The following is a 138,165-nucleotide window of genomic DNA, read 5'->3' as shown; positions in this document are numbered from 1 at the left end:
ATCCTTAATCGCTATATTAAAATAATACTATGTCTGAAGTATGAAAACTAATCTCGAAAAAATTATTTAAAAATCACAAAAAATAATAAATCTGTAATAGTACCAAATAGTGTGAAAATGGTACAAAAATTATACCAATAGTATGAAGTAGTACCATATAAATGATAGTCAAATATCATGAAAACATTAAATCTATTTCCAAATGTCATGAAACAGTTCATATTAATCAATACCAAAAAATTGAAAAACAATATAGAATGTCATGCATGACATTTAGAACTTAGTTGTCTCCAACATACCAAATAACTACAAACAAGTTTCACAAGACAATACACTAGCACAAAGAAGGAAAGGTGAAAGTTGAAACTGTGAAAAAAAAATCCCGAGTTCTAGACTTCCAATATTTTGGTCATGTATGGGTTGCGTAAAATTTAAAAAAAAAATTTAAATAATATATTAGGTTTGGATTTCAGGTTCAATTTGATGGATTTATCCTCAAATCCAATATTCGACATTAACATGATTGAATTGTAATAAAATTCATCTGATTAATCCGTTTCTTATTGAATTGGGTTGGGTCAGGCGAGTTCATGGGATGAACCTCACTATGTGCACCCCTAATTATTAAGAAGGTTAGAATCGTTGAAAATAATATCATATGCCTCTTGAAGATAAAATATTCGAGTTTGTCTTAGTGATATCATCGTATGGACCCTCATCCAGATCTTCCACCAAGAATCGACTGAATTACTACTTTTTCTAAGAATTGACCAAATGACAAAGTCACATTGTATTCTACACATTTACTTGCATCCCCCAACTAGAAGCACACACCAACATATGATCGAGTTGGTCCGAGCACTCATATTTGATGTAAATTCAGACCTTCCTTCCTACTTTCCCTTTGTTTCTTCTCTGCTTGGGATTGAAAACATCCTCTCATGCCAAGGATTAAATTTCATTTTTTTTACTTCCACCGAATCAGTTTTCTTACCCCCTCAAGCCTTCATCTTTCTTTGTGCTTTTCTCAAATCCAGGCTGGTATGTCAGGATTCAATTCTTGTTCAAATTTCTTCAACAACGCCTTCACAAACTCCCACCACGTTTCCTTTTCATTGTTTCGTTCTCAGCTGAAACACCAAATGTGAGCACTTCCACTCATCCTCATCCAAGTCCATGATAGCTTCTCCTCAGCTACACCTCTAGCCTCAAAATACTTCTCCATGTTGATGTTGACGAGTCATCCATAAGCATCATTTCCATCAAATGTTAGAATCATCTTCAAGAACAATCACCCACAAGTCCAAGACCAGATCTCTAATACCCAGTTTATAGAAACTGGATCAGATAGAGAAGGAACATAAGTATAGAACAGTGCAAAAATTCTATTACCGAAGAAAACAATATCTGTTCTAAACACTAACATTCGAGAGACTAGTCTCTCCCAAAACTGATCCAATTCCAGAATGATCTCCCTAACTACATTCCTCTTATAGGAATGCTAACTAATTGTCACAACAACCTAACTCCTGTTAAGATGGCCTATTAATTCAGCCTAAGCCCATTATCTCCTAATCTCTTATAGCTTTTATGATACACCTTATTAATGGGTGATCTAAGTCTAATTCTATCAAGATACATAGTGTTATTGAACTTACTGCCACTAATACCTTTAAAATGAGATTAAAAAAAGCTTGATACCATTCATTTTATAGTCGATACTTCTTCTGTGAAAACCTTTGGCAAAACGAATTCAATAGAATCAGGCATCACAATAGCAGCATAGCTGCTCTATCACTGACATCAAGACATAAACAGCAAATGTCACAGAAAGCACCAACACCTTCAGCACAGCTACCCCAATTAAAACAAAGCTCACGTCGAGACATTGCAAATTAAGGATTTAGTGGTTTACCATAACATTGAATCACATGCTCAAGCTCAGCACACCAAGTAAAAGTGTAAAGGGATTTAATTATTTGACAACTTCTCTAGCTAAAGACATGCAATATATTTTAGTGACATGATCTATAAACACGGTAACAGTTTGTTCAAAGCTTAACTATAAATAGTTAATTTTAGATGAAACGAAATTCTAAATGCACATCTAAGAAGGTAGATCTTCAACTAGAGCTTGAATTATCAATCTTTGCCGCTGCAGATGCATAACTAACACTGCTATCCCTTGTACTTTGGCATTGGCTGGACTGCTCATAGCGAAGAAATTTTATTTTGATCTTTGTTGAGCAATTCCTCAGCATCTGGTAAAATTGCAAGAAGCTTAGAGTCAATATAAGACCAGGATCAGATTAATAAACATATCCAATTCACTAAGCAGCAATACATACATAAACACACACACACACACACACACACACACATATATATATATATATATATATATATATATATATCTGGATAAAAAATACCAATACAGATGGAGATCCTTCATTAAAGAATTCCAATAAGTCCTCATCAAAATAAAGCCTCAGACAATAGAAAATTTCAGCTCTAAGTCACAAGATAAACTTTTGAAACCTGGAGCTGGAAAAATTAATGAAAAGGCAGTCCAAGTATTTACATTATAGCAAGGCCTAATATATTAGATAACAGGATACCACATCATATCTGACAGTATGTGTATACATGGAGGGTGTATTAGTTGAGAGTATAAGCAAAGTTAATCTAATCATTCATGCATGATTGAATTGAATGGTAAAGATTAGCTCTTCTCACTTCTCATGTTCTCACATGATATGCCCCTACATATATACACTAAATAGGGTATAAGGGTGAACATAGGAAGAAGTGACAATCCCAAATGAGGTGTAAGGGTGACCTATTGTAACACTTTTTAGGTTTTAACCTCTTTTTTTTAATTTAGGACGAGTTTTTTTTAGAGTCATTTGAAAATAAAAAGAAAATTTTCCAATAAGAGTTGTGTGACTTGTGTCATTCAAGTGTGATGCCCAATTTGAGTGGTATCTAAGCTATATCAGGTAGGTATCATTTAGGTGTTGGCTAAGTGTCCGAGCTGATAAAAAAAATTTAATAGGACACCTAATGAGGAATGTCATGCAGATGCCAATGTCGGGGGAGTGTCCAACACTCTGACATCTCAAATGTGCCCATGCTTCATAATGGTAGTTGCTACCATATACTTCAATATTGACAAGTTTCACAATGGAGTTGTCTAAATCACCCAAGGTAAATATTGGATAAAATCACCCTAGTCTTCGGTGGGCCAATAAAATTTTGACATGTGTCATGAGCTAGAATTTAATAACACACGTGTCAAATTATTATTGGGCCATCTAAGCTAGGGTACCCAAGATAAATCTTGGGTGAGTTAGACAACCCGTTTCACAATAAATGACACAATTTCTCAAATATAAAGTAAAATAGTAAAAAAAAAAATCACAAGAAATGATGCTTCCCCAAATACGAGATCAATAGCAATAGTTAATACTTGAACAATTCCCCTTTGATGGACTATTACTTGATTTATTTCAGGCTGGTGTTAATCAAAGCTAAAGATATTATTTTAGGTTAACAAATAAAAGCTGGATTATGTGTTTTCCCTTGTAAATAAAGCAGGAATGAGGACCAATAAAATACCAGTACGAGCATCCGTCCTGACTTCTTCCATAATACAAATCATTCTAATTTTGAATAACCTAAAATGGACTGCTAAATTATTTATTTCAGGCAGGTCTTGTTTATCAAGCATCAACGTACACAATTAAGGAGAACTAGTACAAGGCAACAAAAACAGTACAAAATGAAAACCAATGAAGTACCAGACTACCAATGATCTTTATGTCTTTAACACCTAAATTTTTTTTTGGGTGCGGTGAAGGACTAGTGAAGCAGTTCTCAAATTGATTACTAAATTTCATCCAAAGTTAAGTTTCATAAGAAAACATGATTTTATAATAATAATAATAATAATAATAATAATAATAATAATAATAATAACAATAATGCTGTTTTTAGCTTGAAGTTCTAGTGGGATTCTCAAATTTGGTAAGAGCTACTTCTGCAGGGTTGTGGCAATTAACAAGGAACTTACATGGAGAAAAACACTAATCGGATGGCGTCCACAGATTGTATTGTCATATTCCGACAGATAACGTTTGAATGAATCTGGATCTCCTATTTCTATGATATCCATGCCCATCTTGTCTAATGCTTCAATAGATTTGTATATAGGCCCATGTTTCTTATCATAGTGCTGGTAGTTGAACCTGACATAAAATACCAGCCAGAAGACAGGCTCAATAGCAGCTTCAAACTAATGAGAAACATGGGACATCCATCATAATACATAACTCATGAACAATAAGTAGAGATATATAATATATAAATACAGGTCAGAAGCAGTCAAAACACTGAAGCATATTTGAGAAAAATACAATTAACAACCTTCATACATCCTTACTTATTTAGCAATACAAATCACACTAATTTTGAATAAGCACCAAAAATGGAGTGTTAATTGGTTTTTTTTAGGCATGTACTGTTCAACAAGCATTGACATACACAGCTAAAGAAAACTAGTACAAGCATAAAAAAGTAGTGATAGTGATCTTTGATCTTTCTCTGTCATTATCACCGCTTTATCTTTCCTTTTTCTTCTTTTGAGGGGGATGGTGAGGTAGTTCTTGGATTGATACATAGTAAGTGCGATCAGAAAAAACGATTTTGTTATAATACTAACAATGACACACGATAATAATTTTTTTTATCATACTTATAGAGGAATTCTCAAATTTGGCAAGAGATATTTCCATACGGATATTGTGCAATTTGTAACTTAAATGGGAAAAAAAACACTTATCTGATGGAAAATTATAAGCTTACCAAAAGTGTATCATCCAAAGTCTCAACAACACCAATTGTCCAACAGGTAATATTGAGTAAATAAACCAAAGGTAACATAACCTGACTTTGAATGCTCACTTTGTGTGTGTGTGTTTAGAAAGAACACCTCAGTCGATTACAAGAGTAGCATACTTTCATAAGACCTAAGGAAATGTAATATATAAGGTAGTTCAATGTGTAAAAATCCAATACATACCGAGCTCCCCAGTGACAAAAATCCGATGAAATAGAGAAAAAATTAGTGGGATCATCCACATATTTGGCAAGAATCTCCCCGTACATAGCTTCATTCTCAGCACTAACAGCACCGACTAAAATGGGTACAATTTTCACTGGGTGCCTGTATCAATATTAAAATTCAGTCTGTGTTGCAAAGTTTCAGAACTAGAACTTCTATATAATAAACTTTACCCTTCAAATACTTTAGCAAGATATGGTAAGTGCATTTCCATGCTATGTTCAGCTTCGTCAACGCGAATATCCATCATTTCAAATTTTCCCGTTGCTTTAAGTTGCTCATTGACTGGCAAAATAACAGAGAATCAAATATGGACAATGAGGAAAGATAGAAGAAAATATTAAAGTCAAACAAAATGAATCAGTTCACAGTAAATCGATTAAAATAATCCTCACATCTTCATATACAAAAATATGATTTCACAAACTCATATCACTAACTTATTTCTAGTTCACAATTCACAGATCACCCTTATTCATTAATCTTTTGCAAAGGAAAGCTCAATTTAACAAGTAAACCTCCAAATTTCATCTTTGCGATGACCTATATTGATAAGATTTCCACAGTTTTAAATTGAGGACCAAATCATGATAAGATGCCACAACCTCTCAGTCGGGGTGGATGCCACAACAATGTTAGCTAATAATTGCAGACCGCAGTGGCCGCAAATGGCCTGTGTCAACCCACAATAACCACAACACAACGAGAATTTAAAACCCTTAAGGTTTTAAACTATCAATGATTACCTTCCAAATCAATTTGCAGGTCCCCGATGGGAGTCTTGTAGACTGTTGCAGTTGAAAGAGCACATTTTGCAGTGTAATAGTGGTGAGAAGGACCAAGAAGAAACACACGTGTACTGCAGCCACAAAACAAAAAGAACATAGAAAATAACAATCCACAATTTAGCAAGGAACATGGCACAGGAAAAAGGGCAAGGAAGCTAACCCTTTTTCAAAACACATCAACAAGGAAAAGGGTATGAACTCACATGTTAGATGGATCTATGTTTCCAAAGGCATAGGCAGCCGCTCGTCCCGAATAGGAATAACCTGCATGTCTAACATAATATTCCAATGCAGCACAAACACATCAGAGTTGTTTATCACAAAAATCCAATTAAAAAAAATACCTTGACAAATCTAGAGTGAGTAATCAATGAAAAAAAAAAACTTATATATGTTGTTTGAAAAATCAACCATTTACAAGCCTAAATTGTTCCTCTGAAGTACATTCACAAACTAAAAGTACTTTCACTTACGGTGCTATTACTCCCCTTACATCAGGAGACTTAGTCAAACCACATGATTTCAGCCATCCTTCAAGTTCTTCTGAAAGCTGCTTAGCTGAAAAAAAAGAGACATCAAAGTGAGATTTTTTTCCCTCTTATAAATAAACTTACATGTGTAGAAGAGTTACTAACAAGTGAACCAAAACTAGAAAGTGGGCAACTTTAAATTTTTTTAAGCAATCAAACCATATGCAATTGAAATTAAACCATAAATTCAAACATGCACCACCCCTAATGGGAAAAATCAAACGAAACTAAGATTGATATGTAAAAATCCCATCTTTTTGAGCTTGATCAGCAAAATTCAACTCGAGATTCCTCATTCAGAATTCATGAAATTGGAGAGACTTACGATTGTCGGTGTACCAGGAACCAGCATGCGACGGTTTCCTGACCTTGCTGCCCATGATTGAGGAGAAATTGATGAAACCCTAGAATCGAAATTGGGAACAATTGAGTTTCTTCCTTTCGATTCTTTGCAATGTAACTTGTTACGTTTGCTAAGTGAGTGTGCAAAATATTTGATGCTACTCTCCTTTCCTATACTTAGAAGTTAGAACTTACTAGATCAAGTTAGTTTGCTAAATCTCTTTTTTTAAACACCTCTATCAATAATCACACCCAATAATATATACAACCAACTTTTTTTCTGATTTTTTTTTAAAAACCCAACTTTTTTTCTGATTTTTTTTAAAAACTCGAAACAGTAATCGACTCGGTGAGGTATTGAAATAATGAATCAATATGGAGTTTTTTTTATGTAACTATGCCTATTTGAGGCTTGTTTGATGAGGTTTATGATATAATTAAACTTATTTTTGCTTGCTGAATTTGTAGTGCAATTAGCCTATTTGTTGCTATCTTGAACTTGATATTAAATTTGGAATTGTTGAAAAAGGACTAATGTAAAACCCTGAAAAATATTCAATGATATTTGAATAATTTAATATTTATCTAATATTTTAATTATATAATTCCATGGATATATATATATATATATATAATTTTTTTATTTTGCAATTCAAAAAAATTTGTTTTATTTTGGTGAGAAAATATCTTAAATTATGTTGTGATTTATTAGGAGGAAGTATGATTATTTCTTATGTTAATTAAGAGATAAGATAGAGATAAAAATAAATTTATTACCAAAAAAAGTTAATTTCGAAATTAAATATGAAAATGTTGATTTAGAAGATTAATATTTATTTTAGGAATTAATCTAGAATTATTTGAATTAATTTTTGAGGTGTCAATTAAGAGATCGAATTTTGAATTAAGAGTTTAATGGATATGCACTGACAGTGTAAAATAGTTTTACACAGACATCCAATTGAATTCCGCCAAATCAGAAAATATCTTATTCTTTTAATTAAAATTAAAGTCAAATGTAATTATCTCTCCTATGTGGCTTGCTTTAATTGGATGACTGTGTAAAACTATTTTACACTTTCAGTGCATATCCATTAAACTCTATTATTAATTCATAATAATTATCATTAAAACTATCTTAGGAGATGATCTAATATTATTTGATTACTTTTTGGAGATGTCAGATTTTGTTCAAATTAAAAGCTAATTTTACTTTTTTAAAATAAATTAAGATAGATTTTATTAGAGATATACAAAAATAATTTTTGCCTTCAAGTAATTAGAATCATTCAATCGAATATCAAACAGATTGTGTTTTATCAAGATCCAACGACTGAAATAAATTCAAAACTTGAACTGTCCGATCTTGATAAATGACTCTAATTCCTTGACCATGTGAATTTAGGAATTTCCTAAAGGCAGTAAATCCAAACTCGTGTGAGGGGGAGGAAGGAGGGGTAAACATATGATGATATGAATTGCCATATGTGATGAAAAATGCAGTATGCTATACAACACCGGCAGAACGTTACAAATGATCATTTGACAACTTCAACAATCATCAAACCCCAACTAACCAACAAAATTGAAAACTTTCTTTTTTACCGTTTTAGCAAAATGAACAAATCAAACATTCACTACCCCAAACCAACAAATGGAATCATATACTGATGTTACTACTGCAAAAAATGACACCCGAAGCCTTCTAACAGGAAACAAACAAATATAACCAGGCTTTCTAGCCTGATATCCCAACTTCATACAAAACTGATATCGAACAAACATAATCCAATGGTTGCACCCACCAAGGAGTTCACAAGTATGGAGGAAAAAATACCTGCAACCAAATGGAAAATAAATCTGATCAGGCCAACCAAATAGATGTCATCATTATTTTAAGAAATTACAATGAAGTGGAAAGTTTCTAGCTAGTCAATCCACTAGTCATACACATATTTCAGCAAACCATGAAAATCTAGCAAACAACATCTTATGCTAACGAAAAACGTGAACAATTTCTTCCAGGGAGGGGATGAGATGAGGGGGAAAATTTTAGTCTTGGCAAGCGGAAACTATATTCAGAAGCCATACACCTCCAGAAAAGCCATGACCATCATCATCATGAATCATGATATCAATAACAGTAATTCAAACCATCAGACTTCATCAACCCCATTTGAAAAAATATGTGAAGGACATCGCAAGATCTATTGAAAGTTAAAATATACATGATCTTCTTTGAGAAATGAGCTGAATTGAGTTAGCTTCTTAGTTTCAAACTAGTTTATAATAACTCACTAAATAGCCAAAACACTCAACTTAAAGAAATATAATACCGCCTAGAGCTATATTTAAAAAGAATGACCCACAGATCACCTAGCTTGGCAGTACAAATTCAACGCATAAAATCCACTACTTTTGCCTTCTTTTCACTCTTGGTCTCTGGTTGTAAGGATAGGAACTCAAAGAAATGAAAGATAGACAGAAAGAAAACTAAAACAATGGAATGGTACTATTGAAAAATTGAACAAGAAATGGAGAATAGCATAATTCTCTCCAAGGATTTTCCCCTTTCTCGATGAATCCCTCCTTTCACTCTCAAACTACCAAATGAACTGAATGAATCCTTTCTAATCTAACTTCCCTATATTTACCGAACCAATCCTTTCTTATCCCCTACTAGCAAACTACTAACAAGCTAATGGACTGACTAGCTTCTTAACAAAATATTTGTCCTTTATTAACAGAATACATTCTTACAACTTCCACCTTTTTCTCCTAAGAACAACTGTCATCATCATCTATTAACGCTTCTCCACTGGATCTCTTCCCTTCTGCATCAAACAACCTATAATAGCCTAGATATGGTTGAAACTTGAGGCCACCCAACTTCATCTTAATTCCTGCTAGCTAGGATCCATTTTCCCAGAATACCTTCTGAAGCATCTACACATAACGGTCCAAAGCCTCTACTCGAGACACCATTTCTCCCCGATTTGGAATCCAGCAGGTCAGACCAAATTGTTAAGAACTCAGAAAGAAATGAAAGATTGGCCCAAATAATTAAAACAATGGAATGGCATTATTGAAAAATTGATCAAGAAATGGAGAATAGCACAATTCTCCAAAAGGGTTTCGTTTATCTTTCCTTTCACTCTCAATCTATAAAATGTACTGAATAAATCCTTTCTAATCTGACTTCTCCCTATTTATCTCACCAGTGCCTTCTACTCCGCTTCTAACTCCTTCACTCACTCCCTTCTAACAAACTAACCTATGGGCTAGCTTCTACACAGAACATTTGTCCTTATTAACAGAATACATTCTAACACAACTATACTCTATGTTTGTGATTGATATTCCTTGTTCTTTTTTTTTTTTCATAAAGGGACATCATATCAAAGGCCATTGACAATGTTAATAATCCCCAAACTGTTTCCGCCAGAAGGCTAATACCCCATGGACCAGAAGTCTTTCATTGTAATATTAGTTACTTACCCTAAATCATAAACAATACCGATTTCTCACATAATGTCATAAAAATGAATAAAAACTTGAGCATAATAATCCTTTTTCCCAGAAATGTAGCTGAGAACGTTTTAGGAGCCTGACTAGTTTAAAGCCTTACAAATAACTTCTTGCTTATGCCAGCCAAATCACAAGACAGTACTCAAGACTCAAGAGTGAAGACATCAGCATAAATTGTGATTTCACGAAACATGCACCTATCATTTGTCAATTATTGTTTATTTATCCAGCCAATCATAGTTATTCTAGGATACGATCAGGTATACCTATCTCTATCTGGATAAATAAAAATTTCCAAATTTTTACTATATTTACTACCAAGAATAGAGATATTCTTAAATAAACTCTCCTTTGTTTTCTGAATACAGAAATTATTGTCTCAACTTTAAGAGCCTAAGAAGAGAAAAGAATTAAGAGATAATTCCAGTCAAGAGCGATTCCAGAAAGATACACTAAATTTTCTTAGCAACAGAAAAGACTTGGTATAGCATTCTATTATTCATAAAACTATAATTTTAGTAAAAGGTATAAGCTTTTAAAAATTTCAAATGCAACCAAATCTCCCTAAACTTTCTATAACAATTTGGAAGATCTTATGCAATAGGAACATGAAAGCAAAACTATAGTACAAGCATAGTCTTACTTACCTGTCTGTGGAAGGAATGAAGAAGCCTTCAAAAATATTATGAAAAGAAATAGAAGCACTGATTTTGCTTCTATAAAGAATAACCAACACAAGAAGATAACTTAAAACTGCTCCAGGATGTAATGGAGTTTTGGAACACGCCGGCGAAACAAAGGTTCAAGTCTAAATGATGGAACATCAAACTGCCACCCATCATACATCTCATTCCATGCTTGCACTATCTCATCGATTTTGAACCCTGTAATTATGAAAATTGATTTGTTAGTTCCCTGAAATATTTAAAAGAAGGAATCTGAGAAACACATTTCCCAATCTTGTACCTTCCATTGCTGTTTCATTAGAACAATGGTTCTTTATCATGACACCAATGTCAGTTGAAGAAGCTCCAGCTAGTTCAAACTTTTCAACTGCAACCTCCAAACACTCCTCCCATGTTGGTAGTCCTAGTTTATATTCCACAACAGATCGTTCGTACAATAAGGTGCCCCATAAAAGATATATCTGCAACCTCATCCTTGAAGCCTCTTCCTCAGCTTCATCAGAAGAAACATCCTTGAAAAGACCCTGCAAACCCATTTTTTCTAACGTTGCATTATATTTATCTGATTTGGATAGTCCATTCAACCGCTGCTCCTCGATCTCCTCCCACATCAACATGCCTTTCTCCATGCTGTCCTCTGCCTTGTTATATAGCTGCAGAACCTCCTCGAAAGGGCCAGCTTCCAAATCCTTCTTGCTTGCTATTAAATAACACCAGCAGAGCTTTGCTTGCTCAAACTGCTGATACCCAAGAGCAAGAAGTCCTTCATAAAAGTCTGGTTTGATTCTCATAGCTTCTTCATACTTCAATTCTGCTTCCTTGTACTCCTTCTGAGCCCACTCATACGCAGCTTTAACATGCTCAAAAGAAGCCTCTCTTGACCCATCTTCCGGAAAGGAAACCCGCCTCCTTGCCCTGGACAGGTGAACATTCCCCCAATTAAACATGGCCAGAGCAGCCATCTCTTGAAATTTACTTGCAGCAATTTCAAACAGCTCCTGAGCATCATCGGTCGTCACCGCCTCCTCTATTGCTTTCGAATACAGCTTCATTCCAACCTCATGAATATCCAGATACGATTCAGAATCAAACCCAACATGATTCTTAAACAGCCTAGCAAACTGGACAAGCCAATCCTCCACAGTAGTCTTCTTCTCAGCCACACTCCTGCTTCCTTTCACACCCCCCTTCTCCATTTCCACGTCACCATTATTACTACTTGTTGTTGTCTCATCATAACACGGTTCCTGATCCGGATCCACCTGCGTAACATAAAGCCTAATTGACCCAAGCACATGACAGCTCTCTGCTAACCTCAACTCGGCAGTAGTAGTAATAGTAACCAAATCACCTTCCCTATCCCTATACTTCACAAGAACACCCTTCAACCGCGGAAACCGATCCTTTATCACATCCCTCACCAGCTTCATGCTACAATTCACAGGCAACTGCGCCCATCTTATATCCTCTCCATATATCAACTTCACAGTCCTGGTAACCCCTTTATCTTTCTTAACAAACTCCTTATCATCCTTATCCTCAACCTTTACATTCTTATCCTTGTTGTGATCCTTATCCTTATGAACCTTAACATTCTCAACAACCACCTTTGTTTTCTCATCTTCTTGCCCTCTAGGTGATGATTTCTTCTTCTTCTGCAACTTTTCCTTCACCACTTTCCTCAACCGCGCCCCGGGAGGCTCCGGCTGCTGCTGCAAAGCAGCCAGGGCAATCTCAGTCTCATCCAAGGTGATCCCCTTCTCATCCATGGTAACCCTCAAGCTATCGAGAATCTCTAACGCGGTGAGATTATTCGGCTCGGAGTTGAGCACAACGCGCACATCCCTCATAGCCAAATCCAATCGGTTCAGCGCCTCGTAACAACGTGCTCTCTTCAGGAGGGCCTTGCTGTAACGAGGCGAGACCTGAAGCGCAAGATTGCACTCGTTAATAGCACGAGGATACTCCCCGAGCCCTAGCTGCATGTAGCACATGGCCATGGCGGTGTGGAGGTGAGCCACATCGATGTGGCTCTTGGGGAGAAGCTTCAATGCCTTCTCGTATTTGAGCATCGCGCCTTCGTGATCCTTCTTGTGGAAGAGACGGTTCCCTTCTTCCCGCAGCTCCTGCGACATGTTTATGAACATCGCCGTGTCGTCGTCGAGAGCCGCGGCTTTTGACGACGCCACGGCGGTGGCAGCGCGTTCCCAACCTTTCTTGCTAGTGTTGTTGTTGTTGTTGTTGCCCTTCGCGGTGGCGGTGATTTCATGATCCTTCTTTTTTCCTGCCGGTTTCCCCATCGGTTGCTGAATCAATCAAATCAAGAAACAGAGAGATTGTGATTGTGATTGTGGATGGAAAATTGTTGAATTTTGTATGGAATGATTATGATTATTATGAGGATTGTTATTTGATTTCCCTCCTTCTTTTCCTCTTGTGCTTAGGGTTTCTTTGCCCAGAAGTCAACGAAGAAAGAAGAAGGGGTGTGGTATTTTTTTTGGTGTTGTGGTGAGGAATAAGGGAGTGGCCTAAAATTGGGGGGAAGCGCAAAACGACACGATAAGATACAACACAAAAGGCAGTCGAGTGGGGTGGCTGGCTGGCTGGCTGGGGTTGACAACTTGACATGATTTATATTTGAGTAAAGTACACTCACCCCCTTAGGTTTGTTAGAATTACACTCCACCCCATTCTTATCTAAAATCTACATCCCACCCCATTTTATATAGAGGCAAATTTAGTGACGAAAAATATTTTTCATTAATAATTAGTTATTATTTAAATTGTTAATCAATAATTTAAAAAAAAATCAATATAATCCAATAAATTTAAAAATGAAAACATCACAATCCTCCTCATTCTCTCAATCGCGTTTTTCCTCCGTAAATTCATAATGCAAATTATGCAATAGCACACCTGCCCGATTTACAAACCATATCTCGAACATAGTGAAACATGCTTGTGTTTTCATATTTGGTAATAATTCAATTTTAATCAAAATAATCTCTTTATACCTCCAATTTTCAAAATTGGGTTGTAGGCCAAAAAAGCAACACAAATGGGTGAAGAAAATAGAGAAACAAAATTATGAAAATATGAAGTGGATCTGAGGTTATTAGAGCCCAACGAGGCGGTGGAGCATCGTTTTTAACAAAATCCAACAATATCTAAGACCAACAGAGCGTTCGCTCACAACTTAAAGGGGTGAAATTCACAAGAAGTAGTTGAACAAGTGGCTTTAGGGATGTGCGATTCACGTTCTGGGGTTCAGGTCGCAACAAAACTTTGAGGCATGGAGGTGTCATGGGGTTTCACATTGTGGGACAGTGGAGCCGTGTTAAAGGGAGTAAAGGCTTGATGGTGGCCGTTTGTGGTGAGAAATATGATTTGGAGATAGATGAGACGTGGACTTAACAGACAGAGTGGATGGTTTTTTTAAATTTAATTCAGTAAAATTATTTTCATAAATTAATGTATGATAGTGTATATGCATTAAATTTATTTAAATTTTTACTAATTAGTAATTAGTTTTTAGTAGTGAGGAATTTGTTTTCGTCACTAAAATTTGCCTTTATAAAAAATGGGGTGGAGTGTAGATTTTTAAAAAGAATGGGGTGGAGTGTCATTCTTACAAATCTTGAGGGGGTGAGTGTATTTTACTCTTTATATTTTAAGAGAAATGTTAATAACACTCGTTTCGTTTTGATACTCTCTTTTTTAAAACACTTTTATTAATAGATTGAATTTCATGTGAGATTAACTAAAAATATGAATTCGGCTCCCATTTAGTATGACTCGCATGAATTTTAACTATAATGAGAGTGTTAGATAGAAGAGGTTAAAGACAGGTTTTTATAGTTCTCATTTATTTATTAATTTATTTTTTTTCCATTAAAAGGGGAGGAAATACGTAGGTTTGGCCCCACATCTTGATGAATATTCGGGGAGGGAAGAAGAAGGTTCTTTTTTCATTTCCCTCCATTGTTGAACGTTGATTATGTATTATGCTTGATTTTACACACGTGGGCTTTTTGTTCTTTTTTGTCTGTCTTTTGCTCGTTCCTTTTTACCTTTGCCATACAGATAATAATTCAACCTTTCTTTCCATTGACCTTGTACAGTTGTACGGCTATTGTATTTGTTCTACAAGTTGTGGCCGGAGGCTATGGTTTTTTAATGGTCTCTCTATTAAAATATATTTCTTAACCCTAAGTTTTGTCATAAACTTCTATCCAAGTTTTCCATACATAATTGTAAACTTACCTAGACTTCCTTAATAGATTTATATAAATCTGATGTTCATTGACGGATGTCGTCACTCTTTCAACAAAGGATTGCATGTCACTTTCCAACAAATATTTTACCCGAAATTTAAACTTATGCTCTCATCATTACGGTGTCTAATTTACTTACTAGTTACTACTAGACCAACACTTTCTTGATAAAATACAAAATAAAATGTGCCTAAATAACACCTTGTTTTCATAGTTCTAATATTTAGATAATTATGAGAAACTCACTGAGCTAAATATTTATTTAAAATGTGCCTAAAAATAGGGCCATTTAATACGAGTGTTTTGTGCTTCATGGATACTTTAATTCGCATTTTTAAATTAGGTGTTGCATTGATAAATAAATACTGTAAATAAGCTGCTTATAAAAAAAAAACTGTAAATCAGCTACCGTTGAGATCCTTCAAATGCAAATTTCATTGAACGTCGCTGAGTAGTAATTACAAAGCTACGGTTACAGTCACTATCTACATGTCAATAGTTACAGGTACCAGACATGTCAACCAATAAAGCCAAGGGGACCCCTCAAGGACACATTGATTTTACAACATACCTGTTTGCTATTTTTAAGCTGTCAGAAAGTGTGGATTAAATGCATGTTTTGAAACTTCTTCAAAAAATCACGATGAAGCCAAAATCATTGTGGACAAGAAGCAATTTGTGTACTTCATGATTTTGGCTTCACCTTAGTTTTCAAAGGAGTTTTCAAACATGCACTACTTTTTGTTTCTGCCTATTGGCAAACTAAGATGATACCAAAAGGGCTTCTGTTAGATACAAGAAACAAGTTATACAGAAACCTCTTCTGTTAGATACACTACCTTTCCTTTACCTTTTCCTTTATGATTTCTCCCTTCTAATTTAGGGTTCCTATTCACTGTAAATTCTGGTTGAAAATGGTTGTGATCAGGGAAACCGCAAAGATGAGATGTTATCCGTGCAGTTCCAGCAGCAGGACAAGAAACCTGGGATTCCTGTCTCCACAGGTTGTACAATGTCCCTTTCTCGCTTGTGTAGCACTCTCACAAACTCATCAGAACTTAGGTTCCCATCCCAGTTTGTGTCAAACAAATGGAAAACAATCTCAACCACATCGTCTGAGAGAGATATGCCACAAACCTGAAATTGAAACAAATTAACAAACAAACTATGAATTTGCTGTCCTGGCCAATCATATATCATCTAAAATTAAATTAAAAAATGAAGGAAAAGAAAACAGAAAAACCGTAACTACACAGATGTTTATAACATTGATTAAATTCAATAAGACCCATTTCTCCAGAAGAACATTCCTACTCAATGAATGAACCCATGTTGTATGAATAGACTAACAATCTTTTAGTGAGAAAATAGTATAAAATGTTGAGTGGAATGGTCAAACACGCAAGAAATTCAATTTTCAAATCCCATTCCCACCACTATAAGCAGTAAAGTGAAAACTTTATATCAGAGTGCACAATTGATGCAAAACCTCTACCATCATAAAAATGTAGTAACTACCCCCTAACCATCACTATTAAGTTAAGCAAGAAATCAAGATAAATGCCATACATGTGATGCTGCTCTTTGAAAATCATCTCTCGTTAACAGGCCATTTAATTTTCCAAAACTGAAAAGGGCCAATGACAGTGGAAATAACTTCTTTCGTAGCTCTGCAAAGCTTTTGAAGTCCTCAAATGTGATGCGTACATCCTTAAAGAGTGGATCATTGCCCAACTCATCAACCCGTTCAAGCAACTTGCCTATATGACTCATGTCCGCAGAAGCAACCATGGAAAGTGCAAAGTCCTTGGCTGATATGGTTTTGCGAGCTTTGTAGTCATAATGAGCAAACTCCAACCTCAGAATCTACATAAATTAATGCAATTAGTCATACATTATCACTTCTGAGGTCATCATAGAAAATGAAGCACCTAGTAAATTGAAAAGAATAATCTTATGCATGTAAAATTTAAAGTAGGAAATAACCCATAGAATTAGTGCATTTAGAAGTATAAGTTTCAAGTTGTCCAGTAAAATCAGAACATGCGCTAAGTATCAAGATGACTGCAAATCATTTTGATTATCCTCGTCCTAGATTATCCCTTCAAAAGATCAAAATATATCTAAAAGATAAGCATGTCAAACCCACAAGTGTGACAACAGTACCTGAAAAACATAGCTCCAGAGAACTAATCCGGATGCTTCCTTTTAGTAATTCATAATTTAATGTGATTAAGGAACTTAAATTTGGTTGAGCATTAAAAGGTCTTACTCCATAGAACTATCTCAGATTATATACAAAATCAAATACAGTCTTTCTCAGTTATAATGCTACTATAACAACTACAAGTCTACAACAGTACAACCACATTATTGATATTTCAAACATAAAAGATGTAGAAGTATAAAGGCACTTTTATATACGCTTATTTATGCAAAATATCAAAAATACTCGTACAACTCATAGTCTTCATTGTTCAAACTGTTACTGTTTCTGCAGCACATGTATCCCCACTCATCATATCAGTCCCCACACATTTTACTTTTGGATAAAAGAAGGAATTCATTAAGATGATGACAAGAGCTGACAGTGTATTAGGATGAAAAAGAATCATCCCTAACTTAGGAGCAAGCCACCAGAAATATAATAAAGAGGAAAAATCAGTCGAGCAAACTAAACTGCCTAGAAAATAAAAACAATTCAACCCTGCAATGGAATATGGTGAGATCAAAACAACTACAAACTTACTTCATCATGCAAGTCTCTCAAAAATTGAACAAACTTGTCATGCTGGAGGCATCCCTTTCCATCTTTACCGAAAAAATATTCCAACAGTCCTCCATTTTCCACAGAATCATTCACCTTCAGGCCAGTTCTCAGTCCATCCCTATGTTCAACACCTTGCCGATGATGAGATCGCATCAATGCCATCACTTTCTTGAATTCTTCCTTACTTATCTCCCTGTAAATGAGGAAAGCTGATTAACTTCATCAGGCTGGAGGGGGGGAGGGGAGGGGGGCTAAGGGAAGAACAAGCTCAGGCAGGACTGCAAATCCAATTTATAATCTACCTAGAATTGCAAAGCAACATTTTGTACACTTTCAAAGAAGTAGACTCACCCATTATTGTCCACATCAAACATTTTAAATGCCACAGAAAAGCTTGATTCAGGGATACTGAGTAATGTCACAAAAAAGATATACCTGCTCCAAAGAAAAATAAGGGCATTATGGACACGAAAATTGATTATGAAGAGATAAAATAGAGGAGAAAGTGGAAAGGAGAACAAAATTAGCCCATAAGCGTTAGTTAAAGTGGCAGCAAGCCCCTTCAAGGATTGCTTAATCCTAAAATTGGATCCTAGTTAGGCTGTTTTGCGTCCACTTTCTCCAACCCCCTCCCAAAGAGAGAGAGAGAGAGAGAGAGAGAGAGACAAAATTAAACTGGACAGAATAAATAGCTACACACCCCACTTCCCTATCAAAAAAGTCTTAACAGATAACAAAATAATTAGAGAGTACAGACAACTCACTCTTTGAAAGATATAAGCTCATCACCGTTTACATCAAAAAGCATAAAAAATTCTGAACGTGGACAGCGTAGATGACCGGGACTTCTTTCTCCTCTCAAGTTTCCATCTCTAACATGGTGGGATTCAGATGGAGGGAAAACAGGAATCACTGCCCGCATTAGGTCTGCTGGTATCATGAGTAGTTCTCCATCTGAAGTACGACACGATGCAAAGTATTCAAAAACCTAGATGGAAAGAGCAGACATTGTCAATGTACAAATCACTCTTCACAAAAGGAACATAGAAAAAGACCAGTCCATTGGTCAAGTAAACTTAAACAACCCAATGTAACCCCAAGTTTATGTTTCAAGTTTTTCTCTTAATCAAAAGGCCATCAGAGAGCTCTGATATAGAAAATGGGAGAAGAATCACACAATCTGGCGCAACTTCCCTTCAGATAAAAACATAGATAAAAATAGGGGGGCGGGGGGGGGGGAGCGGATCAGGAATCAGGATCCTCTCACATGGAAACTTAGATCTCTCTCTTTCTTCGAGTTAAGAAATAGTTGTCATTCCTGAGGGGCGTTCAGATTCGTAATATTCGTCATCTTTTAACCAAACTTTTACTATAAATCGAGCGATTTGTGAAAATCAGAGTAAGAGTAGTAGTGACATTCATTGATGTACAGATACAATAATATATAGAGGGGTTAAAGCTGTGAGATCTTTAACTAACACTGACAACCACAAACAGCTCTAACTGTATACTAACTAACTGAAGCAAAGCTAGAATAGGAAAGTGATCCTATACAAGAAAGTTGTACACTAGTGACTAGACTGTATATTAAGCTAGGATGAGAACAAACCTATATTGAAATCATGAGAAAAGATGAAACTAACCACTTAAACTGTTGACTACTCAAAGGATCACCAATGACATTAATTAAACTTAGTTTAAGATAGATTAAGTATGGCTAATTACATGAATTGAACTCAATGCATTTTGTGTCATAAATCAATTACTACATATTTGTTAGATCAACTCCATCATCATATCATATCATATCATATCCTATACATTAATCAAGCTGATGATAAATAATTAAATACACATTGTAAAACACCTTTTCTGGAGGACTTCGCAACCGTATTCGCTTCTCATAGTTGAAAAATATTTTTCTCCTATACGCATCTGCAGCACCCAAAACAAATCAAAACGCTTTGTCACCAAAACTGGCATTACCCATCAAATTAAATAATTTACTAACATTACTAATAACTAACATTTATCTATAAAAAAAACCATCAAATCAAATCAACTTTAAATAATAATAATAATAATTGTAACGTTTGTGGGCCATGAAATGAGAGAAACGTGCCTCCGAAGAGCAAGGTACCGGTGCTTTCGGGAAGGGAGAATTTTCTGAAGAACGCGGCGGAAGAAGAACGACGTCGGTTTTGGCCATCAGAAGTCAGTGCTGACCAGTCAACGAAAGAAGACAGTGAGGGTTTGACGGAAGCAGAGTCAAACTCGGAGTACAGAAGAAGCCCTAGACTCGTGCCTGCTATAATTACCGAAACCAGCTTCCGACCGAACGCGGTGGTGGTCGGAGCGGCGGAAGAAGAAGAGGAGGAGGAGGTTGAAGAGTGGCGGATCGAGAAGCGTTGGAGTGGAAAATGTTGGGTGAAGTGTGAGGATCTTCTACTAAGAGTGGAAAAGGAAGGCATGGTGATGTTGATGATTGATGGATGGCGTGTTTGTTTGGGACTCGGGTAGTTTCTTTCTTTCTTTCACCTATCCAGAGAGTCAAGGCATTGGATTGGATAGGTGACTCCACATTTTCTTTTCTTTTCTTTCTTTTTTGAGGTAGGAGACAGTACAGTTACATCAAATACTACTATATATAAGTAATAAATACATTTATATGAAATTTTAACAGAATAAGATAGGGTTTGTTTTGTCTAATCACTTATTCTTAAAAAGTTGTTTTGGTATGCTCTCTTTTTTTGTTACTGTTTTGTTATGCTTTTTAGTAAAAACTAAAAAGCAAGATTTGAAAAAAAAAACAAAATAGACAATTATCTCTTCAAGATGTATATAGTTTTTTTTATCACTCAATTTCCCCTCAAAAAACTCTTGAGTTAGATTTGAAGATAACAATGAAAATGTTATAACTATAACATCTAGACAAGCATTTGAGTAATGTGTTTTGAAATTTCAGGAGCTATATTTCTAAAAAAACTAAGTCGTTAAGATTATGCTACATCGTGTTACTCTAAAGCTTACACCGTCTAATATCTCGTGTAAAGAATTTGACCAAATGAAGCCTGATCATATAACTCTCAAGTGAAGACATCGTCTTATACTAGAAGCTCACATCGTCTGATCAAATGGAGCTTGATCCTCTTGCTCAAGATGTAAGATCATCTTACGTCCACAACATCTGATCAAGTACACTACAGACCAGTGCCGAATTACAAGTCAAAGTTACAGTAACATGTAGAGTCACTTTTACTTCCGTTTCATACGCCCATATATGTCATGCTTCCTTTGAAAAAACCCAACCACTTACCTTATGGAATCCCTTAATACTCAACCAATACCGCTTCTGCCCGGATGCCATGAAAAGAACAATCAACATTAAACTTCAATACTCATACCGATGGAGGATTCCAAACATTTGATCTCTACCAAGGTACTTTTTGTTTTTAAATGAATATTTTCAAAATTCGAATAGAAGTCATATATGTATTATACAAACACTCTTTCACGAAGTCTTCACCCACCAAAAGATCCAAGTAATTAATATGTAAGTTCTAGATAGAATCGAAGCAAAATGATCCATTTTGGAACACCACTTCATTTCAAGCAAGCCAAATAGACCAAGAAACGGCATATGAGACCAACCCCTAAAGCACTAAATCTGAATTGATTCTTAGAGACAGCCATTGAAAAATCAGCTCTTGGATCTGTTTTGGACAACACCATGAGACATTCTCTGCATAGAATGAAGTTCCATATTTTCCACAGGGTAAATAGCCAAGTTCGTCCCTGAAAGTGTCCACCGCCTTCAACTTCGTCCCTAAACTTTCAAAATGACACTCGTGGTCCCTGAATGTGCCAAATCTCCCTTATATGCAGTCCCTGAGTTAAAATTAGCTCACGCCGTTAACGGAAGTGGGACGTGGCATGTGAACGTTAAGAATGTTTGGGAAGGGTTCAATTTAGTCCTTGAATGTTGTGAAAATTTTAAAGGCTTCAATTTAGTCCCTATGGTTGAAAAGAAATTCTTTCTCTCCCCCATCTTCCTCTACCTCTCCCCACCAGTCCACCACCATCACCCTCCTCCATCTTCATCTTCTTCTTCCCACCCTCATCCCCTCCCTCTCACACTGTCCCTCACCCCCTCACCCCAAATCTAGCACCCATTATAAAAGAAGTAATCAGTAAAAAAACATAGAGATTAAAATGCAACAGACTTAGATAGAAAACTAGTGAAGTAAAGCAAGCTAATCACAGCAGACAAAAGAAATAGGCTTAAGGGGCAAGAGCAGAATCTGAACCAAAGTTTTTCCCACAAATAACGCGCACCACATTCTACTGCAATATATCACACCCTTTCAATCCAGCACCAAGGTGCACCCACATCATGATTTGTGAGTAATTATCACACAGTTCACAACTATCACACACCAATTACACAAGCCCCAAAACTAGCAACCACAAGTCTACCAAAATCCGAAATTAACATAAAGTTACAAACTTTATAGTGAACCCACGATCCAGAATCAGAATAAAGTGAAATAGGGTTAAAAACCGTAAATTCCCCAAAAAAGACCACACACACTAAGCTATTGAAACCAGCATAATACAAATCTAAAAACAAATTGGATGAAGATTCAATTTGGATATCATGGGTAATATGGAACAGATCGACTCCATTTTTGTGTCCCCATTCCCTCTGTCTGCTTCGTCTTCTCTGTTCTCTGTAACGGTAGCAGTGGTGGCGGCAAAAAAGCTTCGTCTCCTCTATAACATCCTTTGTTTCGAATTTCTCTGGTGGGTTTTGAAGTAGAGGAATTTAGGTCTTTGTTTCTGCCATCAAACCGGATATGGGTGTTGAAGTAGAGGCATTTGGGTCTTCGATTCTGCTATCAAAATCGGAACTTGGTTGGGTTTGGAAATGGGTGTTTCAGAGAGGACCTCCTTCACTGACTCCTCTTCTAGCGGTGGTGGGGTTCTTCATGGGTTGGAAGAGTGAGGATCTTACATGGATTTGGAAGCAGAATGGAAGGAGGTTCTGGTGTGGTGTTGATGTGATGATGAAGACGGTGAGATGATGAAGACTAATTTAGGGTGAGTTTTTTTATTTCCTGAAGTTGTTCTTTATTTATTTAACTATTTTATTTTATTATTTTCTGGGTTGAAATTAAATGCCACATCAGCTGCTGGCTTTTAAAAAAAATCCCAACTCAGTTTTCCGTTAACGGCGTGAGCTAATTTTAACTCAGGGACTGCATATGAGGGAGATTTGACACATCTAGGGACCACGAGTGTCATTTTGAAAGTTTAGGGACGAAGTTGAAGGCGGTGGACACTTTCAGGGACGAACTTGGCTATTTACCCATTTTCCACATCTGGTCACAAAGCAGCAAAAGATACCCAGTGGATTCGACAACATTGCCACAAATACTGCATAAGCCAGAGTTCTCAATAGATAATCCTCTCTTCATCAAATTCCCCTTTACTACAATCTTATTAGCAGCTGCTTGCCAAGGGACAACACTATTTTAGGGAGAACTATTTTCTGCACTCTCTTAGGAATAACCCAAGTTGCGGGTCTAAAAATCTTAAGCTCAACCAAGGCACACAAAGATTTGGCTGAAAATAACCCATTATGTTCACCGAGCCACAATAATTAACATGTCCTCTCCTTTGCTAGGGATCAACGAATTATTTAGTGTAATAAACCGCCCTTATTCATCTAGCTCCCACCCAAAATGTTTTCTACTAAAATCCAAGGTCCACGACCATTTGTTAGTTAGAAAGGTCCTTGCTGCACTAATAGTAGCACATTTGTGAATGGCCAAGGCAAACATGTGTGGAAACATGATATGTAGAGGAACCATGTCTAGCCATGGATCTAGCCAGAACCAAACAAATTGTCCAAGCCCTATTTTGCATAATATCTAATCTGGAAAGGCCTTTACCAACACCATGTCCTACAAAAGAACTTTCAAGATATCCTGAGTAACATAAAAACAAACGCCAATTCTTTCCACCATTAAGGGTCATAACATAAACATTTCATTCCATCCATACTTCGCACACACCACTCTCCTCTAAAGAGAAGATTTTCCTTGCCAAACCTCCAAGTCCATTTGATTAGCAAACCCTTATTTCTCCACCTGAAGAACCCAATGCAAGGGCCCCGAGATGTGAACCTTTACAAATTTTGTTCTCATGCAATCATACTTAAGAATGATATTTTATTTAAGAATAAGGATGTAAATGCTGTGAAACTAGTAAATCTGATTTTGTATAGGTCTTTGGTATGGCTAAAAGCCAAAATTATAGGATCTCTTACACTGTGTTTGTTAAGCAAGAGATACCGAAGAGAGAAGTCCTGCAGAGAGAGATACATGAGAGATGTGTAATCTCCACTTGTTTGGTATGAAATCATGTAGTAGAGAGAGAGTTTAAAAAGGTACTCAATGACACTTTTTTCAATCTCTCCAAATTGGGGAGAATTTGAATAGTAGAGACTCGTGGTTATCATATTCACTTTTTGTCCTTTTATTTTGTGTCTGTAACAATAGTTTATTGCATATATTAATTGGGTTAAAATTGTCTTTTGACACAAAATATAACTTTTCACATCATTCATTCTCTTATCTTTTTTTTTTATCTCTATCATACTCCCTCCGGTCCTATTTATAAGTATGAAAGAGAAGAAAAATCTTGGTCCTTTTTATAAGAACCAAATGAAAGTTTGAGCTATATTAATTAATTTTTTCCAATGATGCCCTTATTAATTCTAACTTGTAAAATGTGTCTCATTAATTATTCTCTCTCTTTTCCACTTTCCAACACTAATAACAAAGGGTAATTTTGGAAGTTCATTTTAATTTAAGACAAATTTAATGCATTTTATCTAGTTTAACTACATTTTTTAAACTATGTGAATTTTTTTTTTGTTGCTTATAAATAGGACCGGAGGGAGTACCAAACAACCTACTAAATTTACTCTATTTCTCACTTATTTCTCTCTACTCAACTTCTCTCTTCTCTATCTCTTCTCTACCAAACAAAGCATTAGTCTATTATGAATGGTCAAAGGAACCTTTGAAATGTCTAACTCTTCATGCTCCTTAATATATTATTTTTGCTTATAAAAAAATCGATTTAGTGAATTGACCATGTACTTGGTCAAATTCTCACACCACCACTATACCATTGTCCTGAGTTATACTATTGCACAATAGTTATTCTAGAATCTAGAATCTAGATATAATTATTAGAATGTCAAATCACTGGTAGGTAGCTGTCCCTATCCCAAAAAGTTACTATACAGAACATTTCCATTTCAAATTAATCTGCCCTTCCAACTTTGAATTCTTTGTTCAACATTGAGCAATTTAAAATTGAATTTCTCAATTTGATTCCTTAGTTAATATTATAGTGAAAACTTCATTTTTTTTTTACTACCATTGATCTTTAACACCAGCGATCATCTTCCATAACAAGAAGCAAGGAGCCAAATATATCAATTCCTCCCCCTTATTACAGAGATGGAATCTGCACAATAACAACTGCACAACCAAACTACACTTAAACAAATTAAATAACACAAATAAAAACGTCAAGCAAAGAAAAATCATAAAAAAAATATAATAAATAATCATACCTTGCACCAAATGCAAAGCAACTGAACCAACGATAAGGGAAAGTCCACGGCCTCAACAAAAACTGCCGTTGGACGGACCGACGCTAACAAACAACGGCGAATGACGGAAGTGGAAACCAAGCTTGAATCGGAATCAACCACCGCCATTGACCTAGTATTTTTTTGGTACATCAGAAACATAAATTACGCCTGTCAGTGATTGATTCTCAAGTTTAGAAATTTGAATTATGCAATTAGACAATAATTTCACAAATTAAACCTGAGATTAATATTTAAATTTTGAAGGCTTATTGTTTTCTACTTTAATTTTAGTTTAATTTTTAAAAAAATAAAAAAATTTCATAAAACTACTTCCATAGTTCCATAACAAATGTCATGTACAAAAAAATTTCCCCGAGTGAGTCCGGTGTCACAGATCGACGTCGGAATCTTCCATAGCTTCCGGCGATATCGCCGCCGGAGTAAGCACCATCAGGACCTAACTGCAAGCGGAAACCACCACCTGTAACAAAAATGAATAAAGAATTCAGAGATCTTCCTCCGCGGCACATGACATGACAGAGAGCCGACTCGGTCTCGGAGAAAACGCCGCTCTCCTCCTCTGCTGGTGCGACGACGGCCGAATCAAAGCAGTCAGCGCTCGTTTCACCCAGTCCCCTTCCACTCCACCGATCCTCACCAGCGAATTCTTCATCGCCGACCGCCGCATGTTAAGCCGATTCGGCAGATACGAATCGGTGCTCTGATTGCTGTTGTTGTTTCCGTTGCCGGAGTTCTTGTGGAGACTGCACCGGAACGAACCGGGATGATTCGTCGGCGAGCACATACACGTTCTCTTCTGGATCGTGTGGTGGCCGTGGTTATGTTGATGGCGGTTGTTGTTGCTGGTGATGACGTGGCTGGAAGCGGTCCGGTTGGGTGAACCAGACCGGTTGTCGATCGCGAACCGGACGCTGGAAGAGAGAGCGGTTGAGGCGCCTTTACCTAGATTGACACGTGTCGGTGAAGTCGACCGGTGTTGGTTGAAGTAGGTCGACGACGACGGTGATGATGAAAATTTACCAGAACTCGAATTCGAAGTCGATCGAAACGGTGCGTTTGATGTTGTTGCGGAGTAATAACAGAACTTACTAGAAGCTGTTGTTGAGAGAGAACGAAGAACACGTTCATTGGATCTACCACTTCTTGAAGAAGAAGAAGAATCCATGAGAGGAAAAGAGACTTTTTAGCAAACCTAGAAAGTCTCCGATGCAGATTTTATAGGGTTTTGTAAGAAGTGAAGAGTGAAAGTATGAAAAGGGTGTTTTGGTAATTTACGTAGATGACTTAACCAGCTGTCATCATTTTTTACACCACGCGCTAAGCATTTACTTTGAAAGCTTTGACCAGCTTGGTTACACATAATTTATAGGTTAACGAACAACTTGCATCTAATTAAACAGCCAACGAGATACGTATGTGATTAATGAATCACAAAATTATTTTATTTTGATCTATTTCATTATTATTGGATTTGATTGGAAATCTTTTAAAAGTTTCCAAATTTTAAAACGTCTCTGAATTTTTTTTATAAGCAAGAATTATATTATATATTGAAATGAATTACAAAGGTACTTCAACCCAATATAAATAAAGATAAAAAAAATAGGTGGAAAAAAATTACAATAACCCACCACCTTCATGAAGAGAGGACTTTTTTTTTTGTACATCGGAAAGATAAATTGCACCCTGCTAGGAATCGATCCTTGGACCTCCCCCTACCCAACTCATATGTCTCCCAACTTCTACCACTTGAGCTATCCTACGGGGACTGACTAATGGGAGGACTTTAAAAAAACGTGTGGTTAAAATCTTATTAGAAAAAAAATCACTTAGGAAAACCTATTCTAAAATTAAGGGAACTAAAACCAAATTCCAGCAATTAATCCAATTCAATTCCAACTCTTCCAGCAAAAGTAAATCCCCAACAGCATCAGATACATCCCACATAATCTGAATCCTCTCCAGCAATTTTTCTAGTCCAGCCCCTCTCCAACACAAATTTATTTTATTTTGATCTATTTCATTATTATTGGATTTGATTGGAAATCTTTTAAATGTTTCCAAATTTTAAAATGTCTCTAAATTGCAGCAAGACCACCAAGCAAATAAATGTGAATGCAAAGTTCTAGGACCTCCAAAAACTCATGGTACTACAAAACTGCAAAACATGAATTTGGCGAGCACATACGGAAAAATTTATTATGGTCTTCTAAAAATTTGTGTAAAGTTACACATTTGCTTTTTGACCTGGTACATCAGGTTTTTTGTATTTTTTAGTATTTTTAAAAAATAAAAAATAAAAACTGAAAAAATATCTTAATCATAAAATTAATCCTTAATATTTTCATCTTCCACAATTAAAATTCTGAAATTTTGACCCAACCACCATCTCTCTGAAACCTCCATGACCCCACGGCAACCACCACCCCCTCCTTCCTCCACCTCCACCTCCAACCAATAATCTCTTTACTCTCCTCTTTCCTCTCTTCTTCATCTACTGCAGACATAACCCAGCACCACTGTGCTAAATAACCATCAGGCTTTGTTCAGAAAAATTAAATCTAACCATATCAAAACATAATTTCTATACCACAGTCCACAGATACTAACGATTATGATATAAAACATCCAACTTCAGAGTTAGAAAGAAAATAATTAAAATGTGAATAGAAACCATTCCAAATCCTAGAAAGCAACATGATGCCACTGCAACCTGCTTCATACCCTAAAACCAAGCATTGCTTTTAACATCACATCCTCACCGTGCTTGTTCTTTTTACCATATTTACAACAAAAGTTTTTTGTTGGCCAAAGACCACAGGGAGATGCAGGACCAAAATGATGAATAATTGTGCATCAGCATCAGGTATTTCGTAGAGAAGAAATCCAGTTTTCCACAAATTTATTGCTCTCTGCAGATGCATCTATGAATCACCAGATATGTGGTCTCAACAACACAACCACTGAAACATGGAGGGAAAGTGAAGGTTGAAAGGAGAGATCGGAGCTCGGTGGAGCGTGGGTCGTATTGATGGCTGCCTCTAACTCCTCTACCGTCCTACGCCGCACGCCGCTACGAGAGGCGATTTCCGGCGATCTCTATTTTGAAAAAGGAAGACACTTTCCCGGAGATCTTCCTCTCCTCTCTTCGAATCCAAGACCAGAACAAAGAAAGGAGGAACCTTTCCACCTCGTATGCGTACGCCCCCTCCTCCCAATCCTCCAAACGCGAACCAGACAACAACAACCCCTCACCTCCATCTCGAGAAGATCCGAAAAAGCTTTGATTTTTTTAATCTTTTCCTTTCTTCACGTTCTAGATCTGCTTCCTGAATGCTTTTTGTTGGAATTTCTAGGTTTGGAATGTTTGGGTTTGGGTTAATCTCTGTTCGGATTTTTGTTATTGGGTTAAATCTGGATTCTCGAGGGTTGGGGTTGGGTTTCAGTGGGGGCTCTGTGGGTGGTAGTGGTGGTGGTGTTTGGTGGGGATGGGTGAGTGCTATGGTGAATCTGGGTTTGGGTGGGGTTTGTGGATTTGGGTATAGTGGGTTGATGGGGGTGGGTTGCGGTTGGGGGTTGGAGGTGAGTGGTTTGGGATTGGATTTCAAAGTTTATGGAATTCAAGGGTGCTACAATGGCTGCTGGGATGGACGGTGGCTGGGTGGGAGGGGTGGAGAAGGAGGAACAGAGGAATTTGGTTGAAGATGATGATGAACATTAACTATTACTCCTAATTAAATATTTAATAACTATTTTCCTAATTATATCATAATATATTAAATATTTTTATTTTAAAAAAATATAAATTACCTGCTAAACTTTCTATTGCAGGTTAAAAAGCAGATGTGTAACCATGCACAAGTTTTTAGAGGTGTATAATAAATTCCTCCAGCACATACCACTCAGACAAGGCATGATGGAAGTTTCTACCCTTTGCTTTCAACCACAACCATGGTTTAAATCTAACCTGCTCAAATACCCCTCCTCCCTGAAAACCATACCATTCCACCTAATCCACAATTGCCAAATTGTTGCCAGCCACACTACCAAAAGCCCCTTACGTACCTTTACTAGTTGATTCCATACAAATTGAGGTTCATTTACTGTACACAAGGATTTCTTTGTGCAAGGTTACACAAACCTAGTTTTACCTGCTATTGTAGGTTTTCAGCAGGTCACCTTTTTTTCACACTTTTGGCCCACATTTACTGTAAATTCTAGTATGATTCCAAGCAATATTTCAGATACTTAAGTTTATCCTGAAGTTTTTTAATTTTTATTATCATCCTCTTCTTCCACATTCCGTTTCTAAAACATCATCTGGAACCATCATCGTTTTTCCACCACATTCAATTTTTCCCCAACCCCCAAAATGCTCTCCAAGTTCCAAATCGTTCCAACTTCGTAACATATTAACTCATCGTTCTAATTTCCTAATTGCGACAAATACCAAAATTTCTAGGTTTTCATTTTCACTTTCTTTTGGTCCATTTTCAGAGGAGAATTCAAGTACGAATGTGAAATTAAACTCAAGAACAATCAAATCGTAAGAGCGCACCATCATCAGGAACCTGAACATGGAGAAAGAGAAGGTTGATGGTCCATTCGAAAGCGCCTTTGCTGCTAATGGAAGGGTAAGGGTAACCCCTCAAGCTTGACTCGTTCACTCCCAGCATTACCCGAGTCACCTCCGCCATCACTCACTGAGTCGATTCTCCCGAGTCAAACTAACTCACTGAGTCGAACGCCACCATCTCCCTCGCACCACAGGCAACAATCGACCAGATCTGGTATTCTTTGGGTTTGAGACTTTGGTTCAGCCTTTGCCTCGGGAATTGAGTTTGGTGCCCCACCCCTTAGGCTTTGCACCCCACTTTATTAAATACGGAATTTAAAGTTCCGTATCAATACGGAAAATAAAATTCCGTATCTGTTTTAGTATATAATGAGTGGTTGAAAATGTGACACGCATGCTTAAATACAGTACGGAATTTTAAGTTCCGTATTCAATAGGGAGAATACGGAATTTTAAATTCCGTATTTGATAAAGTGGGGTGCCAAGCCCCATAGGTGGGGTGCCAAACCCAACTCCCCTTTGCCTCGCTCGCAAGCTCGCCGTCGTTGTCGTTCTTTTGGGTCACCTTCTAAATCATCAAGCAAAAATCGTTTCTGATTTGGCTTCTTTCGATTTTCGATTTGGCTTCCCTCGCACAACGTGCAAAAATCGATGTATTTGAGACGGATCTATAACAGTTTCCACTTTCTTATGAAAAGGGGCTGGGTTGTTGTGGTTTCAGTGTCTGCTATGGTTGGTTGTGGGAGGTGTGGAGGGAGATTGAGAGGGAGAGAGGGTTGGGGTTGCTGGGTATGTTGTTTGGGGCGATATATTTCTGGGTTTGGGTTTGGATGAATTTCTAGGGAAGGGGTGAGGGGTAGAAGGGATGAATTTCTGGTTGAAACATGATTCTGGGGTTTGAATGATTTTCTGGGAAAGGGATGAATAAATTTCTGGGGAGGCTCGAATAAATGAAGAAAAATAAGACCCATGTAGACCGGAAAGATAATCACATACTCCATGAGTTCTCCCCCCACATTCTAGCTGTTTTCCGTCAAACTTAATTAATGTTTCCAATTAACAGCAACAATCAACAAATAGTAGCTCAGTAGCTGTGTCGTGATTGGCCATACTAAAAAAGAAATCATATTTGCTTGTTTATGCAAAGTCCTAACTGTGGCAATAATTATCACAGCCACCCATTTCTATAATCAAGCGCAATAATAAGCCTTAAAGTAATCATACTAAATTTCAAAAAAAAAATCATACTTAATAACTGATGTTGTAATAGAGAAACTGCAACTTTGCCAATTGGATTATAGGAAGGAGAGATGAAAGTAATGAAGCAAGAAATGTTTTTGCAGACATCTATTTATGATGAATAAATTTCTTGGGAGGAGATGAATTTTCGAGCAATGGGATGAATTTCTGGTTGAAATATGATTATGGGTCATTATAGAAATTATAATAGACTTGGGATCATACTAGAATTTACAGTAAATGTGGGCCAAAAGTGTGAAAAAAGTGACCTGCTGAAAACCTACACTAGTAGGTAAAACTAGGTTTGTGTAACCTTGCACAAAGAAATCCTTGTGTACGGTAAATAAACCCCACAAATTGCTGCAAATGTTCCTTTGCCGAGCTAGAAAAAACAATAACCATCCCAACCTCCTTGCCACTGCTGTCCAAACTCGCCAAGTTAACAAACAAGAAAAGAAAAGGTGATCCGTAGACTCATCATCCCGCGAACAGAAGAGGCAGGTACCATTAGAAATAGGCATGTTCTGTTTCAATAAATTGACTTTGGTTTGAACACGATCAAAGGAGAACCCTCCACCCTAAAGCCTTGACATTTGAAGGGGCTAGAAACACCCATAAATAATTGAATACTTGATCGTCTTCTGAAATATCAAAGTTCATAAGCTCCTCATTTGCCGAGCTTACAGTATAAAGTCCACTTCCTTCCTTTATACAACACCAAGAGTCTTGCTTTCCCCTTACTAATTGAACAGTAGAAATAATCATCATTAATTCATGCTGATTCTGAAGATTACCCTCCACCTCAACAGACCACTTGAAGTCTCCAGCTCCATATATTATTGACCAGACACCCATATTAGCCCCATTGCTATGCTGTTGAACATATACAAAATAAATCATTAAACCTCTCATGGAACCTGCCCTTCCTATGTCAATCCTCATTCTAAAATTGAATATATGCTCCTCCAGTTGACATTTCTTCCAATGAATTGATGATTAATGACATTACCTAAAATGTGTAGCAATAATAAATTTAATTTAAATTTTTGAGTTTTTTTGATTCGTTTGATTATTTCTTTTTTCATATTACAATATGTAATGCTGTAAATTTTGTTAAGAAACATTGATTGAAAAGAATATTGAGAAACATAACAAGAAGTTTGATACCATAAATGTAAAAATGATCTTTCATTTAGTTTAATTGAGAAAGGTACGTGAATAAAACCAATGAAATATATAGCTTATAAAAATAGATAGAACGTAATGACTACTACCAAATTAGACCCGTCAAATTAATTTGATTTATTCCACACAATTAGAAGGCGAAACCAAGATGTTATTTGGGTTTTTTCATACAAAAAAGTTTCAAAAGATAAAAATATATAATTTTTATGGATTTGATAGTGTAAATAAGCTCATTCAATCGCATCCCTTCATTTTCTAGCTCATAATTAATTTTGAATTTAATAATATTTGAAATAAGAAATGGAAGGATGTGATTGAATAGCTGTATAAAACTTTTCCCACTGTCAGTGCATCAAAATTAACCTCATAAAAAAAATTTTCTATAAGGTATTTAGTATTAACTATATCACATATGTGTATTATTTGAAAAAAAAAACTTTAAATATGTTTTTTAATCTAATTATTAGTACAAATAATTTGAGGAACATAACATAGGAAAATAATTATATCCAAAGTTGAAAATATATAAAATTCCTAAATAACATTTCACTTTATAACTTATCATAATTTTTATATTTAATATTACTTCATTACTGTTGCAAAATATAAAAAAAATATTATTATAACTTATATATTTGATGATGTAGATGTTAAGCAATTATTACTTTATTTAAAATATTTTAAATTCACTTCATATTTTTATATTATTAAATAAATAAATAAAGATATTTTTAAAATTTTCTCAATGCTAATTATTTTGAATTTTATTCATATTAATTATTTAAACAAAGAGAGCTCTTTTTTTGAAGACAAAGAGAGCTCTAATACTATTTATTTTTCGATGCATCAGAAAATAATACTATTTATTAAAATATCACAACACAATTATTTTTATTTAATTATATTTTATAATTAAAAATTATTTTAACATATTTGATGACATTAAAACTTTATTAATTTATTATAATATTTTAAATTCAGTTATCAATTTTCATATTATGAAATAAATAATTATTAGAATTATTCTAATGCTAATTTTAAAATATCAATTATTAAATTTGAATAATATTATTTAGTTACACAAAAAGAACTATAATAATATTTAATCAATTGTCTCAAGACATTTTTAATTTTTTATTTAAAATATTTTAATATTTATGTAATTATTTTAACTTTAATAATTGATAGCGAATCTACAAGTGTACAAATTGCCCGAAGTAATAAAAAAGATTAAGCCACAGAGATTATGTACGCTTAGATTAACTAAATTTTGGAATGAAAGGACATAAGAATAAAATAGAATATGATTGGTTTTCGGTACGAAACTTAACCGCAATAAAATACAAGGAAACGAATAATTAATGGTTGAAGTTAATTTAATTTAAAAGCGCGCTAGCAATTTTGATTTCGTTAACTTCTCTCTATGTACCACCTCAATCAGTTATAATTCTGAATTCAGTTAATTATCTAGGTGCTAAGCCTAATTGTACACTTATCAATTACTTGCATAAATGTTCCTTCGAATTAATTAGTGATAGTTCGTTCCTTAGAGCCTAACAATAATTTATTAGCGATGAAATTCAATTAAGTTCAGGCAAACACAAACAATTTGTTACCCTTATCCCTAAGGTGCAAAGACCGTTGCGTAATTTCATCTGAAATCCCTGAATTCTACTAATTTTCCAACTGCATAGAAAATAGCATGACAAATTATTGCAATAGCAAAAATTCAATCGAAACAGAGGAGAAATTCATGACTGAAAAGAGAATCCATAATCATAACTAAAACTGGTTCAACACATACTTTGAAAAAAAACTACATCAAATCCCTAACACTAGAGAATTTAGCCACACATAATCATAGAGAAATTATAATAAAAACAAAAAAAAAAAAGGGAAGGGAAGAATGCCAAAAGAGACTTTTTAGTCGAGAGATGATTCATCAAACCTAGAGAGTCTCTGAGGCTGGTTTTTATAGGGTTTTATTATTACAAGGAGAATGTGATAGCTTTTTCAAATGCAAAGGCATTTGTGTAGCGATTGATGTTGGATATAATACCAAGCAAGGAGAATTTGTGGAAGCGAGCAAAACGGGACGACTCGATCCCAAACTCGCGGTTCCTCTCGAAGTCAATCCCTTGGCGACTCAGCAACTCGACCGAGTCCGGCGCGTGATCATCGCGCGCGACGTTGAAGTCCCGAAAATTGAACTCGTGATCCAGTCCCATGATGAGGTTAGATGTCAATTCTGTCAATACAGTGTGGAATCAAGCGCACATATTGCTGTTACCTACCCATTTTCAATGGATGTTTGGGGTGTGTGTTATAATTGGCTTGGTGTGCTTACGGTTCTACCTATGTCTCGTCGGATCATTTGCTGCAGTTTGGCTTTGGTTGGAATAAAAATCAGCAGAGGGGCGGTACGATTTGGGTTGTTTGTCCGGTTAATTTGGCTAATGAGGAATGAAGGTGTGTTCAAAGGTGGGGAATCAGATTTACAAGCAGTGGTGGACTTGATTAAATGGCGCTCGTGGCATTGGGTAAAAGCTAAGTTTGGTGGGTTTGCTTATTCTTTGTTTGAGTGGATTCTTAATCCGTTGGATTGTCTGCATTCATTGTAATCAAGTCTACTGTGCTGCAAGTTATTGGGTCTACAATTGTAGGGATTTCACATGCCATTTCACTTGTTATTTTACATGCTGTTTGGGTGAGGTTTTAGCATACATTTTTGTGGATGGAAGTGTGCGCATGAATTCCATGTGGTGCGTGTTTAAATTTGATGGGGATGTAAAGCAGAATTTCCATTTTGCTGCACAAGGGAATTTTGGTGGGTTGATTGGTTAACATGTGAAGCAGATTGCTGGGTGGAAGCTGTGGTAGTTATGTTCGGTTTATTAGCTAAGATGGGTTGGAATCTTTCTGTTGTTAGGCTCCTTGAAGGTGTCATTTGGACTTTTTAAGTTTTGTACTATTTTTCCTTCACTAGGTTTTTCTAATAGGGTTTTTCTAATAAGGTTTTAATAAGACATTGTTTTTAAAGTCTTGCTTCCAAGTAGGGGTGGAAATAAGCCGGGTGCTTGTCAGGGTTCTACGTGATATATAAAAAGACATATTAGCCCGCTGGTCTATTAGCCTATAGTCTGCGACTCATTGACCTTTTTTAGATATAATGATATATAAAAAGACATATTAGCTCGCTATTCTATTAGCGTATAGTCCGAGACCAATTAACCTTCTTTAGATGTAAATATTGTCTGTTAAATAAGTTTTTAAGTTGTCTTGTACGCCAAGCTAGACATTTTATTAGGCCAAGCCAAGCATTAAAGTTGGGCATGTAAAAGACCGCAAGCCAGACTTAGGCCACGAAAATATAATGGGCTTGAGCCCCACAAAGTTTGACTTGGCTTATTGTCTGTTAAATAAGCTTTTAAGTTGACTTGTAGGCCAAGCCAGACATTTTAATAGGCCAAGCCAGGCCTTAAAATTGGGCTTGTGAAAGACCGCAAGCCAGGCTTAGGCCACAAAAAGAGAATGTTAAACCAGGCTTGGGCCACACAAAGCTTGACTTGGCTTACTTCCGCCCCTACTTCCAAGGTAGCTAGTTTTCTTGAGAAGGTGATTGAGTGAAAGACTGAAGGGATGTGATTCAATCGCATCCTTCCATTTTCTATTTTAAATATCATTAAATTCAAAATTAATTATGAGCTAGCAAAATGAAGGGATGTGATTGCTTGATTGTATAAAATTTAGAGATTAGTTTCTATTTTTTTTTGAATAATGTGAAAAAAAAATTATTTAGCAAAAAGCGGTGGAAAAAAATTTATTTAGCAAACTTGGGTTGTTTTTGAGAAAAGGCCACAACGTTGTGGTACTGTCGCTAAACTGTGGTAATGTTAAGTGTCAAATCTACTTAATTTTCATATCATTCTTGAGCACTTATTTAGGTTAGAAATGTGAAATAGATATCAAATTTACTCTCAATTGTGAAGATATGGTTTACTAGAATTCCATGAAGAATTTAAGTGTTAATTATCAAATTTTGGTGTAGGAATGAATTGGGAATGAAGATTTGCTTCAAAGAGGCTTGAATCATAAGAAAGCATCAAAGAATAGTGCTTGGCTCAGAAGTTCGCTCAAGCCATCTTGCAACATAAGGTTTTGAGTGCTTGGCTCGAAAGTCTGCTCAAGCCATCTAGTAACAGAAGGTTTTAAGTGTTTGGCTCTGACGTTGGCTCAAGCGCACATTTGGTCGCTTGAGCGGTTGAAAGGCGGTTCCCAGTTCTTCTTTCACGTTAAAGAAAGAGTTCGCTTGAGCAAACAAAACTGTTATAAAAAGAACAGACCATCGTATTTTACCGAGATAGCGGAAAAATTAGGGAAAAGACTACAGAACTCGTAGAACAAAGGTGAAGAAGATAGTTTTGGACCTCTTTGATCATCCATCGACGTGAGAACGCTCGGCGGACATCACGAATCGACATCATCTTCTTGTTTCTTTTTGTAAACCTTAAAGCATTCATGGAAATGGATTGCTAAACCCTTTGTGTTGGGATTGGATGTAGTCTTTTAACTTGAATGTATTCACTTTGATTTCCATGTATAAATTCATGTTTCTATGTGATGATTTCAATGATCTATCTTGATCTTAATGCTAGTTTTAGAGTGATCAACTAGAAGGCTTATCAAAAAAAAAAAAAACTAGAACTTGATGTTAGATTTGATAAATTGGTGGAAATTACTTCATTGAATCTGAAATAGATGAAATCATCTATTGAATCTAAGGCCTAGGAATAGGGTTAGCTCAATAGTCATATAACACCTAAGTTTAATGCTACTTGCTTGCTTAATTATTCAAGGAATTGATGATTAGTTAGTAAGTTGTTGATCTCTTTCATGAGGGAACTATGAAAAAGATAAGATGTGGTGCGATGGAATCGAACATAGGACATGGTTTGTTTATGGAATCATAAGAATACTGAAGAGTTAATTGATGAACTCCAATTCCAACCGTTTTCTCCGCTTGTTTACAAATCATTTACTACTGCTTTCTTTTAAATTTTGCAACGTAGGACAAAGCAATCAACTAAACATTTCTTGACTCTTTGCTTAAGTGATTTAGCTAGAGAACGACATTGTATTCCAATTCCCTGAGGACGATAAAAACATTTTACTATACTACAATTGAATCTTGAAAGGGATTTGAAAGTACTTGTCGTAAAAACCTTTTAATAGGTAATAAGTCTTAAAAGGCGACGCTTTCCCAAGTGTGGGCAAAACCCCGGTTTTTCCACACACAAAAATTCGAAAATGAAAGATATATAGATAATATAGAAAGAGACACCAAAAGCGCAGCCACCTCATCAAGGAGATGACTGCTCACCCTCATCAAATTAAACAGCCAACGAGATACGTATGTGATTAATGAATCACAAAATTATTTTATTTTGATCTATTTCATTATTATTGGATTTGATTGGAAATCTTTTAAATGTCGTTAAATGTTTCCAAATTTTAAAATGTCTCTAAATTGCAGCAAGACCACCAAGCAAATAAATGTGAATGCAAAGTTCTAGGACCTCCAAAAACTCATGGTACTACAAAACTAACATGAATTTGGCTCGCAATACCACTCAGACAAGGCATGATGGAAGTTTCTACCCTTTGCTTTTAACCACAACTATGCTTTTAAATCTAACCTGCTCAAATACTCCTCTTGGCTGAAAACCATACCATTCCACCCAATCCACAATTGCCAAATTGTTGCCAGCCACACTACCAAAAGCCCCTTACGTACCTTTACTGGTTGATCCCACACAAATTGCTGCAAATGTTCCTCTGCTGAGTCAAAATAACAATAACCCATCCCAACCTCCTTGCCACCGCTGCCCAAACTCGCCAAGTTAACAGAAAAGAAAAGAAAAGGTAATTCGTAGACTCATCATCCCGCGAACAGAAGGGGCAGGTACCATTAGAAATAGGCATGTTCCGTTTCAATAAATTGACTTTGGTTTGAACACGATCAAGGAGAATCCTCCACCCTAAAGCCTTAGCATTTGAAGGGGCTAGAGACACCCATAAATAATTGAATACTTGATCGTCTTCTGAAATATCAAAGTTCATAGGCTCCTCATTTGCCGAGCTTACAATATAAAGTCCACTTCTGATTCTGAAGATTATCCTCCACCTCAACAAACAACTGAAGTCTCCAGCTCCATATATTATTGACCCAGATACCCATATCTGCCCCCTGCTATGCTGTTGAAGATATACAAAATAATCATTAAACCTCTCCAGGACCTGCCTTCCTATTTCAATCCTCATTCTAAAATTGAATATTTGCTCCAACCCCAACTCCCCCGTTGACATTTCTTCGATGAGGCTGTTTGATGAATTGATGATTAATGGCATTACCTAAAATGTGTAGCAATAATAAATTTAATTTTAACTTTTAGTTTTTTTTATTCTTTTAATTATTACTTTCTTCATATTACAATATGTAATGCTGTAAATTTTGTTAAGAAATATCTGATTAAAAAGAATGTTGAGAAACATAAGAAGAAGTTTGATACCATAAATGTAAAATGATATTTCTTTAGTTTTATTGAGAAAGGTACGTGAACAAAACCAATGAAATATATAGCTTATAAAAATAGATAGAACGTAATGACTACTACCAAATTAGACACGTCAAATTAGGCCCAGTTTGGAAGAGCTTATTTGAGCTTATCTGACAGCATAAGCTCTTATGCCAGTGTTTGGGAGAGCTTATGCAAACAGCTTATGGTCTGCCATAAGCTATTTTCAGCTTATTTTCATAAGCTACTCAGGATAGCTTATGAAAAATAGCTTATGCTTATACACAGCTTATTTTTAATTTATTTCAATAAATTTTTATAAATAGCTTATGAATAAGCGCTTATGTCATAAGCGCTTATGACCATAAGCGCTTAATTAAGCTGTTTATCCAAACGGGGTTTTAATTTGATTTATTCCACGCAATTAGAGGGCGGAACCAAGATGTTATTTGGGTTTTTTTCAGGCAAAAAAGTTTCAAAAAATAAAAATAAATAACTTTTATGCACTTGATAGTGTAAATAAGTTTTACACAATCATTCAATCACATTCCTTCATTTTCTAGCTCATAATTAATTTTGAATTTAATAATATTTGAAATAAGAAATGAAAGGATGTAATTGAATAGCTGTTTAAAACTTTTCACACTGTTAGTGCATCAAAATTAATCTCATAAAAAAAAATTTCTATAACGTATTTATTATTAACTATATCAAATATGTGTATTATTTGAAAAAAAAAACTTTAAATATGTTTTTTTATCTAATTATTAGTACAAATAATTTGAGGAACATAACATGGGAAAATAATTATATCCAAATTTGAAAATATATAAAATTCCTAAATAATATTTCACTGAATAACTTAGCATAATTTTTATATTTAATATTACTTCGTTACTGTTGCAAAATATAAAAAAGTATTATTAAAACTTATATATTTGATGATGTTTAGGGTTGGCAACGGGGCCCATGACGCGAAGTTGACCATTCTCACACTCGAACCCATATTTAACACCCAAACCTAAAACTAATATGAGTGCAAAAGTTAAATCTAAACCCTTGGGTTTCGGGTTACCCAAACTCAAACCCAAAACCCGATGTGAACGCCGAGCTTGGAAAAAACTCAAAAACCCGACCCGAAAACAACATGTACATAAGAGAACAACATGAGCATAATCTGAGTAAACCTCATCATCTTTCCAATACAAAAGATAAATTACAGTTCATGAACATAACTTGATAAACAGCATAATTCATGGATTTATAAACATCTCAATTCTAAATATCTAATTAAACTTCATTCTTCAATATTCTCTTAATTAAACTTATCAGTCGAAGTCTTCAACAAACAACAACAACAACCACAAATAATATAACAAAATAATAAAAATAACCACAAATCCAGGTTTAAGATTGAGTTTGGGTGCGGGTTTAATCAACCCCACGCCCGAACCCAAACATGTTTTAAAATTTGGGTGAAACCCAAACCCAAAACCAAACCCAAAGAAATCGAGTTTCGCCTGAAATTTCGGGTCGAGCTCGGGTTGGGCCCCACGGGTTTGGGTTTTCTCGTCATCTTTAATGATGTTAAACAATTATTACTTGATTTAAAATATTTTAAATTCACTTCATGATTTTTTCTATTATTAAATAAATAAATTAAGATATTTTTAAATATATTCAATGCTAATTATTATATTTTATTCATATTAATTATTTAAACAAAGAGAGCTCTTTTTTTAGAGACAAAGAGAGCTCTAATACTATTTATTTTTCGATGCATGAGAAAATAATACTATTTATTAAAATATCACAACACAATTATTTTTATTTAATTATATTTTATAATTACAAATTATTTTAACATATTTGATGACATTAAAAATTTATTAATTTATTATAATATTTTAAATTCAGTTATCAATTTTCATATTATGAAATAAATAATTATTAGAATTATTTCAATGCTAATTTTAAAATATCAATTATTAAATTTGAATAATATTAATTAGTCACACAAAAAGTACTGTAATAATATTTAATAAAATGTCTCAAGACATTTTTCATTTTATAATTTAAAAATATTTTAATATTTATGTATTTATTTTAACTCTAATAATTCACTTTCAAAAAAAAACTCTAATAATTGATAGCGAATCTACAATTGTACAGATTGCCCGAAGTAATAAAAAAGATTAAGCCACAAAGATTATGTGCGCTTATGCTCTAGATTAACTAAATTTTGGAATGAAAGGACGTAAGAATAAAATAGAATATGATTGGTTTTCAGTACGAAACTTAACCGCAATAAAATAAAAGGAAGCGAATAACAAGGTTGAAGTGAATTCAATTTAATAGCGCGCTAGCGATCATAATTTCGTTAACCTCTCTCTATGTACCACCCCCAATCAGTTATAATTATGAATTCAGTTAATTATCCAGGTTTTAAGTCTAATTGTACACTTATCAATTGCTTGCATAAATGTTCCTTCGAATTAATTAGTGATAGTTAATTCCTTAGTGCCTAACACTAATTAATTAGCGATGAAGTTCAATTAAGTTCAGGCAAACACAAACAATTTGTTACCCTTATCCCTAAGGAGCAAAGAACCTTACGTAATTTCATCTGAAATCCCTGAATTCTACTAATTTTCCAACTACATAGAAAATAGCATGACAAACTATTGCAATAGAAAGATTCAATCAAAACAGATGGGAAATTCATGACTGAAAAGAGAATCCATAATCATAACTAAAATTGGTTCAACACATAGTTTGAAAGAAAACTACATCAAATCCTTAACACTAGAGAATTTAGCCACACATAATCATAGCGAAATTACAATAAAAAAAAGAAAAAAAAAAGAAGGGCAGAATGGAAAAAGAGACTTTTTAGTACCCCAATTGGGGAGATGGTTCGTCAATTGCCTAGGCGCCAATTACCTCCAGAAGCTACTGTTTGTCATTTTGAATTGGCGCTCAGGCATGTTTTATTGGCGCTTGAGCACCTAGACTCGTGCAATTTGCCTATAAATAGGATTCTAGCCATTTTCTTTGGGATCTCTTGTCATTTTTTCACATTTCCAAATAAGTTAGAAGTAAGGTTTTGTCTATGGAGCTTGAGGAGCTTTCTCCAAGTCCCATGTTCCAGGTTTTATCTTTACTTTCTTGTATGAATTTCATAGCCATGCTTGACTAAAACCCTTCTTGCTTTGTGTTCTTTGTAAGACTTTGAATGTTTTAGTTATAATTCCTATTTCTATTCATGAATAATCTGAGTAAACCTTTGAATCCCATATCTTTGCTTCATCTTTTAAGCTTGAACGCGTACTAGCTTTATGTTTTTCTATAATAGAACATAAGTTTGTTATAGATTATGGACTTGTTGTGAGATTACCTCTTCTATGCTTTCTACTAGGAATAGAGGAAGGGTTGAGGTTTGTTGGCCTGAATTGCATGCTTAGTGCCTTTAGCAAATGTTTAGGTTGTCAAGGAATTGTGTCTATCTTTTGACTTGAGAGGATTGTCTATGTGAGGCATCGATAGATGATTGATTTAGGCTAGAGCATCAAGGAGAGACTCAGAGTTTTGTGGATAGAATATGTTTTCTAAAACTGAATTAGTTAAGAAAGAACTCAAGGCATGCTCACCATTGTTCTTCACACACTTATATTTCAATTCCTTGTTAATTAATCACCCTGAATTTTATTCGCTTTCCTACCGTGAACTCGAGACTTAAACTGAATTCGCATACCAATTCCCTGTGGTTCGATAAATTAAAACCGGGTAGATTCTGTACACTTGCAGATTAACCAACATCAATCATGTAAATTCTGCTTAGAGTTTGAACTATTTTTTCTACTGTGCTTCCTGACTAGGATAGAACGAGGTAGGCATAGACGATAAGCTTTGTTCCATTCCTTTTGGGAGAAAAAGAGGAATCTCGATCATGACAACATTGTACTTGTGTTCCTTGGTCAGTGTTCTTTGTAGAGTATCACCTGACTTTCTCCTCAACAATGTCAGAGATAATTTCCAAATTGAAGATGACGCACAATCTCAGAACACTACTTTCTTTGGTCAGCTTGAGATAGACGATGAATGCATTCAGTCAGTGTAGTCTTCCCTTGGGCAGACGGTCTAGGAAATTTGACCATTCTTTTTTTAAAAAAAAATGTCTTGTTACTTTGTCTTGCATTAAGCATCAAATCAGACAGTGGAGAATGTGAGACATGAGTGATATTTCCTGAAATATATTTACATGAAATTTTTAACCATTACACTTATACTCTTGAAATTGTTATTATTCAAAATATGATAAACGATGTATCTAGCGTTTGAATTTAACACAAAGGCCCTTGCTCAATTTCTCCCGAAATCCCTAAATTCTACCAATTGCATAGAAATAGCATGACAAACTATTGCAATAGAAATATTTAATCAAAACATAGGACAAATTCACGATTGAAAAGAGAATCTAAATTCATAACTAAAACTAGTTCAACACATAGTTTGAAAGAAAACTACATCAAATCTCTAACACTAGAGAGTTTATCCACACATAATCATAGAGAAATTACAAGAATTAAGTTCAAACCTGCAATCTAGTTCAGAAATCCAAAATCTCTCTCAAGAATTTCAAAATCGTAGCTCTCTTTATAAACTCGCACTGCACATGTGATGGGCCAAAAAAATATATCAGCGCCCATGCACTAGCACTAGCGCTGCAACAAAATATCTTCAGAAGCTTCTAGTGGCTGGGCGAAAGTCTAGCGCACGTGCGCTGGATCTTGATTTTAAAAATTATTTTTTTCCTTCTTACTTCAATTCCACTTGACCAATTGTCTCAACCTCTTCTCAACAATTTGAATCCATCTTTCCATCATCATTTGAAGCACTTTCTTGAGCAATTCCTTGAATAATTCCTAACTTTCACAAATAACTTAAACACCCATCATAGTGACCAGGATATAGATAAAATAAATGGAAAATCAAAGCTAAAAACTACAAAAAAAAATCCTAGAAAAAAATATGAATATAAAATAAAATGCAAATGCACAAAATGCTATAAAAAGACTCAAAACACTACATGAGACTCAATAGAAACAAGAAAAACATAAGGAAAAAAACACAAAAACACTAATGAACCACATGTCATTAATAATCTTTATATAATGTTAAAAATTATTGAAACCCCTCTACTAGGGTTTCCGCTGCATCTGCTTCCTGCACGACGTTGAGTTCCTTTATCGGTGGCGTGAAAACGTCATGTCTTCATTCTATTCTTCTCATCCCTTATTGTTCTATTGTGCTCGTGTCATTGTCTTGTTCTGCTATATTTTTAGTTTGTTGCTTCCTCTTTTTGCATCTCTAGTTTTCGTGGAGACCCATTGTTTTGCTAGGGGTTTCCTTTTCGCAGGCACAACGACGGTAGGAGGCGGGTCTCGCAGCCAAGGTTCGTCGGGTGGTCAAGGACTAGGGCTAGATGGTGGTGATGCAGACGAAGGGGAGCTAGAGGGAGTCCAATGGTTTGAAACAAAGCCTATAGACCGCTACACCGAAGAGCGAGGTCCGCAACAGAGTTCATGATGGTGGTGCTCGACTCTTTTCATTGATGGGATTGCAGAGTCTGTTGGCTATCACCATATTCGCGTGTTGCTTTCTCTTTTTGGGAGGCCTTTATAGCGTCTTTATTCAACTCCATCATAAGATCTAGGGGTGTTTCAAGTTTGGGTTCCTTTGTTTTCTTTATGGGAATCATGCTTCTTCTGCTATCGGGGCAAGGTGGGGTATCTCTCTTAGTCGCGATGACTAGGTTCCCTAGGGAATTGACAAAGTGCTATATTTTCAGAATTCTCGTGGTAAGAGTTCTTCTCTAAAGGTGGTTGGGTTCTCCCAAGTTATGGGTTGTGTGGTGGTTTGTAAGACCCAGGATTTTAGAATTAAATAAATAATTAATTTCCAACTCACGCATAGGATTCTGTGTAAGCGTGAGGGGAACTTGACTTGCGTTGATGTTTAGATTAGTATTATGAAGAAGAAAATTCAGGAAATGACTAAGAATGGTACTATAGTCGCTATAACTTATAGCACGAGTTTTATTCACTTCCGCCTTAGGGCGAAAACGTGAGTTAAAGGCTAATATGCTCTTAAAGCACTGTAGAAGCAAAATTCAAAAATACTCAGAGGAATATAAGAACTTCTCTTATTCCTTTCCCTGGCGAGTGTTTCCACAAGAAACCCTGGACTGTACGAACGATCGATTTCGATTCTCGGAAGTTTGCCGAAACCGAGTTCCTGGTAACTCAAGAACCTTAAAACGAACTGTAGATGAAGACTTTTTCTTTTTGGAGCTTCAAATGAAGATTCCAAACGCGTACAACTATTTCTCTTGATGTTTCCAACCTTTCTTCAGAAGGAAGTTTTCTCATCCGACATCAACTGCAAAAAGTAGTTTTTCGGGTAAAATCGATTTACACCGACTTTGGATCGTTTGATTTAATTCCAAGAAACCTCTTTTGAGTTTTGGAATTCTGTCTCCAGAACCTATCTTAGAATTCACAGAGGAATGCGCAGGAAAAATCGGAATCGCGAAATTTTCATTTTTCCGCATTTTCCAAAACCTATAAATAGCTTGAAAATGAAAAAAAAATCAAAAAAAAAAATCACAAAACACACACACACGGCCGTGAGCAAGGAGGAGGAGAGGAGGAAAAGTGATTTTTGCCGATTCTTGCCTGATCGTCCCACAGTTCGTTGCTACGCGTAGGCCTCGAGGTACTGATGCTTTTCCTTACCTCTGATCGTAAATTATGTCGCTTTTCTCTATGTCTTTCTGTGCTCAAAGTTTTGAGCTTTTTGTAAAACTGTCCAAATAACTTGATTTTAGTGTCTAAACTTATTCTCTACGTGCCCCTGAGCATGTTTAGCGGATTACATTTTGCCGAATGTCGCCGAAAGGCCGCCGAGTTTCAATTATGCTTGAAAAACCCATTTTTGGCTAAAGTTCCGTCCTTTGGGCTTAAAACTCTCGACTGAGCTTAGCGTTAGTAGGATTAGTCGTCATAATCGTCGTTGGTGTCGACCCCATCTAATTTGTTTTTCGAAATTCTGATTTTCGATCCGATAATTTTTTTGAGAGTTTCCCTGGCCTAGATATCGCTTAAGAATACCTAGGAATTGATTTAGATCGAATAAAAAGTTCGGAAACCCTATTTTCCATAGTGGCCGAAACCTATTTGTTAGGGTACCATGTCCAAAAATAATTTTTGAGTCTCTATGACCTGAGCCATTGCGTAGCTCTTTCGATTGTCGAAATTTTGGCGCTGGTTTCGTGTCATTCCGAGTTCTGTAGCTCGAGTTATGCTCGTTTTAGCGAACGAAGTCTCCGTTGTCAATTTGTGCGTAAATAGGAACTCTTAAGCTTTAAAAGCTTTCTTTACGATTTCGATTAGTGTTATTAGATAGTGTTGTTTCTAGTGAGGCTTGTGTTGATGATTGTGTTTCCTTGTTCTAGGTTCACAACTTCCATGCCCAACTTCTACTCACGAAGGTAAGGGTAACTCAGTTTTAGAGCGTCCTTGAGTCTTGCATGTATTTATCGCACTGCCTGCGTTTGAGATGAAGATGTTTATATTGATTGGCATTGGATTATGATTATTATGCTTGCAATGTTGTATGCTTGCTTATGTTGACTATTTCTGAGGCTTGTGCCAAATGTTTTCTGAAGGCTTCGGCCGAGTAAACTTATTGAGACGTGTGTCTCCGTTTTCTGAGAGGCTTCGGCCGTTTACTGGTTTCTGTCATTACTGCTTTCGTGTGGATGTTTTGATTGTTGTCGTGGTGGATGTTGGGATGGATCACCTACTAAGCATGTGCTAAGTAGCTATATGCTGTGTTGATATTTGTACATATGCGTTGTTGGGTTGTACTGTGTGGCCTTCGTGGCGTACTGTGTGGCCTTCGTGGCGTATTGAGTGGCCTTCGTGGCATGTTAAGTGACAGGTCAATGGGTTTCGTACCAGTGACTGTCCCGTCTTGCGAGACACTTTTGATTTGATATGTCTTGGTAGTAACACCTAGTCGTACTACAGGGCACTTATATGATTTTGGGTGATATCGGATTTTTTGTTATGTTGTTGAGGTTGTTGATAACTGATTTCAATCTATCATTATGTTGCTGATATCTGATTAAATCTATGTTGTTGATATCTGATTTGATTTTATGTTGTTGGATATATGTTGTCATCTATATGAAATTAAGTTGCTAGCTTATGTGCATGTTATGCACTTAAACTTTAATAACATGCTTTTCCTTTTTATACGTGGTAATTGCATGGAGTTAACCCTTTCTATTTGCTATTTGTTGTTTGGGCGCTTAACGCTATTAGGCGATGGAGGACTGTCGATGAAACTTGACCTTTGTACGAGTCGGAGCTGAAGACTTGAAGATTAGTGGAAGACATGAAGAGTAGAGTCGGGTTTAAGGTTAGAGCCTTGGGTTAGAGAGCTTATCGTTATTGGTTTAAGCTTGCCTAATAATTTTTAGGAATTTGCATTTGAGATTCGGGTAGGTTCCGATGCATTGCTTTCTTGCGGTTCCCCGGTGTGGAGATCGTAGGGAGTAGGTCGGATTAGGGTGTCGTGGCATAACAGATTCCTTGTTGGATCTGATTTCATTCGTTAGATTTGTAGTTGTGTTCTTTCGTTCATACATTCGGGAACTTGCCTTGGTCAAGGCTTGATGTAGATTTTATTTACTGTTGGGTGTAGGCATTACATGTTTTGAAAACAATTCAAAAGAAAAAAATTACTCGCTTTATAAATTCATTTGGAAAATATTGCATATTTAATTTAATAGGTTACTAAAGTGACACCCGAAAATCGGGGCGTTACATGGTTGGTTTTGCTCCCTTCCATAGGTCATGGTGGGATGTTGTAATGAGGAAATTGGTAGTGGCTTGCAATTTGAAGAGGAATGGGTGGTTTTTGGTTCTGTACTGGTCTGCTGCCCAGGTGCTAGGATCTATACGAGACTCTTTTCTCCGAAGTTGGTGTTCTTATTTTTGCAGTGGAGAGTGTCACGTCAGCTTCTAAAGTCGATGTTAGCCTTGGTACCCCTTCAAGATGCCTCATGTCGGCTTTGGAGAATGATCTAGTTGGAAATCTTCAGGAGCGTGTTGTCACTCATTTTACTTAGGGTGTGGATGCTAGTGTGGGGGGTTTATTCGGTTGCTGATATTTCAATATCACCTTCTATGGCTCATTCTTTGAGTCTTGAAGGAGGTGGCGGTTCAGGGTTGGTACCTTTGGGTGTTTCTGGGTGAGCCTCGGAGGAAAGGGAGATCTAAGGATGTGTCCAATGAAGGTGCAAAGAAGGAGGAGTTCGGAGCCTAGATTTTGTCTTTGCCGGAAGGGGAATGGTATGACTTATGTTTCAATTTCTTTAGAGATGTATGCTCATTTTCCCTCAGTTGCGGATTCTGCTAGCGGGTATTTTGCTAGAGTTAAGAAGGCGTGGTTGCTTGGAAAATTTTTGGGCCTTGAATACACTAGAAGTGACTTAGAAGCTAGTCGCAGGTTGGAGGGAGAACTTAGGATGATGTTCCCTTCTTAGCATCCTTGTGGCGCTAATCCAAGTGCATGTTTCCTGGTCTTTTAGAGTTCTTCATTTGTGCTACTTTCATAGGTATTTTTTTTCCTGTTTGAGCAGCGTAGGTGTGTGGATGTTTTTTGGGGGTACTTTTGTTTTCTTCTCTTTGGAGATTTTCATGTTCTTCTTTTTGGTTGGGTTCCCTCCTTTTATTTTCCCTTAAGAAGGTTTAATTTTCGATTTTGTCTAACGAAATATAATATTTTAGCTTTCAAAGACTGTTAAAAAAATATTGTAAAGAACTCTTGTAATGCACGAGTATTATATATAGTTCAAAGTGAAAGTGAGAGGTGAGTGTTGCACACGTTTAATTACGACATTATTTTATTTCAATTTAAATGATTTAATAAATAATCTAAAAGGACTTTAGTGAGAGTTTTCAAAAGTAGGAAGTTAGAAAAAATGTATGGAGGAAGTCATTGTTGCGGTAGCGACATGGGAATTTTTTTTTTTTGTGAAATACAGTCTCAATTTTATATATTATTAATATATCAAATTAATAATTATTATATATATATATACATATAAATTGATCTATTTTTGTGGATTTAAGTTTAATGTTTTTCAAACTCTATTTAAGATTACTTATGAAACGTCATAAATAATAAATTTAAGAATAAAAAACTTTACTTCTACAGCCCCACACTCAAAGTCAAATCGAACGTTACACACACACCGTCTCTTTATATATATATATATATATATATATATATATATATATATATATATATCTACTGTCTTTCCCCAAATTAAATTCCTTAATTTTCACATTGAGAGAGTGAGAGATAGAGAGGGGAGAAAACGAAAGTGAGTGAATAAGGAGTTTGAGTGCATCCCTAGAGAGACAATACAAGGAAGGTAATAGATAATCATCTTCATAGTATGGAGCCTGAAAGATCAAAGCCAAACCACAACATCTCCATGCTAGGGTTGAAATTGAGAAACCAGAGAGTCATGAGATGCGCCAATGTGACTACCCTCACCACCAATAATTCCCAACAATCTTTGTCTGCATTCAATCAACAACAACAAGCTGATGATCGATCTCAAGATTTCCAGAAGCTCATGACTGATCTCAAGGTTTCCACTAGCAAGCTCAAAGTTTATAGCTTTGAAAAAGCGAGACCCACCGTACCTTGGAATTTGAGGATCGAAAGAGCTCCCTACAACCTCAGACACCATGCCAAGCTCGTCAACTCCCCGATTGAAATTGTGGAGCCTAGAAACAAGAAAAGGGAGGAGGAGATCAGTGAGAGGCTCAAGTTTTTTGTTTCACACTCGAAGGGAGATGTAGATCAAGATTTCTTGGCTATGGTTGGGTCCAAACCTCCCAAGAAGCCCAAGCTATGGCCTAAAAGTATGCATTGGCTATTGGATGTAAGTAATAATACAATGACCACCCCAACCACCGATCCTTCCCAACAACAATCTTTGTTTGCCTGCAACGAACAACAACAACAAGCTTATGAGCGACCTCAAGGTTACCAGGAGCTCATGACCGATCTCAAGGTTTCAAGTGGCAAGCTTAAATTTCCCGTCTTTGACGAAGGGAGACCCACTAGGACATGCAATTTGATGATAGAAAGAGAACCCTTCAACTTCAAACACCACCCCAAGTCCGCCAACTCTGTTGTTGGAGTTATGCTGTCTAGAAATAAGACAGAGGGGGAGGAGGAGGAAAAGATCAATCTCAGGAAAAATATCATTGAGAAGCTCAAGTTTTCTAATTCATTCTCAAAGGAGGAGGGGGATCAATATTTCTTAGCTTTTTTTGGGTCCAAACCCCCCATAAAGCCAAAGTTGTGTCCTAAAAGTATACATTGGAAATTGGATGTAAGTAATAATACAATGACCACACCCATCATTGATCTTTCCCGACAAAAATATATGTTTGCCTTCAGCAAACAGCAACAATCTTATGACCAAGCTCAAGGTTACCGGAAGCTCATGACCGATCCCAAGGTTTCCACTAGGAAGCTCAAAGATTCCATCTTTAACAAAGGGAAACCCACCAGGCCTTGGAATTTGAGGACCGAAAGAGCTCCTTGGAACTGCAAACGCCACACCAAGCCCAACAACTCTATCAGTGGAATTATGGTGCCTGCAAACAAGAAGGATGAGGAAGAGGAGAAGTTCCTAGAGAGACTGAAGTATTCTATTTCACCCAAGGATGAGGTGGAACAAGATTTCTTGGCTAGGATTGGGAACAAATCTCCCAAGAAGTCCAATAAGTAGCCTTAAAGTATGCATCTGCAATTGAATGTAAGTAATAATATCATCAGATTTTTTATTCTTTTCTACTTAATTTTGTTCGAGATGCTATGAAGTAAGAGTTTTCCCCGTTTGAAATTTCCTTGTGTGATTTGTACCAATTTTTTAGACATTGTTTTCTGGATTGTTGTTGGATGAAGTCATTACCGAATCTTATAAAGTTCTTGGTAATCCTAATGAGGTATAATCGAATGATTGTTTATTACTACCTTGCCAAGTTTTAGTTGGAAGTGTAACATAAAAGTTGAAGCTTCTAGAATAGTTAGTGTATTATGTGATGCCAAGTTTCTATTAATTAATAGGTGGTTTAGTAAATGTTGAATTTGAATTAGAAAAAGGTAAACAGACCTATACATTCTTCATGCAATGATTGTTTGAGAATTAGATGAGGAAGTTTTCACCGTGAACCTCCAACAGATTAAGATCAATTAGATTTTACATGATGAGACATGTTAAAAATATAAAATAAAACTATTCAAGTCTTTTAATCTAATAATTTATTATTCTCAGAATAGTTGGTTGGTGAAAGATTTGCATGAACTTGTGAATTTTTTATTGAGTCTTTTTAACACAAATTTTTTTTGCTATCATTTTGTAGGAGTTGGAATGATTGCTTGGAGATGTTTCCTACCGTGACATAAATAATAGTATACCAGATCAATAATGTCAATGGAAAAGATTAGTCCAGTAATAATGGAAATTATGAAATTCTACATCTGGTTATTTGAAGTGTAATAGCTTTTAGTCTTTTACATCATGGACATTAAAATTCTTGAACAGTGTTGCTTTCTTTCCTTCATTTTGTCTAAAGATATTAGACTTTCCATCAAATTAATAGGTAGAACCTGTTTTGCTATAGTTTTAAACTACTAAATTGCTTTATATACTTGCAATATTTAAATCTCATTCATAAAAGTGAAAACTCCAATTTTTAGTGTGGAACTTCTGGCATTAAGTTCACTGCAGTTATTGGTCAACTGTTACACAAAAAGTGGTTATTCTTTTTGTTTGGACTGTGAATAATATGTCAATATAAAATTGACTTTATCTTTTATTTTGAGACATCATGTGAATTTTCCTCATGAAGCCAAGAAAGTGATCTCATCCCTTACTAAAGGGATAATAATTTATTCATGACACCAATTTTGGTGACAGAGAAAAATAAAAAACTTTAGATTAGCATATCTTTTTTGTTTGAAAAAAATTCAATCAATATTCGTGAAATAACTTTTATCTTTTTGTTAAGTTGTCAATAGATGATATGTCCAAGTTTTTTTCCTCTGTATTTAAAAAAATAATGAGAAAAATGGTTTGTTTGACTTGTTCTACTACCATGAGGGAATGAACCTATTTTCTACCTTTATAATTTTTCTACTGATATATTCTACTACAGTTATCTAGTAGAAAAGTTTAGCTAGAGATGATAGTTTTCTGACTCTATCAAAGCCAAATGAAACTCTAAAACTGTAACATCCCTATTTTAGATATATTGAATGTTATGCCCACGCATGTATGCCTTTATAGTGCCTTTTGATGAAATATAATGTTATACATAATTTCAAAAATATCATTAATTACGTACTTATCCCAATTAAAAAAATATTCATAATAAAATCTGACTTAAACTGGTTTTTTTATAATAGTTTTTTTTAAACAAATAAGAGATCTTTGTTGGATAAGAAACTTGAGAACAAAACCTTCTCAAGTAGGATAAACAACATAAAATCATCGAAAAAATAGCAAAAATCCATCCATAGGGGAACATACCTATCACAACCACTCTTAGCCAAATAATCAACTATAGAGTTAGCCATCCTTAAGTTATCTACAACACCAATGCTACCAATCTCAAGCATAATACAATCGATCAAATTCAGTTCATTAATCAACTTCCAAGATCTAATCCTCGTGCTACAACCCCATCCAACAACCAATGCAGAATCATTTCGTTTTTTTGGCAAGCAAGCTTAAATAGAACCATCTCCATAGACTTTCATAAACAGTGTTAAAGCGAAAAAAAAAAAATATATATTCACATAAGAGATCAGATCAAACGATACAACGTGATAGTACAATGGCTTCACCTTTCAGAGAAATGAGCCATCTCCATAGGATTTCTTAAATACTAGTGTTCAAGCGAAAAACATGCAAAATATTACTTTGCCAAGTGACCGTACAATTGCTTTGCCAAGTTTGAAGGAAATAAATGCATCAATACTTGCATATTCAACTTGAGTCACACACAAATTCAACCTTCCCAATTGAATTTTCTTTCCTCCTTTAAAACGCGAGCTTGTAAAACATTCTTAGCTAACCTTGTAGTCCTGGGCCCACTTCAACATAGTCATTTTGGTAAGATCAATTACGGTCCCGTTTGGATAAACAGCTTAATTAAGCGCTTATGGTCATAAGCGCTTATGACATAAGCGCTTATTCATAAGCTATTTTTAAAAATTTATTGAAATAAATTAAAAATAAGCTGTGTATAAGCATAAGCTGTTTTTCATAAGCTATCCTAAGTAGCTTATGAAAATAAGCTGAAAATAGCTTATGGCAGACCATAAGCTGTTTGCATAAGCTCTCCCAAACACTGGCATAAGAGCTTATGTTGTCAGATAAGCTCAAATAAGCTCTTCCAACTGGGCCTACATCTACTTCAAGCTCATGATCCTTGAGCATCTTTATGTCATTTCCTATGCCAACTCCTACGGAAAAATTTACTATACACAAGTAAAAGCTTGTGTAAGGTTACATCAAGCTATTTTGACCCACTATAACAGGTTTTTAAAAAAAATCAAAATAGATATTTTCTTAATTAAACATTTATCTTTAATTAATTTAAAAAAAAACATTTATCCTTAATCTTATTGAAAAACATAGAAACAACTTATATTATTTTAACGTGAAAAGATACAATAGGGAGGCTCTCTATATATAGAGACCTAGGACAGCAAGTGCTTGCACAACAAGCAAGTAAACCCTAGATTGTCACTTAAGTGTAGCCGCCACATAGGCAAGGCTAGATAAGTAAAACATAAAATATAAAATATAAAATATAAAATATAGAATATTACAAAAATAACCCTGAACTAATTATCTCTAATACTCCCCCCACAAACTGAACTGTGCAGATCTGTCACAGTCAGTTTGTCTCTCAAATCCTTGAACAAAGTGGAGCTGAGGGGTTTGGTGAGAACATCAGCAAGCTGGTCTGGTGCAGAAATATGTTTTACTAACAACTGGTTTGCTAGGACCTTCTCACGAACAAAGAACAAATCCAACTCCATATGTTTAGTTCGAGAGTGCTGAACCGGGTTATGTGCAAGCATGACTGTACTTAAATTGTCACACAGTAGAGTAGGGATAGTAGTTGCAACTTTAAGCTCTTGTAGAAGAGACTGAATCCATAGCATATCTGCTGTAGCATGTGCTAAACTCCTGTATTCAGCCTCACAACTGCTGCGAGCAACAACAGTTTGCTTCCTTGACCACCAAGTAATTAGATTGGGACCAAGGAAGATACAAGCTCCTGAAGTAGACCTGCGATCATTTGGATCAGTAGCCCAGTCTGCGTCACAATAACCAATTAAGGACAATGGAATGCTGCGTGGAGCAGGCTTCAGAATCAAACCACAATGTTGTGTCCCTTTGAGATACCTCAAAATGCGCTTCACTGCCAGCCAGTGACTCTCTTGAGGCTGTGCCATGAACTGGCAGACTTTATTAACAGAAAAACTCAGTTCTGGTCTCGTGATAGTGACATATTGTAGGGCGCCTACAGTGGACCGATAGAGAGTAGGATCTTGAAAGGGAGTACTACCTTCTCTAATAAGCCTCAAACCAGTCACCATAGGAGAAAAAATAGGTCGACAATCCTCCATCTTGGTCTTTTCAAGTAAGTCCCTTATATATTTTCTTTGAGACAAAAGAATTGAGTGATCTGCCAAGTGCTTCACCTCAATACCCAAAAAGTAGTCAAGTTGCCCAAGATCTTTCAAAGCAAAAAGTGCTTTTAACTTGGACACAAACAATTTGACCAAAGATTCTGAGGGACCAGTAACTATAATATCATCTACATATACCAATGCATACATAGTGGCGGTAGAAGTAGTGTAGACAAACAGCGAAGGATCACACTTGCTAGAGACAAAACCAAACTGCAAGAAGGCTGATCTTAACCTCTCGTACCAAGCCCGTGGGGCCTGCTTAAGGCCATAAAGAGCTTTATTCAGGCGACAAACCAAGGTTCTATCACTAGCTTCAAATCCTGGAGGTTGTGTCATATACACTTCCTCTTCCAGAATGCCATTAAGGAAAGCATTATTGATATCAAGTTGTTGAATACACCAGTGATTGGTAACAGCCAGAGTCAACATCACCCTAATGGTGACTGGTTTCACAACAGGGGAGAAAGTCTCCTTGTAATCAAAGCCAAACTGCTGATGAAACCCCTTTGCAACCAGTCTTGCCTTGAGTTTCTGTACTGAGCCATCAGGGCATTGTTTGACCCTAAAAACCCATTTGCAGCCTATGGGTTCTCTGTTCAGAGGCAACGAAACCAGTGTCCACGTGCCATTTGCATGAAGAGCATCAATTTCTTCTTGCATAGCGGACTTCCAACCTGCATCCTGCAAAGCCTGCTTAACAGAGGTTGGTTCAACCATGGTTAGTAACAAGGTTGGATTCAATCTTGGTTTAAAAATTCCACTTTTAGATCTAGTCTGTATGGAATGAGTGTTAGGGCCATGATAAGAACTCTATTCTGCCAATGCAGAAGAGGAAGTGGAGGATGAGGTAGAATGTGACAAGGACTCAGGAGAAGGCTCACCATGTGAATGGTGAGGAGAAGAAGTAGACTGATTTTCATGATGAATGATTGATGATGAATGCGGTAAAGGAGAGGGATTCTGATTTTGGGACGTTGACTCTGAAGTGTGGTGAGCTAAAGGACTCTCAACAGAATGTGGAGTAGTGAGAGGTGAGTCAATAGTGACCTGTGGTTGCTCAACTTGTGGAACAAGAGGAATAGTAGCTGGTATGAAGCTTGACTCTGAATCTGTTTGGGGTGGACTAGAGGGAAAAAGTTTTGGATAAGGAAAACTGGTTTCATGAAAGACAACATCCTTAGAGATAATGATTTTACCCTCTGCAGTTAAGCATTTGTAACCTTTGTGCATAGTGGAATAGCCAAGAAATACACATTCTTGAGACCGGAATTCAAGTTTATGCTTATTGTAAGGTCTCAAGTGAGGGAAGCATGAACAACCAAAAACATGCAAGGATTTGTAATCTGGTTGAACCTTATACAACTTAGTATAGGGAACCTGAAAATCAATTGAGGCTGTTGGTAGTCTATTTATGAGATATACTGAAGTGAGAAAGGCTTGATCCCAAAACTTATAGGGAAGTGAAGCATGAGAGAGTAAAGTCAAACCTAACTCCACGATGTGTCTATGCTTCCTCTCAACCACACCATTTTGGTGGTGAGTATGTGGACAAGCAACCCTATGCCTGATGCCATTGTCAGTGAGAAACGTAGAAAGAGGGCGAAATTCTCCTCCCCAATCAGATTGGACTGAAAGAATAGGGGTTCCAAACAACAACTCAACCTGTTTCTTAAACTGCTGAAAGACTGTGAGGGTTTCAGATTTGGCTTTTAGCAAATAAATCCAAGTGAAACGACTATAAGCATCAACAAAGGAAACATAGTATCGAAAGCCACCAGAAGAAAGAAAAGGAGCCGGCCCCCACAGGTCAGTGAAGATTAATTCTAAAGGTTTAGAGTAAACAGTTGTAGAAGGTGAATGTAACTTATGAGACTTGCCAATAACACAAGCTGGACAAAAATCAAGATCAGTTTTATTAGGCATAGCAATATTACATGCTTGCAAAATTTGCTTCATTACATTGATATTCGGATGGCCTAGCCTATAGTGCCAAGTATTGAAAGAAACTGAATTACAGGAAGGAAAAACATTATTCAAAGACACTGGATGTGGAAGACTTTGAGGAGGAGACTTGGCATCCAAAAGTGATGGAAAGTGATAGAGACCGTCAGGACCAACTGAGCCATACAGCAACACAGCCTTAGAACCCTGAGATTTAACAACACAAAAAGTTTCATGAAACTCAAAGAAGACTTTGTTGTCTTTACAAAACTTACTGACACTTAGAAGATTTTTGGTTATCATGGGAACATGCAGTAGATTTTTAAGAACAAGTGTAAGACTAGAATCAAAAGGAGATTTAAACCAAGAAGATCCATGAGAGGAAATACTCAAACCTTGTCCATTGCCTACAAAGACATGATCTGGTCCTTCAAAGGGTTGTCCATGGTGAATATTCTGCTCAGTTGGTGTGACATGATGAGTTGCTCCGGAGTCAGGATACCACTCTGTAGGAGCTGGTGGTCGTTGATAATTCTGAACAATGTTACCTGGTTGCAGGGATGCTGCCCCTGCTGCCAAGAAGCTTTGTGCTGGAACTGAAGAGGATGCAACACATCCCTGAAACTGAGGTGGAGTAGGGAGAAGAGGAGGTGCTTTGTTTCCTCCCTGAACATTCTGAAGGGGAGAAGGAGCAAGCAAAGGTATTGTCTGGAAGTTCTGTGCATAACCAGGGAACTGCTGAAACTGCGGAGAAGCCATTGATGCATAATTCTGTGACAAACAAGGGTTGAGAAACTGCTGATATGCAGGAGAGGCCAAAAAATTCAGACTTGGTGCACCAGGAGGTTGGACAATATTAGTGGCTGAATTGGGTGAATTATGTGTTGGTGCTCCACTGTTTCCATAAGTATGTGGGTTGGGACCACCATAGAAGTTTTGATAGTTCTGGGGAGGTGGTGATGCAACAAAATTTTGATTGAACCGGTGATAGCATACTGCTGCAGTGTGCCCTATTTTAAAGCAGACTTGGCACTGTACAGAATTTCGACCACGACCTCTACCTCCACCTCCACGACCTCTACCTCCATTGTTTCCTCTGTCACCAGCATAGTTTCCTTCCTGCCACTGATTTTGTGGAACAGATTGAGGGTGTTGGTGATTAGCAGCATTTGTTTCAGTAGGTAGGGTCTGTGGGACCTGTTTTCCAGCAGTTGCTGTATTGACGGTGAACTCCGTTGCAGCACTGCGTTTATTCTTTTCAATCCGTGCTTCTTGGGCCAATAAGAGAGCACCTATCTCTTGAATTGACAAGGACTGAAACTTACTATTCATGGAGCAAAGGCTGACAAGAGTCTCATATTCACTAGGAAGTCCTTCTAGCACTATATCAACATGCTCTTTGTAAGACACTGGATCCCCAATAGCACTCAGAGAATCTGCAATTGACTTGATCTGCTGAAGATAATCACTCACACTCTTTGAGCCAAGGCTCAAATTGCGAAGTTCTGTTCGCAATTGACGTGATTTTGCTTCTGTGCGTGTGAAGAATCCACTGTGCAAACGCTGCCACAGTTGATGAGAGTATTTGCAACCTATCATCTGAGTAAGTACGTCACGAGAGAGTGTAGATTGGAGCCATGTGAGAAGATAGGCATCTTTCTGCTCCCACGCGAGATACGCAGGGGAAAATTGACCAAGGGCTTGATCAATATCATTCAGATATTTGTCTGGAATTTCTGGATCAACGAGAAATCGCTGCAGCCGATGAGAGGTGACAACTGGTTCTACTTGTTGTTGGACCACTGATTCTCATCTCTCTGTGTTTGTGCACCAGAGCATAACCAAGATGAATTCTGTTTCTCTGAAAATCGGAGATGGAACAACCAGATCTGCAGGGATGAAGGGGGTGGGTTCTGGGTTTGAAAGTTTTGGGGTTGAGGTTTGGATGGGGGGTGGGTTCTGGGTTTGTGGGTTTTGTATGATTTCTGGGCTGTAGAAGGAGAAACGAAAGAGAAACCCATATCTATGTTTTCTCTTCTCCGGTGATTTCGCCGGCGCGGTGGCGAAGGAGGGGACGACGGTGGAGAAAAGGATGTCTGCTTTCTGGAAATTCAAGAAGAAGATGATGATAAATATTAGTACATTAAATATTGTGATTATTAAATATATTTTTGATTTTTTTTTTAAAAACCTGCTAAAGCTGCTATCATAGGTCAAAAGGCACTTGTGTAACCTTACACAAGCTTCTATTTGTGTATGCTAAATTTCTCCTATTTCCTACACATCTATATTTTAAAAGTGTTTCTTTGAAACTTTCAGGTGTGTAGGCTTGTCTCCGTCTATATTATAAATGGCTTGAAGTTGTACAGTAGGTGGAACAGGTTCCTCACAGAGAATTAGGCCAATGGAAACAATAGAATATGAATCCTCAGGGTCCTCTTTCTCAAAGCATATTTCGGTGGATACGGTAGATAAAATTTGCGGCTTATGATATGCAAAATAAACACCATAGGAAAAACAACTGACTTATATTTCAACCAATTGGACCACGTAGTCATGAAGAGTTGAATTGTCTAATCTGCACAGATCAATTCCACTGCATAGTAGTTTGGATCGAACATCATAGGCTGCGCCTAGCGTGGGTCAGTTTCAAACTGACTCATGGTGGTTCAGTTACTATTTCTCACCTAAATTACAAAAATGCCCATTTAAATTATGAAATTTCTTTCTTCCTCTTTTGTCTCACAGTCCCTCCGGCGAGCCACCACCTTCGGCAGTGAGTCACCGCTTCATCACCTCCGTTGCACACCGTTTGTCATTGCGAGCTCCTTGCGCCACCATTATTTTTGTAACCAGATCTGATAATTTAGTGGAGAAGAACAGAAGATGAAATGGTGGTTTTTGACCTGTGAAGGGGGATTTGTTAATCCATTCTAAAACACACAGGGAAGAGACAAGATGTGTGGCTAAAACGAACGGTTACCAGACAGGAAAAGAGTACCGTGGTGGAGGACGGCAGATCGAGGGCGGGGGACCATGACCAAGGCGACGACGGCGAGACTCTGGCCCGGCGGCGTGAGGCTTTAAGCAGGGGCCCTTAGGGACTGGAACACGGTGGGGTTTGCGTTCATGGTGATGCGATTGAAGGCTGGAGCATGTGCGACTCCGGTGCGGCGAAACAGAGTGTCTGGACCTGGTACACGCGGCGGCGAGGGTCGATGGTCATGGTTGTGCCTCAGACGACGGTGATGGCCAATGGGTCTTGATGGTTGGAGAGATTTGGTGGCAGATCTGGAAGTTTATTGGTGGATCTGCAAGTTTTGGGGTGGATCTGCAAGTTTTTGTGGCAAAATCTGTTGTTGTAGTTTGGTTGGGGCTTTAATCAGAGGTTGAAGGAGGCTGAGGAGAGAATGAGCACGGTGTTGGGTCAGGCGAGCTGTGTAAGGTGGGAGGAGGAGGTGGTGGCGGTGGAGGAGCAATAGGCGGAGACCCGTTCGCCGGCGGTGCAATCGTTTTTTCAACAGAGCAGTTAGGAGAGTAGGAGGGATGGAGAAGATGATAAACAAGGGTGTTTTCGTCATTACATCATTTTCATGTTTTGAATCTGAATCATTAAATATTTTAATATTATATCTAACGGTCTAGATAAAACTGATCCACTGTGGGTCAGTTTCGAACTGACCCACGCTAGGCAAAACTAACATCATAGCATGGCATAGGTTGTCCATGTTCATCCAAGTAATCCAACATGTCCTTGTTCTTGAAAAAGTCTAAAGTCGTCTTCAACTTTTTACATCTAGGTATCATTTGTTGTAGAACTGATGATGAATTTTTTTTACAACAACCTCCTCATAGATTCCATATTGTGTAGCATACATATAAGAATGAAAGTTGAAGTGCTCAATAATTACCTCGTCCTTAAACAGAAATGACCACCTCCCAAAGGAGGCGGCAGTACAAAGCATGCTAGAGGGCTTGCAATGATTAATTAATAGTTTACTATACTCAACATATAAAGTGTGTGCATTAAGTTTCCAAACCTACTATCTCATGAGATGTGTGAATAATGTATTGGTGGGGGCTGAGTAAGGCACACTAATACATGCTATGAAATAAGCTCTCAAGGCAACATCGTAGTTAAACCTTATTTTCAACCTCAAAATCCCACTCCTCCATGATCAGAGAAAACCACCCACACATATCCTTATTACTTAAAAATGGTGTTTTTTAGGTTTTACAACTTTTAGGGTGACATGAATAGATGTCGGAGTGGTAACAATAACGTTCAAATGTAGGATTGAGAACTTTAGATTAAGAGAATCCAACATTAAAAAAAAGTAACATGTATAGGTTCTCATTTGGAATTTGACCGGCTTTCTAAGACCTAATGGAACATGTCACGAAACATGACCATACTAATCATTGCATGATGGATGGATTTAGTTGGGCATAGTCTCTAGTCTTTGGAGAGCTTGTACTGCTGGTGTCTATGCTTTTATTGGGCTTTGTCATGCATAGTGATGAATTTAGTTAGCAGCGGTGATTCCTGAACCACCAAAAGGTGTCTAGACACCGATTTTTGTGGCGGTTTAAGACCGCCACAAAGTTGCAACCTTAAAAAAAAGGCTTAATTCCACTTTGGGCCCCTGATGTTTCATAAATGTGTGATCTGCACCCCTCGTGTATAAAACGTGCGGTCAAAGTCCCTGACGTTTCTAAAACGTGCGATTAACGTCCTTCCGTTAGGTTCCGTCTGTTGACCAAACGGAATGCTGACGTGACACTTATTTAATTTCATAAAAAAATTATTTTTCTAATAAAAAATAATAAAATATTAAAACTTAATAATAAAAAAAAATCTCTCAGACTCTCACTCACTCAGTTCTCTCTCTCTCTCTCTCACACTCGACCCTCTCTCTCCCTCTTTCACGCTTCTTCTTCTTTCTTCTTCTTTCATCTTCCTCCTTCCTCCTTCCATGGCTTCCATGGCTTCCTCAACCTCACATCATCCTCACCTCACCCAACCTCACCCCACAACCCTAAATCTCTCAGACTCTCTCTCTCTCTCTCTCTCTCTCGATCCCGCTTTCTCCTCTAGATCTCGCTCTCTCGATCTAGCTCTCTCCTCTGCATCTCGCTCTCACTCTCGCTCTCTCTCTCTCTCTCTCTCGATCTCGCTCTCTCCTCTCGATCTCGCTCTCTCTCTCTCTCTCTCGATCCCGCTCTCTCCTCTGGTTGGTTGGGTGGCGGTTGCAGGTGGGTGGGGGTAGGTTTGTTGAGGTTGCAGGTTGGTTGGGTGTTGATTGGGGTGAGGTATGGGTTAAGGGTGGCGGTTGCAGGTGCGTGGGGGTGGGTTTGTTGAGGTTGTAGGTTGGTTGGGTGTTGATTGGGGTGAGGTATGGGTTAAGGGTGGCGGTTGCAGGTGCGTGGGGGTGGGTTTGTTGAGGTTGCAGGTTGGTTGGGTGTTGATTTGGGTGAGGTATGGGTTAAGGGTGGCGGTTGCAGGTGCGTGGGAGTGGGTTTGTTGAGGTTGCAGATTGATTGGGGTGAGGTTAGGGTGGTGATTGCAGGTGGGTGGGAGAGGGAGGAGGTTGCAGGTTGGTTGGGTGTTGATTGGGGATTTTATCTGGGTTTGAGTTTTTGTTTTGATTAGGGAAGTTGAAGAAGATGAGTTAGAGGTTGAAGATGAAGAGAAGCTTCTGGATAAATTTTTGCTTTGAAATAATTTTTATTTTTATGTTTTGAAATAATGTTGAAATAATTTTATTTGAAAAATGAATTTTTATTTAATTAAATAATGCCACGTCAGCATTTTCTGTTTGGTCAACTGAGGAACCAAACGGATTTGGACGGAAGGACGTTAATCGCACGTTTTAGAAACATCAGGGACCTTGACAGCACGTTTTATACACGGGGGGTGCAGATCGCACATTTATGAAACATCAGGGGCCCAAAGTGGAATTAAGCCTAAAAAAATGCATTCGTTGGCAGTTTTACAATGAAACCGCCACAAATATCGGTGTCCAGGGGTGTTTTTACTTTAGCGTAGTTTACTAATTTTTTTATTTAGTTAGGGATAGTATATGGTTTTTGTTTCATTCCAACGTTGTGTTATATTGAGGGACTATTGTTCATGTTGTTTGCATTTTGTTTGAACTTATTTATTGTTTTGATTACTTTCATTTTGGTGATGGCTATTCTTACTATTTCCACAAACTTCCTCTATTGTATTTGAGTTTAACGCTTTTAGAACATATCCCATAATAGTTTTTAGAGATGAACTCTTAAGACTATTCACGTGAGACCAACTTTATATTAATTGATTATTTGAATTAGAGATGCTCTTATACTAGTTGAATACTATAATTCTTAATTACCACACAGGACATTCACTTTCCCAAATTGACCAAACCAGCTGTCCTCAGTCAACGGCCAAGATCGCTACTCCCACACAGGCATTAGAAATCAACGGTCCAGAATCTCCCAGCATCAACTTTTGTGTCAGTATGCTGTCAGCCTTGTTGTCTCGTATTACCCCTCAGGTGCTGTCCCCTCACTCCTTTTCCCTCTTCTTCATCTCTTTCTTTCTCTCTGTTTCTCTGCAACTCTCTTTCTCCAATCTAGGGTTATCACTTTTCACTTTTCCTCCACTGTTCTGCAATCACTGTGCACATTGGACGAGCTTAACAAAAGTCAGGTAAACTCAGAGTGTTGCTCTTCCTTTGAATTTTCTTTGCTTCCATAGGTGTTGTGTGTTATGATTATGTGTTAATGTGATCTTGAAATTTAGCATTATTGTTCTGCTGCAATGTACAGTTAGTTGCATGTGAAGTTCCAGTGTTTTTTTCCCGCTATGTTTTATGATTTAGGGATAAGCTACTTAGTATATTCATGGGTAAATCATAACTGGTAAATAAGATAATACTTGGTTCTGAATTTTTAAACAGCTCATTTCTGTCCTATTTTTATGATAGTCTCATTTTATTCTTGACGAATTAAAGGGTAGCTATTTTAGAAAATGAAATGAAAATGGGGGCATTTTGAGATTATTGAGTATATTTTATTAAGAGTTTTTCACAAGTTTGTTCCATTGCAGTTTTAGTTTTTTATATTTAAAAACTGTTTTTGAAAGAGATGTTTTCTAAAATTTTTAAAAATTGTAATTTAAAAACAAAATAGAAATAGAAATCATCTCTGAGCTATTCTGATATTTTAATATTAAAAACTGAAAATCAGAACTGTTTTAAAAAACCGTCTTAGAAAATTGGTTGTGACAAACAAATTTTTAAAAACTGTAAACAAACAAGCTCTAAATCATATTTATGCTCTTTAGTTTATAAGATTAGATGAATAGAGGTAATCAAAGTGAATTATGTATTTTGTAAGAGTTACATAATGGAATTCTGCATTGCTCATGCTTACTGAAGTTTCCATTTATTTCTGAAATTCAAACGGCGGAATCCACTAACTTGGAAGCTTTGCACGCCATCTGGTAACTCTTATATATGGGAAGACAATCCTCACCTCTTAAGTTAGCTTTTGGGGTAGAGTTAGGCCTCCTGAATTCGATTGGTCCCATTATTGCTGCTCTACCCCTGTATTCTAAATGTTACTCGGCCTATGAATATCTTATATTTTTATGTGAGGCTTCTGCGTACTAGTAATTACCTGCTCAACGATATGCATATAGTAGCTTTGAGATTCTTTTTAGCATGATGGGATATACTTTCATAATATGAGTTTTCAGGATAATCTTTGTCTTCAGCAGCAGCAACTTTGCATGTATGATTTCTACATTTTTATAGCACTCACTGTCTTTTTTAGAATATGCGCTCCTGTTTCTCAGATGATCGGTGTTTTTTATTACCATTAGTATGCACTACTATTATAACTCCTTCCCTCCTTGTTTTTTTTTTTAAATAGATTGAGGTGAATGCACGTCGTTGTCCTTATACATGAGTTACTCATGGTTAAGATCAAAATTTGTTCGAGAGATGCAAGGCCCTGTTAACCCCAGTTGTTTGTATTCTACCAACCATGGATAAAGCCATGCTGATGTTGGAAATTCATTTCTGGCTCGCCTTTATGGTCGTCCTTCATTGTTACAGTGTGATTTCCAGGGGTCGTAGGATTGAAAGCTTTGCACGCCATCTGGTAATTTATTGCTGCTAGTGGGAATTCTGTTGTTGATTCTATAGAAAGTGGAAGAATGGCAAAATCTGGTGGGAGGCTGATAACAGAAAATTTAATTAATCATAACCTACAAGGCTGGACAGACACTTTTCCTGATAGTTCTTCCAAGGCAATGGTTGGCTTGAGAAGTGGTAGTAATTTTGTATTCCATAATATTCAGAGCAGTAATACTGCTGCCCAGCTCTCATTTCCTGGCGGTGAGAAAGCAAGGGAGTCCTTTTCTTCAAGTGGGCAGGGGCAATGCCATGTTACAAGCCCTATATCTAGTCTAAATGTTTGCTGCTCAAATGCTCAAACTGCTTCAAAAATTGCGGTAGAACAGAGCTCGTCTAAATATGCATCTCCTCTTACGAGTGGCTGTCCCCGGGTGTTCTGCATGGGAAAAAGTGAGCGCTAAAACTAGAAGTGTTTATTTTGAAGTTGTTTAAGGATGTGTTAAGAACTCACATTTCTATTGTCAATTTAAAAGGTGGCTATCTTCTTATCAGCAATACAGGACTTCTTGGCATTGTTTGCTCATGTCATTTTTGTCACATGTCCGTCCTCAAGTTCTGTGAGGTAAATTTGTCTTTGTAGCATGATGATTAGCTTCACACGACGTTGTGCACATTTCATACTTCGTGGTTCATCTGTTCTGATCTTGCAGCATTCAGGGATACATGGTGTCAACCCTGGGGATGCTGTCTGTATGGAAAGTGGTGAGACCATTGCACAATGGCAGAAACTATACTTCTTGAAGTTTGGGGTAAGATGTAGCAGTTATACAATTTATGCATACTGTAAATGTGTGGCTAAAGGCCTTGTGTAGTTGAAGCATGTGCACGCTCGATCTTTTGCTCACTGTTACATGGTGCTTTTTTCTTTCTTGCTTTCTTTCTTTAGTTCTTAAGTTTGCTAGTTGCTACCATTAATTACTGTTTCCTAATATAAGACAAAAGTTCGTATATTATGATATTAGATAACTATTTATATGTCCAGACCCCAGCATTTACTACAAGGACTTCTAAATTCTAATGTCTTAATATGCATTATTCGACTGTGGTTGCTTTACTTTCACTGGCCGGGCATTTCTTTTGCTTTCTTTAATTTTTTTTCAAAGGTTTGGTGCATGCTATGTGCGTTGTTGCTTAAAACTCTATTCACTTAGTTGCATTTTTTCTACCATGAAACCCTATGTTTCTTTTAAAATAACCTAATTGGAGGGAGCCTTAACATTTGTTTTACTTTTCAAACCCTTGGATGGCATGCTAAAATGATACTTTGAGATATTGCTATACTATTGATTTAGAACCAGACTATTGGTTTGACTAGAGAGAACCCTTGAACTGGCCACATGTTTGGTTTGGTTGTGGCCTGAAAATTGTACTCACTGAAAACTGTTTGCGACGGGGATGAATGAGCTGTTTAGGTTGAAATCAGTGAGCCAGATTGGTTCTACTGGCTCAGGTTGTCTCCTGGTGCAAAGATTATGGCGATGTATAAGCTGATGCATTATGGCATAAATGTAGCTCTACTTTGCCAAAGGCATCAGAAATATATGAGCTACATGTTCCCCAGGGATGCTAACTTACCAATTAATAACATGAAAAAAAGCATGTTCTTCATCACATACATTATCTTACCCTTGATTGATAGTTGATGAAATTAACATACTTCAGAAGTACAATATTTATATATAAGTTAACCAAACTAACTAAAGTAATAACAATGAAAAATAACAGCATAAAATCTAATCCGGACATAATTATTTCAACAAATTATATCATAATTGAATCATCTCAACAAACTGAAACATTAAACACACATGTTAGCAAAACTGTTATATCCTGCATTCAAAACTTACTAATGGGTAAATGAACATGAATCTCATAAAGAAAAAAATCAAAGCGCATCAATTTAATGAGAAAATGTTCTGAACATAAATTAGTAAAATGACATTTTATAAAGTTTAAATTTAGATTATATATATATATATAAATTTTCACTTACAACATTGGTTTCAATTGATAAAAAGTATGACTTACACCCACAAGTGTTTACTTAGTTACTGATAACTTTTTATATATATTAACAAAATGAACTTTAAAACTCCTGTTTCACACATTTGGACCATTCATACCATGAAACCATGCACTGCTCTCTCTATTCTGATTTGATCAGTCCTTTTCTCATAACATCGATGTGGTTAGGGCAGGTTTATAGTTGCATTTGGTGAATAGCAACTACCAAGCAATGTTAAAAACTAGACTTTAGAGTTCAGACACCCTAAATATACTCAACTGCTTATTTAGTAAATCTGTTCCTATTCGTTCATTTAGGTTATCCTAGTGCATTTTCTCTAAGACGGTGACATTTATTTATAATTTCTGTAGCTAGCTTATTACCATAGAATCATTTATTCAACTTCATGTATGTGCAAATCATGATAAACTTTGATATTCCTTTTACATGTTGCTTCTTCATTCTTGGCATTGAGAGTTGAATTTCTTATTTGCATGTGTTTGAACTTTGAAGCAACGAGAACACTGGGTGGTGATACTTTTATGATGCTTTAGATTAGGTCTCAGGGGAATGAGAATGAATGGGACTGGCCAGAAGTACTATCAACAACAGGCTGTCTGATGAAGTCCAATGCATCTGCATCTGATATGTGCAAGAGCGATTTTCCTCAAATTCTATGTTCTTCTGCAATCACATTAAGGTCTGGAAGGTCTTCTGACTATGTTATGTTTCCAAGGAGTGCTGATACATACCACAATTTATATAATGGCGCATTGTCCAGAAAACAAATAACAACAATCCAGGATGGTTCCAACACTCCGCACAAAGGTTTTACCGGTATTTCACAAAACAACTTTCATGAACGAGTGAAACCTAAGGCTACCTATATGACTGCAACAAACATCGGTGGTGCGCACATAGATGTTGAAAGTCAGCATATCCCTCATTTCCTTCATTCTCCAAAAAGGCATGGAAACTTATCAATTGATCACTCCCCCTCACAAACTCCAACAAGCCTTCTAAGAGACCATGCATGCATCAAAATGAATAATGCAAAGGAAGGTCTAGTAGGAGCAGATGCAGCTTCCTCTAATTTTGAGCTTAGGCTTGGTCAACCACCTCAGACAGTAAATACAGTTCCATCACTGTTTAATGCCCTAGCCAGTCCTTCAAAATTGCAACCTCAGGAGCACATGATTAATAGTGCGTTGAGTGTTTTCTCTTACCTCATTGTTACAGTGTTATTAATTGTTTGTTCAGCGTGTCCTTATTTCATTTGTCATTTTCAAGTAAAACTCTAAACTGTGGATTTTGTGCATCAGGTGCAGACCTCAGCAGGGAGGAGAAATTCCAGAATAATATTGCCTATGCTGCTAGCTCATTGAAAATGGTTGAAGAACAACCTCAGTTTAGAGCTACGAACTATTTGTCTGGTGTTAATAATGCTTCAGCTACTGCTAGAGCTAGATCACAAAATGTAAATGTGGCTAAGAGTTTATTGTTTTCACCATTTCCACAATTTAATCATCAGCCGAACGGAAAGACAAAAACAAGCGAAATTTTAGTGAATGATAGTGGGCCTATCATGCACAGGAAAGGGCATTCTGAATGTTGTAACATGCAGCTTAGTCCTACTAATGTTCTCTGTAATAGTAATGGTCGTGCAGAAAGGGAATCAAATAATTCTGCACAAGTATCTAATAACTATTTGGCCAATGATAAGGGTGTGAGCTTTGCTAAAGACTGTTGTGCCAAAATAAATTCAGAATTTGGAATCAGTCAGTTCATGGATCTTGACTCCATCACAAGAGCTGTTAGTGGTAGTGATAGTTATATTTCATCTGTTAATGTAAGGATCAATGAATCAAGCCTGTCACCAAATACTTCTGCCAATACAAATTTTTTCCAAGGTTCAAAAAATAAATCTTCTTTTGGACAAGACAATCACGAGACTTCAGGGACAGCCATTGCATTTGAGGGAATTTTGAATGGGCTTCCCAACCATTTTTCAAGCTCTACGGCAAATCAGACACCTACTTTTCTGCAAAAACAGGATATTAATATGAATACTTGTTTGCTTGATGAAAATATGAGGTTGCTTGCGAAGACACAGATACTGGAATTATCACAGCAGCAACATGCATTGTCTTTTCATCATATGAATCAAAAGCAAGGGAGATCCAGCAATATTTCAAAAGCTCAGCACTATATCTATGAGACCTCAACATCTGAACAGGGTACTTCTGGTGTGTCATTGACATTGCCCCAAAATAGAGGGTTTTGTGGAAATGATGATGGTTTTAACAAACAGGCTTCCCTCGTAGGCAAGCAGAATGCATTTTTCTTTTGCCCCCACTTTTAACTGTTTTGAGTCTGGTTTTACTTGGATTGAATTTTTTTTATTTTTTTGAATATTTTTTTTATAGAATGCACATTTAGTGGTGGTTATCTTTCTTACAGGACTGAACAAATATTGTCTCTCTGCATTGGGACCAATTCCTTTACATTCTGTACAAAAGGAATCACAATGTAAATGTTCCTGTGATCTTCGCCATGATGAGCCATCGTTAAGGTGAGGTGCTATCATGTTGTCATGGTGATACTTTGTGTCGACTTTAATGGAAAGTAGTTTAAATCTGGCTTTGATTTTACATCTGGCAGTCTGTTCAGCGACAGCTTATTTTATGATTTATTTAGTAGTAGTATATATATTTTTTAATTCTTTAATTAAATATAAGGCAAGGCTCATTGTTGTTTATTAGGCTCTAGTAGGGCATGGAGGAAGATATGGAAGCTCGAATGTGTTTGGTTGACAAGAATGAAACATGTTCCTCTTCTAAACCAATGGTTTCATCAAAATTAAACCTTTTCTGAGCTGGCAGATAATTTTAAACCTATTGATTAAATTGCGTTAGAATTTGTGGGTGAGGGTAATGAATTCACTGACCTTGGCAGAAGGGAAAAAAATAAAGGAGTATAGGATGTTTTGAATTTTCTATGGAAAAACTACCAGCAGTTGGCTTGATCTAGATATTATTATTGAAGAGGTGACGCTTAATTGTGGCTGCTAAATAAAACCGAGAGACCTTGTTTACTTGGTTTCATTTGATGCATATACAAATATGATAATATACATATTTTATCATGGACTGACTTAGTCGAAACTTGAAACAAGTATGGCTTTTGTTATTTATTGAATCGTGTGCTCAAGGGGCATGTTACACTCATGTGAATATCATTGATGATTTTTAATTCATTTGTTCTCTATCCATTATCCAGTCAAGGATTTTGTCTTTAGTACATTTTGGTCCTTTTTATCTTAATTGCAATTGTGCCTTTTTATTGTATCATGGTAGTTAATTGTGTCCTGCAGTGGTATAATGTTTATTGTATCATGTTTCCTAGCAACCTCAAGGTAGCAGCTTAACTCTGTTGGGTCTGGTCCTAGACTCTGTTCATAGTGCATACTTGCAGGTCTAGCTTTCTTTTGCTGCATCGGGTTCCCTAATTCCATGTTTTGTTTCTTATTGCTGCGAGACACATTTTCTTCAGTCCTCTATTCTGTGTCTTGATTTTGATTGTTAATTCCTGCCCCTATTTGGTGGGTCCATGCCATTATCTCGGTCATGGCGCCCAAAGGAGCACCTCAGCCTCAATCTCTTCTTCGTCTTGCTATTGACTTGTTAGTCATGTCTTAGATTTGTTGTGCTTGTGTGCTTAGAGTATCACCTTTGATTATTAATGGTGATATATCTTTAGGTGTTTTTTTGTTTTTAAGCATTTATGTATGGGTAATATGAATTACATAATTTTTGTTCGTTGTGTTCATTATAGCTGTCATCCTGCTATCTGCTACACACTTATTCGATGTTGGCTGCCCTCAGCTGTAATTTAGGATTGACAACTGCACCAATTAATTGGTACACTGTTGGAAAACTGGGACAGATTCTTTTTCTTCTAATTTTTTGATGAGTAATTTTCACCTTACAGGCTTATATGAATTGATTTCAGATATCTTTGGGGAGAAAGTAGACTTTAGAAGTTTGTCCTATGAAGTAGACGTGGAAAAACATGTTTCCACACATAGGTAAAATAATCCATTGACCCATACCATGAGTAATGGAGAAAGGAGCTTGAACATTTCTTTCTGCTACAGAGAATAATATATTAAGAAATTGGGTATTGCAGTTTTCTGTATTCTGGGATAAACACCTAAAAGTGGTAACTGTTCATAAAAATTAGTATTAGTTATTTGGGTTTCTGTCTTTGAATTGGCCATTGGGCTTTTGTTTTCTCTATTCTTTATTCTTGTCTGATAAAAAACCTTGATTCCGTTTATCTGCATACTTTTCTGTCCATTTGGAGCCACATCTTTAACCATATTTTTCTAATTTTCCCTTCCCCATTTTGATGTCTCAGCCTTGGAATAAGCAAAGACAATATCAGATCATGTTCATGTGAAAAATGCTCTGAGCAACCATCAGATACACATTTGGTAGACAAATGCACTTGTGCTGCTCGGGTGAACTTTTCTGGAAGAAAATTTTACTTGGGAATTGAGCCCTCTCATTATATCTTAAAACAGCAATTTGAAATTGCCAGTGGTGAAACTTCCTTAAAGAGAGCTTCCAAATGTAAAAGAGATCAGAATGCTTCCAAGGGTGAAAATATCCACTTTGAGCAAGATGGGAAGTTAAATGGCCAATGCTCAATCAAAATTGGCACTCAGACACCTCAATGGAGAGATGTGCCAAGTAAGGTCAGGAAAGCAGCTTGTGGTGCATTGTCTTCAGACCAGAGAGATACTGTTTTGGATTCCAAAGGAAAAGACAGTATTCAACATGGAAACTTCTGTGCCAATCGCTTCAAAAGAAATATTCATAAGGTAGACTGGTTGAAAGAGCAAGAAAATTTTAATGCTTCTTCAGGATATTCTGCTCATGTGGTATCTCAGGCATCTGCAGAGGCCAGCAAGGTTGATTCTTGTACTGTTGATGTGGTAGACACTGGTTGTGGCGACAACCTTATAGTTGACGAGGGATCAGGAATTGATAAAGGCTGGTCATCTGATGTGGCTGAAAATGAAATAAGTTCTGAGCTTCTAAGCTTAACGAGTGGAGGTTACTTGAGAAATGGTTATCTGAGAGGCTCAAATGATCAAACTTGTCACAGCCCCCTTGATGAGCATAAAGTATCAGATTCTTTGATGTGGAAAAAAGACCGGGATCAAAATCACATTGTTCTTTCTGCTAATTGTCAAGCCAATCAATCTGAGAATGTCAAGAAAGGCTTAAAAGGTAAAAAGCGAAAGAGAAATGAGAAGACGATGTTAGACGCTTCACTGCCTTCGGGAATCTCTTCCTTATTGGATAATAACGAGGATGGTGAAAGTACTGTACTTTTTAAGACCCATTCAAGTTTGTCCAAAGTAACACAAATGTACTTTTCATGTAGCCACCAAAGATCATCTAACAAGACTTCTATTTCTCAGCCTAGTACCAAACAAAGACATGCTGCATTTTCATCCAAATTCCTTTCTTGTAATAATCATCCAAGCAAAAACCTCAGTGACAAAGATAGCCATGACTCAGAATCAAATATCGATGCTAGGTTTCAAACATTGCCTGAAGTTTCTGGAATAAATAAATTGAAAAAGGGTTTCACTTCTGATTGTTTTGGGAACTCTCAAATGCCAGATCTATCCTATACAGAACATGGAAATGCTAAGCTGAGGTCATTCAATAGCAGGAAAGCAAATGCTCATAGAACAACAAGGCCAGTTGTATGTGGAAAGTATGGTGAGATATCTAGTGGACACTCGGCTATAGAAGAATCAAAACCAGCTAAAATTGTTCCTCTCAGCAAGGTTCTTAACACTTCAAAAAGATGTATGGTCCCTACAAATGGCAAATCTAGACTAACTTCAAAAAAGAACCGGAAGAGATGGAAGTTCGGTACCAGTAGCGGGCATTACTGTGGGCAACCTGGTTTAAAAACTGAGGAAGATGATGAAACCCATAACACAACGATCTGCAATGAATCAAACATTGATATGTCAATGGAAGATTTGGTGAGGGGCAGCAAGCCATATGTTATGTATAAAGGGATGAAAGATGATACCAAAACTACGGAGTGTGATAAGATTGTAAATAGAGCTGATGCTCAATTGAAGGTAAAGAAAAAGGAAATTCGGAAACAGCGAAGCATTAATGAACTCACTGCTAAAGGTAAATCTGAGTGAAGTTACATGATGACTTTTTCCCCCAAAATAACATATTGTATTGAGTAAATTATTTATAAAGAACAAAGAAATAATTTTGAACAGATTATGAAGATACACATATTTGGAATACTATAGTTATTAGTTTGATGTGCATTCCTTGAATAATATGCTTGCTTACATGTTTGGAGTTCCAAATCCAAATCCAATGAAGGTATTCTACAAGGTGATTTTATCAAGTTGGCTCACATGCTTTGATTTGATTGTCTGTCGTTAGTCTACTCGACCTTGTTGTGTTTGTGACTTCATCTGGAATCTAATAGTGATGACATGTCAGTGATGCTTTATTATACCAGTAGATATGGTATTGTTGCAAGTTTGTAAAGATTATCATGAACATGCATTTCCTCTTCATTATTTGAAATATTATTCAATGCTTTACTTGCTCATTCTTTAAATATTCCTTTTGTTTATGTGTAGAGAATTATTTCCCTGAGAAACGCCCACTCACGTATGATCCTATTGATGAGATGGACAGTCGACAAGAAAGGGAATTTTCCTGTGCCAGGACAGACGTAATTTCTTCACTTAATGACATTCTCGGCCTGGAGGGTCTTGTGACTGTTCTTTTAGTTTTTCCAATTATTGAATTATGATGATATTAATTTCTTCTGGGTTACTGTAGGGTTACAAGGGCCGTAGATTGGATGGTTTGCAGAATAATCATTACAGTGCCTTAAAAGCCAAGGGGGCATGCCTTGTTCCTGAGGAGCAGTTAAATGCTTGGATTCACATTAATGGGCAGAAATTGTATTCACAGGGACTCCCAAAATTTCCAGATTCAGATATTGAGCATGATTGTAGGGTATGTTTAAGTTGTTTATGTAGTCCCCAACTTTTAATGGTTTTTAGATTTATCTCCTCTATCTAAAACAGCATATCCATATATTGAACTTCTTACTTCAACTGATAACTGAACTATAAGACTATAGGCCTTTCGGCACAAATAATTTTTAAATGGAAAGTTCTATTCATATACATAGTTGGTATTCTAATTTTTTCAGCCTATTGTCCTGAGTATTGAATGTCCTACTATTTGCAGAAGGAATATGCCCGGTACAAGCAAGCAAAGTGCTGGAAACACCTTGTTGTATACAAATCTGGGATACATGCTCTTGGTCTCTACACTTCTCGATTCATTTCTCGAGGTGAAATGGTAAGATGCCATCCTTAAAATATTTAAATGCCCCTTCACTGTGATTGCAAATGTGATGTGTTTCTCGTGCATGTATAGGTTGTCGAGTATGTTGGTGAAATTGTGGGGCTACGTGTGGCTGATAAAAGAGAAAGTGAATATCATTCAGGAAGGAAACTGCAGTACAAGAGTGTCTGCTACTTCTTTAAGATAGACAAAGAACATATTATAGATGCCACAAGGAAAGGGGGGGTGGCTCGATTTGTTAACCACTCATGCCTGGTATCACTTTAAAGTTCTACTTTTGAGTTTATTTATTGTTGTTTCATGTTTAATTTGTCATTCTTTAATGCCTTTGTCTATGTGCATGGTTTTTTTGTTTATAAGACTTATGGCTTATTACGAAGTAGTATGTGTAGTTATCAGACTACGTTCAGAAAACAACTAAACAATTAGTACCGATGACACCATTAGAAGTCTGAATGAATGTGATGTGTTTTACAATAGCTGCTGTTTCTATCTGTACTCCATTTCAGGCTTCTAACTAATCTTCATTTGCATGGCCAGCCAAATTGTATTGCAAAAGTGATTACTATAAGGCATGAGAAGAAGGTATATATTGAACTTATTTTTGTCTCTTATGATTATACTTATTGAATTAATTGAACTTTTGTATTGATTATTAGAAAAAGTAACACCAATTTATTGCCATGACAAATGTGCTCTACAAGTTGGATATATAGAATCAATATGTGGATTAACTGTTTTTCAGCTGCATTGACATTTTTTATGTATCTTTAGCTATATCCACTCCGTTCCACCACCATTTTTTATGTTATGAATGCCATTGTAACGCATAATGAAATATTAGAGCAATCCCTGGGATGAAATTAATTATCAGCATATCTCAATTCAGCTTTGATTTTCTTTTCTGAATGCACACTTCTAAGTGGCTTTTGGCTTTGAAGGTTGTCTTCTTTGCAGAGAGGGACATATTTCCTGGTGAAGAGATTACGTACGACTACCACTTTAACAATGAAGATGAAGGAAAGAAGATTCCATGTTATTGCAATTCAAAAAATTGCAGGCGCTATATGAACTGAATGTCGCATATGTGAATAGCATGATACCTTACCTGTTTGACCCCCATAGGCATATTAACTTGTGGGGCACTTTGTAGTGCTTATTACACTCATAAGTATTTCTTTGCCTATCAATCTGGGAAGGGGGAATTCAAGGTACCGCGTTGTGAACAGGTATCATGTGAAGTTAATGGATAGTCATTGTAAATATAACCAGCAATCTAGCATGAATTGGAGACATGATCGATGGGCTACACTTTGCGTTCATGTTCTTGTAAACTTACATCTGTTTTCATTGTGTATGTTGTGAAAATTCTATATTTTAGTTCTTAATGGTAACTTACCTGAGAATTGACGATAAACATTGTCACACCCAGATATGGCATTAAATCATTGGCCATCATTCAACCAATTTCCATTCATTTTTTACAAACCTCTTTGTCTCCCCTGCTGCTTATACAATCCCAACAACCATCATCATTCTTGCTATGCGTGTACAAGCCGTTGCTTGTTCCCCATATATCTTTTTTAGTATATTAACTATTTAACTTCCCCTTCTTTATTCAGAAACAAGAACCCTTTTTATGGTCTTAATAGACTACACTTAATTGTACCAAAAAAAAATAGACTACACTTAAATCTCCAACCAATATTTTGGCATAAAATGGAACAAATTTTAGAGCATCTCTAATGCAAGGTTCTTAGTTCTTATTTTTTATTTAAGAACTAAAAACTGAGTCTTTAACCATTGGAGGTGCTGATATGAAATTCTTAGTTCTTAAAAATAAGAACCCGGCTCTTATATAAAGAGTTTTACTTTTTGAGTTTAGCATAAAAAAATATTTTTTCTCTCTCATCCAAATTACTTTATTACTTTATGAGTTTTGTTTTATTACTTTATGAAAATAAAAAGTATAAATAATGTGGTTGGTGAGACTAAATGAATAGTGGTAAGAACTAAGAACTCATGGTTGGAGCAAAATTGTTTGAGAGTTTCTTAAACACATGTGACAATACGGGCCCACATGAATAGTGCTAAGAACTAAGAATTAAGAACTAGCATTGGAGATGCTCTAACAGTTTACCATAACTCAATCCCGATCCAACTTTGACTAGGAGAAAGGAAGATGGTTTTTTTTTTGTCCATGGGAAGGGAATAGGTTTTGGGGATTCAGGATTTAAATCTGACTCTATAGAAAGCATGTCTTGCAGCTTCACCATTTAAGCTATCTTTGAGAATGAAGGAGGAATTGAATAAGGTGCGGTTGGATGCAATGGTAGTACTTGCACTTTTAAAATTACCTAATGTTTTTCCATAGCAACTTAATGACTTATTATAACATATATATCAATATTTAATACTTTTCCGATGTACAAAAAAAGTATCAATATTTAATAATTTTTTTTAATATATTTCCTATTCAACCAGTAGTTCACTGATTCTACCAGTAAACCATCAATCCATCCAGTATATCCTAACGAAGTTGATGACCGGCTCAAATTTAATAACATTGGCAGAAAGGTGCATCATGTAAAGTCACTTTTCCAGCTCACAAAGAACTCCATTGAGGTAAATTGATTTTCAGTTGTATTATATCGGTAACTAGTCATTATTTTAGAACTTTTTTTTGGTCAAGTTATTATTTTAGATTAATTAGACAAAACATCCATCCGGACTGGAATTTTGGGGTTAACCAATGATGCAGTTAGAACCAAAATAATAGAGAGCCACAGGTGAACACGACGCATTTTATGAAACACCAGATGACACAAATCAACAGGTCCGTCTCACATGCCAGTCACATACATATAGAGGAAGAAGAATTATACAAATACATAAGAAAAACAGTGAAATTTGTATGTTGCCCCATCCATGTCAAATGGCAGTAGATATGGATATCCATAGCATTCTCCAACGACACCTTTTAAGCCACTATGAGTACCAATTTGGAATACTTGCAGTAGCTTCATTCACCATTTTTACAAGTGTCACCTGTGAAAATGAACAACATAATTGTAAAAGTTGCAAAGTATAATCCACATGTGTACTGCGGAAACACTAAACTGTAATGTAAGGCTCCGAGTTAGTTTTTGGTGGGGAAAGAATTGAAGGACATTTTTATTTTTTAAATTAGAAGATTTACATGATATTTTTTATAATAAATAAGTTTTTAGTATGTTGTGTTTTTAACGTTTTGCTAATATATCACTTCATAGACTTTATTTTAAAAAATCATCATATTAGTCCCCGTAGGATAGCTCAAGTGGTAGAGCTGGGGACATATGGGTTGGGTAGGGGAGTTCCAGGGATTGATTCCTGTCGGGTACAATTTATCTTTTCGATGTACCAAAAAAAATCATCATATTAGATACTATTTATTTCAAACTAAAAATATGTCCTCCCCTTCCTTTCCCTCCAAAAACTAACTTAGCACAACCCCGACGCTCTTAAAACATAAAACCCATCCTTTTTTAATTGAAAAAACTGTAGAAAATTTTAATTGAGGGAAGAATTCACAAGTGGCTAAGTCAAACAATTGGTTAATTATTCACTAACTGAGTAATTTGATTCATTCGTCATCAGTTTCTAAAAATTGCAACATATTGGATGATTATTACTGTACAATATTTTGATTCATTGCCAAATAGTTATCTTTTGTTGATTATATTTTATGGGATCCAAATGGTAATGAAAAAAAAATAATAATAGAAGTTTGGTAACCTGCACAAGGTAACTAAAAAACCAGTAGCAACACCCTAATAGAGTTGAAAATGAATGGCTTTTTATAGCTTTAGAACCATATATGTGATAATGTGATTAAAGAATTCATAATAGCTCTTCTCCAGGAGAGAAGATTTTAACCATGGACACTATTAATTATCAACTAGAGTCAATTTATGTCTAATTGTCAGATTGGGTTAGATTTAAAGATTTTCAAGATCATGATGGTTGAAGAGGGAACATACCACACTTTCTGGAACACCAGGAGGTGGCAATGTTAGATTTTTGGGGGGAGCAACATGATCATAAGATCTTTTATCAAACCTCCATTCTCCAATCTTTCCATAGGTCAGCTCACCCTGAATAAGTAACATCAATTTTTGAGTAACAACTCTAACAGTAAAATATAAAAGATATGTAGATGTACTTTTTCTTTAGTGATAACTGAATTATAAATCAGTTTTCCTTCTTTTCTTTCTTCAGTGAAAATCATAATAAAAAATAAGTAGGAAATCGATCTCAGCATAATACCTTCATATTATAGTCGCACCCATAAGTATAGTGAATAATGTAAGACTTGCCAATTTCTTTGTCCCATGGAGGCTGACAGACATAATACACAGTCAAATGTTAGTAAATTTGAAGATAGAATGCTAGTGATGGATGCGGTATTTAAATAATATTGAACTGTCTTTCAGAATAATGTTAGAAAATGAAAAGCAAAGAAGAATGATGTATTACTAATGCTTTGTTTGGATCACATGAAAACAGACGGAAGGAAAACTGGTGAGAGTGAAAATGGCATGAAAACACTATTTTCCTGTGTTTGCTTCACAATGGAAAACTGGTCAAATGGAAAACTGACACCAAAACATTTTCATCGCAAGAGAGCCATGTAAACTGACACAAAACGTGAAAACTGACAAATGCCATTTAATCTTTCCTCTCTTCTAAAATCTTATAAATTCATTTACTGCAACCTTAACCACAAAGGGTATAAAGGTAATATTATATTACACTCATTTTTCTTCTTCTCACTTTCTATTCTTTTTTTCCTAATCCAGACAACTCAAAAATCACCTTATTCTCCATATGTTTTCCTTCCTTTTATTATCTCCCCTCTTGTTTTTCTTTCGAGTTATTTTCACTCATGCATCCAAACATAGAATAAAAGTCTTGGAAGTTGTAATAAAAAGAAAACAGTCCTAGTTGAAAATGGAACATGACTACAGCACTTTTCTAGCACTACTCTATGTGATTTGTATAGTTTGTTAAAGGTATATGTTAGAATATAAAATAAAACCATTAAAAGTGACCCTTACCCAACAGCTTAAGCTTTTGGGATTAAGTGGTTGTCTGACATGGTATCAGAGCCTCTATGACCAAAAGGTCTAGAGTTCGATCCTTGCTCCCCTCACTTTCTAATTAAAAAGTGGAATTTAATTAAGCACATGGTAGGTGGGCCTGTGCATTTATCCACGCTTCAAGCCCAAAGGGCTCTTGCGTGAGGGGGCGTGTTAGAATATAAAATAAAACCATTAAAAGTGACCCTTACCCAACAGCTTAAGCTTTTGGGATTAAGTGGTTGTCTGACAGTATAAACAAAAATGAAGAATGCAAACTATTTTATATAACACATGCATTTGTTTGCTTTTGGATAAAGTAGGCAGTTTTAATGTTGAAAATTCTTTTCTTTTACTTGAGGCGCATGAATCCAGTTTCAATAAATAACTTCGACTAGTATGAGTACAGCTTGTTAAATAAGCTCTACGCTCATAAGTACATATTGCAGTAGATAAGCTCACATAAGCTGAAAATAAGCTCTTCCGAACAAGGTCTCAAGAACCACAGCTGACCACCCTTGCTTACTTAAATAACACCAAGGCCTGTGCACTATGCAGGCCATAGAAATCCGCCGACTAAATGGCTACAAAAGACAACTGTGTTTTACTTACTTGACTGCCTGGAATATAAATTTTACTTACATATTGTTCTAAGCTTAAAAAGTAACACAGAACTAAAAGGTTCTTATTCAACATTATATATTGATATTACCATACAATATGACAGCCTTATTAATACAGGACAGTAGAAAAATAAATAAAAAAGAGAACCTTATTAAACCTGAATCATGAAGTCCTTGTATAATATGTTACGAACACCATGAAGAGCCGAAGCAACAGCATAAGCATACCTATATCAATGATACAAAATAACATACAAAGTCAAGTTGTTGTGAGAATAAGAAAGGATAATATGGGTTGGAGAAGAGGAAAAAATTACATTTCAAGCACCCATCCAAAGGCTTTATCAGTTTCAGGATCCTTCTTCATTGCCAGGGAAACATTCATCCAAGTGGGAGCAATCTTCTTAAGGGATTCCTAAAACATTTCCACAAAAATTTAAAAGTGGCAAAAAATCAAGAGTACTAAACCTGCCACAGCAAACTAATTGACAGTTACCTTGCCAACAATAACTGGTGAATTTCCAATTGGATCTATGTTTGTTACAGGTCCATTCTCCTCAGGGAAGTACTTCCGTAGCACCGTCTCGTACTTCTTAGGCTCAATATAAAAGAAAGGGAATGCAGCTCCCATCCCATCTTTAGCTAAGTTGGGTATAGGTTTGACAATTATATGATCGGGCTCCGACATCAATATGTAACTGATACACAGCACAAATCACAATAATACAAGTCAAAATCATAATCCAAAAAAAAACCAAAAATTGATTCCCATTTTTTAATATAGAAATTTAAAGTTAAACTTGTCATACTCTTCTTTGATGTCTGCTTGTTGAAGCCACTGTACAAATGCCCATGGTCTGTTAAGGACTATGTAACCCTGCAAATAGCAGAAGATAACCACATGAGCAAGAGAGCCAGAATAAGGAGTCAACTAGTGCTTTCAATCCCTTACTTAGTGCATGTTTGGAAATCTTACTAAAATTGATTGTAAAGTCAAAATCAAAATCAACTCAAGGACAAACTTCTGTGAGTAGTATCTAGGTAACAAAATTGTTTCTAAATTCTGAGTAAAGAGAAACTGATCCAAACACGCTAATAATATTCAGTAATTAATCTTAATTATTACAATTTAGTCCTAAAACTATTCAAACTCAACTAAGGCAGAAACTAGGAACCATTGTCCCCAAATGAATAGCTCAAGTGGTAAGAGCTAAGGACATAAAGGTTGGGGTGGGGGAGGTCCAGGGATCAATCCCTTTCCCGGAGGACGCAATTTATATTTTCGATGTACCAAAAAAAGAAACTAGGAACCATTAAATTCCATAAAATGCTTGCATACCCAGTTATCAAAACACCATATTTCTCCAAGATCAAGTGCAGTTTATTAAGAAATCCCAAAAGACCCCATAATTTTTTCTTCAATATTTCCATAATCAAAGTCAAAGTAGTAGGGAAATCAAGACCTAGCTAGCCCAATTCAATTCAACCTAAACCAATTAAAGTAAGAAGATTGAAAGCAAGACCTGATCCATTCCAGAAGGCAAAGGCTGAGCAACAAAAGTGGGGATCTCATCCATGAACGCATCAGGCTTCCCAGAGTGAAGGATCCTCGTAAACCCACCCATGGAAGAATCAGGGTCAGCCTGGAACTTCTTGAACCAGTGGTACATGACCCTGCACTGCCAAGTGTTGTACACGGAATCAGAAGCTGTGACAGCAGTATGAAAGAGCCTCTTGGAAGAGCTGCTGTGGCGGCGGAGTGGCATCTCGATGATGGGGTCGATGGTAATGGTGGGGCGGCGAGATGGGCCGGGGAAGTCTTGGCGGAGAGGAGCATTGCCGGAGATGATGATGTTGTAGGTTATGAGAGCCACTGAGAAGGTTATGAGAATTGTGAAGAACAAGTTGCCACTACAACCCATGTTGATTTGTTTTGTGTTTGATTCTTCTAATGTTGTTGTTGTTGCATCCTCATGTGAAGAAGAAGAAGAAGAAATAATAATTGAGAGTAGTCGTTGGAATCAGCTGCTTCTCTTTGGAGTTGGAGGGGTGTTCCTTACATGCTTCCTCCTCTGTCTTTAGATGTTGAAACTCCAAAAAGTCGTCTTCCATTTCTTTTTCCATTCAGCATACACCACCACCAACAATATTAAAATAATACTATAATAGTAAATTATAGAATTTAGTTTATATTTCTGGACTATTAATTGTTTCCACCATAAATGACTTAATTGACTAGCATGACACAAAACATTAATGGTGGGCAGTAAAATGCAGTGTTATCGGTGATCGACTCGGTCGAGGCACTGAGTTAATGAGTTAATGGTTCAACCACTGGGTCATTGGTTCGATTGTTTGACTCGATTTATATTAAAAAATTATAATAATTTAAAATATAACCTTAGTATATCATATATATAAAATAATATGCATTCTTCCTAACAAGAAGCAAAGTGATGTAGTGGAAAATTGGATTAGCTTTCCTCCCTCTAGGTCCTGTGTTCAAGTCGTAGCTATGACAATTTTTTTTTAAATAACTCTCAATTGAATCGGCAAGGGGTCCGGTTCCCGGTTCAACCGGTCGAACCAACCGGTCCGGTCCGAGTTTTATAACTATGGTAAAATGTATTCTGTGCTACCCGTATTCCTTATTTGATGTGATACTCACATTAATGGGTTTGGATCCTCTCAAGTGTAAAAAAATCTAAGAGTGTCAAGTTTCATCATCTCACCATTGATTTAATTTATTTCATTTCTTTATTTATTATCTACACAAAAATTAATGGTGAGATAGTAAAACTTGACACTCTCAAGCTTTTTTACACTTGAGAGATCTCAGCACCACACTAAGTGGTTCAGTAGATTAATGACGTGTGGTGATTGAAATTATAATTCTCATGTTATTATTCTAGTGCATTAGTGTTCTCGTTCATTAGGGAACTCAACTATCATCCGGTGATGATGTCGGCATCCACCGTGACCTTGAAGCGGTTGCCGCAAATCTCTATCCTAGCACTGGGTCTGAGCGACATGGTTTCGATTAAGTAAAAGGTCTAACACCGATCGAATCGACATCATTAATCTTAAGGTACATTATTTGAAAAATATAATTGCTGAATCACATGAGTCTTTCTTATAATGCCAACTCATTTTGGATACCAATATACCATACATTAACCTAACTTAAGCATCACAATAAGCGTGGGGTAGTAATGGGAATTGAAAAAAATATTAATTCGATGGTAATATATAGAAAATCATAATAATTTTCTTAAATTTAATAGAGGGTTTTATATTAATGAACGTGAGTCTTATATAGAATATATATATATATATATATATATATATATATATATATATATAAAAGAGGTTATGGTAGATACATTGTTTGTATAAGCGTTTTTTTTACAGATACTAGCTAATTGTTTTCCGTCACATTAAAAATACAATTTTAATCTAATTTAAATAAAGAAAATATCTATATATATTAGAAAAGAACAACTTCTAGCATGACGTGTCGCTCTCACAGGCCAAGTTAATGACGTGTCGCTCCGAGATTAATTCTAACTTAATTATTTACACGTCAGCTTTTCCACCTATTAATTCTCATTTAATAATTTACGTACCTTATTTCTCCTGATATTTTAAAAAGTACATTTTTAAATTTTAGATTTGATTAGCATATAGGTTGTTTATTTCTTGATTTTATCTTAATTTATTTTTGATTTAATTTTAGAGTATTAATTAATTTTTATGGTATTTTTATTGAATTTTCGGATTTTTAATTAATTCAAGATTTTATGAGTTTTTATTGTGATTTGCAAGATTTTTGTAGTTTTTATCTATATTTATTTGGTACCTTTTTAAATTTTAGATTTGATTAGGATTTTTTAAAGGTAATTTTAAATCTGAATTTTTTTTCATAAAATATTAAAAATTTAAAAGATTTGCCCTAATTATCTAAGATTTACCTAGATTAAATAAAAAACTAAAAATTCAATAAAAATACCTTAAAAATTAATTAATAAAAACTACCAAATCATAATAAAAACTCATAAAATCCTTAATTAAATAAAAATTTGAAAATTCAATAAAAATAACATAAAATTTAATTAATACTCTAGAAATAAACTTTTTCTTCACCTAAAATTTATTTATAAGAAAATTAGAAAACTATGAATGTGAGAAAATCAGTTTGTTAGACAATTGATGAGCACATGCAAGTGCTGTCACGAATCAGGTGAAGAATTATAATGGTCCCATTACAAGTAAATTCTCATAAAAAATACATTTTTAAATTTTAGATTTGATAAGGATTTAGGTTGTTTATTTCTTGATTTTATCTAATTTATTTTTGATTTATTTTTAGAGTATTAATTAATATTTATGGTATTTATTTGCTAGATTATGATAGTTTTTATCTACATTTATTTAGTACCTTTTTAAATTTTAGATTTGATTAGGATTTTTTAAAGGTAATTTTAAATCTGAATTTTTTTTCATAAAATATTAAAAATTTAAAAGATTTGTCCTAATTATCTAAGATTTACCTAGATTAAATAAAAAACTAAAAATTCAATAAAAATACCTTAAAAATTAATTAATAAAAACTACCAAATCACAATGAAAACTCATAAAATCTTTAATTAAATAAAAATTCGAAAATTCAATAAAAATAACATAAAATTTAATTAATACTCTAAAAATAAATTTTTTCTTCACCTAAAATTTATTTCCATAACAAATCTTGAAACCGATTTTTTAAAGTTAATTTTAAATATGAGAAACTTTTTCATAAAATAATAAAATCTTAAAAGATTTCCCTTATTTATCTCAGGTTTACCTAAATTACTTCTTACTAATACTGCATGAGCCATCTCCTCCCCTACATGTCTCTACTGTGAACCGGTTGGCATGGAGGAAAAATGAGGAAGATAACTCGAGTATGCAACTTACTTTATGTGGTGTTGATAATTGTGTAAGTTGATAATTGTGTAAGTATTTGGCATAAATGTTTATGTTTCACTTCCTGAAGGTTATTTTTTGTTTCTGAATTTGATTGACTTAATTAGTGAGCACTATATTTGGTAGTGTTGATTCAATTCCTAAAAGCTATGACCTTTAATTTTCTCTTAATTTGTTCTTTGTTCCCTATTTTGTGATTGTTTTGTTTAATTTCATATATGCTTTAGCATTTGTTGGTGGTTTCTGTGATGCTTCCATATCTCTTAAATAAACTAATGCCGTGATGCTTCCTCTTATGCAACCTTTATTCTGAATGTACTTAATCGGCCAATTGATAGCAGACTTACATGCTTTTATCCTTCCCATTGCAAGTTTATTTAATTTCATCATTGTCTTCCAGTTTTGGCTGCCAAAACTTCATCTACAATGTCAGTATCATGAAGGCAGAGAAACTCTTTCAGAAGAAGGGACGTCCAACAAATTTGACCCAGGATCCCAATTAAGGAAATGAGATTTAGGTAAGATACTTATTCATATGTTTGCTTTCAATTCCAGATTTTGCTATTTTTCTTATTAATTAATTTTTTTTGTTGTCAATTGTAAATCGCTTTTAGACATAGCTATAGTCTCTTTTATTTTGCTTTATTCCAGAACTGCATCCTTATACCTGTCACATGCATGGGTATTAGTTGTACCCATAGCTGCATCTTTATAACTCATAAGTTATATTTAGTTTGGCTTCATAACTAATACTTGAACTTTTTCTTAGTGGGAAGCAAGCCTTAACACAATTAATGAGCTTAATGGAAATGGAATGTGGGTAAGGAGAATGAATCATATAGCTACTAATTTGTGTTGATTTTGGATCTTAGAATTATGAATCTGATGCAAATAACTAAATATGGGCATGTATAAGTAAATCCTTCTCCTATTTTGACACGTGTTACACTGAAAATTTTAAATAGTGTCATGTATCAGACTCTACGAACAATGTGCCAAGGCCAAATAGCATGCAAAGGTAACATCTTCTTTTTCTTTACCTTTTGCCTCAGGAACAATCTATTTCACAATATTTCTGTGATTTTATGAATCTGCCTTTCACTTACTGTTAAGTCTTTGCAGCTTCTTTCCTCATATTAATAAGATGTCATTATTTTACTATGTAACTTCATATTAAACATGTTCTACATAACAAGGGACAGATCCATAAATTTAATGTAGTGAAGGCAATATATACATATACATATAAATTCGTAAAAAAATTAACATATACTATTAGAAGTGATGACATTTTTTTACAAATGGACCATAATAAACCATATGCTTTTACTACTCAAGTGAGAGCGTTTAGCAATGTGGGACACAAGTGATGACATATAGCAATGTAGGACATAAGTGAGAACATTTTTTTATTAAAGGTCTCATAAAAAAGCACATACTTTTACTACTCAATTTTTTTTAATGTTTTTCCTAAAAATAAGTGAAGGCACTTGCCCTCATACTATATAACTTGCATCCGTCCCTGTACATAACAATATTGTTTATTTTTATTTTATTTTGTTCAAATTACAAGGCAAAAAGCTCCTACGGGAAAGAACATTTTAGCATAGAATTGCAAGAAAATAACATTTCATATATGATTTAAGTACATTGTTCATAGTTTTTCTAATGATTTTAGGAGTAAATATACATAAAAATTATGTGAGAGTTCACGAGGTCTGTGGTATTTCATTTGTGTTTAAGCAATCTTTTTATTAATTTTTCAACTGTACAAATTTCAATCTATTTTTTTTTATACATCGGAAATATAAATTGCACCCGTTAGAAATTGATCCCTAGACCTCCCCCATACCCAACCCATATGCCCCATAGCTCCTACCACTTGAGCTATCCTACGGGGATACAAATTTCAATCTATGCAACAAAAGTTTCAATTTTAGACTTTTTGCACAATTTGCTCATCATTTCAGACTCTTCTATTTCATTTGTTGTTTATTATATTTTTAATAATCAAAGTATTGATTGATGTATCAAAATACAATAAACGTATTCCCCGTGCAACGCGCGGGTAAAAAACACTAGTAATAATTTATTCTGTGTAGCATAGAACGATTGGATATCAGTGTAAAACTTATTTACACCAATAACACATATATATTAAACTCTTTATATAAAGTATTATTTTTTATTTTTTAATTTAATTATTGTAAAATAATATATATGGAAACAGTTTAAGTTTTTTTTTGAACGTAAAAAAAACACAGTAAATAAGGCGGGTATACATGTAATTAAGCTTACGGTCATGTTTTAATGAAGTTGATTTTTTTATGAAGTTACCAAACACTACATAACATCCTCCACAACGTTTAATCAGATACTTGCCTTAGTTACCCCATTCCATCTTTGAACAACCTCATTCCATATATCACAATGCAAAAAACAAATTGCTTGCAGATTCAATGGAGACCAAGAAAATATTGCACATCCCTTCGTCAGGTATGGAAACCCCCCTATACATTAAACATAAATCCGTGCAACACACGAGTTTTATTCATAGTTTCTACATAATTTTGACTCTTGTAAGTTGTGAAGTATAGTTGATTTCCGTGTGCTTCCTCAGAACTTATTCGCATACGTAACTATCATTTATTTGTTGATGTTCTTTGATCATATTTAAAAAAACAATTTATTGAAATGTACGTGACATATCCTCTAAATTATGAGTTTCAAATTCATTTTAATGAGACCCATGTAAATTTTAATCAACTAAAAATGTTGAAAAAAGAGTATAAAATTAATTATTAGCACTCATGAAGAAAAATAAAATAAAACAGAGAGACAACAAAACAAAATGGCAAGTTTTAACCGAGGGTGAAGTAAGGTTATCAGTAGAGTTGATAACAAACAAACTAGAAGAGAAACATTTTGCTATGAAATGTGGAATGTTCTTCTATCAAAATAGTTAAACGGTCCCCTAAAAAAGGGGGAAAACAAATTAAAGATGCTTCTAATAACTATTTCAAAAATAGTTATAGAAACAATAATTCGAGAGCACTTCATAGATCATTAAACTAACAATTACCTTTTTAATGCACAAAATTGGAATTCATGATAGAAATTTGCAACCCCGCCCTACATATTCTAACATAAAAAACAAAAACATGATTTGCCACATGGATAAACGAGTTTGTAAGGAACAAATTAGCCAAAGTACAACAATGCAATTTTAGCACAAAAATCGCAACTACGTTCATCCCACGGATTCTTCGGGGTTTCCCAACTCAAAACTCATCTTTAACCAACTTAACATTCATAACATCCCTCAACCCCTCTCTCATTACACCCCAACTTATATAATTCACAATCCACACTTCACCACCAACAATCACCACCACCACATTCTCCTTTTCATCTCTCAAAAGGGTTTGAGAAAAGCAATAAGGGTATATATTAATTAATTATTATTAATCATGATGAATAATGGGATTCATAGACAATCATCATTGAGGGAAAAGTTGAAATCTTCAATTTGTTGCTTCACGAGTAGCGTTCATCATGATTCATTAGAGCATCAAGGAGAAAGAATATTCAACAAATTGCACATACCCAGGACGCCCATTTCACCAGCAGGATCATATTCAGGTTCTTCTTCCTCTTTTTGGTTCAAGAAATCACCAACCGGTGCTAGCGAGTTTGGCACGACCCATTCCACGACGCCTCGTGGCAGGAGTCGTGGTATCAGGCACCGCATTGGGCGTAGGCACCACCGTCAGTCACTATCCGCTGACTTCAGCTATGACCCTTCGAGCTACGCCCTCAACTTTGAAAATGAGGAAGGGCACGAGGAATTACCCATTAGAAACTTTAGCTCTCGGTTGCCGGCATCACCGCCATCTTCACCACCCATCAATTACTCCGAAGAACTCCCAAAAGAGATTGTTGGGTATAGCTGAGATATATGTATGTTCATATTGTAATTTTATTATTTCATTTGTTTTATATTTATGTTGTGTTGTTTTTTCTTAAAAATGAATCAAAGTTTGTAAAGTTTAATGTTAGAAAGTTATATAATCGATGTAAACACAAAGGATGCGTTTCAGATAGGGATATATAGAAGTATGTAGCAATAATACGAAAAAGGTTTCTATTTTGCATGAATTTGGAACGAAATATATCGTTTTGTTCATAACTACTAGAGATTTTATTTGAATCATGCACGAGGAAGTTGAAGAATTTAGTGGTAGAAAATGTTTGTTAACTGTCTCAATCTAATTAAAACAAAATTATAAACACATACAATGTTAAATAATTGATGATCAAGTCAGCTACAATTGCTTTCTTGTATACAAAGTGTGTAGAAATCAATCTCCCAAAGAAAACACTAGATATTAAATTCTCTTGGGTTAGGTGCTGCATATACTCTTAAATGGTAAAAACTCTTATTCTATCTTCCTCCAAGACATAAAAAAGGTCCTCTTAGAAGATTCTTTGATGGCAAAAGAGTTCAAAGAACTGTTACTATGCAAGGTAGGAAATGGAGAATCAATCAGGTTTTGGCTTGACCCTTGGGCACTAACTGGTACCTTTCGAGACAGCTTCCCTAGGATGTATGCTCTGACAATTGATAAACAAGCTGTGATTAGTGATCACGGTATGTTAGAAAATAGAAGATGGATCTAGGATATAAATATGAGAATACAATGTTTCGGTTGGGAATTAGAGCAACAAAATCTCTTCTATGCCACGATCAACTCCATTGTTCCGGCTGAAGGAGATGATGAATTACTCTGGACTGGAAATCAGACAAGATGTTTCACTGTAAAGGAAATTTGTAGGCGAGTGGAAGATAGAGTGTTTGAAGCGTCTAGTTGATCTATTTCAAACACTTACAGTAACCATGCTTTAAGAAACCCACGCAGCCCCAACCCCCATTATCAAAAACGTGTCCCTAACCCCCTATCTCGAAATCTCTGTCTTTGCCTGTGCATAGCAACCAGCGGCACACTCCTCTTCCCTTCTACGTGTTCTTTTTCTTTTTCGCTCATGAACAAAAGTTTTGGTATCCTTGTGGAATGGCTTCTGGTAAAATAATTGGGAATTAGGGTTTGTACTTTGAGTAAGGAGAAGAGTACCACCCCTTCAGAATTGCTCTTTGGATGCTTTTGAGGTATACCCATAACTCATTGATTTTAAAGAATAGTATTACAACATATGTTAGAATTAAGTAAAATTGTTTTTTTAGGACTTTGAGCATGTAATTGATGATTTCATAGTTGCTCCTGAGTAGTATAACATGAGATAATAGCATCTGAAGGTTTGCAATTTCTTATTTGGTAGTTCAGATTCGCGGCTAGTGGTTCATTCGTGAGTCCGGAAGTTGTTGGGAGCAATCGTGTTGATTCTTTGTAACAGTGAGTGGTTTTCAACTGCTATGACATTTTTCACTGTCTTATAACTGATTTAATTACTTTATCATATTGTCTATTTATCTAAATTGGGGAAACATGTTTTTATATGTTTGACTATCATTCTTGAACTCTGAAAGATGATTTGATGAAGCTGATTTTGAGCATGTTTTATGAATTGGTATGAGAAGAGAATGATATTGGGTTAATTTTGAAATTATGTGAAATTGAGATCGTGAACTTGAAAAGCTTTGATGAACATTGAAAAGTTGGTGTTGAGAATGTTATTTTGAAAAGCTTTGATGAGCATTTGAAAGCTGATTTTGAGACTGTTGATGAAACTTGTATGGGTTTGAGAAAATGGTTTTGGGGATCCTTGATAGAACCTCGTAGCCGTTAGCGGAGGTAACGACCTAGGTGCACCTAGCTAGTTTGATTCCGGGAGGAGAGGGCTATCCGTTAGATGGAGCCGTCAGTGCACGGAAAGGGCTGTCAACGAGATGTAGCTTCCCCCGATGAGATTGATGAGATTTGACATGACTCCGGGTGGAGAGGGCTATCCGTTAGATGGAGCCGCCTCTTGGGTAAGATAATCCTTGAGAGGAAAGGGCTATCAACGAGATGTAGCTTCCCCTGATGACACGATGTGACTTAAGAAAGGAAAGGGCTATCCGTTAGATGGAGCCGCCCCTATCGGAGAGGCCATCCCTTAGGAGGAAAGAGCTATCAACGAGATGGAGCCGCCTCATGGTTCTACATGTGTGACCCTATTAATTATATTTGTGGTTTTATGTTTTTCATATCTGGACATGATTTTAACTGTATTTATTTGAAATGGTTATTTATGAACTTTATGATTTTTTTGTCAAGTTCATTGTTGAAATTATTTAAACTGACATTATTGATGATATAAATTGTTTATACTGAGATGAGAGCGAAAAACTCGTGCCTAGTCTGTTTCCCTTTCCTGTTCAGGGTGGTTGTTTGACTGCTCACTAAGTCTTTGTGACTTACTCCATTCCTTATTTCCCTCCACAGATTTTCAGGCAACTGAGTAGCAGACTGTTGTCAGATTCAGATCATTCGACTTAATTCCTTTGGCAGGTTGTCATGTTGGTGTCTTTTAGTTAATCCTGGTTATCTGCAGCTATATGGAGTCCTAGGTGGATTTAGATTTGGGATCGTGATTTATTGTTTTATTTTAAGAGTTGGCATTTTACTTGAAATACTGGTTATGGAGGAGCTTATTGGCAGATGTTGTTATTTTTGAAACTTTTGAAAATACAAAGGAGATTCTACTGAAAATTTTACAAATTTTGTGTGCATGATTATTTTGAATAAATTGTTTGAAAAATGATCCTATAAGGATGAGGCTTGTCAGGCTAGGGTGGTAGTCTGTGCGCCGGTCACGACTTGGGATTTTGGGTCGTGACAATAGGATGCTGAAGTGAAAGCTATCCTCAAGCAATTCCAAGTCTCTCATATTATCATTGAAAGTGATGCCTTTATTGCTGTGGGATGGACTCAGAACAAAGCTCATAGACCATGGAAACTTCTAAATGGTCTTAACTTGATTGATATTTTGTTAGAGGAAGTTGATTGTATAGCTGTTATTCATATATATATATATATATATATATCGAGAGGCTAATCCACTAGCGGATTTTTTAGCCAAAAAAGGTTGCAACAGAGACGTTTCAGTTTGAGAATTCTTTAGACCTATAATGCTTACTTGAGGGAGCTTTCCTCAAGACCTTCTTTATCTTAATATCCTTTTCTTAAAAAAAAAATTCTCTTGGAAAATCATGCACATGAAACTTAATTGGCAGGTAAATCTCTAGATCAAAATTCAAAGTAAAATAACATTTACAATTCTAGCAAAATTTGTAGGAAATAAATCTGATTTATTTTTTTTTAATTTGGTACGTAAATCAAAAGGAAATATACCGGTAAGAAAACCCCTATTAAGGAATCATATGTAATAAGTGGGACAAATTTACAGAAAAATCCTAAGAAACTCTATGGGAAGATTTTAAAAAACACAATGTTAGATAAATTCAGATGAAATAAGGTAGTAGGAAAGTCCAGTACTTGAAAAGTGTAGAAAAATATACAAGAATAAATTGTTCAGAAATTACATAAGAAAAAACCATGTAGAAATGGACACGATTGCGGGAAAATTAGTAGAATATTTGCAAGAAAATTTATCAAGACATTAGAATAAAATATTTTTTTTGAAAACAAAAGATCTAGATGAGAAAAACGTTCGGGATATACAACATTCCTCAAAAGGGACCAAAAAACCTGCAAAGCCGACAACAACCAACCCAAAAATAGGAACAACCAAACCAGAAAAACACCAACAAAGGAAATGGAAACAATGCCCCCGAAGCCAAAGAGACCAACCCCTAAAGAACCTTAACAACCCAAAAGACCCCTAAGAATTAGCCAATACTCAAGAAACTACCTCAGCTCCCAAAGAAGACCTGTACACATTGATCTAAGCCACGATACAGTAGAGGGCAACATCATCTGTGTAGTCATACTTCATGCCATATTGATTTTGCGTGAAAGTGATACTCCTCTTTCTTTTCAGAATGCCATAAGGCTCCAAACACTCCTTCGATAAAACAATAAACTCCCTCTCTCGAATCTGAATCAACATCTGCGTTAATCACTACAACAAACCAATTAGGGCTATCAATAGGGCCATTTTTCTTCCTTACTCTATTCTCAATTTTCTTAAGTTTTCCTCTAGTAGGGGTAATCAACTAATCCCTAGGTAAAGCAATGCAAGGAGGTAAAGCAACAAGCCCTTAAATGAAGAAGAAGTCTTACCCCTACACCTTGGGCATAGTTTGAAGGATCGCAACAACACTACAAGAGAAGAATAAAATTTTAAGGTCTTAAGCCAGAGGAGTGAAGATTGTAATAGCTATGTTTATTACTGTCTTTATTTCTTTCTAGTTAGGTTTTTTAATTCTTAGGAAGAACACCTAAGTCCTTTAGTTAAAAGACTCTCTTAAATATCTAAAAATACTTAATTTGAAGTTAAATGGTCTTATAATTAAAGCTTCAGAAACCCTAGGAAAAGGTTTCTTAAAAAGTATTTTAAGTGGTTTTCATAATATAAACAACAAATTTGGGTAACAAATTACCATATTTTAGTAACGATTGCTGGCCTGTGAATTTATATTGGGAAATCGATTAAAACTTATGGGAAATCAATTTCCAGCACGCTTTTTTGATAAAAACACTTCTCTTTCACACTTAGGCTTGACCATAAGATGCATCTAAATTTGTGAAAGGTTTGGCATGAGTTTATAAGGGTTCATCTCTACAATAAAAAAAAACACATTTTTACATGTTATGAGCAATAACAACGTTTTTGAACATATTGCAGTACAATCATATTGACCAACAAAAACTTTCTCTAAACTCTATTGTCTCAAACTTTTAGGAAAAAAAATGACTCGCTCTATTAACGTCTAACATCATAAGTTAAGTATGAAGAAAGTAACATCCACTAGATTGAACAGACAACAAAAGAACTTATCGTCTATGTCCTTGAGGATATAATAAGTCTAATCGGATGAAGCGCCATTGTTTGAAGTCTATGTGGAAATAGCTAAAGAATTCAAAGTGTATCACATGAGCTATAAAAGGAACATCCCTCAAAGGCTCAAAGTGAAAGTATAATGTTGTCATACATGTCACATCAAATAATTTCCTACCAACTACAAATTTTACTCAAAGAGGAAGATCCACTGCGCAAAGCATATACCTACACTATGGATCACCTTTAAGGAAATACCACTAACTAAGGTACATCAAATATGCAAGAGCATTAATTAATGCAATGGAGATAGCCATGTGGTCATTGAATCGTAAATTAACGGAAGGGTACATACGTTACAATGTCTCTTAACCTAAAGAAGGCGAATAAAAGAAAGACTTGAAGAAATAGAACCAACGGAGTCAGATTTGAAAGAATTGAAAAAGTGAGAAAATGCCTCAAAGTAAAAAACACTACACCTTCAGAGATCCTACACTAAGTCATATTTTTCTTAAATACACTTAGTATTCTTTTAGTGTCATATCTTGTATCACAATAATAAAGAGTTGCTTGATCTTAATCTTTCTACATCACTCTTTTTGAAGAGAATTTAAGTAGAAAAAAAATTATTTCCTGGATCTAGGAGAAGTCTCGTAGAATACTTTGTTGAGGAGAAGTCCTTTAGAATACTTGTTGAGGAGAAGTCCTTTAGAATAGTTGTAAAGGAGAAGTTCTTGATACTTGATTGAAGTAGTGAAAAATCTTGGTGGGTACCAAGGCCGGGACGTAGCCTACTGATTTAGGGTGAACCAAAATAAATATCTTGTATGATTTTTATGCTTTAGTTCTTATACTCGAATACTTTATCCGCTGCACGATCACTCTTTTGAAATTTTTTTAAGGACCTAATACTTATTCTAAAAATGTTGTTTTAAAAAACACAATTCAAATTGTATTCCTGGATTATTTCTCACACCCTTATAGTCCATATAAGGTCTGAGTATTTCTAAAAGAATAAATTCATCCAAGCAATTAAAAAGTATGACAACATCCAATTTTTAGTCATATCACAAGGTGAGAATCACCATTGGTTGTTTTAAAGTTTGCTTCTATTAATTATAGAAGTATTGACATCAAAAGCCAATTACCATTATTATATATAAATTTTTTTTGGTAAGCTAAATTAATATATATATATATATATATATATAAATATATATAAAAGAGGAGCAAGGGGCTCCTCAACCCATTAGATACACCATTATTATATATAATTAAAGACATGAATTACAGAATTATGAAATATTAACATGATGTTATATAAATTTTATGGACATTGTTTCTAAAATTTATTATTTAAGTTTAATTAGCTCGTGCAAAACAATAATATTATCGCATGTTATTCTTGCTGCAGTAAATGTAGTTGGATTAAGGCAAATAATCATAAATATCAACAATATGTATATATTATTAATATTTATCACTTATTCAAAATATTCAACAAGCGTTAGTAGTATAGATTTGATTTTTATTTTTTTCTTTCACACTATATAGAACCAATGTCAAATAAAGTGGGAAAATCCGGTTCCCTCACCAAGGCTAAATATTCAAAGCCAAAGGAAGAAGTACAACCTCAAGCGAGTAGCTCTAGTCAAGGAAAGAAGAAATCGTTGTGGTCAAAAGTTAGGGAATCGTTAAATAAGAAAGATCATGGATCAAAGAAAAAGAAGATTCAACAGTATGATCCAATTAGTTATGCACAAAATTTTGATGATGGAAAACATGGGAATGATGTTAACAATCCAAGTTTCTTAGATCGATTCTCAAATCCATGAGGAAATTGAGTTTATGGTAAACTCTGCATTGGTTCTACTTGCTATATGAAATTGTTAATTGTTGGATTAAGATATATAGATTTTAGGATTGTATTGTTTTCCATAACCTTTAGGATCAATATTGACATATTAAGTATGGTTTATGACTAAATATTGTAAATGTGTATATAGTTATTTGCTTTAAAAAATAAAGTAATAGCAATTTTTTTTTATTAGTTTATGCATAATCTCCTTTAAGTTCTTACTTTTTTGAACTCTAGGATTATTATCAATGGTAATAGAATATCATCCTTTGCACACCCCTAAGAAGAAAATTCAAGTGATAGTTTCAAAAATATAATACCAAGATGGGTAATCTAATGAAATTGTAAAAGTTGTAACTTGTAATCATCTCAAGCTATTCATGATTCTTTATGTTTCAAACTTTGAAAGGTGAATATATTTTCTTGTATATTGTATTATAGAGGATGTTTATTTCTAAATATATTTTTAGTGCATTATTACAGATTATTACCTTTAATCCGTCCACTTTTTTTTTTGTTTCAGGTCAAAGAATACCAATACACAAATAGAGTTATACGACTTTTCTAGGACACTTTAGTTCTTGAAATGACTTCATTTTATTCGTTCACTCTGATACTAAAATATGATATTTAAAAAAAAACTTAAGTCAAATAAAAAAAATGAGGGTCTAACATCAATAATTAAATATGACAAAGGTGCCAAATGTGTATGTAAGTATTTTTTTCATACCCAATTTTTTCAATTCAAATAACATCATTGATGTCATATATTTATTTAAAAAACTTTCAAATATAAAAAAAGTTGAACTCACTCAATCAGTATTGACTTAGAGAATCAATAGAATTATACATTCATATAAAATGAATTATTTTAGTAAATTCTGCTTAAGATGATATAGATGAAATTAATCATCTTCACTCAAAATCTACAAATGTATTTAAATAAAATGTAACCACTATATATTGAAGAAAAATGGTTAATTTGTGCGCGTGTATATATATATAAATAAATAAAAGATGTATTATATGAGAACATAAGAATGAATAAGGGGAGGTTCAAAAAATAATGAATAAGGACCGTTAGATCTAGTTATGGATACTCAGCATAAAAAATATTTAATGGTCACATGATCACTTAAAACTCATGTGACTTTTTAAAAAATCACATGACTTTGCGTTTTAATCTTGATCATTCACGATTAGATCTAATGTCACGATTTATTCTTATGTTCTCATATAAGATTACCTTTCATTCACGATAAGATTACCTTATATATATAATATACTAAAAGATTGATTTTATATGTTAATTTACACAACAAATCTTTTATTTGTTAGATTTACTAAAAGAATATATTTCCTAGTAGATCTTGCCATATGACAACCCTAGTTATTATTTTAGTGTATTTTTAATCTTTGGTACATATGTAAAATTAACTATGCTAATTTAATATACTCACATATTTTTATTTTAGAAAAATCAATACATGATCATTTAAATTTTAATCCTTATGACGAGGGCAAGGTGAACTTTGATCATGGGGAAACGACTAGGTTTGTTGTATGATTGCTCGGGTGAGGAAGCCCTCCATGCCATAGATGCTCGGATCAGAGCCCGCAGGTTGAGATAGAGCTGAGAGGTTATCCTACTATTGTTTGGCTTTTTTTTGGGTTCCTTTGTCTGGTCTTTTGGTTGCCTTGGTCGGGCTTTTGATCGTTTAGTTTCGGGGGTTGTTCTTTGTTGTTAGGTGATTAGCTTTTTTTTGCACTCTAATCACCTCCATTCCCTCTGTATTCTGTTCCCAAAGCTGTTATCTAATAAATATTTTTGCTTTCAAAAAAATAGAACCGATGAATCGGTTCTCGATGGATAGTTTAAGTGGTAAGAGTTAGGGGACATATAGGCAGGGGAGTGAAAGGTCCAGAGATCAATCTCTAAAGAGTGTAATTTATCTTTCTGTTAAAAAAACCAGCGAATCTATTATCCACTGTTATTATTGTATTTACTAAAGGAAAGTTTTTCCTATGTCCCATGTTCACTCGCGTCCTCCGGGGTTGTTCAATTTTTTGTTTGTTGATGTTTTGGCTTCTATGCCGGTTTCTTCTTGATTTAATAATATCGTTTGTTGCGTTCAAAAAAATATTAATTTTGATTCATAGTCAATTAAAACCATGACACTCTATATTAATTAAATTCAATCATGTTAATCAATAAATACATTTATTTTTTATTCTATACATGATTAGTGTAACACCCCAATTTTTAAAGTATTACTTTGTGCCAAAAAATGTGGAAATAAATATACCAAATCATCCTTTCGTGAAACGCGGGTACTTTTTTTTGAAAACATAAATGATAATGTGAGAATTTTAAATCATGCATAAATAAGTCAATGTGAATATGTACATAATATTAAAGGAACCACATTGTTCAAAAGACATGTGCCCCACGGGCACAATATTATCGTAAGTACTAACTCCACACAAAAAGGAGATCAGGACACACAAGAAAGACTCCATAAGTGGCGCATTGCGCATTACTTGTCATCTCACGCAGCTCTGGCTAGGAAAGTTTTGGTATTTAAATTGTCCATGTGACGCAACTCATTTTCTTTGGAACTTCTCAGATACACTAACGCTAGTGAAACGATTGGCTTTCGAACTTAAGTTTGGAAATTTCGAAATTATTCACAAGATTTTGATGGTTACTAATGTGATCCTGATTGAGAAATTGACGCGATATATTTATTTTGTTTATCTTAATTTTTATCAGATGGGTACTAGTACATTATTTTAATTTGGTTTATATTATATACATTGGGTATTTTTAGTTATGGATATTGTTTTTAAATTTTGAACTTCAAAATTATTTTATCAAGCGGGCTTTTGGTTATACTTGTTGATCTTAGGCGAGGAAGGAAAAGTTTGGTATTGAAGTTGTCTGTGTGACACACCTCTCTTTCTTGGGAATTTCTCGGATGAACTTACACTTGTGAAAGCAAGTGGTTTTAAACTTAGCTTTTGAAATTTTTGAAAATTGGTCCCTAGTTTTTTATGGGTTACTAATGTGTCCCCTGATAAAAAATTGGGGCGTTACAACGGGGGGAGATGGAGAGGAGAATCCAAGCCTAACTCGAATCACTATTTCGTACTGAGATGGAGGAAGTTGAGGCACAGAATGCCACGAGGTCTGCGAGAGATTTTTGTTGCCCCTCGGACGATTTATGATTATGAGGACACTATCGTTCTACCTAATGACGGATCCAAGTGGTGTGGCATGAGGGCAAAAATGCCCTACTTAATTTTGGAAAAGAACATTAGAAAAAAAATTGAGTAGTAAAAGTATGTGATTTTTTATGTTCTATTTGATAAAAAAAATGCCCTCACTTATGTCTCACATTGCTAAATGCCCTCACTTGTGTACTACATTGCAAAATGTCCTCACTTGAGTAGTAAAAATATGTGGTTTTTGATAGCCTCATTGGTAAAAAATGTCACAACTTGTGTTCCCTTTTGGTAAAAAATGTCATCTTTTCTAATGGTATATGTTAATGATTTTTATCATGAATTTATATGTATATATTGCCCCCACTGCATCAAGTTTCTAGATCCGCCCCTACCTATCATTAATACCAACAATTTTGAGCTCAAGCCAACGCTAGTTTGGTGGAAGTGCCACTAAAGACCCTCATTCTCACAGTATAAACATAAACAAATGACATGAGAAGGATTTGTTAAAATAAAGAAAAAATTAATAAGGATAAAAAAATTAAATTTTTTTTACAGAGACAATTTTAAGGTGCCCACCAGAGTGAACCTTTATTATTTTAGTATTGAAGTGAATGATTGTTTTTCTTCAGGTTCGGGTGAAAGGTTAGCCATCAAAGATTGCAGGTTGGAGCTCCAACGACCAAGTGGGCGGTGGTAGCTTTGAGCTCCAATGATAAGAGTCATGCATCTTTCCGATGGTCTTGTGTGGGAGATGTTAGGTTTGAAAGAGAGAGGCTAATTACCTTTACACATTTTTTATGACTCATTCAATCCTAACCATTGATCTTGAGAATATTCTTAAATTCTTATATCTAATGGTTATTATCAATGGTTCACCGGTGGACCAAAATAATAATAGTCCAGCCTACAGTGTAAAATATGAAGAAAAAACGTAAAACAGTTATTTATTTTTCATTTTTGACGTTAAACTTGTCTTTTCTTCTTCTCCTTACTGTACAGAATCTCCATTTAGATTTTCTTCCTTACATTCTTCTTCTTCACCTAGCAGGCGCAGAGCAATCTTTCCATTCAAGCACGTCGCCAAACAGAAGGTCCCTTCGCTGTGCGGAGGAGGTAAGAAAACGGTGATTACTCATTGTCTCATTGTGGCAAGTAACAATGAGGGGTGCTTTCCAAGGCTAACATTCTGTCAAATTTTCCCACTTGCCATCAGATATTAATCTATGCAGCTGGTCCATGATTGCAATCATCCAAAACCATCAAGGGTTAATCATCTAATTGGTCCCTGTCTTTGTCTCGCCGTCTGAAATTAGTCCCTCCCCGGAAAATCTGCAAAACTGGATCCTCTCATATGTAAAGTGTGTGGGGCAGGTCCTCGCCGGAACCCGGAGCTCCGGCGAATGATGAAGTGTCATGCTGACTCAATTAAATTAGCTGACATGGATTTAAAAATAAAATAAAAAACAAGTAAGATAATTTAACCCAATTAACCAAAATATAAAATCTTTTAACAAATCTAATCTATATCTAATTAAAAACAATCAATTTCCACCCTCAAATTAATCAGTTTCATCTAATAAATCACCTATTCAGAAACACCCCAGTCCAAACCCTAATTTTTCTTCCATCTTCATTCAAGATCCAAATGCAGGGGATGAACCTTCACCACTCTCTCTCATGAACAACATCATCACCCGCTGCCATGGACGCTTCTTCTTCTGAAACTTTCTTCCTCATCACTCTCCTCTTCCCGACGGCGATTTCTCCACTGCCAGACCTCTCTGCCACCGACCCCAAAATCCTCAACTAGTTCAGGAAAGGCCTCGACAACCCGGAGCTCCTTCCCTGGCCAGAACAAGGCGGTGAGTCATGTGGCACCCCGCGTTGGGAGATGAGAGAGATCGAGAATGAGGAACCCAGGTGAGGGCTCCATCAACGAGACCACAAATCAAAACTCCACCGTGAAGCTATTGTTGTCCGCCATTCCTCACCACGACCACTACCTTGTTACGCCACCGCAGGGACAGCCACGGTTGCTGCCTCCCCATTTTCGTTTTCTTGCTTCATCCTTTTGCTAGATCTGGATTTTGGTCGAAAAATGCTTTAGATCATGGTCTAGAGAGAGAGAGAGAGAGAGAGAGAGAGAGAGAGAGAGAGAGAGAGAGAGAGAGAGAGAGAGAGAGAGAGAGAGAGATAGATGGGGATTCAGATCATGGTCGAAGGAGTTTCTGAGGGTTGCCTCTGATTACCCATTTGAACCTTGTGAGTTTTCTTCCTCATCCACTGGTGGCTTTTTGGACGGTGAGTGCGTGTTGTGTGAATTCAGCAAGCAATATTTGCCATTTGTCACACTGAATTCACATTGTTGGGCAAGTTGGTGTGATAATTTATGGGTACAAATTTATTTTTTACTTAATGGTATGATAATGGACAATATATACAGGTGCACTATTATTTGTAATATCTCATCCCAATTAGAACAGATTTTGAAAAAGCCATTTTTGTGCGGTGTTTGTTTCTCTGCCTGTGCTCTATTTTATGCTCTTCTTTTCTTCCCCTTTCAATTCTTTGTATGCTTGGTTATGGTGGTGGTGAGGATTGGGGCTTTGTTTTCTGGATTTTGATTTGTGTTTCTGGATTTACAAGTCTTGTTGAAGAAACTGTTCTGGAAACCTCATGATGTTGATTAGATTAGTGTTAGTAAGTTAATTAGGATTAGTTAGATGTTAGGGTTAATTAGGGACTTTTAATTAAATAAAACTTATTTGAATTTTTTTATTTTTTTTCCTTGACACGTCAGCCTCATTTATCCGGTCAGCATGTCTATTCATCACTCGTCGGAGCTCCGGGGCTTCGGCGAGGACCTGCTTCAGACTTATTGCAAACGAGAGGACCCATATTTGCAAATTTTCCGGGGAGGGACTAATTTCAGACGGCGAGACAAAAACAGGGACCAATTAGATGATTAACCCATTAGAATATATGCAAAGTAAAAATAACAATTACTTAGTTGCTCACTATAGTACAAATTAATAGTTGTCAAGCACAAGTTTGAATCCCTTTATTGCCCTTGGACTCCGTAGCTTAGAGTTCTCTCTTTTAACTGACTCTGCTACTGCTATCCTTGTTTTCACACTTCATCTGCACTTCTTCTCTTTTTAACTTTAGCTTCTCTGAATATGGCTGAAGCCTTACTTGGAGCTGTGTTTGAGAATTTACTCTCTATGGTTCGAAATGAATTTGCAACCATTTCTGGAATCAAGGGTAAGGCTGAAAAGCTGTCACGCACTCTAGAACTGATCAAGGCTATTGTAGAAGATGCTGAGGAGAAACAAATAACTAACCGATCCATAAAGGTATGGCTGCAGCAACTCAAAGATGCTGTTTACATTCTAGATGATATCCTTGATGAATGTTCCATAGAATCCCTTCGACTTGGTGGATTGTCCTCTCTGAAACCAAAGAACATCAAGTTCCGCTATGAGATTGGCAAAAGGCTGAAAGATATTACAAGGAGATTTGATGACATTGCTGAAGGTAAGACCAAGTTCCTTCTACAAGAGGGTGTTAGGGAAAGGCCAGCTGAAGTAGCTGAATGGCGCCAAACCAGCTCAATCATTCCCCAACCTCAAATATATGGACGACAAGATGATAAGGAGAAGATTGTGGAGTTCCTTCTCAGTCAAGAACGCGACTCTGACTTCCTTTCCGTCTATCCCATAGTTGGTTTAGGTGGAATGGGGAAAACAACACTTTCTCAGATGGTCTACAATGATAATAGGGTGAGTGACAATTTTAACCCAAAGACATGGATTTGCGTTTCTGAGAATTTCTCTGTCAAGAGAATTTGTTGTTCCATTGTAGAATCTGTCACAGGAGAAAAATATGATGCCTTGGGTTTGGATGTAATAGAAAGAAAAGTGCAAACACTGTTACAAAGTAAAAGATATTTGCTGGTTCTGGACGATGTGTGGAACAGAAATCAAGAAATGGAATTTGGATTAAGTCAAGAGAAATGGAACCAGTTGAAATCTGTTCTGTTGTGTGGATCCAAAGGTTCGTCTGTTTTAGTATCCACTCGTGATATGGATGTTGCAGCAATCATGGGAACATGCCAAGCTCACTGTTTGCGTGGTCTATCTGTGGATGATTGTTGGTTGTTGTTCAAGCAATATGCATTTGGAGCTAACAATGAGGAGCGTGTTGAGCTTGTAGCTATAGGCAAGGAGATCATAAAAAAGTGTGGGGGATCACCTCTTGCAGCACGAGCATTAGGAGGTCTCTTACACTCAAGGAATGAGGAAAAGGAATGGGTTGAAGTTAAAGAAAGTAGGCTTTGGAATTTACAAGATGAAAGATGTATTTTTCCTGCCTTGAGGTTGAGCTACTTTCACTTAACTCCAACTTTGAGGCAGTGTTTTGCATTCTGTGCCATATTTCCCAAATATACATTCATCGACAAGGAAGATCTGATCTTTCTTTGGATGGCCAATGGGTTTATCTCATCTAGGGAAAACATGGAGGCAGAACATGTTGGTAATATGATTTGGAATGAATTGTATCAAAAATCATTCTTCCATATTATCCATATAAGTGATGAAGGAGATACTACTTTCATAATGCATGACCTTGTCCATGATCTTGCTCAATCTATCATGGGGAATGAATGTGTGATTTTGAAGAATGCAAACATGACAGATTTGTCTTCAAGCACACACCATGTTGTTTTAGATCCTAGTTCAGAAAAGTTATCATTCAATAAAGGAACTTTCGAGAAAGTTGAATCTTTACGAACAGTATATCAGCTACAATTTTCCATTAGAGAAATTTCGGCATGCTTCCCAACACACCACGCTCTTAGGGTATTACGGACACGTTCTTTCAATCTATCACGACTCGGGAGTTTAATTCATTTGAGGTATTTGGAGCTTTGTGATTTTGAGATAAAATCCTTGCCTGACTCAATTTGTAACTTGCGGAAATTGGAAATCTTGAAATTGAAAGAGTTGCGCAAACTTATTTGTCTACCTGAACACTTGGCTTGCTTACAGAATCTGAGACATCTTGTCATTGAAAATTGTGATTCATTGTCATGTATGTTCCCTAACATTGGAAAATTATCCTGCTTGAGAACATTAAGCGGATACATTGTCAGTTCAAAGATAGGGCATAGCTTGGCAGAATTACATGATTTAAAACTGGGAGGAGAGATGCACATCACAGGCCTCGAAAATTCTGGAAGTTCATATGAAGCTCAAGAGGCCAATTTGAAAGGTAAAGAGGACCTCCGCGAATTATGGTTGACATGGAATAACAAGTTTCATGCTACTAACCCCGATCAAGTACTTGAAGCGCTTCAACCTCACTCAAATCTTAAGAAGTTGAGAATATATGGCTATGCGGGACTAAAATCTCCGAGCTGGATTGGAATGCTCAACAATTTAGTTGATTTTCAACTTCATCATTGCAATGAATGCTTGCAACTTTCATCGCTTGGTAGACTTCCATCTTTAAGAAAACTTAAATTACGGTATGTGAATAATATCCAGTGTATGGATGATGATGAATCTTACAATGGTGTGGAGGTGAAAGCTTTCCCGTCTTTGGAGCAACTCTCATTATATGATTTACCCAAGTTAGAGATGTTGTTGAAAGTGGAAAGAGGGGAGATGTTTGCCCGTCTTTGTAGTTTGCGAGTTAGAAGGTGTCCTAAACTTGAGTTGCCATCATGCATTCCATCACTTACAAGCCTCTATTTATGCGAGTATACAAATGAGCTACTGAGGTTTTTCTCCCGTTTCACTGGTATTACCTCCCTCTGCCTTAAGAATGGCCAAGAAGACCTGCCATCCCTCCCAGTAGAATCACTGGCTTGTCTTAAAAATCTGGACATATATGCTTTCCCAAGATTAAAGGAGTTACCAGGTGAACTCTTCAACAATCTAATCGCTTTGGAGCATCTGGAAATCCGTCGGTGTGATGAGCTCGAGTCTTTGCCAGAGCAAGGTTGGGAAGGTTTTCGCTCCCTTCGAACTCTAGAGTTATATGATTGTAGTGGATTGAGATCCTTGCCGGATGGAATTCAACACCTCAATGCTTTGGAGGACCTGCGAATAGTTCGGTGTGGTGAGTTTGAGTGTTTACCAGAGCAAGGTTGGGAAGGTCTTCGCTCCCTTCGAACTCTCCACTTTTCAAATTGTGAAGGATTGAGATCCTTGCCGGATGGTGTTCGACACCTCACTTCACTTGAGACTCTAACTATTTGGGGATGCCCAACATTGAAGGAGCGGTGTAAAGAAGAAACTGGGGCGGATTGGTACAAGATAGCTCATGTTCCACAACTAGAAATTAAATGATGAAGAAGCAGGCACGTTTTGAAGTGTGCTGACTTATCTTATCTGCTTCTTCCACCACTGCTTTCAATTTGGTAGGATCTCTCTTCCCCCTCCACATTTTTTCTGTTAACTACATTTAGTGTTGGTCAGTATTGCATATTAAAAATATCTTGTACATGTTTGCAGGATGTGGCACTCTTGATACCATGTGAGAGTGAGTGTTTGGCTTGCTGAATCCATTCAAAACAATGTTAGTGGACAGAGAACTTTTAATCTTCTTCTTCATGACTCTGAAATTATTTTTTCTCATGGTTATGAGGACATGGTAATTAGCGTAAACATGAATATTATTAATAAAGACATTATTCTTTTTGCTGTAGATTTGAATTTCAATGGGATTTTCTCCCATTTCAATTGTTTTATTCATTTGTTTTATCTGCTTCTAGTCTTGTGTCTCAGGGACTAGTTTTATGAGCTGTTTTGATTTCACACGCGCAGGAAATGGGATGATTAAGACCTGAAATGAGATTAAAAAACTTGTAAGGTGTAGTATATATTATTCAAATCATTGAATAAAAACATGAGTACATGACTACACTGCATGCAGATATGGGTTAAATGGTTCATGATTAAATAGTAGGATTAATATTTTCCATTCACCAATTTGCTTCTAAATAAGTAATGGTGTTTTTTATTTGTTTTTGATCTCTGCTCAATTGACTTCTCTTGCTCTTGATACTGATTTTTGGTTTACCATGGAATAGGTAAGATGGATAATTTACTGATTTGATCTACAATAGTTTTAAACTTTTAGGAGGCCGAGAATAAATTATCTTCTACAACGAACCATGTTGTTGATAATAAATTTACACACTACACCAGCCATGGGAGTCCAAGGTTGCTTGGTTAGTAGATCCGAGACCTTTAATAAAAACTTTCTGATGAAAAACCCCAAATTGTGTATGTTAGTTTCAGCATGATATAAGGCTTCTTTACTATAATTATTATTGACAAATGTGTGCTTCCTGTAGTGCTTTTTTAATGGGCTGCATTGTGTTTTTTTGCTGGACTACGTGATCAGAATGAAGCAGTTACACATTTTAGCATAATCAAAAAATTCCCAAGCTAGAAATGACATTCATTGTTGAGATAAACACAATAAATTTAAAAGTTGAGGATAGTAATAGAATAGCATATCAAATATTGAACTCGGTAACAAAGAGGAGGTTGTTGTTGTTTCTGGGAATGGTTTCATTTTGTAGAAGACAGCATTATATGAAATGGAATGATTTAGACCTGAAATTGGCACTTTTTCCCGTTTTCTGTGACCTGCATTTTTGGTTCTTACATTCTCACATTTGAGAGTGACATTGATTACCGGATGAGATGCCACTTTGGAGCTATTTTTACTGATAAATATTTATGAATTTAAAGGTAGATATATGGAGTGAAGCAAATCATTCCTTGTTGAAATCTGAGGTGTGTCTGCATACATTTTTTTCTTTATAACTTGATGATTGTGCTATATTTTTTCTAATTGTCTCATATTTTTCTTAATGCCAATGGCACCAAATGGATTCTGGCTATCAATTCAAATGCAATCTCTGCAGCCTCTGAAAAGAAGCACCAGAGAGGGACTATGAGAAGTTCAGAACATCCAAAAAACACTTGAGTTGGTTTCATCATTTGGGAAATTTCTAATTTTTAAAGACCATAATTCTGTGAAAATTTTGGATCAGTTATAGGATTCTGGTGTAGAGTCCAGTACTCTGCAGAAGATGGCATTTCTGCCTTTGTTCTGAACCGTTGTAGATCTTGCTCATTTTATGGACTTAATAATGATATTCAAGTATCTTTATTCTTTTTTTCTTTTTGAAAGGATCTTTATTCTTTCTATTTTATAAAATAATGATCTTGTTACACTATTAACTGGTGTGAACCTTCAAAAAAAAAAAAAAAAACTGGTGTGGGTATGGCTTTGTCTTCACCCTTCATTGCTAATATATATAATTGCAGATCTGCAAGCAGTCTAGCATTGTTTTCACCCTTCATTGCTCATTAATGCAAAACCAATCTCTGATCTTTTTTCTTTTGATTTCAGCTTTTGCATTTGGATATGGCATTTAGAAAGAGCATGAAGTTTGTAGGATCAATTTCTCTGGATTGCCCAACACTGAAATGGAATTAATTTGGATATCACATTGAAATTAAAAATATACTAGACATCACATAACCCAAAATCTAAGTCATTGCATATTATAGTTTATCCATTTATTCTGCAAAAATCTGGATCTCAAAACCAAAGAGGCTAAAAAGCTTCCCAACTATTGTACTGGCAAACTCTCTACTTTTCTAATTGTGAAGGATTGAGATAACCTGAAAAACATTAAAATGAATGAAATAAGACTAAAACACACTAGACTAAAAGAACTAAACTAACCTAAAATGCTCATAAAAATGACCTTAAAGACCCAAGAAAATAGCTCTAAAACCCGGGTCAACAAGCCAGAAAAAAAATTTCTTTGCCATTTATTTCATCGTGGCTCATATATCCCTGGGTATGGGTTGACCATTAGCTCCTTTAGGTTCTTATTCTTCTATCCATGAGGTCTCAAAGGTCAATATAAGTGGCTTCTATAAACAATATCATTCTAGCTTAGCAGTATTCATTATCTTCACCTTGAATGTTAGTGTTTTGAAGACATAACGACCTTCGACAAGATAAGTTTGGCTTGTGCTAACTTCAACAACTGGATCTTTCCTTTTTCATTGTTTGGTGTTCAATCCAGAGGAAGAGTTTTGATATCAACTGAAACAATACAAGAAAAAAAAACAGGAACTTGAATTGTGTTGTGTTTTAAAAATACGTTCTCTTAGACTTATCTCTGTATCAAATTTTAAAAATATAGACGCCGAATAAATGATTCTTTAAAATTATCGTCTAACGAATTTGCAGTCGATGACTTGCAAATGCCAAAATAGTAAAACCGTGTCATTTTCAGAATAATTCTCTTAAAGAAGATTATTTGTTAGATAGTCAAGAGATAAATGTAAAAGAAGATAAACTCACACATTTATCTTGGTTCACCTCAAAAACCTTATGCTACATTCAATCCAAAACCATTATTGGGATTTTCACTTATTAGGGGTAGTTCTAGGCCGGGACCTAAATCATTGGCCATATGTTAAAACCGTCGCTAATGTGAAGTGGACCTGACCCGTCTCTTAGGCCTACCCACATATTAGCATCGGCAAGCTAACACTAACATTCTATGGTTTCTCCGCTTGATCGTACTTATAAACTCTTCCCACTCAAACCCTAACAGTCTCAAACCCTCAAGGTTCGATTGATCAACCCATCTGTTTTGTGGAGGCCTTGTAGCGAAAAGAAGTGAAGAAGGAAGGAACAAGGCTCGATAGAGGCAGAAGATCCTTGCATGTCTCTTTTATGGTATTTGAGGGAGGGGATTGAGGTCCTTGCTCTCTTAACCAAAATCCCCGAGTCCGCAAAAATGTTTACTTTTTGCTTAGTTTGAATTTTTCGGTTGATTTCTGTTCATGTATGAGCCTGTTGTGCTTTGTGATCTTAGACTCTTAGTTATAAGTTGTAACCTGCTGTGATGTATGAGTCCAATCCCCTCCTCCCATATCAGACCGATCATAAAAAGACAGATATCATTGATTTTGTTGTATAGAAAAATATTAGCCCTACTTCCATTAGGGTCTTCTATCTACAACTCATGTCATAAGAATCCATGACAACAAAATTTAAATTGTACAAAGTAAATGCATATACCATTTCTACAACAAATAGACCTCTACATCCCAAATACAAATTTAAAGAACAAAAACAAAATTAGTATATGATTGTAAGGTAAAATGCACAGCTTATTAGTGGACACCCACAACCCCTTCCTATCACATACTTCACAAGCATTCAAATGTAATCAAAAATCACAACCCTGTTTTGTTGTACCCAAATTTTGTTTCGGTATATACTTCCCAATTGTGTACATCATAAGCACTATTAACATCTGCAGGCCTTCAAGCACAAGCAAAATGCTTCATCACTATTAACATGGGGTTCTTTCTCATCGTCCTCTCATGGCGAATATAATGAAAAGATATGGCCTATGGGGAAAAATGATTCCCTTAGCGTAAACCACAATGAGATAATCAATCTAATTTTGACAAGTTCCATTAGTTATTCATTTTTTATGTTTATCCATTAAATTAAAACTCAAAATAACGTAAAGAAAAAACCTCAAAATGAGTCAATGTAACCTGTGAAAAATAATATGAGTATCCTAGCTTATAAATGTTGGGAACTTATATGCCAAGGCATTGTATTACAGGATTGTGAGTTACAATGCGGTAACATGAAAAGGGATTGGACTAGTGATGGGCAACCAAAGGGATATAGCTGATCTTCACTGTTCAATGTTACCAAAACAAAGGTCAGACGATCTTCACTCATACAGGTTATGGCGGCTAGGTTGGGTGCCCTTACTGCTTGGTCTAGTCTTAAGAAATCTGGAGACACCAATAACCAATATAAACATTCACTCAATCCATAATGTAAATGTAAGGGTTGGTATTGTTACCAGCTAATCAGATGCTAGTGCGTGTGAGAACTTAAAAGCCACCATGTATTCATTCAGTACTACTCATTGTTTCTGTAAGGATATCTGGAAGACTCTCTAGATCCCAACCTGGCCACACAAAAGCTGGCTTGAATGGTGGTACATGAGGCACAGGCATTGAGCCAGATATGATCTGAACAATTGCCTGGATTTTAGGTCTCTCATTGGCAATGGGGTGTGAGCATGCTAGTCCTAATTTCAATACCCTCTCTGCCTCTTCACTCACATACTCATCCCCGAGTCTATGATCCACTGCTTCTAATATCCTTCCTTCGCGGTGCAAGTGCCACACCCAGTCCACCAAAAACTGGTAACCCTCAATCTTTGTCCATGGCCTCTGACCACACACCACCTCAAGGAGCACAGCTCCAAACCCATAAACATCTGATGCCCTAGTGGCCTTGCCTGTGTGGAAACACTCAGGTGCAATGTATCCCAGAGTGCCCTGAACTCCTTCCATCTGATCTGCATATGATGTTTTCTCATTTTCAATTGCGCGAGCCAAGCCAAAGTCACCTAACCGAGCATTGAAGTCAGTGTCCAGCATGATGTTGCTTGCCTTAAGGTCTCTGTGAATCACTTTTTGGTCATAATCGTTATGCAGGTAATTCAGTGCAGATGCCACCCCTGATATGATCCTGTACCGAAGATGCCAACTTAGGGGGCTAATGCTGCTCCCTTCCGTACAAAAAATGTGGTTGTCTAAGCTGCCATTGGGCATGTAATCGTACACCAAGAGCAATACGCCGTTTTTGTGGCCCCATCCTGTATATTATTATCAAAGTACTATTAGTGTTAAAGTCAGTTCCTCCCTAAATATACAATTAATATGATGGCATTGGCAGATAAACTGCTGTCATTGGGCATATATGTTAGCTTTTATTTCATTATTTGTTGCTTTTACTAATCAAGTCATGCCAGGTTCATATATAACTTATTAACTTTTCTACTACACTAGTTGGCAATGCTTGTAAATCAAGGCAAAGTAAATGGGGTATACATGCATTTATGTTATTAGGATCCTGGAGATAATGTCTTCAGGCTTTTATGTTTACAATAAAAAGATTCAGGGAAGCACTGGCCTTCCAACAAGTTGTTTGGGACTGCGACCTCAATTAGAAGATAATAAACTTGAGCTGACAATGTGCATAGTAAGTTTTTGCTGGAAATTAGATTAAAAAATGCTTCAAATGTTACAAAATTTTCAGCCATAAAGAAGACAAATGATAAAAAATTGAAGTTAGAGATGGGTGTGGAGGTACCCTATAATGTTTGAAAATCAGAGTTGGGTTAAAAGTAGAAACAGCAGTACTTAATGTTGACTACTGAGGATAAAGTTCATTTTGAAAACCAAATCCAGAAGAAAACGAGGTCATTTTCTTCTATAAGGGCCAAAATGCGTTTAAAATAGTCCTCTTTGGCTTTGGGAAACTATAATTAAGATCAATAATTGAATGCACAAGATGGGGTGACTGGTCAACATTGGCAGCGAGTTAGTCATTGCATTCAATTTTCAAATAATCCTGGATGATTATATGATCCGGAAGGAACATTAACAACAAATTGTCACATCTAAAATTCGAACTTGAATTTAACAAGGGTTCATGAAAGGAAAGACGTAACAAGCATTAATGAAACTAAAACTGAAACTAACATAGACCAGCATGATTGAATTGATATTAAGCATATGAGCCAAATATGCAAGCTGCTAAATAACTTGAACTCACCTTGTAACCTGACAAGATGCTTGTGACGAAGACGATTGATAATGGTGAGTTCAGCCAAGAAATCATCCGTGCTCTTCATCTTGTCCCTGGAGAATTTCTTAACCGCCACTTCCAACCCTTCATCCGGCAGTGTTCCCTTGTAAACAACACCAAACCCTCCTTGCCCAAGCTTGTTTTTCTCGTCGAAGTTATTGGTTGCCTTCTTGAGATCCTTGTACCGAAACTCTCTCGGGGTTCCGGGTAGGTTCTTGAGGGTCCCAACAAGCAGAGGATCAGAGGCATTTTCCCTCTTGTTCCAGAAAATGTAGCCCAAAAATCCACCAACACTCGCCACAACGAGAATCCCAAGAGGCACCCCAACACCCAAACCTATCCTCAGTGAGTTCGAATTTTCACCATGTTTCAAAATATTAGTCTTGTCGGGGAAAACCTCAATGGATATGTTCCATTTAAGGACACAGTTCAGCTCAACAGCAATACCTGTTGAAGCAGAGAACCCAAAATACGACAACATTTGCATGTAAAAGGTCAGGGTTCGAATCCCGAGAAGGGAAAATTTGTACTAATTTACTAACAACTAACGTAACATTTGGTTATAAAAAAAACAGCAACAACACCTGTTGAAGCGGAGAACCCAAAATACGACATTTGATTCACTACCGATTTGAGATTAAGAGGCCAAGTCAACAAGGGCTCGGCCGGCTTCTCCACCACCGGAGCTTCCGGAGAAGGTTGATCCGCCATGTAGACGCTAATTAACCTCCGATCTGCGTCGTACTCCACCCACAGCACGTAGAACTGGGCCCCAACGGGAGCGATCCGAATGCTGAACCGGGTGAGGGAAACGATGTTTTTGGAGGACTTGATGCCGTTTACGTCGAGTCCGATGTAGTTGTCGTCGACGCCGACCTCGTGGTTGACGGTGCTGAGCTTGACGGCGACGAAGCGGTTGGTGGAGTTGCCGTCGGTGGAGGCGTTGGTGAGGCCGTAGCTGTTGCGAGGGATGGTGAGGGAAGGAGCGATGAGGAAGGCGAGGCCTTCACCGGGGGTAGCATTGGAGACTCGAAAGATGTTGATGAGGAAGGAGGTGTTGAAGGAAGCGAGTCTTCCATCATCTTCCCAGCAGCAGGATACCGGTGACGGCGGAGAGGTAAGCTACGTTAGCCCTGTTGCGGCGGCGACGGAGGATGAACTCGAGTGGAAGAAGTAGTAGATGAAGAAGCATCTCGAGCATGATTTGAAATTGAATCATGAATGAAAGTGGAGTGTTTGTTTCAGTTTTTTGTTCCTGTAAGGGAAGTCAAGTGTTTAGTTAGATGCTGTAAATTGACTAAGGTGTTTAATTTCCAAGTGTGAGTGAGTTTGATTTTGTTCAGAAAATTCTATCACAGAGAGATCCATAAGCTACTATACCCACGCCTGGATGGACCCAATTTGACAAATTCCAACTAACATGGGAACCTTGCCACTTTTGACTCTGTTTTATGGTCAATGTGAAATTCTTTTTAATGTTCTATCTTAAACAATGGTTGATTTGGAAAGAAGTGGGAAACAGAGACTAATCCGTAGTAGGCTCCTTTCCAATCCCTTCCATAGCCAATTCCTCTAAGCTGGTGGGATAATGCCCTTTCCCACAAAGGTTATATCTGCAGGCCTTCAAATTCATGCATACTAACAGACCTTTAAGTTGAGCTAAAAAGCAAGTGGACAGATACAGTGGTATGACCAGTTATCTTAGAGAGAATTTAAGCATGCCTTTGGGTTCTCAATCCATTCGAATATGGATGACACAAGGGATTTCTCCTTTGCCTTTAAGTTTAACCACCACAGCCACAGTCTATATTGAATCATATCAACAGCTCTGTCAATATCCACTCCACTTCCCCTGAATTAATGCAATGTCATTTCTCAAGCTCCATATATTACCCCCACTGTTGCGATCCAAATCAAAGCCACGACCCTCCCTGCTTTACTGGTTCCACCAATTCCTCACCCACACCTTCCATGCTACAAAGCAACTGATTGCTCGCACACAACGCGCATACAGTTCCTGTCCCTGAGATTGGGTTTGAGCTATGGATGAAGATGAAGGGGGAAGAGAAATAAGATGAAGATAAAGAATTAGGAATTAAGAATTTCATTAAGAGGAACTGAAAATGTGATTTAAAAATTTTATTGGGACTAAAATTGATGTGAAAAATCTACACACCATCTGCTAATTATGCTCGCTACTGGACCGTTGACTAGTCAATATTGATGAAAAGACTTAATTTGATTAAATATATTTTTACAAAGATGACATTTCACAAAAAAAATTCAGAACCAATTTGATTCCTCTTACCATCTTATAGACCCAAGCATATTTAAGCCTGTATTTGGACTATAAATTTTGTAATTAGACCTATTAAAGATGAGCAAAGACAGGCATTACAGATCACAAATTCAGAACCATTCGTTAAAAAACAAAAAAGATGAGCAAAGACAGCCATTACATATCACAAATTCGGTTCAGACCCGTTAGTTACAGAATAAACTCGAGGGTAAATAGCCAAGTTCGTCCCTGAATGTGTCCACCGACTTCACATTCGTCCTTGAATGAATTTTATTCATCTCGCGGTCCCCCAAAGTGGCAAACGTCCGTCACTTTAGTCCTTGACGTTAAAAAACACTAACAGACGTTACCAAATTCATTTTTTTAAAACTGAAAAATCATTTAAGTAAATTAGAATAACAATTGAACTAAAATCTAATTAATTAAAACAGAAAAAAAAAATTCTTAATGTGAACCACTGGTCTTCATCTCCTTCTTCTCATCATCTTCTTCTTCATCTTCACAAATCCTTCCACCACAACCCAATTCCCCACCACAAACCTTCCAACATCATTAAAATAATGCATTCCTGGAAAAAATAATAATAATGCATTCCTGAATTCAGATCCAATGTCAGCTTGGATCAAAACATGTTCCCAACCAGAACCCAACCCCCCCCAACAAAATCCCACAACAGCAACAAATCAAGCACGAAATTGAACATAAGAAAGTGAAAATTGCCACAGATCCATCCACTTTTCACACAAATAAAAAAAAAAACCCAACAATCACAAAATAGAAACCCCATCACACAACATGTTTGGGAGCTGGAGCAAACGAAGCAAGGAGAAGGAGTGGTTGAGAGAGAGAAAGAAAACCACGATCTGGATCTGGCGGCTCAATCGCTGACTGCATGGAAGATGGTCCGTCTTCCCCAAGCCCAACCTTCTTCTCTTCCCCTCTCCTTCCTTCACGTGGCCGCTTAGGGTTCTTCGCCGCCCCAACACTATCACCGCCACCATATCTGAACCCGAGGTCGAAGTGTTTGGAGGCGTGAGGTTCACGTTCAGCGTCCAGGTTCGATCCTTCATCTCTCTTGTTCTTGATCCCCCTTTGGTTCTTGGAGGGGCGGTGCCAGATTTATCATGAAAGGGAGAGCTAGGGTTCATTGTGGGTATGAGAATGATGAAACACATACGGGTCTGGTGATGATTTATCGTTAAGCTTCCTGTTCCCTTGATCTGGTTTTGCTTTGAAATTGGATTCTGACCTGAATTTTGAGTTTTGGTGGAGGAGGAAGAAGAGGTTGGGGATATGGGGGTTACGAGATTGTGGAGATTGGGGTTGTTGTGTTTCAGTAAAAAAACTGGGTGGGTTATGAAGAAAAGATGAAGAAGCAGATGCAGATGGTAATTTTTTTAGATGAAAAATTGGGTTATGATAAAAAACTGGGTTATGATGCAAAGATGAAGAAAAAAGGAGTAAGCTGAAGAAGATGAGAAGGAGATTAGGATTTTGTGTTTTAAATTTTTAATTAATTTCACATGGGTAAAAAAATATAAAAAATGAATTTGTTAACGTCTGTTAGTGTTTTTTAACGTCAAGGACTAAAGTGACAGACATTTGTCACTTTGGGGGACCGCGAGATGAATAAAATTCATTCAGGGACGAATGTGAAGTCGGTGGACACATTCAGGGACGAACTTGGCTATTTACCCATAAACTCGACTTGTTACTTTCAAGAGTACAGGTATATAATATATAATATACGAAATATAAGCATGTCATTTACGTTGATATCTAAAAAATCTCTTAGAGCCTACTCACCATTGATCAATTTGTTAACAAAGATGGCTTGTAATTCCGTGTAAAATAATCAAACTACCAGAAGCTGTATTTGGAACGGTCACAAAAGAAGCTGTATAGAAAATGTGCAAACATTCGTTTTGTTCAGAAATAAACAATTTCCAAAACCACTATCTCATCATAGTATAATGAACATGATTTACAAACAAAACCCCCAAGGTTGCATTCTGTTGAATTCTTAAATTTGAAAGTACACTAAGAAAATGGTAACCAGAAGAACCCAAGGGCATTACGATTTCACCGCGTGTAACTTAATTGCATCATTCTAAATAACCAAAGCAAATCTACAAATTACAGCTTAGTAAGTGCCCGTTTAGTTTCCTGTTTCTATCAACGCATTCCCGCTTGTGCGAGAAAACACATCTCAACGCATCAACGGAAAAGTAAATTTTAACCACATTGACACAAATGTAGATCAGCATTGAGTGTATAATACTTAGCCAACATCACATTTATGGACAAAAACCGTCACGCAGTCCCAACGACACGAACATGATAAGGTGGTCCACGACAGAAGATTGGCTCAGCAGCTGAAGTGGTCTTAGCACGAGCCCTAAGGATGTCACTTGCATCCTCAATCACTGCTGCAGCAAGTAGCGTATATTCTCCCGGGACAAAAAAATGCAGGCAGAAAGAATGTTTAATTTGTTGCAGAGGAGGGATTTCCATAGTAATATCACTTAGAACACCTGAAAAACATTGATTAAGGCTCTTCAATACAATGTTAGGGACCAATAATAATGCATGCCAATTACATACAGTAAGCAAAATTATAAAAAGTACCTGTCCACAGAACAGTTGCTTTGATACCATCCACACAATTTTCCCCAGCTACATCTCTGCATGTAATATTAAGACTCATTTTGATCATATCCTTTGTGTTATTACGGACCACAACTTCCATTGGTGTCATTTCATGCGCAAGCACAGAATCTTTGGAAGCTGGGGATTCAATTATATCAGATTCTTTATCAGAATCAAGTTTTTCTGATTCAAAACCATCTCTAACAAGCCTGAAGCCAAATGTCAGTGGATCTGGCAGCAAAACATCCATGACTGATGTCTGCAGTGCTGCCTGGATAGCATCCCGGATATTTAACTCTCCAGAGCTATTGCGTCCTGAATGCCATTGAACCTTAATCCTAGATATCAGGTTCTTGATACAAGCATTGAGTTCAGCTTTGGTGCTCTTTTCAGAGAAGGATGTATTTCGTCCCCCACCAGTTCCATCTGTACGAGTGTCCTTCATGAAAAAGGAATCATCAAGAACAGGTAATTTAAAATGTTCAAGAGGCACTAGAACCCTTGCTGAGCAATCTCTATCAATTCTTGTTTTGGGATAGCCATATTCTGTAGCGCCCTGATCAGCTAAATGATTGTCCTCATTGCTAGAATTCTCCAGTTTTACAGAGACATTGATTTCAAAGGCAACATCAGTTGGATTTGACAACTCAAGTTCAAGAAATCGCAGTCCCCAACTTCCTCTGAAAGGATCTATTTTCACCAATCTGTCCATTTTTGTTTCAGACTTAACATGTTCTCCAGGGGACTTATTATCCATATCATCCAACTTAGGAAGATTTTCACCAACATGAGCAGGAAATTCCATTGAAAGCAGCTGAGCCTTTACAAAAGATAAACCCTGCAAAACACAAATCTGAAGGGGAACTATAAGGCGTCTTCCAGGAGGAACAGTTGATCCATTTGTTAGAGGTTCTTCAGAGGTTTTCAGTGGACCTAATAAACGTGGAATAAGCATTAGTACCAGAATGACACAAAGAAATTGTCATTAAGCTACCAAATAAGAAAATGACACGAAGAAATTGTTAAATTGCATGTATTTTGCACATACAGAATGCTAATGTGCCATGGGATGGGAGCTTGATAAGGAAGGAATCTTATCAAATTAGATGTATTTTAACGCTTTATGACACGATACAATGCATGAAAATAATAACACAAATGACAAATGTAACAAAGGGGATAGAGGAGGAACACATGGAATAATGATAAAAGGCGCAAATTCAGTTAAATAAATCAAGTATTGGAATCAACATATAAAAGGTAGGACTGCAGATTGAAATGGTAAAATCATCATGATGGCAGTACCAGCATAGTGGATCAACAGTGATGGGTCGCTTCCATCTTTGGAATGCCTCATATTGCTTCCTGAGACAGTCCTCCCTACACCAGTATCAGTATCCACCGAGCCAACCTGCCAGGCTCTCAAGGTCACAGGGAACGTCACTTCTGCTCCAGGCTTTAGAGGGAGGCAAGATTTTAAAGTCTCAGAAGAATATGAAATTACAGAATCTTGATTTTTCCCTGACAGTGAAATATGTGCCTGCTCAATTTGAACAGTGCCTGCATTAGCAAGGCTAATCCACACATCACGAATTTCACCTTCATACAAAATGATGGCACCATCACCTCCAACAACATGTGATATTAACAATGGAAGTGGTTGGACCACAGAAATATTTGGGACAGATACATTCTTCAACTTTGGAGATCCACAGCATCGAAAGGGATCAGAAAGGACAAGCCCTTGTGCAGCCCCAAGGAGCAGATTGTCAACCTCTCTAAACAGGTGTTCAGTAATAACGCCAAAACAATGAACAATGCATCCAGGAATTGTAACTGTCCCCACTGATGTTGGAATGCCTGATAAGGTTATTACTTTTGAAGAATTTGGTAAAAGGCTTACACTCACAGGGAAAGCATCGAAATTTCCTGAATGGACAGATAGATAGATGCTGTCAACCCTTAAATCAAAGCCACAAGGGTTTGCCAATTCCACCAAGACCTGGACAGGCTCCCCAACAACCCAGATAAGCTCTTGCTTCTTCATATTATTTGGCTCTCCTTTACTAAATGGTGTATAAATGAAAGGGCCTGAAGGAGCAGAACCTGCCCACCAGTCTTCTCTAGCTGGATTACGTTTTACAATGTCCATTTGGATTGGGTGGAGAGGAAAGGAATGCAGCCTGAAAGAAATTTTTAATAAATTGCTATTTGTGTTAGTTCTTTAAAATTCTATGTAATTGACTGAAATAGCATTTGAAAAACTTAAAACCCCAAAGCAAGAAAAGATTATTTGGACTTCCCATAGGGAAAAATCCATTTCCTTTGAGAGCACAGTAAACCAAAGGAGCTGAAAAACCTGTTCTTATTGTGATATACTATTTTCTACTGCTATGACAAGTTGACAACTGACAAGCAGCTGTCTTCTGAAAGTATAGACTGCAAAGAATTTTCTCATTTAAGGATTTTTTTTATAAGGACCTAATTAGATTCCTCTTTAAAAGTCAGGGACTAAACATATATAAGCCTTAAAAGTTTTAATGAGTCAAAATATAATAAAAAGGTAGTTATAAGTCAATTCTGCTAATAAACTACTTATTATTAATTCTAACTTCATTTCACGTAAGTACAAATGAACTGGCATTAAAAGGACTGAGTTATGATATATGATATGGGCATGATATAAGTCGTGGGAAAAGAAATCTTTAACTAAGTAAATACCTTATAAAAGGAAGAGCAGGATCAGCACAACGAGTCCCTGGTGGCAGCCTCTCAGCGGAATTTAAAAGTGCATTAGCAAGGCCATGTTGCCCAGCAGGAGGTATTAGAGGATAGTAGGATCTAAGAAGCTGCGCCGCTGCGCTCCATGCAGTTAGAGGATCACCAGCACGAACTGCAGAGAGCAGAATTTCTCTTAATACAACCATCTGGAGGGTACTCCATTGAGACTCAAATAGTGAGACTACTGATTGATGATACATTTTCCCACTATCAGCATTATTTGATCCAATTCCCTTCTGTGAAGAAGCAACAGTTATAAATTACAACTTCATAACTTCAAATATTAACTAATAATAGAAGTTCTTTAAACTATGATTTCAGTCAATGCTTTCAAACAAGACTTTCCATACTTGATAATGTGTTATCTACTTATCTACTGAAAAGGAATTCAATATACTATGTTGAGCGGGTACAGCTGGTGTTCAGATATAGGCACATCACCAACAGAATGACATGACTTGCATTATATAACATAGTTACGCAACCAAGCAAGTTAGCATCTTTCCTTCCATCAGACAATAAATTCATATGAAACCATCCAGAATATCTATGTGAAAGTGAGGGGCCATTGACTCGCATATAAGGACCTAATTAATACTGTTAACGGTTAAGGGCATGCAAGTTTGAGTAAGAAAGACGAGGATGGTACTAGGGGCAAGGAAGGAATTATAATCAATGAAGGGAGCATGGGAGGAATCAGTTATAGGAGAGAGAAGAATACAACAATGGAAAGACAGAGCATGATGAATTGGGCAGGGGATTTGGGAATCATGGAGCCAGAAAGAAAAAATGATACATAAGAGGGAAGTAAGGTGCCACCAACTATGGGCCTCTACTTAAGGAATCATCTAGTTCCATGAACTACTGACTTCTCTTCAATCACGCTTTCTCAAAAGAACTATTACACCCCTATATAAAGAGGCAGATGGTGCCACTGCCACCAACTATAGGCCTCTCCTTAATCCTACTCTTAATTGAGCCTAAATACAACTCAAACAAGATACAAGCACTCAAAAGAAAATACAAAAATAAAAAAGAAAATAATCCTCAAAATATAATCTTAAGACATCATGTCTTAAACAAAATTAATAAACTCTCAAGAGTTTCCTTAGCTATCTTTACTCTAGACCTTGACATAGGTCTTCGGTCCTCCCAAGCTATCATTGGCCAAGAAAGTATCACATCAATTCTAATATTTATGATCAGTAACTACCTCAACCAGAGGTACAGTTACAGTGTTAAGTTTGAAGCTCCAACAACTATGGAAAGGAGTTCGCAGTGGTCAGTAGTTTAAGCACAGAACACCAAAATAAGATGTAAGGCATAAACAGCAACAGCTAGACTGCTAGAGGAATTCTGTTTATTATAATAGCAAACAATTAGCTTCAGTACATATATGAGATATCAATAACACTTTCTCTCCAATGCATAAAATGAATATCAGCTAACAGTTTCCATTCTTCATCTCTAATCCTTCACCACTCTGTCACTCCCACTGTGACTACTTCTACTTACCAATTTCTTATTCTCACTATAATCAGTCCCAGTGTTGTTAATCACGGATCGTGGAAAATTTTATCTATGTCAAGCCCTCATAGCAGCAAATAGCGGATATTGGTGTGCTCTTAAAGAGCTACGCTATAGCGCCACTATATCCGCTATTTGACAACACGGATCAGTCCGCTTCTTCCTCAGTCCTCCCCAACCTTATCTTCATTAACAAACACTAATCCAATGATCCCAGGCTCTCAGCACTTCTGCTCACCCATTTGGAACCTTCGACCATTGAACCGAGTACAGACCCTAAGTGACATGCAGTCATGCAAGATGAATATGATGTTCGTATTTGTAATCACACTTGCTTGGACTTTGACTCCACTGCCTGCCTACTAACAAGCAATAGGACGCATGCAATTGTGTTTTTATGGTAAAAAAATAATCCTGCTGGCTCAAAAATTAGATGCTAAGCAAGGCTAGTTGATCAGCGCTTTTATAGACAGCCAGGTTTTGACTACACAGACTTTGTCCCCGGTAGTAAAGTCCGGCACAATGAGGACAACCCCCTCACTTCCAGTCAGCCAACAAATCTGTGGTGTGAAGACTCCAGAAAGCTCTTTATGGCCTCAAACAAGTCCCAAGAGCTTGGTTTGCCCAAGCTGGGATCTGCTTTGGATTTAAATCCAGCAGGTTTGACCCCTCACAGCACAGGAGATTCCCATACAGAAACTCATTACCAAACTAAACTCAAAATTTGAACTTGCACAGCATGGCACTTTGGATTATTTTATCGGAATTGAAGTTCAGCATTTGAATAATGGCTCTTTTTTACCCTCTCAGTTGATATATATTCGAGACCTACAGCAATGACAGCAAAAGGGATTTCTACCTTTGTGGTCGGAAACACCAAGCTTATAAAATTTGGGGCTGCTAATGTAAGGACCCTCCTTTTTACTTGTCCACAGTTGGAGCACATCAATATGCAACCATCACAGGATTAGAGACTAGTTTTGCAGTAAACAAAGTTTGTCAATTCTAAAGTAAGCTTCTAGAAGATCAATGGATAGCAATTAAAAGGATATTTAGATATCTAAAACGGACTATTAATCATAGACTGCTCTTCCAACCAGCCCGTTTTCCCCAGTCATTCTTCTTGGTTGCATTTTGTCATGTGGATTGGGCTTTGAAACCTAATGATAGAAAGTCAATATCAGCCGTGTCTCTATCTCAGCCCTAATCTCATTTCCTGGTGGTCTAAAAAGCAAACCTTGGTGGCTAGCAAAACTGCTGCTGAATTTTGTGGGTGTAGAGTCCTTGCTAACCAAGCCCTATGTTTCATCCCAAATACCCCAAATCTATTGTGACAACTTGAGTACAGTCTCTTAATCCCATAATCCAATTCTCCATGAAAGTATATAGAACATATGGAGCTTGATATCATCTAATGCAAACGCCCACCCAAACATACACAATTATATTTAGTATCAAAAGTACAAGCATGGCCCATATAATATTAGGAGTTTAAATTGTAATGAAATAAGGTGTTTTGATGGGTGAAGCTAGGAAACTCACATTATGCATGGAATGATCGGAGATTGATGATCTACTTTGCACATGATAAGCTTTTGTGGTCATAGCTAAAACTTGCATAGCACTAATTGCCGCTAGCCTGTTATCCTGCTGCAGATATAACTGAGCAACCTGCCTTGAAAAGAAAGCAGCTTTTCTCTGGTATCCAAGACTGCCATACAAACGAGCTATTTCAATATATAATACGAGTCTATCACTTGCATCAATTAAACATTTAGCACCATCAGCAGCAGTTGTCAACAACTCCACCACCTCCTTCGCCAGCTCTCTCCTGTTAATTGAGAAAGTTCAGATAAAATTGAGTAGAAAATAAAAGATTAAAAGAAACCAAAGCATGTTGCTTAATGGAGTACTTGACCTCAAATCAGTCTCGCCAACAAACTAGTAAAGATATTCAGAACCTCAGATGTAAAATTTCAACTTGATTAAACAGAAGCAGTAAGTCTACAAATTTATGAAGAATCAATTGAATATAGGTCTAACTTCAGGAAAGCAATTAACTGAAATGCAAAACTCATACTGTCTTGGACATAGTGCTTAATCTTGATTCAACAATATCAAAGTTAATTGAATTCTATAATAATAATGCATCAACAGAGTATGTCATCACATTGTAAAAGCCTATGAACCCAGGTCACCTGAAAATGGCTGGGAGTATCAGCACCATACGCACCCATATCTAATATTGATACGCATATGGTCGTCCCCTTCTAGATACATATCCAAGGAGTATCCTTCAACTTTTTTATTAATTTAGAAGGAATTGATGTCTGATACTTTTGTGACACACCTTTTTTAGACATCGGGTTAGTCCTAACTCTACCCCGATTTCTTTCCAACAGAATGGCTTTCTAATCAACTATTTTTTACCAGACTTAAATTTTCTATTTGTTATAGTGATTTACGGAGGAATTTGGTTCTATTCAACTATTTTTCTTAGATTTGATTATACCAGATACAGCGGCCATCTGCGCCCAAGCCACCACTGAACCAAATGCAGTAACCATTTTCTCCGACAATAATCACGGCCTAACTCCCCTGTTGAACCACAAATACCTTCCACTAGCCTTCCATTATACAGGCATTTGAACATGGATAATAACATACACATGCGAGTGAAGGGGCAAAACACCTTAAGGGATACCAGGGGGAGGGCACTATTGAAAGGGAGAATGTTAGGAACCCAGAAAAATGGAAGGAATAGACTGAAATTAACTTGTATTATTTACTGAGATTCTGGTGAAATCACCAAGAATCAATGTAGCAGTAGTTACAGATGGAAAAAGATAATAAACGAAAAGATAGCAGAGGCAAATTAGAGAGTGCCTCTATTCTCTCCCAAGTCCAAGCCTAATCTCAATTCAAGCCTAACCTCTCTCTCATACAATACATGCTTATATAACCCCAATCTCTCTCTCTTTCCCACTACCTGCACAGCTCATGCCACCTCAGCAGGTGGTTACACCTCTCGTGGGAATTGATTTGGTGCATTGCACCTCTTCCTCTTACTTCCATGGACTCTAGTAGTATTGGGCCTATCCCTAACAATTGGGTTCCTATCATCACTCCCCCCCTCAAGGATGGATGTGGAAAACCCTTCTTGAATGTATGTTGCTGCCCCCAAAGTGACCTGTAACAGCCTCCCTTTGATCCACTTCCCTGCAGAATCTGAATAAGGACTATAAAATCTACCACCTGGATCCCATTGTTGAAAATATGTGGGCCAAGTTGTTGCTGAAAAATCAGAACAGCCCCTTGAATTCCAATGTGTAAAACAAGACAAGCTTCGGGCATATGCGAGACCATAATTTCCCTTTGATTCAACCGCCAAATCATCTTGGTCCAGCAGATTTTGCCCTGTAATCAGTCCATGTAATGCAACCAGAGAACCTAGGATTGTTGTCATCACTTGTGCAGTCTGTATTGACAGTTCATTCTCTACTAAGAACATAAGTGAAAGAGGTTGGTTTTGCTGTGGAGTTGCCAAAACCTTCTTCAGCTCATACTCCTCCATTCCCATGCTCAATATCTCCTTAAAATTCCCATGAGAACCAACATTGAATGCCTGATAGGGTTCCACAGCTAGTAACCTTGATTTATGAAGTTGTGACAGAGAATTTAGCCAATTTCCAGTCAGCAATTCCAGTGGTCTTTGCAGCTGATATGCTTGAGCACTTAGTTGATCTCGTGCCTTCAGAATAGTACTCAACATTTCAGGTACTAGCTCTTCTTCTAACCATGATACAAGAAGCATGTAGCAGTATTCCCCATTATCAAATATATAATGAGCCCACAAATCCTTGACTCGACCAGTAGTTGAGTCACCATGAAAAATCAGCCCCCTACTTCCATGCGAACAAAAGTGAAAAGAACTCAAAGTACTCCCAAAAGGTTGATGCCATGCAATATGTTCTTGTCTTCCCCTTATTTTGTTGAACTCAGTAACTTGTGAATCCCAGTTTTGAAATTCAAGTTCTAATCCGGTAGAGACAATGAGCCAACATGAGGCAACACTTGCTGACCCAATTGTTGCTGAAAAGTAAGAACAACCTCCAGGATCCCAATGTGTAAAGCTCAAGGCAAATGAGAAAACCCAACTTCCCTTAGAGCCAACATCAGCATTTAAATTCTGATTAGGTGTCTTATCTAATGACCCTAATTCATGAGGTTGCAGCTTCAAATTTTCCCAATAAATGACTATCACTTGGCAATGCTTCCAATTCGGTTCAAGTCCCCACCTCAGTATATGTAACTCAGTACCTGGGAGAGCCCAATTCCTTAATTCCCTTTCATTAGAAATAGTAGGACGACACAATGTAACAGCCTTATGCACATGGGTCAGAGTTTCAGGAAATTGGTAAAACTCCAAACTATAACTTGGTTTTCCTTGCCATAAGCATGACACCACCATGGTATCTAAAGTTTTGGGTGAGTGTGGGATTTTCTGCATGTTTGCAATTGCTAATGAAGATGAAACATGGGTACTTGCAGAACGAATCTTATAGAAAACCAGCTTCATCTCTTCCATTTTGTCCCTGCCTATACAAGCATCATGATCAGGTGGTTGTGGAGGCAGCCGCTTGGCACCCCTTCCTGTGTCAACCACCATTTTAGTATCATAGGGTGGTGTTTCCAGCAGAGATATGGCATCCACAAACTGGTAGTTCATCACAGTACCAACATCAGGGTTTAACAATTTAAACATAATAATAACCCACATATTGGATGTCCCTGTTCTAAGTTGGACTTGCAGAAATGCTTCAGATTCCTTTTTCTTTTCATTAATTTGGGCTTGTAGACATGCTTCAGCTTCCTTTCCAATATTTTGGGCTTGGCCCACCTTTTCTCTTCCACTAGTGTGTCCTAGCAACTGGGCTAGGCTCAAAAATATCATTTCAACCTGAAACCTGTTGCTAGTAGGGGCATGTGTCATTTTTACAATTTCAGAAGATATATTTTGTACACCATGATTCTCACCCTCTAACACGTGTTTCTCTTTATTTCCAGTAGCAAGTAAATACTTGTCAAACAATTTTGTGAAAGTAAGACAACCACTCACCTCATGGGCCAGGCCATTAGGCTGGGAGAAGAACCCAATCCGTATGGTTTCCATTTTGCCCATGCACTTGCCTTCAGACTTCTAGAGACTTCTGCTACCTTCTCTCCCATTCTCGTTGCCGGTGTGGCTTGATTCTCCGACCCCGACGCCGCCGTCGGTGGGGTGAGGGCTGCCGGACCAACACCACTGTCCATGGATTCCGGTGGCTTAGGTGGTGGCCGCCGCTTAGCCACCTCGTCTTTGGCATCTTTCATCCACGCTGTAGTAGCTCCGAACTTCCCGCCAGCTCAGCCTCGAACGTAACAATGACCGCCATGGTACGGAGGTTTTGGAGGTGGTCGCTCAATCACCAGCGCTCTTGTTTGCACCTTCGGAGTTGCTTGGTCCACCGTCTCCTCCGCCGCCGTCGGCAAAGTTTGCGCCGCCGTAGCAGCACCACATTCTGTTTGCTCTGGTAGCGTCAGTTCTATCTTCCCTTCTGGATTCGTCTTCCCCATCGTTACCTGAGTTGTTAAAACTGTTGTCACTCTTCTTGATTCCTCAAGAGCGTCATCGATTTGAAGTTGTGCAACCATCGGCTTCTCTTCCGTCGCAGTTTCGTCGTCATCCTTCGGAACGACTTCATGCTGATCACCCCAGTAGCCATTGGAATGGATCCAATCTTCACACCAATTTCTTCTGATTTCCCGGTTTTCTTCCTTGGCTTTTCTGGCGTCATCCTTCTGAATTTCTTCTTGTCCAGGAATTTCTTCCTCCTCTGAATCTGCAACTGGGTCTGGCAGATACAGTTCCGATTCTGGTTCGAATTCTCTCAACAATGCTATCACAAAATCCCACCATTTTGCCCTCTGATTTCGTTTTTTCCAGGAATACCACCAAAAGAGCGCATCACGCGCCAATGCCTTCTCCGCCTCTGACTCTTCTGATATTCCCTTCGCCTCACAGTACTGCTCCACGGTGATGATCCATCCATAAGCCACACTTCCATTAAATTCTGGAAACATCTTCGCGAATCAATGGCTACCACAGCACCTAGATCGGTGCTCTGATACCAATGTTAGGAACCCAGAAAAATGGAAGGAATAGACTGAAATTAACTTGTATTATTTACTGAGATTCTGGTGAAATCACCAAGAATCAATGTAGCAGTAGTTACAGATGGAAAAAGATAATAAACAAAAAGATAGCAGAGGCAAATTAGAGAGTGCCTCTATTCTCTCCCAAGTCCAAGCCTAATCTCAATTCAAGCCTAACCTCTCTCTCATACAATACATGCTTATATAACCCCAATCTCTCTCTCTTTCCCACTACCTGCACAGCTCATGCCACCTCAGCAGGTGGTTACACCTCTCGTGGGAATTGATTTGGTGCATTGCACCTCTTCCTCTTACTTCCATGGACTCTAGTAGTATTGGGTCTATCCCTAACAATTGGGTTCCTATCAGAGAACAAGTAGGAAGATTCAAAGTCTGTTGCGAAAACAATCCATGTAAGTGAGGGTTCGTGCACTGCGAGAAAGGGAGATGAAAGACTCGGTTGAGACGTGAAAGATAAAAGAGGCACATGATCAGTTTTAAATAAAGTTAAATCTGAACCATTAATTTAAATCGAATGGTTACTATTTGATGCTCTCACCTCTCACCATAAGACACTTTTCTCACCTAATATGCCCCCTATATTATACATATTATATACATATTATATATATATATATATATATTGTTGAATATCTGTTAAGACTATTGATTTTTTAAGACTTTCCCACATCCTCGTATCAGTATCGTATTGTATTGTATTCATGTCATATCAAGTATCAAGGCTACATAAGGGTTGGGTGGGATGAAGGGTGAAAGGTCCAAGGTTCGAACCTTGAGGAGGGACTAATTTACTAATATTACTAACAACTAACATTTGCCTATAAAAATAAAAAATAAAAACATAGATAAAAAATCAGCAAAAGACCTACCTGCAAAGGAACCTTGCTAATTTCAAAGTAGCTTCAAGTTCAAAAGTTATGGGAGAAACTCTGCACAAAGGGATTAAAAAACATATAAATACAGACAATAAATAATTAGGGAGAACATGATTAAGGAATAGAGAGATAAGTCAATGAAAGCTGAGAGCAAATCTTTTTACCTCTGAGCATTATCTTGCGACTTCTTGTAATTCAAGATCACACTATTATAACGATATCTAACTTCGTCCTCCAAGATTGAATCTTTCTGGCCCATACGGTCAATCTTACACCATAAGAAATGAAGAGAAATAAATATATAGTGATATGAATGTAGACAAAAGCTATACGGTCCACTTTTTCAGGACAATCATGGTACACCTTTACACTATACTCCAATCCCATGCACTGCCATACAGTACATTAAATATAGACACCATACAATGTCATACAGTACATTAAATGTCTAAAATGATTAAAAACCAAATTATATCTGACATGCAACATTTCCATGTTCAACTAACTTCAGTCTCAACCTCAGACCTTTACAATATAACAAAGTACAAATCAGAACAAAAATCATGAAAAGTGTTCAGATGACAGTCTTCTGAAGATATGATCTTTCTCTTTTGAGAATTAAGATCTAGCTTGATTGGAGTACAAATAACGGGAGAGAAATTTCAGACACTGGATCCTTACTTTTGTTTGTCTTTTAAGTACTCTGACCTACTAGTTGATGCTTATCGAAATAAGCAATATGCAAATCCTTCAAATATTGTGTGATAAGCAATTAAAAACTTGCAAGAAGCAGTTAACCTCAGTAAGTGAAAAAATAATTAACCACTACAACTGCACATGGTCTCAGTCCATTTTCAAAATTGCAAAACTAGTTATTTTTTAACAAAACAATCATTTAATGTACAATGAGATGGGGTTACAAACACCAAAATGAAAGAGAAGTTGTTATTGACTCTCTCAGTATCCCCCCACCCTCCCCTGTCCAATGAAAAACAACACATAGATTGCATAACCATACAGGCTGCAGTCTTAAATTTCACAAGAAGTATTGAAAAGTTGTTTAATCAAACCAAGAACGAAAGGCGGTAAAAGGGAGAGAAAAATACCAGCAAGGCACAAACACTACCCTCCAATGCTCCAGCATACCAGAAGTAATCACCAGTCAATCTTGCAAGTTCCAACGCAGTAGAATAATGAGCATTGGCATCAACAGGGGAACCTGCCAGCAAGCAGTAATCACCAATGGTCTTCTGAGCACGCCCAAGTCTCCTCTTTTTGGCCTTAATTACCTGCATTCCACCCAAACACTCAAACATGAATATAATCAAACTAAACCACAGCAAAAACAGAGAACCGAAGATCAAAATACACATCATAACACCACCAAAATCACAACAAAAAAATAAAAAAAATCATGACACCTAAACATGAACACCTCCTCTGAGCTGAGACTAGCTTGAGAATCCAAAGGCGTCTTGAGAATTGTTCCAGAAGATTCCGCCTGAAGCACCCATTTCTCAAACTCCATAAGCAGCGAAGCAGCTACTTCTTGCATCATAGTGTTCAAGTGAAATTCCAATGTCGGACGATCCGCTGGAGGAAACAACCTCAAATTCCCCTCTCTCTTACTTCCATCATCAAGCTACGAAACATAACAAAATCTATAAGAATGTGACTTTTACTACCCATTTCTGAGCTAAATTGCCAAAAAAAGTAACCTAGGACAATGTTACACTTTCAATCCATTTCTAAGCTAAATTGCAAAAAAAAGTGTACAAATATATATAAGAATGTTACTTTTTATATTAGGGCCCCGTTTGGAAGAACTTATTTGAGCTTATCTGATAGCATAAGCGTTTGTACAAGTGCTTGGAAGAGCTTATGCAAACAGCTTATGGCTTACCATAAGCGGCCATAAGCTGTTTTGAGTTTATTTTCATAAGCTACTTATGATAGCTTATGTAAAAGAGCTTATGCTAATATATAGCTTATTTTCAATTTATCTCAATAAATTTTTTAAAATAGCTTATGAATAAGGGCTTAATTAAGCTGTTTTCCCAAAGGGGCCTAGATCCATTTCTTTGCTAAATTGCCATAAGAATGTTACATCTTGATCCATCTCTTCACTAAAATGACCTATAAAAACGTTACTTCTGTGTTCCATTTCTTCATGAAATTGCCAAAAAAAACCTATAACAATTTCTTTTTTGATCCACGTTCTCGCTACACTGACAAGAAGAAAAAAATCTTTGCGGAAATGCCAAAAATGGAGAAAACGAAGGGGATGAGAAGGACCTGAGAATCATTGGGGCAGAAGGCGAAGCAGCGATCGACGAGAGACGAAGGGTAAGACTTGCAGGCGCTAGCAAACTGATCAACAACGGCGTCGAGATCCGGCGAGGAAGGGCAGTGAACAATGCCAACAACAGCGAGGGTTTTCCGGTAGGACTGGAAATCCTCCCAGGGACTCGGCGGAGCGCCGCCGAGGACGAATTTGAAGCTGAGCGAACCGGTGTCCCAGGGCTGATTCGCGAACGGCGATTTCTGGTGCTCCGTGTAGAAGGAACTGATCGCGGAGAGCGGGATCGAGTGCAGTGGGAGCAGCATCGAGTAATAGTCACGCAGCATGTTCGGCGGTACTGTCCCGATCGGAACCACCGCGACTTGGATCACCGATGATCCCTCGATGCTTACTTCCGGTTCCATGGTGAAAAACAGTGCCGGTTGGTTGGTTTCTTGCTCTTTCTCGGCGAATGCTGTCAGGCTATGTTTGGATTGATGGAATATAATGGAGCGGAACGGAGTGGAACATAACGGAGTGGAACGGAACGGAATAAAATTCACTTGCCATTGTTTGGACATTTTATGATGGAGCGGAGCACATTTACCGCCTTCTTGTTTGGATAGTGGACGGAGTGAAACAAATTAAAAATTATTTTACCCTTATTACAATTCAAGTAATTACATAATTCAGTTGTTTTCATTTTGTCAAAATGAATCCACACTTGAATTTCCACATAAGAGGAATTAACAAAAATTCCTTGTTAAGTTCACGAAAAAAATACTGCACCTGGCAAATGATATAGCATATCTAGCCTCACAAAATTCTTCCCACTCTTCTTGGTTATCGTCTTTTTCAATGCCTCTCTTAGCCATTGATAAAATTTTAAGCGTGCTTAACAAAAAACTTCATCTGATTCATATGCCTCTTTCTTCTCCTCTTCCCAACTCAAAATAGCATATCATCTTCGTCTACAATCTCTTCCCACTCTTCTTTAGATTCATATGCCTCTTGATTTGGAATATTGGTTAATTATATGTAATCAATTAATCAATTTAAATGCTACTCCAGAAGCAAAGCTCAGGAACGAGCAACAAGCCACAACACGGGAGTTAGTGGGAAGAAATCTGGACGTGGGAGGGGTAAATTGGAATTTCATAATATTAATGATAAATCAGTTTTTGTTCCACTCCATTCCATCCAATTTTGGGGGGAAGAAAAGTGAGGGAAAGCAATGGTTTATGAGGGGATCAGGTCCATTGGTTTCCATCCCATTCCATCCACTTTTACATAATCCAAACAATGGATCCTTTCCTCCCTCCCCTCCATCCCACTCCATTCCACCCCCTTCCCCCAATCCAAACAAAGCCTCAGTGGTTCTTACTGGTTATACCATTGCCAACCAAGATCCCGGTAAATGGGAAATGACCCAAATCTCCCTCTTTAAAAGGTTCAATTTTTTAAAATTATAGATAATTGAGGCCTAATTGGTTTATATTATTTTAAAACTTCTATTTACTTTGGAAAATGTTGTGGGGCACGACCTTAGGTCACGCACGAAGCAATTTCTGGCGGTTTTAAACCGCCAGAAACCGTAACTTTTCTTTATATTTTAACAGTTGTAATTTTGTGGCGGTTTTAAACCGCCAGAAACCGTAGCTTTGTTTTTTTTTTTTACAGTTGTAATTTTGTGGCGGTTTAAAACCGCCACTAAACTACACTCGTGCACTAGTCGTCCATATTCTCTCGTACCATATAGCATTACTCATTTACTTTTTACGGTTTTTGTGTACAAAATTTTAAAAATAAGTAATAAAAAGTGAAAACAAGTGCCATTTTTTAGGTTGTTTGTACCTCTCTAGCAAGATCCTCTGCAATCCCTTATAGCAAAGCTAAAATCATTAGCACTAGTATAGTACCCGTTTGTCCGTGCGATGCACAGATAATTTATTACGAACTCAACTGTTAATTACAATTATTGGATATTTGATCTTTATGGAGTGATATAAGTGATATAATTTATTACGACCTCAACTGTTGTTATCTTATTTTAATTTTTTAAATGGTTATATGTTATAGTATAAATTAGATGAGTTTCAAATGTTCACTGTGTTTGACACTATCTCAATGTCTTCTGTAGTGCAAACCCCGACCCATGAGAGTTTTTTATACTGTAACTTTAATGTAATTAAAAGTTAAATATGTTCCATGTCCCTAAAAAATTAGGGTGTTTTGGTTTTTATCAAAGTAGGTTATAAAGAAAGTACATCAGTAATATGAGCTGGAGGATATATGGGTTGGGTAGGGCGAGGTTCAGGGATCGATTCCTGGCGGGTGCAATTTATCTTTCCGATGTACCAAACAAATAATAATTCAATATCTATGTAAAATTCTTTATAGTATTATAAAAAGCTTAATGTTTATGGTTCGTATCACCTAGAGGGACCAGGGTTCACTCTCAGTGGCCACACTCTCAGATCAAGTTCACATCACTTGACATATATAGTTCAAACTACTATCATGTTTCTCTGTCATTAGACATGAATGGAAGATAATTATATTTGACTCAACAAATAAAAATTAACCAAGAGTCAATTGGGTGAATTAAAATCTGAATGAGAGAATGAAGATACACTCATAATTAAAGATGACAGAAAGATTCTGGTCGTAATTTGAGATGACTGTGTGAACCAAAATAATGTGAATAAATAAGATTCTTGTAATTTGAAATGATTGTCCAAAAGTCATGCTCATAATTTAACACAATATATGTAATGTAACATACAATTGAGACAAACATAGAGTACATTTAAAATAGACTCCAACATAAAGGGCATGACAAACCCACATAAGCAAAAGGAAAATAAAATCTTGAATCTAGTAGCACTGACCATAGCCCAGATATCCCAATAATTACTTAACATGACAACAATAGCACAACAAAATTCACATCTTACACAAAGCTGTGAAAAAATCAGACCAGGTCCCAGTCATTCCAGTATAAATATACAAATACTACCTATCTAACTTAACACTCCTTATTTTCAGCCTTTTTGAAGTCCTTGAGCTGCTGATTGTTTCTCCACTGTTAATACTACCAATCGATGAGAATACAGCGGAGCGTTCATGTGGTGAAATATCATCTAGGGATGGAACATGTGGGCTCATTTCATAAAGGTTGGCAGAACTTTCACAATTTAAATCAGACATATCACCATCATTGGATAATATTAAGCTGAAAAAAAGTAGGCACATTAGATAAATTAACATATGAGAATTATACAATGTAGATATTGCAAACCTTCTATGGAGTCTGAACATTGGCCTTGTCCTCAAATGCTCCAATGATGCTAAAATGATCACATATTTTTTGACGCGGAAAGAATCATCAAATCGTACACCATGATCAGCTGCCTTCTCAGCCTTGAATAACAGCTCCCAACCAACTAAGTCCATAATCACAGGGGGGGTATTCAAAGGAGGACTTACCCTAAAACAACATGTAAGCACACAAAAATACAGTCACAATAGGTCTGCAGAGCAGTGTTGACATGACAATTATAACATTTAATAAGACACACAAACTAATTTTCGCTAACCTTTCCCCTTGCAACCAGTTCCTTGCAACTATTGACAGTCAGAGTAAAAAAGCACAAATGTTGTGACACCATCAGCATCTCCTACCTCAAACTTAATCTTAAATCTGCATGTTGGTTCTGAATGAAATGGAAAAAAAATTTAATAGAGTGAAATAGTATATATATATATATATATCTTCCAATTGCATAATAAGCTGGACTTTAAATAGAGGGGATTTTAACAATTGGCTAACTTCTATACTTACCGAGGAGTGACTTCCATGACATAGTCTGAGCAACCACCATAGAAATACAATCCATCTTCTGCAGTTACAGCCTTATGACAACGACATGTTGTATACCACCACTTCTCACCCTCAAGCAGCCCAACAATTTTCGCAATCAGTCTGAAGACTCCTTCCTGAAATTTTTTCCAGAAAAAACAATAACATCGGGACTATTCTATCAAATAATAATAGTTGAGGAAAGTAAAGAAAAATCTAAGAGAGGAAAATAAGTCACGACATATCTCAGCAGTAGAATGAAGCTGCTCAAGTGTTTTCCTAGGGAACATAGTGTCCCCAATAAGTCACAACATTCATGCCATCTTGTGTCAAGTGGTTCTGTCAAACCATAAAAACATAAAAGAGCAAGGGGAAGTGTCCCCAACTTACAAAGTGTGCCCAATTTCTTCTTGAAGAATCTAAATCCTTGAAAATAAAAAATATGAATTGGGCTCACTCACATGATCCCAAAGGTAAGCTTCAAAATTGAAGAGAAAAAAAGATCAACTTAGCTAATAGATAGGTAGACACAAACACGGAAAAATTGAGATACACTATGAAGGAGCACAAGAAATAGGTTGAAACACATTTGAGACAGAGGATCAGAATCTATAAATACTTGGTCAGGTACATCAAATAAACAATCTTGAAAATCAATAATTTGACAGTAGCAAGGATTAGACATCACTGCTAAAACCCTATGGATAGCTTTGAAAAAGAACCAAACTTCCTCACCAAACACTGCTGTTTGAAAATCAATCACGTCTACCATAGTATGGAAATGAAGAAAAAAAATGCAGAAAGGAGAAAGGCACAAGCAACCCGAGGCAAGATCATAAGGAAAATCCAGGATTTGGGGGAAAAGTTGGTAAAAAATGGCTAAAATTGATAAAAGGTAGTAGGTTGCGTGATATCTTACCACAAAATCGGCTGATATGGCGGCCCAACACAGGATTCGCGGAAAGAAACAGTACCAACACCTCCCATCAAACTCTAAGGAAAGCTACACACATAGAAGTACCATCAATAGCATGAGTGGAGCAATTGAAGATCAGAGCAAGGGTAATTATGCAAATCATAATTTTTACCAATTTTAAAGTCTTGATGAAAGTAAATAGGAGAAGTCATCACATCCTAAAATGAAATTTGTCAATTTGTTCAATGTTAAAACAGAAAATTACTACTGTATTGAGTTCAAAAGGAGAAAAAAAGAAGAAAAAGGAGAAAACTTGAGTTAACAAACAACACATAAGGGCATGTCTTGGGGTTCTGGTAGGAAAAACAGATGAAAAAAACATTGTCAAACCTTGCAAATGCATCGTTGAGGCAGTGAAGCATATCAACATACTTGCCCTCAAGAGGAAGCAAAACCCACAATAGCCAAGGACCTCCAAAAGATCTGTCACCTGAAAATTTGTATAAGATAAGAATGATCAACAATCATATTGCATGATATTTGCCAAAAAAGTATCAACATTCTTGTTTAGCTTTGTATTGCCAAAAAGTACATTACATTATTACAATCATAATACATGAAATCTGCAATTTCAGTAATTCCAGTTACTACTAAGATTTGTTCAAGATCAACAAACCTACTCTGTAAGTTTCACAATTAAATAATGAAAGCACATAAATGATATCTTGTAACTCATAAAGAGAATGTGAACTGTGTGTATCAGGTTCCATGATTTTTACAATGCTCACTTATATCAGGATAAAATACTCTTAAATAATCAAATAATTTAAAAAGTAGGGAGTAAGCATCTTCAAATTAAACAGTTCAAACCAGTTTCGTGTTAAATTAAAAAGAGATCACTTTAAGAGTCTCATGGACAATGCCAAGGTCACAATTCATCAATTTCCTCAGCCCAAAGAGTCTTATAGATTAGATAGTACTGAGTGTATGTTTGAAAATAAGAAATAAATAAGGCTATGGTTACACATTTTAGCCACTAAATGTCTTCATAAATAACATAACCTGTAATACTGTTGCTTTTAAAAGTTTCAAAAGAAGGAAGAAAAGAGTAGGAGTAATAAGAGTAGTAGCTACCATGAGTTTGAATTCACCTCTACCAGCTTGAGATCTTCTGGAAGTTGCAAAATAATCAACAAAATCTGCCCAAGAGCCCTCTATTCCAATTATGCTCCTCTGCACTACAGGTCAAAAGAGGACAAATACCATAAATTTAGAACACTGATCTTGCATAAATTTTAGGTACTAAAAGCATTTCAGCCTTACAAAATTCTGCACTAAGAGCAGTTCAACTTAGGTACCTTAGTGATACATTCCATGCTTTCCCACGCATAAAATCAGCTATGCTATACTCACAAAGATATGGAGGAAAAATCTCATTAAAAGACATCATGAACAGGATGTAGACAGAGGGAAAACTCAAATATTTTTAAATCAATTTAATATGCTTTCAATAAAATATATTAGTTTAATAGTTGTTAACCTTAAGAATCTGAAAATGTATATATTAATGTTACAAATATTTGCTCAATTTTGTAGGAGAATATGATGTAGCTTTTAGTGGTCTTATTGGTGTCAGTTACATGTTTAGGAGTTAGTAGCTGCACTTCCTAGCTAAAGACCACAAACAAAATGAAATCCAAAATTTTAATAGTCAATGAATAATAGAATGGTAGAGGATTCAATGATGTCTTTTTCCTACACCACAAGCCAGATACAAAATGATGAACACAAATTTATAGAGCATAGCATAATCAAACACACTTAACATAATAATCCAGGACAAAACAACCCTTCAAGTTAATTTATATATGATTTTTTATTTCACGTAGTGAAAGAGTATGCTAATAAGTCTTGTGAAAAAAGGTGCAAAGAGAATCAAAATCGCAGAAGAAAAATGTACGCTAAAAATGAATTCCAGAAAACAGAGTTTGTGCATTAGAAACAACAGCTTCAAAGAACTCTCCTTGAAAAGTGAAACACATTAGCAAATAGTTGTACATAAATTAAACTAAATAGATAAACTGTGGAACATACATCATGAAGAGAGGTAGTAAAATATAGAGATTGGAAACCCACGAAAGAAACAAAAGCATCTTAAAACCTGATACGCTCAAGGGTTTGAGAGGGTTTTATCATGACGGAGAAAACCTGATATTTGGCATCAGGCAGTCTTGGAAAGAAGCAAACTTCTGACCTCTAGCATGGCATAGAAGAAGTAGCTTTCAAAACTTTGCTTTGGAAGAAGCAAATTCCATTCTCGCATCAATCCGAAATCACATTTCCATCTCCAAAATTTCTTTAAATCATGATCTTCTTTTTCATTAACTTTCCTTTGCAGCTATACAGAACCCCTCAAAATCTAATTTGCCAAGTACTCAAATTCCATGATCACCGAAGCCTGAGACCAATTGAGAAAAAAACTGAAACTTTTAGGTAAGAGTAAGTTGT

The 138,165-nt window shown here is 36.4% G+C and overlaps 11 protein-coding genes and 2 long non-coding RNA genes across 24 annotated transcripts in view; 5 read left to right on the top strand and 8 right to left on the bottom strand.

Moving 5' to 3' along the window:
- Nucleotides 1-1,769: 1,769 nt before the first annotated feature.
- On the bottom strand, nucleotides 1,770-6,977 carry LOC130720160 (uncharacterized). The gene is made up of 8 exons (XM_057570776.1): nucleotides 6,766-6,977; nucleotides 6,384-6,468; nucleotides 6,114-6,182; nucleotides 5,869-5,981; nucleotides 5,296-5,407; nucleotides 5,081-5,224; nucleotides 4,073-4,247; nucleotides 1,770-2,261 (listed from the first exon to the last, which is right to left on the bottom strand). Exons 1-8 carry the CDS (start codon nucleotides 6,818-6,820, stop codon nucleotides 2,124-2,126), a joined length of 891 nt encoding a protein of 296 aa, XP_057426759.1. The 5' UTR covers nucleotides 6,821-6,977; the 3' UTR covers nucleotides 1,770-2,123.
- A 1,274-nt stretch (nucleotides 6,978-8,251) lies between these two features.
- LOC130716899 (protein PHOX1) lies at nucleotides 8,252-13,561 on the bottom strand. The gene is made up of 3 exons (XM_057566935.1): nucleotides 11,277-13,561; nucleotides 10,958-11,194; nucleotides 8,252-8,619 (listed from the first exon to the last, which is right to left on the bottom strand). Exons 1-2 carry the CDS (start codon nucleotides 13,294-13,296, stop codon nucleotides 11,058-11,060), a joined length of 2,157 nt encoding a protein of 718 aa, XP_057422918.1. The 5' UTR covers nucleotides 13,297-13,561; the 3' UTR covers nucleotides 8,252-8,619; nucleotides 10,958-11,057.
- Nucleotides 13,562-15,681: 2,120 nt separating this feature from the next.
- Nucleotides 15,682-20,670, bottom strand: LOC130717261 (calcium uptake protein, mitochondrial-like). Its single transcript, XM_057567427.1, has 7 exons — nucleotides 20,163-20,670; nucleotides 19,908-19,975; nucleotides 18,805-19,028; nucleotides 18,392-18,475; nucleotides 18,020-18,233; nucleotides 16,840-17,136; nucleotides 15,682-16,407 (listed from the first exon to the last, which is right to left on the bottom strand). Exons 1-7 carry the CDS (start codon nucleotides 20,509-20,511, stop codon nucleotides 16,195-16,197), a joined length of 1,449 nt encoding a protein of 482 aa, XP_057423410.1. The 5' UTR covers nucleotides 20,512-20,670; the 3' UTR covers nucleotides 15,682-16,194.
- A 5,220-nt stretch (nucleotides 20,671-25,890) lies between these two features.
- LOC130717262 (uncharacterized) lies at nucleotides 25,891-26,963 on the bottom strand. The gene has a single exon (XM_057567428.1). It carries the CDS (start codon nucleotides 26,896-26,898, stop codon nucleotides 26,218-26,220), a length of 681 nt encoding a protein of 226 aa, XP_057423411.1. The 5' UTR covers nucleotides 26,899-26,963; the 3' UTR covers nucleotides 25,891-26,217.
- Nucleotides 26,964-49,842: 22,879 nt separating this feature from the next.
- Nucleotides 49,843-50,618, top strand: LOC130719048 (uncharacterized). The gene is made up of 2 exons (XM_057569698.1): nucleotides 49,843-50,469; nucleotides 50,613-50,618. The coding sequence occupies exons 1-2, from the start codon at nucleotides 49,843-49,845 to the stop codon at nucleotides 50,616-50,618; spliced, it is 633 nt and encodes a 210-aa protein (XP_057425681.1).
- A 69-nt stretch (nucleotides 50,619-50,687) lies between these two features.
- Nucleotides 50,688-52,030, top strand: LOC130720484 (uncharacterized). The gene is made up of 2 exons (XR_009013082.1): nucleotides 50,688-51,222; nucleotides 51,830-52,030. It is a non-coding gene; the product is annotated as an uncharacterized LOC130720484 (long non-coding RNA).
- An 11,556-nt stretch (nucleotides 52,031-63,586) lies between these two features.
- On the top strand, nucleotides 63,587-76,172 carry LOC130716892 (uncharacterized). 4 transcript variants are annotated; one of them, XR_009012221.1, is made up of 14 exons: nucleotides 63,587-63,816; nucleotides 65,043-65,698; nucleotides 65,782-65,870; nucleotides 65,959-66,057; nucleotides 67,868-68,516; nucleotides 68,636-69,637; nucleotides 69,774-69,885; nucleotides 71,733-73,540; nucleotides 74,014-74,108; nucleotides 74,219-74,398; nucleotides 74,636-74,749; nucleotides 74,828-75,010; nucleotides 75,265-75,340; nucleotides 75,697-75,801. XR_009012221.1 is itself a non-coding variant. In XM_057566926.1 (14 exons), the coding sequence occupies exons 2-14, from the start codon at nucleotides 65,329-65,331 to the stop codon at nucleotides 75,829-75,831; spliced, it is 4,881 nt and encodes a 1,626-aa protein (XP_057422909.1). In that variant the 5' UTR covers nucleotides 63,599-63,816; nucleotides 65,043-65,328; the 3' UTR covers nucleotides 75,832-76,172. The 4 variants fall into 4 exon arrangements, 3 of the variants coding, with proteins under 3 accessions (XP_057422909.1, XP_057422910.1, XP_057422911.1); XM_057566926.1 differs by having other exon boundaries at nucleotides 63,599-63,816; nucleotides 75,296-75,340; nucleotides 75,697-76,172; XM_057566927.1 differs by lacking the exons at nucleotides 63,587-63,816; nucleotides 65,043-65,698 and having other exon boundaries at nucleotides 65,966-66,057; nucleotides 75,296-75,340; nucleotides 75,697-76,172.
- Nucleotides 76,173-77,545: 1,373 nt separating this feature from the next.
- LOC130718713 (hydroxyproline O-arabinosyltransferase 1-like) lies at nucleotides 77,546-82,593 on the bottom strand. The gene is made up of 8 exons (XM_057569346.1): nucleotides 82,022-82,593; nucleotides 81,308-81,375; nucleotides 80,995-81,196; nucleotides 80,816-80,913; nucleotides 80,657-80,726; nucleotides 79,064-79,135; nucleotides 78,778-78,891; nucleotides 77,546-77,803 (listed from the first exon to the last, which is right to left on the bottom strand). Exons 1-8 carry the CDS (start codon nucleotides 82,418-82,420, stop codon nucleotides 77,744-77,746), a joined length of 1,083 nt encoding a protein of 360 aa, XP_057425329.1. The 5' UTR covers nucleotides 82,421-82,593; the 3' UTR covers nucleotides 77,546-77,743.
- Nucleotides 82,594-88,933: 6,340 nt separating this feature from the next.
- LOC130719047 (uncharacterized) lies at nucleotides 88,934-89,416 on the top strand. Its single transcript, XM_057569697.1, has one exon. The coding sequence runs from the start codon at nucleotides 88,934-88,936 to the stop codon at nucleotides 89,414-89,416; it is 483 nt and encodes a 160-aa protein (XP_057425680.1).
- A 13,214-nt stretch (nucleotides 89,417-102,630) lies between these two features.
- Nucleotides 102,631-106,133, top strand: LOC130720461 (putative disease resistance protein RGA1). The gene is made up of 3 exons (XM_057571106.1): nucleotides 102,631-105,519; nucleotides 105,667-105,940; nucleotides 106,035-106,133. Exons 1-2 carry the CDS (start codon nucleotides 102,693-102,695, stop codon nucleotides 105,867-105,869), a joined length of 3,030 nt encoding a protein of 1,009 aa, XP_057427089.1. The 5' UTR covers nucleotides 102,631-102,692; the 3' UTR covers nucleotides 105,870-105,940; nucleotides 106,035-106,133.
- Nucleotides 106,134-110,122: 3,989 nt separating this feature from the next.
- LOC130719046 (probable L-type lectin-domain containing receptor kinase S.5) lies at nucleotides 110,123-115,116 on the bottom strand. Its single transcript, XM_057569696.1, has 6 exons — nucleotides 115,091-115,116; nucleotides 114,560-114,619; nucleotides 113,974-114,103; nucleotides 112,836-113,373; nucleotides 112,219-112,698; nucleotides 110,123-111,256 (listed from the first exon to the last, which is right to left on the bottom strand). Exons 1-6 carry the CDS (start codon nucleotides 115,114-115,116, stop codon nucleotides 110,502-110,504), a joined length of 1,989 nt encoding a protein of 662 aa, XP_057425679.1. The 3' UTR covers nucleotides 110,123-110,501.
- A 1,357-nt stretch (nucleotides 115,117-116,473) lies between these two features.
- LOC130721091 (trafficking protein particle complex II-specific subunit 120 homolog) lies at nucleotides 116,474-131,366 on the bottom strand. The gene is made up of 10 exons (XM_057571823.1): nucleotides 130,894-131,366; nucleotides 130,034-130,240; nucleotides 129,705-129,887; nucleotides 128,763-128,866; nucleotides 128,593-128,652; nucleotides 123,050-123,338; nucleotides 119,921-120,216; nucleotides 118,505-119,382; nucleotides 117,179-118,132; nucleotides 116,474-117,084 (listed from the first exon to the last, which is right to left on the bottom strand). The coding sequence occupies exons 1-10, from the start codon at nucleotides 131,302-131,304 to the stop codon at nucleotides 116,864-116,866; spliced, it is 3,603 nt and encodes a 1,200-aa protein (XP_057427806.1). The 5' UTR covers nucleotides 131,305-131,366; the 3' UTR covers nucleotides 116,474-116,863.
- Nucleotides 131,367-134,338: 2,972 nt separating this feature from the next.
- Nucleotides 134,339-138,165, bottom strand: part of LOC130720901 (uncharacterized) — a 5,124-nt gene continuing 1,297 nt past the window's right edge. For 3 of the 9 annotated variants that reach the window (XR_009013272.1, XR_009013275.1, XR_009013273.1), the window contains 7 exons: nucleotides 137,016-138,115; nucleotides 136,792-136,895; nucleotides 136,048-136,147; nucleotides 135,661-135,744; nucleotides 134,724-134,878; nucleotides 134,479-134,595; nucleotides 134,339-134,369 (listed from right to left, as the gene is read on the bottom strand). This is a non-coding gene — a long non-coding RNA (uncharacterized LOC130720901). Of the gene's footprint in view, nucleotides 134,370-134,478; nucleotides 134,596-134,723; nucleotides 134,879-135,660; nucleotides 135,745-135,829; nucleotides 135,876-136,047; nucleotides 136,148-136,791; nucleotides 136,896-137,015; nucleotides 138,138-138,165 lie in introns of all 9 variants that reach the window. The other 6 variants (XR_009013280.1, XR_009013277.1, XR_009013276.1 and 3 more) reach the window with 6 other exon arrangements.

Source organism: Lotus japonicus, chromosome 5 (genome assembly GCF_012489685.1).
Source record: "Lotus japonicus ecotype B-129 chromosome 5, LjGifu_v1.2".
NCBI classification, from domain to species: Eukaryota; Viridiplantae; Streptophyta; class Magnoliopsida; order Fabales; family Fabaceae; genus Lotus; species Lotus japonicus.
The sequence above is the reverse complement of the archived record's forward strand: the minus strand, read 5'-3'. Positions and strand labels throughout refer to the sequence as shown.

What these genes read in the sequence shown, in the direction of transcription:
- LOC130716892 (XM_057566926.1), top strand. Translation starts at nt 65,329, where the DNA reads ATGGCAAAATCTGGTGGGAGGCTGATAACAGAAAATTTAATTAATCAT. An exon ending in CAAACAGGCTTCCCTCGTAG is followed by an intron (nt 69,638 to 69,773) that starts GCAAGCAGAATG and finishes TCTTTCTTACAG; the next exon opens with GACTGAACAAATATTGTCTC. An exon ending in TTGTTAACCACTCATGCCTG is followed by an intron (nt 75,011 to 75,295) that starts GTATCACTTTAA and finishes TTGCATGGCCAG; the next exon opens with CCAAATTGTATTGCAAAAGT.
- LOC130716899 (XM_057566935.1), bottom strand. Translation starts at nt 13,296, where the DNA reads ATGGGGAAACCGGCAGGAAAAAAGAAGGATCATGAAATCACCGCCACC. An exon ending in TAATGAAACAGCAATGGAAG is followed by an intron (nt 11,195 to 11,276) that starts GTACAAGATTGG and finishes TCATAATTACAG; the next exon opens with GGTTCAAAATCGATGAGATA.
- LOC130719048 (XM_057569698.1), top strand. Translation starts at nt 49,843, where the DNA reads ATGGAGCCTGAAAGATCAAAGCCAAACCACAACATCTCCATGCTAGGG.
- LOC130719047 (XM_057569697.1), top strand. Translation starts at nt 88,934, where the DNA reads ATGATGAATAATGGGATTCATAGACAATCATCATTGAGGGAAAAGTTG.
- LOC130720461 (XM_057571106.1), top strand. Translation starts at nt 102,693, where the DNA reads ATGGCTGAAGCCTTACTTGGAGCTGTGTTTGAGAATTTACTCTCTATG. An exon ending in CGAGTCTTTGCCAGAGCAAG is followed by an intron (nt 105,520 to 105,666) that starts GTTGGGAAGGTT and finishes TACCAGAGCAAG; the next exon opens with GTTGGGAAGGTCTTCGCTCC.
- LOC130717261 (XM_057567427.1), bottom strand. Translation starts at nt 20,511, where the DNA reads ATGCCTTCCTTTTCCACTCTTAGTAGAAGATCCTCACACTTCACCCAA. An exon ending in GAGCTTATATCTTTCAAAGA is followed by an intron (nt 18,476 to 18,804) that starts GTGAGTTGTCTG and finishes TCTTTGGAGCAG; the next exon opens with GTATATCTTTTTTGTGACAT. An exon ending in TTCAAAGAGCAGCATCACAT is followed by an intron (nt 16,408 to 16,839) that starts GTATGGCATTTA and finishes TTTCAATTTCAG; the next exon opens with GTTTGTGGCATATCTCTCTC.
- LOC130721091 (XM_057571823.1), bottom strand. Translation starts at nt 131,304, where the DNA reads ATGGAACCGGAAGTAAGCATCGAGGGATCATCGGTGATCCAAGTCGCG. An exon ending in TCTGCCCCAATGATTCTCAG is followed by an intron (nt 130,241 to 130,893) that starts GTCCTTCTCATC and finishes TATGTTTCGTAG; the next exon opens with CTTGATGATGGAAGTAAGAG. An exon ending in CTAGTCTCAGCTCAGAGGAG is followed by an intron (nt 129,888 to 130,033) that starts GTGTTCATGTTT and finishes GGTGGAATGCAG; the next exon opens with GTAATTAAGGCCAAAAAGAG.
- LOC130718713 (XM_057569346.1), bottom strand. Translation starts at nt 82,420, where the DNA reads ATGGGTTGTAGTGGCAACTTGTTCTTCACAATTCTCATAACCTTCTCA. An exon ending in ACAAGGACTTCATGATTCAG is followed by an intron (nt 79,136 to 80,656) that starts GTTTAATAAGGT and finishes TATGTCTGTCAG; the next exon opens with CCTCCATGGGACAAAGAAAT. An exon ending in CTGGTGTTCCAGAAAGTGTG is followed by an intron (nt 77,804 to 78,777) that starts GTATGTTCCCTC and finishes TCATTTTCACAG; the next exon opens with GTGACACTTGTAAAAATGGT.
- LOC130720160 (XM_057570776.1), bottom strand. Translation starts at nt 6,820, where the DNA reads ATGGGCAGCAAGGTCAGGAAACCGTCGCATGCTGGTTCCTGGTACACC. An exon ending in CCTGCAAATTGATTTGGAAG is followed by an intron (nt 5,408 to 5,868) that starts GTAATCATTGAT and finishes TTATTTTGCCAG; the next exon opens with TCAATGAGCAACTTAAAGCA. An exon ending in TTTTGTCACTGGGGAGCTCG is followed by an intron (nt 4,248 to 5,080) that starts GTATGTATTGGA and finishes ATTTTATGTCAG; the next exon opens with GTTCAACTACCAGCACTATG.
- LOC130717262 (XM_057567428.1), bottom strand. Translation starts at nt 26,898, where the DNA reads ATGGATTCTTCTTCTTCTTCAAGAAGTGGTAGATCCAATGAACGTGTT.
- LOC130719046 (XM_057569696.1), bottom strand. Translation starts at nt 115,116, where the DNA reads ATGCATTATTTTAATGATGTTGGAAG. An exon ending in TGGGTTCTCCGCTTCAACAG is followed by an intron (nt 112,699 to 112,835) that starts GTGTTGTTGCTG and finishes CTGCTTCAACAG; the next exon opens with GTATTGCTGTTGAGCTGAAC. An exon ending in GCATCTTGTCAGGTTACAAG is followed by an intron (nt 111,257 to 112,218) that starts GTGAGTTCAAGT and finishes AATAATATACAG; the next exon opens with GATGGGGCCACAAAAACGGC.